Source organism: Phalangium opilio, unplaced genomic scaffold (assembly GCF_054372755.1).
Source record: "Phalangium opilio isolate 3A_F unplaced genomic scaffold, DU_Popi_V2 ptg000031l_1, whole genome shotgun sequence".
Classification (NCBI taxonomy): domain Eukaryota; kingdom Metazoa; phylum Arthropoda; class Arachnida; order Opiliones; family Phalangiidae; genus Phalangium; species Phalangium opilio.
In genome coordinates, this window is record NW_028324158.1 from 526781 (window position 1) to 670959 (window position 144179).

The following is a 144179-nucleotide window of genomic DNA, read 5'->3' on the forward strand; positions in this document are numbered from 1 at the left end:
GAACGCGCTAGACTTCGAGCCAAGGAAGCTCAGAAATGAAATGGTCGTCAGGTATTGTGGAAAAACTCTGACTTTTTACGTCACATCCGAGACTTCAAAACACCGCTCCCGGATGGGCTCGAACCACCAACCTTTCGGTTAACAGCCGAACGCGCTAACCATTGCGCCACGGAAGCCCAAATATTAAATGTTCGTCAGGTATTGTGGAAAAACTTTGACTTTTTACGTCACATCTGAGACTTCACAACACCGCTCCCGGATGGGCTCGAACCACAAACCTTTTGAATAACAGCTGAACGCTCTAACCATTGCGCCACGGAAGACCAAAAATTAAATGTTCGTCAGTTATTTTTAAAAAACTCAGAATTTTACGTTACATCTAAGACCTCACAACACCGCTCCCGGATGGGCTCGAACCACCAACCTTTCGGTTAACAGCCGACGGCGTTAACCATTGCGCAACGGAAGCCCAAAGATTAAATGTTCGTCAGGTATTGTGGAAAAACTTTGGATTTTTACGTTACATGTGAGATCTCACAACACCGCTCCCGGGTGGGCTCGAACCGCCAACCTTTCGGTTAACAGCCGAACGCGCTAACCATTGCGCCACGGAAGCCCAAAGATTAAATGTTCGTCAGGTATTGTGGAAAAACTTTGACTTTTTACGTCACATCTGAGACTTCACAACACCGCTCCCGGATGGGCTCGAACCACAAACCTTTTGAATAACAGCTGAACGCTCTAACCATTGCGCCACGGAAGACCAAAAATTAAATGTTCGTCAGTTATTTTTAAAAAACTCAGAATTTTACGTTACATCTAAGACCTCACAACACCGCTCCCGGATGGGCTCGAACCACCAACCTTTCGGTTAACAGCCGACGGCGTTAACCATTGTGCAACGGAAGCCCAAAGATTAAATGTTCGTCAGGTATTGTGGAAAAACTTTGACTATTTACGTCACATCTGAGACTTCACAACACCGCTCCCGGATGGGCTCGAACCACAAACCTTTTGAATAACAGCTGAACGCTCTAACCTTTGCGCCACGGAAGCCAAAAAATTAAATGTTCGTCAGTTATTTTTAAAAAACTCTGAATTTTACGTTACATCTAAGACCTCACAACACAGCTCCCGGATGGGCTCGAACCACCAACCTTTCGGTTAACAGCCGACGGCGTTAACCATTGCGCAACGGAAGCCCAAAGATTAAATGTTCGTCAGGTATTGTGGAAAAACTTTGGATTTTTACGTTACCTGTGAGATTTCACAACACCGCTCCCGGGTGGGCTCGAACCACCAACCTTTCGGTTAACAGCCGAACGCGCTAACCATTGCGCCACGGAAGCCAAAAAATTAAATGTTCGTCAGGTATTGTGGAAAAACTTCGACTTTTTACGTCACATCTGAGACCTCACAACACCGCTCCCGGATGGGCTCGAACCACCAACCTTTCGGTTAACAGCCGAACGCGCTAACCATTGCGCCACGGAAGCCCAAAAATTAAATGGTCGTCGGGTATCGTGGAAACACTTTGGCTTTTTACGTTTCATGTGAGAGCTCACAACACCGCTCCCGGGTGGGCTCGAACCACCAACCTTTCGGTTAACAGCCGAACGCGCTAACCATTGCGCCACGGAAGCCCAAAGATTAAATGTTCGTCAGGTATTGTGGAAAAACTTTGGCTTTTTACGTTACATTTGAGACTTCACAACACGGCTCCCGGGTGGGCTCGAACCACCAACCTTTCGGTTAACATCCGAACGCGCTAACCTTCGAGCCAAGGAAGCTCAGAAATGAAATGGACGTCAGGTATCGTGGAAAAGATCTGACTTTTTACGTCACATCTGAGACTTCACAACACCGCTCCCGGATGGGCTCGAACCACAAACCTTTTGAATAACAGCTAAACGCGCTAACCATTGCGCCACGAAAGCCCAAAAATTAAATGTTCGTCAGTTATTTTTAAAAAACTCTGAATTTTACGTTACATCTAAGACCTCACAACACCGCTCCCGGATGGGCTCGAACCACCAACCTTTCGGTTAACACCCGACGGCGTTAACCATTGCGCAACGGAAGCCCAAAGATTAAATGTTCGTCAGGTATTGTGGAAAAACTTTGGATTTTTACGTTACCTGTGAGATTTCACAACACCGCTCCCGGGTGGGCTCGAACCACCAACCTTTCGGTTAACAGCCGACGGCGTTAACCATTGCGCAACGGAAGGCCAAAGATTAAATGTTCGTCAGGTATTGTGGAAAAACTTTGGATTTTTACGTTACCTGTGAGATTTCACAACACCGCTCCCGGGTGGGCTCGAACCACCAACCTTTTGGTTAACATCCGAACGCGCTAACCTTCGAGCCAAGGAAGCTCAGAAATGAAATGGTCGTCAAGTATTGTGGAAAAACTCTGACTTTTTACGTCACATCCGAGACTTTAAAACACCGCTCCCGGATGGGCTCGAACCACCAACCTTTTGGTTAACAGCCGACGGCGTTAACCATTGCGCAACGGAAGCCCAAAGATTAAATGTTCGTCAGGTATTGTGGAAAAACTTTGACTTTTTACGTCACATCTGAGACTTCACAACACCACTCCCGGATGGGCTCGAACCACAAACCTTTTGATTAACAGCTGAACGCTCTAACCATTGCGCCACGAAAGCCCAAAAATTAAATGTTCGTCAGTTATTTTTAAAAAACTCTGAATTTTACGTTACATCTAAGACGTCATAACACCGCTCCCGAATGGGCTCGAACCACCAAACCTTTCGGTTAACAGCCGACGGCGTTAACCATTGCGCAACGGAAGCCCAAAGATTAAATGTTCGTCAGGTATTGTGGAAAAACTTTGACTATTTACGTCACATCTGAGACTTCACAACACCGCTCCCGGATGGGCTCGAACCACAAACCTTTTGAATAACAGCTGAACGCTCTAACCTTTGCGCCACGGAAGCCAAAAAATTAAATGTTCGTCAGTTATTTTTAAAAAACTCTGAATTTTACGTTACATCTAAGACCTCACAACACAGCTCCCGGATGGGCTCGAACCACCAACCTTTCGGTTAACAGCCGACGGCGTTAACCATTGCGCAACGGAAGCCCAAAGATTAAATGTTCGTCAGGTATTGTGGAAAAACTTTGGATTTTTACGTTACCTGTGAGATTTCACAACACCGCTCCCGGGTGGGCTCGAACCACCAACCTTTCGGTTAACAGCCGAACGCGCTAACCATTGCGCCACGGAAGCCAAAAAATTAAATGTTCGTCAGGTATTGTGGAAAAACTTCGACTTTTTACGTCACATCTGAGACCTCACAACACCGCTCCCGGATGGGCTCGAACCACCAACCTTTCGGTTAACAGCCGAACGCGCTAACCATTGCGCCACGGAAGCCCAAAAATTAAATGGTCGTCGGGTATCGTGGAAACACTTTGGCTTTTTACGTTTCATGTGAGAGCTCACAACACCGCTCCCGGGTGGGCTCGAACCACCAACCTTTCGGTTAACAGCCGAACGCGCTAACCATTGCGCCACGGAAGCCCAAAGATTAAATGTTCGTCAGGTATTGTGGAAAAACTTTGGCTTTTTACGTTACATTTGAGACTTCACAACACGGCTCCCGGGTGGGCTCGAACCACCAACCTTTCGGTTAACATCCGAACGCGCTAACCTTCGAGCCAAGGAAGATCAGAAATGAAATGGACGTCAGGTATCGTGGAAAAGATCTGACTTTTTACGTCACATCTGAGACTTCACAACACCGCTCCCGGATGGGCTCGAACCACAAACCTTTTGAATAACAGCTAAACGCGCTAACCATTGCGCCACGAAAGCCCAAAAATTAAATGTTCGTCAGTTATTTTTAAAAAACTCTGAATTTTACGTTACATCTAAGACCTCACAACACCGCTCCCGGATGGGCTCGAACCACCAACCTTTCGGTTAACACCCGACGGCGTTAACCATTGCGCAACGGAAGCCCAAAGATTAAATGTTCGTCAGGTATTGTGGAAAAACTTTGGATTTTTACGTTACCTGTGAGATTTCACAACACCGCTCCCGGGTGGGCTCGAACCACCAACCTTTCGGTTAACAGCCGACGGCGTTAACCATTGCGCAACGGAAGGCCAAAGATTAAATGTTCGTCAGGTATTGTGGAAAAACTTTGGATTTTTACGTTACCTGTGAGATTTCACAACACCGCTCCCGGGTGGGCTCGAACCACCAACCTTTTGGTTAACATCCGAACGCGCTAACCTTCGAGCCAAGGAAGCTCAGAAATGAAATGGTCGTCAAGTATTGTGGAAAAACTCTGACTTTTTACGTCACATCCGAGACTTTAAAACACCGCTCCCGGATGGGCTCGAACCACCAACCTTTTGGTTAACAGCCGACGGCGTTAACCATTGCGCAACGGAAGCCCAAAGATTAAATGTTCGTCAGGTATTGTGGAAAAACTTTGACTTTTTACGTCACATCTGAGACTTCACAACACCACTCCCGGATGGGCTCGAACCACAAACCTTTTGATTAACAGCTGAACGCTCTAACCATTGCGCCACGAAAGCCCAAAAATTAAATGTTCGTCAGTTATTTTTAAAAAACTCTGAATTTTACGTTACATCTAAGACGTCACAACACCGCTCCCGAATGGGCTCGAACCACCAAACCTTTCGGTTAACAGCCGACGGCGTTAACCATTGCGCAACGGAAGCCCAAAGATTAAATGTTCGTCAGGTATTGTGGAAAAACTTTGGATTTTTACGTTACCTGTGAGATTTCACAACTCCGCTCCCGGGTGGTCTCGAACCACCAACCTATTGGTTAACAGCCGAACGCGCTAGCCAATTGAGCCACGGAAGCCCAAAAACTAAATGGTCGTCAGGTATTGTTGAAAAACTTTGGCTTTTTACGTTACATCTAAGACCTCACAACACCGCTCCCGGATGGGCTCGAACCACCAACCTTTCGGTAACAGCCGACGGCGTTAACCATTGCGCAACGGAAGCCCAACGATTAAATGTTCGTCAGGTATTGTGGAAAAACTTTGGATTTTTACGTTACATGTGAGATTTCACAACACCGCTCTTGGGTGGGCTCGAACCACAAACCTTTTGATTAACAGCTGAACGCTCTAACCATTGCGCCACGAAAGCCCAAAAATTAAATGTTCGTCAGTTATTTTTAAAAAACTCTGAATTTTACGTTACATCTAAGACGTCACAACACCGCTCCCGAATGGGCTCGAACCACCAAACCTTTCGGTTAACAGCCGACGGCGTTAACCATTGCGCAACGGAAGCCCAAAGATTAAATGTTCGTCAGGTATTGTGGAAAAACTTTGGATTTTTACGTTACCTGTGAGATTTCACAACTCCGCTCCCGGGTGGTCTCGAACCACCAACCTATTGGTTAACAGCCGAACGCGCTAGCCAATTGAGCCACGGAAGCCCAAAAACTAAATGGTCGTCAGGTATTGTTGAAAAACTTTGGCTTTTTACGTTACATCTAAGACCTCACAACACCGCTCCCGGATGGGCTCGAACCACCAACCTTTCGGTAACAGCCGACGGCGTTAACCATTGCGCAACGGAAGCCCAACGATTAAATGTTCGTCAGGTATTGTGGAAAAACTTTGGATTTTTACGTTACATGTGAGATTTCACAACACCGCTCTTGGGTGGGCTCGAACCGCCAACCTTTCGGTTAACAGCCGAACGCGCTAGCCATTGCGCCACGGAAGCCCAAAAATTAAATGTTCGTCAGGTATCGTGGAAACACTTTGGCTTTTTACGTTTCATGTGAGATTTCACAACACCGCTCTTGGGTGGGCTCGAACCACCAACCTTTCGGTTAACAGCCGAACGCGCTAACCATTGCGCCACGGAATCCCAAAAATTAAATGTTCGTCAGGTATTGTGGAAAAACTTTGGATTTTTACGTTACATGTGAGATCTCACAACACCGCTCCCGGGTGGGCTCGAACCACCAACCTTTCGGTTAACAGCCGAACGCGCTAACCATTGCGACACGGAAGCCCAAAGATTAAATGTTCGTCAGGTATTGTGGAAAAACTTTGACTATTTACGTCACATCTGAGACTTCACAACACCGCTCCCGGATGGGCTCGAACCACAAACCTTTTGAATAACAGCTGAACGCTCTAACCTTTGCGCCACGGAAGCCCAAAAACTAAATGGTCGTCAGGTATTGTTGAAAAACTTTGGCTTTTTACGTTACATCTAAGACCTCACAACACCGCTCCCGGATGGGCTCGAACCACCAACCTTTCGGTAACAGCCGACGGCGTTAACCATTGCGCAACGGAAGCCCAACGATTAAATGTTCGTCAGGTATTGTGGAAAAACTTTGGATTTTTACGTTACATGTGAGATTTCACAACACCGCTCTTGGGTGGGCTCGAACCGCCAACCTTTCGGTTAACAGCCGAACGCGCTAGCCATTGCGCCACGGAAGCCCAAAAATTAAATGTTCGTCAGGTATCGTGGAAACACTTTGGCTTTTTACGTTTCATGTGAGATTTCACAACACCGCTCTTGGGTGGGCTCGAACCACCAACCTTTCGGTTAACAGCCGAACGCGCTAACCATTGCGCCACGGAATCCCAAAAATTAAATGTTCGTCAGGTATTGTGGAAAAACTTTGACTTTTTACGTTACATCTAAGACCTCACAACACCGCTCCTGGATGGGCTCGAACCACCAACCTTTCGGTTGACAGCCGACGGCGTTAACCATTGTGCAACGGAAGCCCAAAGATTCACAACACCGCTCCCGGATGGGCTCGAACCACCAACCTTTCGGTTAACAGCCGACGGCGTTAACCATTGTGCAACGGAAGCCCAAAGATTAAATGTTCGTCAGGTATTGTGGAAAAACTTTGACTATTTACGTCACATCTGAGACTTCACAACACCGCTCCCGGATGGGCTCGAACCACAAACCTTTTGAATAACAGCTGAACGCTCTAACCTTTGCGCCACGGAAGCCCAAAAACTAAATGGTCGTCAGGTATTGTTGAAAAACTTTGGCTTTTTACGTTACATCTAAGACCTCACAACACCGCTCCCGGATGGGCTCGAACCACCAACCTTTCGGTAACAGCCGACGGCTTTAACCATTGCGCAACGGAAGCCTAACGATTAAATGTTCGTCAGGTATTGTGGAAAAACTTTGGATTTTTACGTTACATGTGAGATTTCACAACACCGCTCTTGGCTGGGCTCGAACCGCCAACCTTTCGGTTAACAGCCGAACGCGCTAGCCATTGCGCCACGGAAGCCCAAAAATTAAATGTTCGTCAGGTATCGTGGAAACACTTTGGCTTTTTACGTTTCATGTGAGATTTCACAACACCGCTCTTGGGTGGGCTCGAACCACCAACCTTTCGGTTAACAGCCGAACGCGCTAACCATTGCGCCACGGAATCCCAAAAATTAAATGTTCGTCAGGTATTGTGGAAAAACTTTGGATTTTTACGTTACATGTGAGATCTCACAACACCGCTCCCGGGTGGGCTCGAACCACCAACCTTTCGGTTAACAGCCGAACGCGCTAACCATTGCGACACGGAAGCCCAAAGATTAAATGTTCGTCAGGTATTGTGGAAAAACTTTGACTTTTTACGTCACATCTGAGACTTCACAACACCGCTCCCGGATGGGCTCGAACCACAAACCTTTTGAATAACAGCTGAACGCTCTAACCATTGCGCCACGGAAGACCAAAAATTAAATGTTCGTCAGTTATTTTTAAAAAACTCTGAATTTTACGTTACATCTAAGACCTCACAACACCGCTCCTGGATGGGCTCGAACCACCAACCTTTCGGTTGACAGCCGACGGCGTTAACCATTGTGCAACGGAAGCCCAAAGATTCACAACACCGCTCCCGGATGGGCTCGAACCACCAACCTTTCGGTTAACAGCCGACGGCGTTAACCATTGTGCAACGGAAGCCCAAAGATTAAATGTTCGTCAGGTATTGTGGAAAAACTTTGACTATTTACGTCACATCTGAGACTTCACAACACCGCTCCCGGATGGGCTCGAACCACAAACCTTTTGAATAACAGCTGAACGCTCTAACCTTTGCGCCACGGAAGCCCAAAAATTAAATGTTCGTCAGTTATTTTTAAAAAACTCTGAATTTTACGTTACATCTAAGACCTCACAACACCGCTCCCGGATGGGCTCGAACCACCAACCTTTCGGTTAACAGCCGACGGCGTTAACCATTGCGCAACGGAAGCCCAAAGATTAAATGTTCGTCAGGTATTGTGGAAAATCTTTGGATTTTTACGTTACATGTGACATCTCACAACACCGCTCCCGGGTGGGCTCGAACCACCAACCTTTCGGTTAACAGCCGAACGCGCTAACCATTGCGCCACAGAAGCCCAAAGATTAAATGTTCGTCAGGTATTTTTAAAAAACTCTGAATTTTACGTTACATCTAAGACCTCACAACACCGCTCCCGGATGGGCTCGAACCACCAACCTTTCGGTTAACAGCCGAACGCGCTAACCATTGTGCCACGGAAGCCCAAAGATTAAATGTTCGTCAGGTATTGTGGAAAAACTTTGACTTTTTACGTCACATCTGAGACCTCACAACACCGCTCACGGATGGGCTCGAACCACCAACCTTTCGGTTAACAGCCGAACGCGCTAACCATTGCGCCACGGAAGCCCAAAATTTAAATGGTCGTCGGGTATTGTGGAAACACTTTGGCTTTTTACGTTACATGTGAGAGCTCACAACACCGCTCCCGGGTGGGCTCGAACCACCAACCTTTCGGTTAACAGCCGAACGCGCTAACCATTGCGCCACAGAAGCCCAAAGATTAAATGTTCGTCAGGTATTTTTAAAAAACTCTGAATTTTACGTTACATCTAAGACCTAACAACACCGCTCCCGGATGGGCTCGAACCACCAACCTTTCGGTTAACAGCCGAACGCGCTAACCATTGTGCCACGGAAGCCAAAAAATTAAATAATCGTCAGTTATTTTTAAAAAACTCTGAATTTTACGTTACATCTAAGACCTCACAACACCGCTCCCGGATGGGCTCGAACCACCAACCTTTCGGTTAACAGCCGACGGCGTTAACCATTGCGCAACGGAAGCCCAAAGATTAAATGTTCGTCAGGTATTGTGGAAAAACTTTGGATTTTTTCGTTACATGTGAGATTTCAAAACACCGCTCCCGGGTGGGCTCGAACCACCAACCTTTCGGTTAACAGCCGAACGCGCTAACCATTGCGCCACGGAAGCTCAAAAATTAAACGGTCGTCAGGTATTGTGGAAAAACTTTGGCTTTTTACGTTACATTTGAGACTTCACAACACGGCAGCCGGGTGGGCTCGAACCACCAACCTTTTGGTTAACATCCGAACGCGCTAACCTTCGAGCCAAGGAAGCTCAGAAATGAAATGGTCGTCAGGAATTGTGGAAAAACTCTGACTTTTTACGTCACATCTGAGACTTCAAAACACCGCTCCCGGATGGGCTCGAACCACAAACCTTTTGAATAACAGCTGAACGCGCTAACCATTGCGCCACGGAAGCCCAAAAATTAAATGTTCGTCAGTTATTTTTAAAAAACTCTGAATTTTACGTTACATCTAAGACCTCACAACACCGCTCCCGGATGGGCTCGAACCACCAACCTTTCGGTTAACAGCCGACGGCGTTAACCATTGCGCAACGGAAGCCCAAAGATTAAATGTTCGTCAGGTATTGTGGAAAATCTTTGGATTTTTACGTTACATGTGACATCTCACAACACCGCTCCCGGGTGGGCTCGAACCACCAACCTTTCGGTTAACAGCCGAACGCGCTAACCATTGCGCCACAGAAGCCCAAAGATTAAATGTTCGTCAGGTATTTTTAAAAGCTCTGAATTTTACGTTACATCTAAGACCTCACAACACCGCTCCCGGGTGGGCTCGAACCACCAACCTTTCGGTTAACAGCCGAACGCGCTAACCATTGCGCCACAGAAGCCCAAAGATTAAATGTTCGTCAGGTATTTTTAAAAAACTCTGAATTTTACGTTACACCTAAGACCTCACAACACCGCTCCCGGATGGGCTCGAACCACCAACCTTTCGGTTAACAGCCGAACGCGCTAACCATTGTGCCACGGAAGCCCAAAAATTAAATGTTCGTCAGTTATTTTTAAAAAACTCTGAATTTTACGTTACATCTAAGACCTCACAACACCGCTCCCGGATGGGCTCGAACCACCAACCTTTAAGTTAACAGCCGACGGCGTTAACCATTGCGCAACGGAAGCCCAAAGATTAAATGTTCGTCAGGTATTGTGGAAAAACTTTGGATTTTTACGTTACATGTGACATCTCACAACACCGCTCTCGGGTGGGCTCGAACCACCAACCTTTCGGTTAACAGCCGAACGCGCTAACCATTGCGCCACAGAAGCCCAAAGATTAAATGTTCGTCAGGTATTTTTAAAAAACTCTGAATTTTACGTTACATCTAAGACCTCACAACACCGCTCCCGGATGGGCTCGAACCACCAACCTTTCAGTTAACAGCCGACGGCGTTAACCATTGCGCAACGGAAGCCCAAAGATTAAATGTTCGTCAGGTATTGTGGAAAAACTCTGACTTTTTACGTCACATCTGAGACTTCAAAACACCGCTCCCGGATGGGCTCGAACCACAAACCTTTTGAATAACAGCTGAACGCGCTAACCATTGCGCCACGGAAGCCCAAAAATTAAATGTTCGTCAGTTATTTTTAAAAAACTCTGAATTTTACGTTACATCTAAGACCTCACAACACCGCTCCCGGATGGGCTCGAACCACCAACCTTTCGGTTAACAGCCGACGGCGTTAACCATTGCGCAACGGAAGCCCAAAGATTAAATGTTCGTCAGGTATTGTGGAAAATCTTTGGATTTTTACGTTACATGTGACATCTCACAACACCGCTCCCGGGTGGGCTCGAACCACCAACCTTTCGGTTAACAGCCGAACGCGCTAACCATTGCGCCACAGAAGCCCAAAGATTAAATGTTCGTCAGGTATTTTTAAAAAACTCTGAATTTTACGTTACATCTAAGACCTCACAACACCGCTCCCGGATGGGCTCGAACCACCAACCTTTCGGTTAACAGCCGAACGCGCTAACCATTGTGCCACGGAAGCCCAAAGATTAAATGTTCGTCAGGTATTTTTAAAAGCTCTGAATTTTACGTTACATCTAAGACCTCACAACACCGCTCCCGGATGGGCTCGAACCACCAACCTTTCAGTTAACAGCCGACGGCGTTAACCATTGCGCAACGGAAGCCCAAAGATTAAATGTTCGTCAGGTATTGTGGAAAAACTCTGACTTTTTACGTCACATCTGAGACTTCAAAACACCGCTCCCGGATGGGCTCGAACCACAAACCTTTTGAATAACAGCTGAACGCGCTAACCATTGCGCCACGGAAGCCCAAAAATTAAATGTTCGTCAGTTATTTTTAAAAAACTCTGAATTTTACGTTACATCTAAGACCTCACAACACCGCTCCCGGATGGGCTCGAACCACCAACCTTTCGGTTAACAGCCGACGGCGTTAACCATTGCGCAACGGAAGCCCAAAGATTAAATGTTCGTCACGTATTGTGGAAAATCTTTGGATTTTTACGTTACATGTGACATCTCACAACACCGCTCCCGGGTGGGCTCGAACCACCAACCTTTCGGTTAACAGCCGAACGCGCTAACCATTGCGCCACAGAAGCCCAAAGATTAAATGTTCGTCAGGTATTTTTAAAAAACTCTGAATTTTACGTTACATCTAAGACCTCACAACACCGCTCCCGGATGGGCTCGAACCACCAACCTTTCGGTTAACAGCCGAACGCGCTAACCATTGTGCCACGGAAGCCCAAAGATTAAATGTTCGTCAGGTATTGTGGAAAAACTTTGACTTTTTACGTCACATCTGAGACCTCACAACACCGCTCACGGATGGGCTCGAACCACCAACCTTTCGGTTAACAGCCGAACGCGCTAACCATAGCGCCACGGAAGCCCAAAATTTAAATGGTCGTCGGGTATTGTGGAAACACTTTGGCTTTTTACGTTACATGTGAGAGCTCACAACACCGCTCCCGGGTGGGCTCGAACCACCAACCTTTCGGTTAACAGCCGAACGCGCTAACCATTGCGCCACAGAAGCCCAAAGATTAAATGTTCGTCAGGTATTTTTAAAAAACTCTGAATTTTACGTTACATCTAAGACCTAACAACACCGCTCCCGGATGGGCTCGAACCACCAACCTTTCGGTTAACAGCCGAACGCGCTAACCATTGTGCCACGGAAGCCAAAAAATTAAATAATCGTCAGTTATTTTTAAAAAACTCTGAATTTTACGTTACATCTAAGACCTCACAACACCGCTCCCGGATGGGCTCGAACCACCAACCTTTCGGTTAACAGCCGACGGCGTTAACCATTGCGCAACGGAAGCCCAAGGATTAAATGTTCGTCAGGTATTGTGGAAAAACTTTGGATTTTTTCGTTACATGTGAGATTTCACAACACCGCTCCCGGGTGGGCTCGAACCACCAACCTTTCGGTTAACAGCCGAACGCGCTAACCATTGCGCCACGGAAGCTCAAAAATTAAACGGTCGTCAGGTATTGTGGAAAAACTTTGGCTTTTTACGTTACTTTTGAGACTTCACAACACGGCAGCCGGGTGGGCTCGAACCACCAACCTTTTGGTTAACATCCGAACGCGCTAACCTTCGAGCCAAGGAAGCTCAGAAATGAAATGGTCGTCAGGTATTGTGGAAAAACTCTGACTTTTTACGTCACATCTGAGACTTCAAAACACCGCTCCCGGGTGGGCTCGAACCACCAACCTTTCGGTTAACAGCCGAACGCGCTAACCATTGCGCCACAGAAGCCCAAAGATTAAATGTTCGTCAGGTATTTTTAAAAGCTCTGAATTTTACGTTACATCTAAGACCTCACAACACCGCTCCCGGGTGGGCTCGAACCACCAACCTTTCGGTTAACAGCCGAACGCGCTAACCATTGCGCCACAGAAGCCCAAAGATTAAATGTTCGTCAGGTATTTTTAAAAAACTCTGAATTTTACGTTACACCTAAGACCTCACAACACCGCTCCCGGATGGGCTCGAACCACCAACCTTTCGGTTAACAGCCAAACGCGCTAACCATTGTGCCACGGAAGCCCAAAAATTAAATGTTCGTCAGTTATTTTTAAAAAACTCTGAATTTTACGTTACATCTATGACCTCACAACACCGCTCCCGGATGGGCTCGAACCACCAACCTTTAAGTTAACAGCCGACGGCGTTAACCATTGCGCAACGGAAGCCCAAAGATTAAATGTTCGTCAGGTATTGTGGAAAAACTTTGGATTTTTACGTTACATGTGACATCTCACAACACCGCTCTCGGGTGGGCTCGAACCACCAACCTTTCGGTTAACAGCCGAACGCGCTAACCATTGCGCCACAGAAGCCCAAAGATTAAATGTTCGTCAGGTATTTTTAAAAAACTCTGAATTTTACGTTACATCTAAGACCTCACAACACCGCTCCCGGATGGGCTCGAACCACCAACCTTTCAGTTAACAGCCGACGGCGTTAACCATTGCGCAACGGAAGCCCAAAGATTAAATGTTCGTCAGGTATTGTGGAAAAACTTTGGATTTTTACGTTACATGTGAGATTTCACAACACCGCTCCTGGGTGGGCTCGAACCACCAAGCTTTCGGTTAACAGCCGAACGCGCTAACCATTGCGCCACGGAAGCTCAAAAATTAAATGGTCGTCAGGTATTGTGGAAAAACTTTGGCATTTGACATTACGTTTGAGATCTCACAACACCGCTCCCGGGTGGGCTCGAACCACCAACCTTTCGGTTAACAGCCGAACACGCTAACCATTGCGCCACGGAAGCTCAAAAATTAAACGGTCGTCAGGTATTGTGGAAAAACTTTGGCTTTTTACGTTACATTTGAGACTTCACAACACGGCAGCCGGGTGGGCTCGAACCACCAACCTTTTGGTTAACATCCGAACGCGCTAACCTTCGAGCCAAGGAAGCTCAGAAATGAAATGGTCGTCAGGTATTGTGGAAAAACTCTGACTTTTTACGTCACATCCGAGACTTCAAAACACCGCTCACGGATGGGCTCGAACCACCAACCTTTCGGTTAACAGCCGAACGCGCTAACCATTGCGCCACGGAAGCCCAAAATTTAAATGGTCGTCGGGTATTGTGGAAACACTTTGGCTTTTTACGTTACATGTGAGAGCTCACAACACCGCTCCCTGGTGGGCTCGAACCACCAACCTTTCGGTTAACAGCCGAACGCGCTAACCATTGCGCCACAGAAGCCCAAAGATTAAATGTTCGTCAGGTATTTTTAAAAAACTCTGAATTTTACGTTACATCTAAGACCTAACAACACCGCTCCCGGATGGGCTCGAACCACCAACCTTTCGGTTAACAGCCGAACGCGCTAACCATTGTGCCACGGAAGCCAAAAAATTAAATAATCGTCAGTTATTTTTAAAAAACTCTGAATTTTACGTTACATCTAAGACCTCACAACACCGCTCCCGGATGGGCTCGAACCACCAACCTTTCGGTTAACAGCCGACGGCGTTAACCATTGCGCAACGGAAGCCCAAAGATTAAATGCTCGTCAGGTATTGTGGAAAAACTTTGGATTTTTTCGTTACATGTGAGATTTCACAACACCGCTCCCGGGTGGGCTCGAACCACCAACCTTTCGGTTAACAGCCGAACGCGCTAACCATTGCGCCACGGAAGCTCAAAAATTAAACGGTCGTCAGGTATTGTGGAAAAACTTTGGCTTTTTACGTTACATTTGAGACTTCACAACACGGCAGCCGGGTGGGCTCGAACCACCAACCTTTTGGTTAACATCCGAACGCGCTAACCTTCGAGCCAAGGAAGCTCAGAAATGAAATGGTCGTCAGGTATTGTGGAAAAACTCTGACTTTTTACGTCACATCTGAGACTTCAAAACACCGCTCCCGGATGGGCTCGAACCACAAACCTTTTGAATAACAGCTGAACGCGCTAACCATTGCGCCACGGAAGCCCAAAAATTAAATGTTCGTCAGTTATTTTTAAAAAACTCTGAATTTTACGTTACATCTAAGACCTCACAACACCGCTCCCGGATGGGCTCGAACCACCAACCTTTCGGTTAACAGCCGACGGCGTTAACCATTGCGCAACGGAAGCCCAAAGATTAAATGTTCGTCAGGTATTGTGGAAAATCTTTGGATTTTTACGTTACATGTGACATCTCACAACACCGCTCCCGGGTGGGCTCGAACCACCAACCTTTCGGTTAACAGCCGAACGCGCTAACCATTGCGCCACAGAAGCCCAAAGATTAAATGTTCGTCAGGTATTTTTAAAAGCTCTGAATTTTACGTTACATGTGAGAGCTCACAACACCGCTCCCTGGTGGGCTCGAACCACCAACCTTTCGGTTAACAGCCGAACGCGCTAACCATTGCGCCACAGAAGCCCAAAGATTAAATGTTCGTCAGGTATTTTTAAAAAACTCTGAATTTTACGTTACATCTAAGACCTAACAACACCGCTCCCGGATGGGCTCGAACCACCAACCTTTCGGTTAACAGCCGAACGCGCTAACCATTGTGCCACGGAAGCCAAAAAATTAAATAATCGTCAGTTATTTTTAAAAAACTCTGAATTTTACGTTACATCTAAGACCTCACAACACCGCTCCCGGATGGGCTCGAACCACCAACCTTTCGGTTAACAGCCGACGGCGTTAACCATTGCGCAACGGAAGCCCAAAGATTAAATGTTCGTCAGGTATTGTGGAAAAACTTTGGATTTTTTCGTTACATGTGAGATTTCACAACACCGCTCCCGGGTGGGCTCGAACCACCAACCTTTCGGTTAACAGCCGAACGCGCTAACCATTGCGCCACGGAAGCTCAAAAATTAAACGGTCGTCAGGTATTGTGGAAAAACTTTGGCTTTTTACGTTACATTTGAGACTTCACAACACGGCAGCCGGGTGGGCTCGAACCACCAACCTTTTGGTTAACATCCGAACGCGCTAACCTTCGAGCCAAGGAAGCTCAGAAATGAAATGGTCGTCAGGTATTGTGGAAAAACTCTGACTTTTTACGTCACATCTGAGACTTCAAAACACCGCTCCCGGATGGGCTCGAACCACAAACCTTTTGAATAACAGCTGAACGCGCTAACCATTGCGCCACGGAAGCCCAAAAATTAAATGTTCGTCAGTTATTTTTAAAAAACTCTGAATTTTACGTTACATCTAAGACCTCACAACACCGCTCCCGGATGGGCTCGAACCACCAACCTTTCGGTTAACAGCCGACGGCGTTAACCATTGCGCAACGGAAGCCCAAAGATTAAATGTTCGTCAGGTATTGTGGAAAATCTTTGGATTTTTACGTTACATGTGACATCTCACAACACCGCTCCCGGGTGGGCTCGAACCACCAACCTTTCGGTTAACAGCCGAACGCGCTAACCATTGCGCCACAGAAGCCCAAAGATTAAATGTTCGTCAGGTATTTTTAAAAGCTCTGAATTTTACGTTACATGTGAGAGCTCACAACACCGCTCCCGGGTGGGCTCGAACCACCAACCTTTCGGTTAACAGCCGAACGCGCTAACCATTGCGCCACAGAAGCCCAAAGATTAAATGTTCGTCAGGTATTTTTAAAAAACTCTGAATTTTACGTTACATCTAAGACCTAACAACACCGCTCCCGGATGGGCTCGAACCACCAACCTTTCGGTTAACAGCCGAACGCGCTAACCATTGTGCCACGGAAGCCAAAAAATTAAATAATCGTCAGTTATTTTTAAAAAACTCTGAATTTTACGTTACATCTAAGACCTCACAACACCGCTCCCGGATGGGCTCGAACCACCAACCTTTCGGTTAACAGCCGACGGCGTTAACCATTGCGCAACGGAAGCCCAAAGATTAAATGTTCGTCAGGTATTGTGGAAAAACTTTGGATTTTTTCGTTACATGTAAGATTTCACAACACCGCTCCCGGGTGGGCTCGAACCACCAACCTTTCGGTTAACAGCCGAACGCGCTAACCATTGCGCCACGGAAGCTCAAAAATTAAACGGTCGTCAGGTATTGTGGAAAAACTTTGGCTTTTTACGTTACATTTGAGACTTCACAACACGGCAGCCGGGTGGGCTCGAACCACCAACCTTTTGGTTAACATCCGAACGCGCTAACCTTCGAGCCAAGGAAGCTCAGAAATGAAATGGTCGTCAGGTATTGTGGAAAAACTCTGACTTTTTACGTCACATCTGAGACTTCAAAACACCGCTCCCGGATGGGCTCGAACCACAAACCTTTTGAATAACAGCTGAACGCGCTAACCATTGCGCCACGGAAGCCCAAAAATTAAATGTTCGTCAGTTATTTTTAAAAAACTCTGAATTTTACGTTACATCTAAGACCTCACAACACCGCTCCCGGATGGGCTCGAACCACCAACCTTTCGGTTAACAGCCGACGGCGTTAACCATTGCGCAACGGAAGCCCAAAGATTAAATGTTCGTCAGGTATTGTGGAAAATCTTTGGATTTTTACGTTACATGTGACATCTCACAACACCGCTCCCGGGTGGGCTCGAACCACCAACCTTTCGGTTAACAGCCGAACGCGCTAACCATTGCGCCACAGAAGCCCAAAGATTAAATGTTCGTCAGGTATTTTTAAAAGCTCTGAATTTTACGTTACATCTAAGACCTCACAACACCGCTCCCGGGTGGGCTCGAACCACCAACCTTTCGGTTAACAGCCGAACGCGCTAACCATTGCGCCACAGAAGCCCAAAGATTAAATGTTCGTCAGGTATTTTTAAAAAACTCTGAATTTTACGTTACACCTAAGACCTCACAACACCGCTCCCGGATGGGCTCGAACCACCAACCTTTCGGTTAACAGCCGAACGCGCTAACCATTGTGCCACGGAAGCCCAAAAATTAAATGTTCGTCAGTTATTTTTAAAAAACTCTGAATTTTACGTTACATCTAAGACCTCACAACACCGCTCCCGGATGGGCTCGAACCACCAACCTTTAAGTTAACAGCCGACGGCGTTAACCATTGCGCAACGGAAGCCCAAAGATTAAATGTTCGTCAGGTATTGTGGAAAAACTTTGGATTTTTACGTTACATGTGACATCTCACAACACCGCTCTCGGGTGGGCTCGAACCACCAACCTTTCGGTTAACAGCCGAACGCGCTAACCATTGCGCCACAGAAGCCCAAAGATTAAATGTTCGTCAGGTATTTTTAAAAAACTCTGAATTTTACGTTACATCTAAGACCTCACAACACCGCTCCCGGATGGGCTCGAACCACCAACCTTTCAGTTAACAGCCGACGGCGTTAACCATTGCGCAACGGAAGCCCAAAGATTAAATGTTCGTCAGGTATTGTGGAAAAACTTTGGATTTTTACGTTACATGTGAGATTTCACAACACCGCTCCTGGGTGGGCTCGAACCACCAACCTTTCGGTTAACAGCCGAACGCGCTAACCATTGCGCCACGGAAGCTCAAAAATTAAATGGTCGTCAGGTATTGTGGAAAAACTTTGGCATTTGACATTACGTTTGAGATCTCACAACACCGCTCCCGGGTGGGCTCGAACCACCAACCTTTCGGTTAACAGCCGAACACGCTAACCATTGCGCCACGGAAGCTCAAAAATTAAACGGTCGTCAGGTATTGTGGAAAAACTTTGGCTTTTTACGTTACATTTGAGACTTCACAACACGGCAGCCGGGTGGGCTCGAACCACCAACCTTTTGGTTAACATCCGAACGCGCTAACCTTCGAGCCAAGGAAGCTCAGAAATGAAATGGTCGTCAGGTATTGTGGAAAAACTCTGACTTTTTACGTCACATCCGAGACTTCAAAACACCGCTCCCGGATGGGCTCGAACCACAAACCTTTTGAATAACAGCTGAACGCGCTAACCATTGCGCCACGGAAGCCCAAAAATTAAATGTTCGTCAGATATTTTTAAAAAACTTTGGATTTTTACGTTACATGTGAGATCTCACAACACCGCTCCCGGGTGGGCTCGAACCACCAACCTTTCGGTTAACAGCCGAACGCGCTAACCATTGCGCCACAGAAGCCCAAAGATTAAATGTTCGTCAGGTATTTTTAAAAAACTCTGAATTTTACGTTACACCTAAGACCTCACAACACCGCTTCCGGATGGGCTCGAACCACCAACCTTTCGGTTAACAGCCGAACGCGCTAACCATTGTGCCACGGAAGCCCAAAAATTAAATGTTCGTCAGTTATTTTTAAAAAACTCTGAATTTTACGTTACATCTAAGACCTCACAACACCGCTCCCGGATGGGCTCGAACCACCAACCTTTAAGTTAACAGCCGACGGCGTTAACCATTGCGCAACGGAAGCCAAAGATTAAATGTTCGTCAGGTATTGTGGAAAAACTTTGGATTTTTACGTTACATGTGACATCTCACAACACCGCTCTCGGGTGGGCTCGAACCACCAACCTTTCGGTTAACAGCCGAACGCGCTAACCATTGCGCCACAGAAGCCCAAAGATTAAATGTTCGTCAGGTATTTTTAAAAAACTCTGAATTTTACGTTACATCTAAGACCTCACAACACCGCTCCCGGATGGGCTCGAACCACCAACCTTTCAGTTAACAGCCGACGGCGTTAACCATTGCGCAACGGAAGCCCAAAGATTAAATGTTCGTCAGGTATTGTGGAAAAACTTTGGATTTTTACGTTACATGTGAGATTTCACAACACCGCTCCTGGGTGGGCTCGAACCACCAACCTTTCGGTTAACAGCCGAACGCGCTAACCATTGCGCCACGGAAGCTCAAAAATTAAATGGTCGTCAGGTATTGTGGAAAAACTTTGGCATTTGACATTACGTTTGAGATCTCACAACACCGCTCCCGGGTGGGCTCGAACCACCAACCTTTCGGTTAACAGCCGAACGCGCTAACCATTGCGCCACGGAAGCTCAAAAATTAAACGGTCGTCAGGTATTGTGGAAAAACTTTGGCTTTTTACGTTACATTTGAGACTTCACAACACGGCAGCCGGGTGGGCTCGAACCACCAACCTTTTGGTTAACATCCGAACGCGCTAACCTTCGAGCCAAGGAAGCTCAGAAATGAAATGGTCGTCAGGTATTGTGGAAAAACTCTGACTTTTTACGTCGCATCCGAGACTTCAAAACACCGCTCCCGGATGGGCTCGAACCACAAACCTTTTGAATAACAGCTGAACGCGCTAACCATTGCGCCACGGAAGCCCAAAAATTAAATGTTCGTCAGATATTTTTAAAAAACTTTGGATTTTTACGTTACATGTGAGATCTCACAACACCGCTCCCGGGTGGGCTCGAACCACCAACCTTTCGGTTAACAGCCGAACGCGCTAACCATTGCGCCACAGAAGCCCAAAGATTAAATGTTCGTCAGGTATTTTTAAAAAACTCTGAATTTTACGTTACACCTAAGACCTCACAACACCGCTCCCGGATGGGCTCGAACCACCAACCTTTCGGTTAACAGCCGAACGCGCTAACCATTGTGCCACGGAAGCCCAAAAATTAAATGTTCGTCAGTTATTTTTAAAAAACTCTGAATTTTACGTTACATCTAAGACCTCACAACACCGCTCCCGGATGGGCTCGAACCACCAACCTTTAAGTTAACAGCCGACGGCGTTAACCATTGCGCAACGGAAGCCCAAAGATTAAATGTTCGTCAGGTATTGTGGAAAAACTTTGGATTTTTACGTTACATGTGACATCTCACAACACCGCTCTCGGGTGGGCTCGAACCACCAACCTTTCGGTTAACAGCCGAACGCGGTAACCATTGCGCCACAGAAGCCCAAAGATTAAATGTTCGTCAGGTATTTTTAAAAAACTCTGAATTTTACGTTACATCTAAGACCTCACAACACCGCTCCCGGATGGGCTCGAACCACCAACCTTTCAGTTAACAGCCGACGGCGTTAACCATTGCGCAACGGAAGCCCAAAGATTAAATGTTCGTCAGGTATTGTGGAAAAACTTTGGATTTTTACGTTACATGTGAGATTTCACAACACCGCTCCTGGGTGGGCTCGAACCACCAACCTTTCGGTTAACAGCCGAACGCGCTAACCATTGCGCCACGGAAGCTCAAAAATTAAATGGTCGTCAGGTATTGTGGAAAAACTTTGGCATTTGACATTACGTTTGAGATCTCACAACACCGCTCCCGGGTGGGCTCGAACCACCAACCTTTCGGTTAACAGCCGAACGCGCTAACCATTGCGCCACGGAAGCTCAAAAATTAAACGGTCGTCAGGTATTGTGGAAAAACTTTGGCTTTTTACGTTACATTTGAGACTTCACAACACGGCAGCCGGGTGGGCTCGAACCACCAACCTTTTGGTTAACATCCGAACGCGCTAACCTTCGAGCCAAGGAAGCTCAGAAATGAAATGGTCGTCAGGTATTGTGGAAAAACTCTGACTTTTTACGTCACATCCGAGACTTCAAAACACCGCTCCCGGATGGGCTCGAACCACAAACCTTTTGAATAACAGCTGAACGCGCTAACCATTGCGCCACGGAAGCCCAAAAATTAAATGTTCGTCAGATATTTTTAAAAAACTTTGGATTTTTACGTTACATGTGAGATCTCACAACACGCTCCCGGGTGGGCTCGAACCACCAACCTTTCGGTTAACAGCCGAACGCGCTAACCATTGCGCCACAGAAGCCCAAAGATTAAATGTTCGTCAGGTATTTTTAAAAAACTCTGAATTTTACGTTACATCTAAGACCTCACAACACCGCTCCCGGATGGACTCGAACCACCAACCTTTCGGTTAACAGCCGAACGCGCTAACCATTGCGCCACGGAAGCCCAAAAGTTAAATGTTCGTCAGTTATTTTTAAAAAACTCTGAATTTTACGTTACATCTAAGACCTCACAACACCGCACCCGGATGGGCTAGAAACACCAACCTTTCGGTTAACAGCCGACAGCGTTAACCATTGCGCAACGGAAGCCCAAAGATTAAATGTTCGTCAGGTATTGTGGAAAAACTTTGACTTTTTACGTCAAATCTGAGACCTCACAACACCGCTCCCGGATGGGCTCGAACCACCAACCTTTCGGTTAACAGCCGAACGCGCTAACCATTGCGCCACGGAAGCCCAAAGATTAAATGTTCGTCAGGAATTGTGGAAAAACTTTGGCATTTGACATTACGTTTGAGATCTCACAACACCGCTCCCGGGTGGGCTCGAACCACCAACCTTTCGGTGAACAGCCGAACGCGCTAACCATTGCGCCACGGAAGCTCAAAAATTAAACGGTCGTCAGGTATTGTGGAAAAACTTTGGCTTTTTACGTTACATTTGAGACTTCACAACACGGCAGCCGGGTGGGCTCGAACCACCAACCTTTTGGTTAACATCCGAACGCGCTAACCTTCGAGCCAAGGAAGCTCAGAAATGAAATGGTCGTCAGGTATTGTGGAAAAACTTTGGATTTTTACGTTACATGTGAGATCTCACAACACCGCTCCCGGGTGGGCTCGAACCACCAACCTTTCGGTTAACAGCCGAACGCGCTAACCATTGCGCCACAGAATCCCAAAGATTAAATGTTCGTCAGGTATTTTTAAAAAACTCTGAATTTTACGTTACATCTAAGACCTCACAACACCGCTCCCGGATGGGCTCGAACCACCAACCTTTCGGTTAACAGCCGAACGCGCTAACCATTGCGCCACGGAAGCCCAAAGATTAAATGTTCGTCAGGTATTGTGGAAAAACTTTGGATTTTTACGTTACATGTGAGATCTCACAACACCGCTCCCGGGTGGGCTCGAACCACCAACCTTTCGGTTAACAGCCGAACGCGCTAACCATTGCGCCACAGAAGCCCAAAGATTAAATGTTCGTCAGGTATTTTTAAAAAACTCTGAATTTTACGTTACATCTAAGACCTCACAACACCGCTCCCGGATGGGCTCGAACCACCAACCTTTCGGTTAACAGCCGACGGCGTTAACCATTGCGCAACGGAAGCCCAAAGATTAAATGTTCGTCAGGTATTGTGGAAAAACTTTGGATTTTTACGTTACATGTGAGATTTCACAACACCGCTCCCGGGTGGGCTCGAACCACCAACCTTTCGGTTAACAGCCGAACGCGGTAACCATTGCGCCACGGATGCTCAAAAATTAAACGGTCGTCAGGTATTGTGGAAAAACTTTGGCTTTTTACGTTACATTTGAGACTTCACAACACGGCAGCCGGGTGGGCTCGAACCACCAACCTTTTGGTTAACATCCGAACGCGCTAACCTTCGAGCCAAGGAAGCTCAGAAATGAAATGGTCGTCAGGTATTGTGGAAAAACTTTGGATTTTTACGTTACATGTGAGATCTCACAACACCGCTCCCGGGTGGGCTCGAACCACCAACCTTTCGGTTAACAGCCGAACGCGCTAACCATTGCGCCACAGAAGCCCAAAGATTAAATGTTCGTCAGGTATTTTTAAAAAACTCTGAATTTTACGTTACATCTAAGACCTCACAACACCGCTCCCGGATGGGCTCGAACCACCAACCTTTCGGTTAACAGCCGAACGCGCTAACCATTGCGCCACGGAAGCCCAAAGATTAAATGTTCGTCAGGTATAATGGAAAAACTTTGGATTTTTACGTTACATGTGAGATCTCACAACACCGCTCCCGGGTGGGCTCGAACCACCAACCTTTCGGTTAACAGCCGAACGCGCTAACCATTGCGCCACAGAAGCCCAAAGATTAAATGTTCGTCAGGTATTTTTAAAAAACTCTGAATTTTACGTTACATCTAAGACCTCACAACACCGCTCCCGGATGGGCTCGAACCACCAACCTTTCGGTTAACAGACGACGGCGTTAACCATTGCGCAACGGAAGCCCAAAGATTAAATGTTCGTCAGTTATTTTTAAAAAACTCTGAATTTTACGATACATCTAAGACCTCACAACACCGCTCCCGGATGGGCTCGAACCACCAACCTTTCGGTTAACAGCCGAACGCGGTAACCATTGCGCCACGGAAGCTCAAAAATTAAACGGTCGTCAGGTATTGTGGAAAAACTTTGGCTTTTTACGTTACATTTGAGACTTCACAACACGGCAGCCGGGTGGGCTCGAACCACCAACCTTTTGGTTAACATCCGAACGCGCTAACCTTCGAGCCAAGCAAGCTCAGAAATGAAATGGTCGTCAGGTATTGTGGAAAAACTCTGACTTTTTACGTCACATCCGAGACTTCAAAACACCGCTCCCGGATGGGCTCGAACCACAAACCTTTTGAATAACAGCTGAACGCGCTAACCATTGCGCCACGGAAGCCCAAAAATTAAATGTTCGTCAGATATTTTTAAAAAACTCTGAATTTTACGTTACATCTAAGACCTCACAACACCGCTCCCGGATGGGCTCGAACCACCAACCTTTCGGTTAACAGCCGACGGCGTTAACCATTGCGCAACGGAAGCCCAAAGATTAAATGTTCGTCAGGTATTGTGGAAAAACTTTGACTTTTTACGTTACATGTGAGATCTCACAACACCGCCCCCGGGTGGGCTCGAACCACCAACCTTTTGGTTAACATCCGAACGCGCTAACCTTCGAGCCAAGCAAGCTCAGAAATGAAATGGTCGTCAGGTATTGTGGAAAAACTCTGACTTTTTACGTCACATCCGAGACTTCAAAACACCGCTCCCGGATGGGCTCGAACCACAAACCTTTTGAATAACAGCTGAACGCGCTAACCATTGCGCCACGGAAGCCCAAAAATTATATGTTCGTCAGATATTTTTAAAAAACTTTGGATTTTTACGTTACATGTGAGATCTCACAACACGCTCCCGGGTGGGCTCGAACCACCAACCTTTCGGTTAACAGCCGAACGCGCTAACCATTGCGCCACAGAAGCCCAAAGATTAAATGTTCGTCAGGTATTTTTAAAAAACTCTGAATTTTACGTTACATCTAAGACTTCACAACACCGCTCCCGGATGGGCTCGAACCACCAACCTTTCGGTTAACAGCCGACGGCGTTAACCATTGCGCAACGGAAGCCCAAAGATTAAATGTTCGTCAGTTATTTTTAAAAAACTCTGAATTTTACGTTACATCTAAGACCTCACAACACCGCTCCCGGATGGGCTCGAACCACCAACCTTTCGGTTAACAGCCGAACGCGGTAACCATTGCGCCACGGAAGCTCAAAAATTAAACGGTCGTCAGGTATTGTGGAAAAACTTTGGCTTTTTACGTTACATTTGAGACTTCACAACACGGCAGCCGGGTGGGCTCGAACCACCAACCTTTTGGTTAACATCCGAACGCGCTAACCTTCGAGCCAAGCAAGCTCAGAAATGAAATGGTCGTCAGGTATTGTGGAAAAACTCTGACTTTTTACGTCACATCCGAGACTTCAAAACACCGCTCCCGGATGGGCTCGAACCACAAACCTTTTGAATAACAGCTGAACGCGCTAACCATTGCGCCACGGAAGCCCAAAAATTAAATGTTCGTCAGATATTTTTAAAAAACTCTGAATTTTACGTTACATCTAAGACCTCACAACACCGCTCCCGGATGGGCTCGAACCACCAACCTTTCGGTTAACAGCCGACGGCGTTAACCATTGCGCAACGGAAGCCCAAAGATTAAATGTTCGTCAGGTATTGTGGAAAAACTTTGACTTTTTACGTTACATGTGAGATCTCACAACACCGCCCCCGGGTGGGCTCGAACCACCAACCTTTTGGTTAACATCCGAACGCGCTAACCTTCGAGCCAAGCAAGCTCAGAAATGAAATGGTCGTCAGGTATTGTGGAAAAACTCTGACTTTTTACGTCACATCCGAGACTTCAAAACACCGCTCCCGGATGGGCTCGAACCACAAACCTTTTGAATAACAGCTGAACGCGCTAACCATTGCGCCACGGAAGCCCAAAAATTAAATGTTCGTCAGATATTTTTAAAAAACTTTGGATTTTTACGTTACATGTGAGATCTCACAACACGCTCCCGGGTGGGCTCGAACCACCAACCTTTCGGTTAACAGCCGAACGCGCTAACCATTGCGCCACAGAAGCCCAAAGATTAAATGTTCGTCAGGTATTTTTAAAAAACTCTGAATTTTACGTTACATCTAAGACCTCACAACACCGCTCCCGGATGGACTCGAACCACCAACCTTTCGGTTAACAGCCGAACGCGCTAACCATTGCGCCACGGAAGCCCAAAAATTAAATGTTCGTCAGTTATTTTTAAAAAACTCTGAATTTTACGTTACATCTAAGACCTCACAACACCGCACCCGGATGGGCTAGAAACACCAACCTTTCGGTTAACAGCCGACAGCGTTAACCATTGCGCAACGGAAGCCCAAAGATTAAATGTTCGTCAGGTATTGTGGAAAAACTTTGACTTTTTACGTCAAATCTGAGACCTCACAACACCGCTCCCGGATGGGCTCGAACCACCAACCTTTCGGTTAACAGCCGAACGCGCTAACCATTGCGCCACGGAAGCTCAAAAATTAAATGTTCGTCAGGAATTGTGGAAAAACTTTGGCATTTGACATTACGTTTGAGATCTCACAACACCGCTCCCGGGTGGGCTCGAACCACCAACCTTTCGGTGAACAGCCGAACGCGCTAACCATTGCGCCACGGAAGCTCAAAAATTAAACGGTCGTCAGGTATTGTGGAAAAACTTTGGCTTTTTACGTTACATTTGAGACTTCACAACACGGCAGCCGGGTGGGCTCGAACCACCAACCTTTTGGTTAACATCCGAACGCGCTAACCTTCGAGCCAAGGAAGCTCAGAAATGAAATGGTCGTCAGGTATTGTGGAAAAACTTTGGATTTTTACGTTACATGTGAGATCTCACAACACCGCTCCCGGGTGGGCTCGAACCACCAACCTTTCGGTTAACAGCCGAACGCGCTAACCATTGCGCCACAGAAGCCCAAAGATTAAATGTTCGTCAGGTATTTTTAAAAAACTCTGAATTTTACGTTACATCTAAGACCTCACAACACCGCTCCCGGATGGGCTCGAACCACCAACCTTTCGGTTAACAGCCGAACGCGCTAACCATTGCGCCACGGAAGCCCAAAGATTAAATGTTCGTCAGGTATTGTGGAAAAACTTTGGATTTTTACGTTACATGTGAGATCTCACAACACCGCTCCCGGGTGGGCTCGAACCACCAACCTTTCGGTTAACAGCCGAACGCGCTAACCATTGCGCCACAGAAGCCCAAAGATTAAATGTTCGTCAGGTATTTTTAAAAAACTCTGAATTTTACGTTACATCTAAGACCTCACAACACCGCTCCCAGATGGGCTCGAACCACCAACCTTTCGGTTAACAGCCGACGGCGTTAACCATTTCGCAACGGAAGCCCAAAGATTAAATGTTCGTCAGGTATTGTGGAAAAACTTTGGATTTTTACGTTACATGTGAGATTTCACAACACCGCTCCCGGGTGGGCTCGAACCACCAACCTTTCGGTTAACAGCCGAACGCGGTAACCATTGCGCCACGGATGCTCAAAAATTAAACGGTCGTCAGGTATTGTGGAAAAACTTTGGCTTTTTACGTTACATTTGAGACTTCACAACACGGCAGCCGGGTGGGCTCGAACCACCAACCTTTTGGTTAACATCCGAACGCGCTAACCTTCGAGCCAAGGAAGCTCAGAAATGAAATGGTCGTCAGGTATTGTGGAAAAACTTTGGATTTTTACGTTACATGTGAGATCTCACAACACCGCTCCCGGGTGGGCTCGAACCACCAACCTTTCGGTTAACAGCCGAACGCGCTAACCATTGCGCCACAGAAGCCCAAAGATTAAATGTTCGTCAGGTATTTTTAAAAAACTCTGAATTTTACGTTACATCTAAGACCTCACAACACCGCTCCCGGATGGGCTCGAACCACCAACCTTTCGGTTAACAGCCGAACGCGCTAACCATTGCGCCACGGAAGCCCAAAGATTAAATGTTCGTCAGGTATTGTGGAAAAACTTTGGATTTTTACGTTACATGTGAGATCTCACAACACCGCTCCCGGGTGGGCTCGAACCACCAACCTTTCGGTTAACAGCCGAACGCGCTAACCATTGCGCCACAGAAGCCCAAAGATTAAATGTTCGTCAGGTATTTTTAAAAAACTCTGAATTTTACGTTACATCTAAGACCTCACAACACCGCTCCCGGATGGGCTCGAACCACCAACCTTTCGGTTAACAGCCGACGGCGTTAACCATTGCGCAACGGAAGCCCAAAGATTAAATGTTCGTCAGGTATTGTAGAAAAACTTTGGATTTTTACGTTACATTTGAGACTTCACAACACGGCAGCCGGGTGGGCTCGAACCACCAACCTTTTGGTTAACATCCGAACGCGGTAACCATTGCGCCACGGAAGCTCAAAAATTAAACGGTCGTCAGGTATTGTGGAAAAACTTTGGCTTTTTACGTTACATTTGAGACTTCACAACACCGCTCCCGGATGGGCTCGAACCACAAACCTTTTGAATAACAGCTGAACGCTCTAACCATTGCGCCACGGAAGACCAAAAATTAAATGTTCGTCAGTTATTTTTAAAAAACTCTGAATTTTACGTTACATCTAAGACCTCACAACACCGCTCCCGGATGGGCTCGAACCACCAACCTTTCGGTTAACAGCCGAACGCGGTAACCATTGCGCCACGGAAGCTCAAAAATTAAACGGTCGTCAGGTATTGTGGAAAAACTTTGGCTTTTTACGTTACATTTGAGACTTCACAACACGGCAGCCGGGTGGGCTCGAACCACCAACCTTTTGGTTAACATCCGAACGCGCTAACCTTCGAGCCAAGCAAGCTCAGAAATGAAATGGTCGTCAGGTATTGTGGAAAAACTCTGACTTTTTACGTCACATCCGAGACTTCAAAACACCGCTCCCGGATGGGCTCGAACCACAAACCTTTTGAATAACAGCTGAACGCGCTAACCATTGCGCCACGGAAGCCCAAAAATTAAATGTTCGTCAGATATTTTTAAAAAAATCTGAATTTTACGTTACATCTAAGACCTCACAACACCGCTCCCGGATGGGCTCGAACCACCAACCTTTCGGTTAACAGCCGACGGCGTTAACCATTGCGCAACGGAAGCCCAAAGATTAAATGTTCGTCAGGTATTGTGGAAAAACTTTGACTTTTTACGTTACATGTGAGATCTCACAACACCGCTCCCGGGTGGGCTCGAACCACCAACCTTTCGGTTAACAGCCGAACGCGCTAACCCTTGCAACACGGAAGCCCAAAGATTAAATGTTCGTCATGTATTGATGAAAAACTTTGACTTTTTACGTCACATCTGAGACTTCACAACACCGCTCCCGGATGGGCTCGAACCACAAACCGTTTGAATAACAGCTGAACGCTCTAACCATTGCGCCACGGAAGACCAAAAATTAAATGTTCGTCAGTTATTTTTAAAAAACTCTGAATTTTACGTTACATCTAAGACCTCACAACACCGCTCCCGGATGGGCTCGAACCACCAACCTTTCGGTTAACAGCCGACGGCGTTAACCATTGTGCAACGGAAGCCCAAAGATTAAATGTTTGTCAGGTATAGTGGAAAAGCTTTGACTTTTTACGTCACATCTGAGACTTCACAACACCGCTCCCGGATGGGCTCGAACCACAAACCTTTTGAATAACAGCTGAACGCTCTAACTATTGCGCCACGGAAGCCCAAAAATTAAATGTTCGTCAGTTATTTTTAAAAAACTCTGAATTTTACGTTACATCTAAGACCTCACAACACCGCTCCCGGATGGGCTCGAACCACCAACCTTTTGGTTAACAGCCGACGGCGTTAACCATTGCGCAACGGAAGCCCAAAGATTAAATGTTCGTCAGGTATTGTGGAAAAACTTTGGCTTTTTACGTTACATGTGAGAGCTCACAACACCGCTCCCGGGTGGGCTCGAACCACCAACTTTCGGTTAACAGCTGAACGCTCTAACCATTGCGCCACGGAAACCCAAAAATTAAATGTTCGTCAGTTATTTTTAAAAAACTCTGAATTTTACGTCACATCTAAGACCTCACAACACCGCTCCCGGATGGGCTCGAACCACCAACCTTTCGGTTAACAGCCGACGGCGTTAACCATTGCGCAACGGAAGCCCAAAGATTAAATGTTCGTCAGGTATTGTGGAAAAACTTTGACATTTTACGTCACATCTGAGACCTCACAACACCGCTCACGGATGGGCTCGAACCACCAACCTTTCGGTTAACAGCCGAACGCGCTAACCATTGCGCCACGGAAGCCCAAAAATTAAATGGTCGTCGGGTATCGTGGAAACACTTTGGCTTTTTACGTTTCATGTGAGAGCTCACAACACCGCTCCCGGGTGGGCTCGAACCACCAACCTTTCGGTTAACAGCCGAACGCGCTAACCATTGCGCCACGGAAGCCCAAAGATTAAATGTTCGTCAGGTATTGTGGAAAAACTTTGGCTTTTTACGTTACATTTGAGACTTCACAACACGGCTCCCGGGTGGGCTCGAACCACCAACCTTTCGGTTAACATCCGAACGCGCTAACCTTCGAGCCAAGGAAGCTCAGAAATGAAATGGACGTCAGGTATCGTGGAAAAGATCTGACTTTTTACGTCACATCTGAGACTTCACAACACCGCTCCCGGATGGGCTCGAACCACAAACCTTTTGAATAACAGCTAAACGCGCTAACCATTGCGCCACGAAAGCCCAAAAATTAAATGTTCGTCAGTTATTTTTAAAAAACTCTGAATTTTACGTTACATCTAAGACCTCACAACACCGCTCCCGGATGGGCTCGAACCACCAACCTTTCGGTTAACACCCGACGGCGTTAACCATTGCGCAACGGAAGCCCAAAGATTAAATGTTCGTCAGGTATTGTGGAAAAACTTTGGATTTTTACGTTACCTGTGAGATTTCACAACACCGCTCCCGGGTGGGCTCGAACCACCAACCTTTCGGTTAACAGCCGACGGCGTTAACCATTGCGCAACGGAAGGCCAAAGATTAAATGTTCGTCAGGTATTGTGGAAAAACTTTGGATTTTTACGTTACCTGTGAGATTTCACAACACCGCTCCCGGGTGGGCTCGAACCACCAACCTTTTGGTTAACATCCGAACGCGCTAACCTTCGAGCCAAGGAAGCTCAGAAATGAAATGGTCGTCAAGTATTGTGGAAAACTCTGACTTTTTACGTCACATCCGAGACTTTAAAACACCGCTCCCGGATGGGCTCGAACCACCAACCTTTTGGTTAACAGCCGACGGCGTTAACCATTGCGCAACGGAAGCCCAAAGATTAAATGTTCGTCAGGTATTGTGGAAAAACTTTGGCTTTTTACGTTACATTTGAGACTTCACAACACGGCTCCCGGGTGGGCTCGAACCACCAACCTTTCGGTTAACATCCGAACGCGCTAACCTTCGAGCCAAGGAAGCTCGGAAATGAAATGGACGTCAGGTATCGTGGAAAAGATCTGACTTTTTACGTCACATCTGAGACTTCACAACACCGCTCCCGGATGGGCTCGAACCACAAACCTTTTGAATAACAGCTAAACGCGCTAACCATTGCGCCACGAAAGCCCAAAAATTAAATGTTCGTCAGTTATTTTTAAAAAACTCTGAATTTTACGTTACATCTAAGACCTCACAACACCGCTCCCGGATGGGCTCGAACCACCAACCTTTCGGTTAACACCCGACGGCGTTAACCATTGCGCAACGGAAGCCCAAAGATTAAATGTTCGTCAGGTATTGTGGAAAAACTTTGGATTTTTACGTTACCTGTGAGATTTCACAACACCGCTCCCGGGTGGGCTCGAACCACCAACCTTTCGGTTAACAGCCGACGGCGTTAACCATTGCTTAACGGAAGGCCAAAGATTAAATGTTCGTCAGGTATTGTGGAAAAACTTTGGATTTTTACGTTACCTGTGAGATTTCACAACACCGCTCCCGGGTGGGCTCGAACCACCAACCTTTTGGTTAACATCCGAACGCGCTAACCTTCGAGCCAAGGAAGCTCAGAAATGAAATGGTCGTCAAGTATTGTGGAAAAACTCTGACTTTTTACGTCACATCCGAGACTTTAAAACACCGCTCCCGGATGGGCTCGAACCACCAACCTTTTGGTTAACAGCCGACGGCGTTAACCATTGCGCAACGGAAGCCCAAAGATTAAATGTTCGTCAGGTATTGTGGAAAAACTTTGACTTTTTACGTCACATCTGAGACTTCACAACACCACTCCCGGATGGGCTCGAACCACAAACCTTTTGATTAACAGCTGAACGCTCTAACCATTGCGCCACGAAAGCCCAAAAATTAAATGTTCGTCAGTTATTTTTAAAAAACTCTGAATTTTACGTTACATCTAAGACGTCACAACACCGCTCCCGAATGGGCTCGAACCACCAAACCTTTCGGTTAACAGCCGACGGCGTTAACCATTGCGCAACGGAAGCCCAAAGATTAAATGTTCGTCAGGTATTGTGGAAAAACTTTGGATTTTTACGTTACCTGTGAGATTTCACAACTCCGCTCCCGGGTGGTCTCGAACCACCAACCTATTGGTTAACAGCCGAACGCGCTAGCCAATTGAGCCACGGAAGCCCAAAAACTAAATGGTCGTCAGGTATTGTTGAAAAACTTTGGCTTTTTACGTTACATCTAAGACCTCACAACACCGCTCCCGGATGGGCTCGAACCACCAACCTTTCGGTAACAGCCGACGGCGTTAACCATTGCGCAACGGAAGCCCAACGATTAAATGTTCGTCAGGTATTGTGGAAAAACTTTGGATTTTTACGTTACATGTGAGATTTCACAACACCGCTCTTGGGTGGGCTCGAACCGCCAACCTTTCGGTTAACAGCCGAACGCGCTAGCCATTGCGCCACGGAAGCCCAAAAATTAAATGTTCGTCAGGTATCGTGGAAACACTTTGGCTTTTTACGTTTCATGTGAGATTTCACAACACCGCTCTTGGGTGGGCTCGAACCACCAACCTTTCGGTTAACAGCCGAACGCGCTAACCATTGCGCCACGGAATCCCAAAAATTAAATGTTCGTCAGGTATTGTGGAAAAACTTTGGATTTTTACGTTACATATGAGATCTCACAACACCGCTCCCGGGTGGGCTCGAACCACCAACCTTTCGGTTAACAGCCGAACGCGCTAACCATTGCGACACGGAAGCCCAAAGATTAAATGTTCGTCAGGTATTGTGGAAAAACTTTGACTTTTTACGTCACATCTGAGACTTCACAACACCGCTCCCGGATGGGCTCGAACCACAAACCTTTTGAATAACAGCTGAACGCTCTAACCATTGCGCCACGGAATCCCAAAAATTAAATGTTCGTCAGGTATTGTGGAAAAACTTTGGATTTTTACGTTACATGTGAGATCTCACAACACCGCTCCCGGATGGGCTCGAACCACCAACCTTTCGGTTAACAGCCGACGGCGTTAACCATTGCGCAACGGAAGCCCAAAGATTAAATGTTCGTCAGGTATTGTGGAAAAACTTTGACTTTTTACGTTACATGTGAGATCTCACAACACCGCCCCCGGGTGGGCTCGAACCACCAACCTTTTGGTTAACATCCGAACGCGCTAACCTTCGAGCCAAGCAAGCTCAGAAATGAAATGGTCGTCAGGTATTGTGGAAAAACTCTGACTTTTTACGTCACATCCGAGACTTCAAAACACCGCTCCCGGATGGGCTCGAACCACAAACCTTTTGAATAACAGCTGAACGCGCTAACCATTGCGCCACGGAAGCCCAAAAATTAAATGTTCGTCAGATATTTTTAAAAAACTCTGAATTTTACGTTACATCTAAGACCTCACAACACCGCTCCCGGATGGGCTCGAACCACCAACCTTTCGGTTAACAGCCGACGGCGTTAACCATTGCGCAACGGAAGCCCAAAGATTAAATGTTCGTCAGGTATTGTGGAAAAACTTTGGATTTTTACGTTACATATGAGATCTCACAACACCGCTCCCGGGTGGGCTCGAACCACCAACCTTTCGGTTAACAGCCGAACGCGCTAACCATTGCGACACGGAAGCCCAAAGATTAAATGTTCGTCAGGTATTGTGGAAAAACTTTGACTTTTTACGTCACATCTGAGACTTCACAACACCGCTCCCGGATGGGCTCGAACCACAAACCTTTTGAATAACAGCTGAACGCTCTAACCATTGCGCCACGGAATCCCAAAAATTAAATGTTCGTCAGGTATTGTGGAAAAACTTTGGATTTTTACGTTACATGTGAGATCTCACAACACCGCTCCCGGATGGGCTCGAACCACCAACCTTTCGGTTAACAGCCGACGGCGTTAACCATTGCGCAACGGAAGCCCAAAGATTAAATGTTCGTCAGGTATTGTGGAAAAACTTTGACTTTTTACGTTACATGTGAGATCTCACAACACCGCCCCCGGGTGGGCTCGAACCACCAACCTTTTGGTTAACATCCGAACGCGCTAACCTTCGAGCCAAGCAAGCTCAGAAATGAAATGGTCGTCAGGTATTGTGGAAAAACTCTGACTTTTTACGTCACATCCGAGACTTCAAAACACCGCTCCCGGATGGGCTCGAACCACAAACCTTTTGAATAACAGCTGAACGCGCTAACCATTGCGCCACGGAAGCCCAAAAATTAAATGTTCGTCAGATATTTTTAAAAAACTCTGAATTTTACGTTACATCTAAGACCTCACAACACCGCTCCCGGATGGGCTCGAACCACCAACCTTTCGGTTAACAGCCGACGGCGTTAACCATTGCGCAACGGAAGCCCAAAGATTAAATGTTCGTCAGGTATTGTGGAAAAACTTTGACTTTTTACGTTACATGTGAGATCTCACAACACCGCTCCCGGGTGGGCTCGAACCACCAACCTTTCGGTTAACAGCCGAACGCGCTAACCCTTGCGACACGGAAGCCCAAAGATTAAATGTTCGTCAGGTATTGATGAAAAACTTTGACTTTTTACGTCACATCTGAGACTTCACAACACCGCTCCCGGATGGGCTCGAACCACAAACCATTTGAATAACAGCTGAACGCTCTAACCATTGCGCCACGGAAGACCAAAAATTAAATGTTCGTCAGTTATTTTTAAAAAACTCTGAATTTTACGTTACATCTAAGACCTCACAACACCGCTCCCGGATGGGCTCGAACCACCAACCTTTCGGTTAACAGCCGACGGCGTTAACCATTGTGCAACGGAAGCCCAAAGATTAAATGTTTGTCAGGTATAGTGGAAAAGCTTTGACTTTTTACGTCACATCTGAGACTTCACAACACCGCTCCCGGATGGGCTCGAACCACAAACCTTTTGAATAACAGCTGAACGCTCTAACCATTGCGCCACGGAAGCCCAAAAATTAAATGTTCGTCAGTTATTTTTAAAAAACTCTGAATTTTACGTTACATCTAAGACCTCACAACACCGCTCCCGGATGGGCTCGAACCACCAACCTTTTGGTTAACAGCCGACGGCGTTAACCATTGCGCAACGGAAGCCCAAAGATTAAATGTTCGTCAGGTATTGTGGAAAAACTTTGGCTTTTTACGTTACATGTGAGAGCTCACAACACCGCTCCCGGGTGGGCTCGAACCACCAACTTTCGGTTAACAGCTGAACGCTCTAACCATTGCGCCACGGAAACCCAAAAATTAAATGTTCGTCAGTTATTTTTAAAAAACTCTGAATTTTACGTCACATCTAAGACCTCACAACACCGCTCCCGGATGGGCTCGAACCACCAACCTTTCGGTTAACAGCCGACGGCGTTAACCATTGCGCAACGGAAGCCCAAAGATTAAATGTTCGTCAGGTATTGTGGAAAAACTTTGACATTTTACGTCACATCTGAGACCTCACAACACCGCTCACGGATGGGCTCGAACCACCAACCTTTCGGTTAACAGCCGAACGCGCTAACCATTGCGCCACGGAAGCCCAAAAATTAAATGGTCGTCGGTAATCGTGGAAACACTTTGGCTTTTTACGTTTCATGTGAGAGCTCACAACACCGCTCCCGGGTGGGCTCGAACCACCAACCTTTCGGTTAACAGCCGAACGCGCTAACCATTGCGCCACGGAAGCCCAAAGATTAAATGTTCGTCAGGTATTGTGGAAAAACTTTGGCTTTTTACGTTACATTTGAGACTTCACAACACGGCTCCCGGGTGGGCTCGAACCACCAACCTTTCGGTTAACATCCGAACGCGCTAACCTTCGAGCCAAGGAAGCTCAGAAATGAAATGGACGTCAGGTATCGTGGAAAAGATCTGACTTTTTACGTCACATCTGAGACTTCACAACACCGCTCCCGGATGGGCTCGAACCACAAACCTTTTGAATAACAGCTAAACGCGCTAACCATTGCGCCACGAAAGCCCAAAAATTAAATGTTCGTCAGTTATTTTTAAAAAACTCTGAATTTTACGTTACATCTAAGACCTCACAACACCGCTCCCGGATGGGCTCGAACCACCAACCTTTCGGTTAACACCCGACGGCGTTAACCATTGCGCAACGGAAGCCCAAAGATTAAATGTTCGTCAGGTATTGTGGAAAAACTTTGGATTTTTACGTTACCTGTGAGATTTCACAACACCGCTCCCGGGTGGGCTCGAACCACCAACCTTTCGGTTAACAGCCGACGGCGTTAACCATTGCGCAACGGAAGGCCAAAGATTAAATGTTCGTCAGGTATTGTGGAAAAACTTTGGATTTTTACGTTACCTGTGAGATTTCACAACACCGCTCCCGGGTGGGCTCGAACCACCAACCTTTTGGTTAACATCCGAACGCGCTAACCTTCGAGCCAAGGAAGCTCAGAAATGAAATGGTCGTCAAGTATTGTGGAAAAACTCTGACTTTTTACGTCACATCCGAGACTTTAAAACACCGCTCCCGGATGGGCTCGAACCACCAACCTTTTGGTTAACAGCCGACGGCGTTAACCATTGCGCAACGGAAGCCCAAAGATTAAATGTTCGTCAGGTATTGTGGAAAAACTTTGACTTTTTACGTCACATCTGAGACTTCACAACACCACTCCCGGATGGGCTCGAACCACAAACCTTTTGATTAACAGCTGAACGCTCTAACCATTGCGCCACGAAAGCCCAAAAATTAAATGTTCGTCAGTTATTTTTAAAAAACTCTGAATTTTACGTTACATCTAAGACGTCACAACACCGCTCCCGAATGGGCTCGAACCACCAAACCTTTCGGTTAACAGCCGACGGCGTTAACCATTGCGCAACGGAAGCCCAAAGATTAAATGTTCGTCAGGTATTGTGGAAAAACTTTGGATTTTTACGTTACCTGTGAGATTTCACAACTCCGCTCCCGGGTGGTCTCGAACCACCAACCTATTGGTTAACAGCCGAACGCGCTAGCCAATTGAGCCACGGAAGCCCAAAAACTAAATGGTCGTCAGGTATTGTTGAAAAACTTTGGCTTTTTACGTTACATCTAAGACCTCACAACACCGCTCCCGGATGGGCTCGAACCACCAACCTTTCGGTAACAGCCGACGGCGTTAACCATTGCGCAACGGAAGCCCAACGATTAAATGTTCGTCAGGTATTGTGGAAAAACTTTGGATTTTTACGTTACATGTGAGATTTCACAACACCGCTCTTGGGTGGGCTCGAACCGCCAACCTTTCGGTTAACAGCCGAACGCGCTAGCCATTGCGCCACGGAAGCCCAAAAATTAAATGTTCGTCAGGTATCGTGGAAACACTTTGGCTTTTTACGTTTCATGTGAGATTTCACAACACCGCTCTTGGGTGGGCTCGAACCACCAACCTTTCGGTTAACAGCCGAACGCGCTAACCATTGCGCCACGGAATCCCAAAAATTAAATGTTCGTCAGGTATTGTGGAAAAACTTTGGATTTTTACGTTACATGTGAGATCTCACAACACCGCTCCCGGGTGGGCTCGAACCACCAACCTTTCGGTTAACAGCCGAACGCGCTAACCATTGCGACACGGAAGCCCAAAGATTAAATGTTCGTCAGGTATTGTGGAAAAACTTTGACTTTTTACGTCACATCTGAGACTTCACAACACCGCTCCCGGATGGGCTCGAACCACAAACCTTTTGAATAACAGCTGAACGCTCTAACCATTGCGCTACGGAAGACCAAAAATTAAATGTTCGTCAGTTATTTTTAAAAAACTCTGAATTTTACGTTACATCTAAGACCTCACAACACCGCTCCTGGATGGGCTCGAACCACCAACCTTTCGGTTGACAGCCGACGGCGTTAACCATTGTGCAACGGAAGCCCAAAGATTCACAACACCGCTCCCGGATGGGCTCGAACCACCAACCTTTCGGTTAACAGCCGACGGCGTTAACCATTGTGCAACGGAAGCCCAAAGATTAAATGTTCGTCAGGTATTGTGGAAAAACTTTGACTATTTACGTCACATCTGAGACTTCACAACACCGCTCCCGGATAGGCTCGAACCACAAACCTTTTGAATAACAGCTGAACGCTCTAACCTTTGCGCCACGGAAGCCCAAAAATTAAATGTTCGTCAGTTATTTTTAAAAAACTCTGAATTTTACGTTACATCTAAGACCTCACAACACAGCTCCCGGATGGGCTCGAACCACCAACCTTTCGGTTAACAGCCGACTGCGTTAACCATTGCGCAACGGAAGCCCAAAGATTAAATGTTCGTCAGGTATTGTGGAAAAACTTTGGATTTTTACGTTACCTGTGAGATTTCACAACACCGCTCCCGGGTGGGCTCGAACCACCAACCTTCCGGTTAACAGCCGACGGCCGTAACCATTGCGCAACGGAAGCCCAAAGATTAAATGTTCGTCAGGTATTGTGGAAAATCTTTGGATTTTTACGTTACATGTGACATCTCACAACACCGCTCCCGGGTGGGCTCGAACCACCAACCTTTCGGTTAACAGCCGAACGCGCTAACCATTGCGCCACAGAAGCCCAAAGATTAAATGTTCGTCAGGTATTTTTAAAAAACTCTGAATTTTACGTTACATCTAAGACCTCACAACACCGCTCCCGGATGGGCTCGAACCACCAACCTTTCAGTTAACAGCCGACGGCGTTAACCATTGCGCAACGGAAGCCCAAAGATTAAATGTTCGTCAGGTATTGTGGAAAAACTCTGACTTTTTACGTCACATCTGAGACTTCAAAACACCGCTCCCGGATGGGCTCGAACCACAAACCTTTTGAATAACAGCTGAACGCGCTAACCATTGCGCCACGGAAGCCCAAAAATTAAATGTTCGTCAGTTATTTTTAAAAAACTCTGAATTTTACGTTACATCTAAGACCTCACAACACCGCTCCCGGATGGGCTCGAACCACCAACCTTTCGGTTAACAGCCGACGGCGTTAACCATTGCGCAACGGAAGCCCAAAGATTAAATGTTCGTCAGGTATTGTGGAAAATCTTTGGATTTTTACGTTACATGTGACATCACACAACACCGCTCCCGGGTGGGCTCGAACCACCAACCTTTCGGTTAACAGCCGAACGCGCTAACCATTGCGCCACAGAAGCCCAAAGATTAAATGTTCGTCAGGTATTTTTAAAAAACTCTGAATTTTACGTTACATCTAAGACCTCACAACACCGCTCCCGGATGGGCTCGAACCACCAACCTTTCGGTTAACAGCCGAACGCGCTAACCATTGTGCCACGGAAGCCCAAAGATTAAATGTTCGTCAGGTATTGTGGAAAAACTTTGACTTTTTACGTCACATCTGAGACCTCACAACACCGCTCACGGATGGGCTCGAACCACCAACCTTTCGGTTAACAGCCGAACGCGCTAACCATTGCGCCACGGAAGCCCAAAATTTAAATGGTCGTCGGGTATTGTGGAAACACTTTGGCTTTTTACGTTACATGTGAGAGCTCACAACACCGCTCCCGGGTGGGCTCGAACCACCAACCTTTCGGTTAACAGCCGAACGCGCTAACCATTGCGCCACAGAAGCCCAAAGATTAAATGTTCGTCAGGTATTTTTAAAAAACTCTGAATTTTACGTTACATCTAAGACCTAACAACACCGCTCCCGGATGGGCTCGAACCACCAACCTTTCGGTTAACAGCCGACGGCGTTAACCATTGCGCAACGGAAGCCCAAAGATTAAATGTTCGTCAGGTATTGTGGAAAAACTTTGGATTTTTTCGTTACATGTGAGATTTCACAACACCGCTCCCGGGTGGGCTCGAACCACCAACCTTTCGGTTAACAGCCGAACGCGCTAACCATTGCGCCACGGAAGCTCAAAAATTAAACGGTCGTCAGGTATTGTGGAAAAACTTTGGCTTTTTACGTTACATTTGAGACTTCACAACACGGCAGCCGGGTGGGCTCGAACCACCAACCTTTTGGTTAACATCCGAACGCGCTAACCTTCGAGCCAAGGAAGCTCAGAAATGAAATGGTCGTCAGGTATTGTGGAAAAACTCTGACTTTTTACGTCACATCTGAGACTTCAAAACACCGCTCCCGGATGGGCTCGAACCACAAACCTTTTGAATAACAGCTGAACGCGCTAACCATTGCGCCACGGAAGCCCAAAAATTAAATGTTCGTCAGTTATTTTTAAAAAACTCTGAATTTTACGTTACATCTAAGACCTCACAACACCGCTCCCGGATGGGCTCGAACCACCAACCTTTCGGTTAACAGCCGACGGCGTTAACCATTGCGCAACGGAAGCCCAAAGATTAAATGTTCGTCAGGTATTGTGGAAAATCTTTGGATTTTTACGTTACATGTGACATCTCACAACACCGCTCCCGGGTGGGCTCGAACCACCAACCTTTCGGTTAACAGCCGAACGCGCTAACCATTGCGCCACAGAAGCCCAAAGATTAATTGTTCGTCAGGTATTTTTAAAAGCTCTGAATTTTACGTTACATCTAAGACCTCACAACACCGCTCCCGGGTGGGCTCGAACCACCAACCTTTCGGTTAACAGCCGAACGCGCTAACCATTGCGCCACAGAAGCCCAAAGATTAAATGTTCGTCAGGTATTGTGGAAAAACTTTGGATTTTTACGTTACATGTGAGATTTCACAACACCGCTCCTGGGTGGGCTCGAACCACCAACCTTTCGGTTAACAGCCGAACGCGCTAACCATTGCGCCACGGAAGCTCAAAAATTAAATGGTCGTCAGGTATTGTGGAAAAACTTTGGCATTTGACATTACGTTTGAGATCTCACAACACCGCTCCCGGGTGGGCTCGAACCACCAACCTTTCGGTTAACAGCCGAACGCGCTAACCATTGCGCCACGGAAGCTCAAAAATTAAACGGTCGTCAGGTATTGTGGAAAAACTTTGGATTTTTACGTTACCTGTGAGATTTCACAACACCGCTCCCGGGTGGGCTCGAACCACCAACCTTCCGGTTAACAGCCGACGGCCGTAACCATTGCGCAACGGAAGCCCAAAGATTAAATGTTCGTCAGGTATTGTGGAAAATCTTTGGATTTTTACGTTACATGTGACATCTCACAACACCGCTCCCGGGTGGGCTCGAACCACCAACCTTTCGGTTAACAGCCGAACGCGCTAACCATTGCGCCACAGAAGCCCAAAGATTAAATGTTCGTCAGGTATTTTTAAAAAACTCTGAATTTTACGTTACATCTAAGACCTCACAACACCGCTCCCGGATGGGCTCGAACCACCAACCTTTCAGTTAACAGCCGACGGCGTTAACCATTGCGCAACGGAAGCCCAAAGATTAAATGTTCGTCAGGTATTGTGGAAAAACTCTGACTTTTTACGTCACATCTGAGACTTCAAAACACCGCTCCCGGATGGGCTCGAACCACAAACCTTTTGAATAACAGCTGAACGCGCTAACCATTGCGCCACGGAAGCCCAAAAATTAAATGTTCGTCAGTTATTTTTAAAAAACTCTGTATTTTACGTTACATCTAAGACCTCACAACACCGCTCCCGGATGGGCTCGAACCACCAACCTTTCGGTTAACAGCCGACGGCGTTAACCATTGCGCAACGGAAGCCCAAAGATTAAATGTTCGTCAGGTATTGTGGAAAATCTTTGGATTTTTACGTTACATGTGACATCACACAACACCGCTCCCGGGTGGGCTCGAACCACCAACCTTTCGGTTAACAGCCGAACGCGCTAACCATTGCGCCACAGAAGCCCAAAGATTAAATGTTCGTCAGGTATTTTTAAAAAACTCTGAATTTTACGTTACATCTAAGACCTCACAACACCGCTCCCGGATGGGCTCGAACCACCAACCTTTCGGTTAACAGCCGAACGCGCTAACCATTGTGCCACGGAAGCCCAAAGATTAAATGTTCGTCAGGTATTGTGGAAAAACTTTGACTTTTTACGTCACATCTGAGACCTCACAACACCGCTCACGGATGGGCTCGAACCACCAACCTTTCGGTTAACAGCCGAACGCGCTAACCATTGCGCCACGGAAGCCCAAAATTTAAATGGTCGTCGGGTATTGTGGAAACACTTTGGCTTTTTACGTTGCATGTGAGAGCTCACAACACCGCTCCCGGGTGGGCTCGAACCACCAACCTTTCGGTTAACAGCCGAACGCGCTAACCATTGCGCCACAGAAGCCCAAAGATTAAATGTTCGTCAGGTATTTTTAAAAAACTCTGAATTTTACGTTACATCTAAGACCTAACAACACCGCTCCCGGATGGGCTCGAACCACCAACCTTTCGGTTAACAGCCGACGGCGTTAACCATTGCGCAACGGAAGCCCAAAGATTAAATGTTCGTCAGGTATTGTGGAAAAACTTTGGATTTTTTCGTTACATGTGAGATTTCACAACACCGCTCCCGGGTGGGCTCGAACCACCAACCTTTCGGTTAACAGCCGAACGCGCTAACCATTGCGCCACGGAAGCTCAAAAATTAAACGGTCGTCAGGTATTGTGGAAAAACTTTGGCTTTTTACGTTACATTTGAGACTTCACAACACGGCAGCCGGGTGGGCTCGAACCACCAACCTTTTGGTTAACATCCGAACGCGCTAACCTTCGAGCCAAGGAAGCTCAGAAATGAAATGGTCGTCAGGTATTGTGGAAAAACTCTGACTTTTTACGTCACATCTGAGACTTCAAAACACCGCTCCCGGATGGGCTCGAACCACAAACCTTTTGAATAACAGCTGAACGCGCTAACCATTGCGCCACGGAAGCCCAAAAATTAAATGTTCGTCAGTTATTTTTAAAAAACTCTGAATTTTACGTTACATCTAAGACCTCACAACACCGCTCCCGGATGGGCTCGAACCACCAACCTTTCGGTTAACAGCCGACGGCGTTAACCATTGCGCAACGGAAGCCCAAAGATTAAATGTTCGTCAGGTATTGTGGAAAATCTTTGGATTTTTACGTTACATGTGACATCTCACAACACCGCTCCCGGGTGGGCTCGAACCACCAACCTTTCGGTTAACAGCCGAACGCGCTAACCATTGCGCCACAGAAGCCCAAAGATTAATTGTTCGTCAGGTATTTTTAAAAGCTCTGAATTTTACGTTACATCTAAGACCTCACAACACCGCTCCCGGGTGGGCTCGAACCACCAACCTTTCGGTTAACAGCCGAACGCGCTAACCATTGCGCCACAGAAGCCCAAAGATTAAATGTTCGTCAGGTATTGTGGAAAAACTTTGGATTTTTACGTTACATGTGAGATTTCACAACACCGCTCCTGGGTGGGCTCGAACCACCAACCTTTCGGTTAACAGCCGAACGCGCTAACCATTGCGCCACGGAAGCTCAAAAATTAAATGGTCGTCAGGTATTGTGGAAAAACTTTGGCATTTGACATTACGTTTGAGATCTCACAACACCGCTCCCGGGTGGGCTCGAACCACCAACCTTTCGGTTAACAGCCGAACGCGCTAACCATTGCGCCACGGAAGCTCAAAAATTAAACGGTCGTCAGGTATTGTGGAAAAACTTTGGCTTTTTACGTTACATTTGAGACTTCACAACACGGCAGCCGGGTGGGCTCGAACCACCAACCTTTTGGTTAACATCCGAACGCGCTAACCTTCGAGCCAAGGAAGCTCAGAAATGAAATGGTCGTCAGGTATTGTGGAAAAACTCTGACTTTTTACGTCACATCCGAGACTTCAAAACACCGCTCCCGGATGGGCTCGAACCACAAACCTTTTGAATAACAGCTGAACGCGCTAACCATTGCGCCACGGAAGCCCAAAAATTAAATGTTCGTCAGATATTTTTAAAAAACTTTGGATTTTTACGTTACATGTGAGATCTCACAACACCGCTCCCGGGTGGGCTCGAACCACCAACCTTTCGGTTAACAGCCGAACGCGCTAACCATTGCGCCACAGAAGCCCAAAGATTAAATGTTCGTCAGGTATTTTTAAAAAACTCTGAATTTTACGTTACACCTAAGACCTCACAACACCGCTTCCGGATGGGCTCGAACCACCAACCTTTCGGTTAACAGCCGAACGCGCTAACCATTGTGCCACGGAAGCCCAAAAATTAAATGTTCGTCAGTTATTTTTAAAAAACTCTGAATTTTACGTTACATCTAAGACCTCACAACACCGCTCCCGGATGGGCTCGAACCACCAACCTTTAAGTTAACAGCCGACGGCGTTAACCATTGCGCAACGGAAGCCCAAAGATTAAATGTTCGTCAGGTATTGTGGAAAAACTTTGGATTTTTACGTTACATGTGACATCTCACAACACCGCTCTCGGGTGGGCTCGAACCACCAACCTTTCGGTTAACAGCCGAACGCGCTAACCATTGCGCCACAGAAGCCCAAAGATTAAATGTTCGTCAGGTATTTTTAAAAAACTCTGAATTTTACGTTACATCTAAGACCTCACGACACCGCTCCCGGATGGGCTCGAACCACCAACCTTTCAGTTAACAGCCGACGGCGTTAACCATTGCGCAACGGAAGCCCAAAGATTAAATGTTCGTCAGGTATTGTGGAAAAACTTTGGATTTTTACGTTACATGTGAGATTTCACAACACCGCTCCTGGGTGGGCTCGAACCACCAACCTTTCGGTTAACAGCCGAACGCGCTAACCATTGCGCCACGGAAGCTCAAAAATTAAATGGTCGTCAGGTATTGTGGAAAAACTTTGGCATTTGACATTACGTTTGAGATCTCACAACACCGCTCCCGGGTGGGCTCGAACCACCAACCTTTCGGTTAACAGCCGAACGCGCTAACCATTGCGCCACGGAAGCTCAAAAATTAAACGGTCGTCAGGTATTGTGGAAAAACTTTGGCTTTTTACGTTACATTTGAGACTTCACAACACAACAGCCGGGTGGGCTCGAACCACCAACCTTTTGGTTAACATCCGAACGCGCTAACCTTCGAGCCAAGGAAGCTCAGAAATGAAATGGTCGTCAGGTATTGTGGAAAAACTCTGACTTTTTACGTCACATCCGAGACTTCAAAACACCGCTCCCGGATGGGCTCGAACCACAAACCTTTTGAATAACAGCTGAACGCGCTAACCATTGCGCCACGGAAGCCCAAAAATTAAATGTTCGTCAGATATTTTTAAAAAACTTTGGATTTTTACGTTACATGTGAGATCTCACAACACCGCTCCCGGGTGGGCTCGAACCACCAACCTTTCGGTTAACAGCCGAACGCGCTAACCATTGCGCCACAGAAGCCCAAAGATTAAATGTTCGTCAGGTATTTTTAAAAAACTCTGAATTTTACGTTACACCTAAGACCTCACAACACCGCTCCCGGATGGGCTCGAACCACCAACCTTTCGGTTAACAGCCGAACGCGCTAACCATTGTGCCACGGAAGCCCAAAAATTAAATGTTCGTCAGTTATTTTTAAAAAACTCTGAATTTTACGTTACATCTAAGACCTCACAACACCGCTCCCGGATGGGCTCGAACCACCAACCTTTAAGTTAACAGCCGACGGCGTTAACCATTGCGCAACGGAAGCCCAAAGATTAAATGTTCGTCAGGTATTGTGGAAAAACTTTGGATTTTTACGTTACATGTGACATCTCACAACACCGCTCTCGGGTGGGCTCGAACCACCAACCTTTCGGTTAACAGCCGAACGCGCTAACCATTGCGCCACAGAAGCCCAAAGATTAAATGTTCGTCAGGTATTTTTAAAAAACTCTGAATTTTACGTTACATCTAAGACCTCACAACACCGCTCCCGGATGGGCTCGAACCACCAACCTTTCAGTTAACAGCCGACGGCGTTAACCATTGCGCAACGGAAGCCCAAAGATTAAATGTTCGTCAGGTATTGTGGAAAAACTTTGGATTTTTACGTTACATGTGAGATTTCACAACACCGCTCCTGGGTGGGCTCGAACCACCAACCTTTCGGTTAACAGCCGAACGCGCTAACCATTGCGCCACGGAAGCTCAAAAATTAAATGGTCGTCAGGTATTGTGGAAAAACTTTGGCATTTGACATTACGTTTGAGATCTCACAACACCGCTCCCGGGTGGGCTCGAACCACCAACCTTTCGGTTAACAGCCGAACGCGCTAACCATTGCGCCACGGAAGCTCAAAAATTAAACGGTCGTCAGGTATTGTGGAAAAACTTTGGCTTTTTACGTTACATTTGAGACTTCACAACACGGCAGCCGGGTGGGCTCGAACCACCAACCTTTTGGTTAACATCCGAACGCGCTAACCTTCGAGCCAAGGAAGCTCAGGAATGAAATGGTCGTCAGGTATTGTGGAAAAACTCTGACTTTTTACGTCACATCCGAGACTTCAAAACACCGCTCCCGGATGGGCTCGAACCACAAACCTTTTGAATAACAGCTGAACGCGCTAACCATTGCGCCACGGAAGCCCAAAAATTAAATGTTCGTCAGATATTTTTAAAAAACTTTGGATTTTTACGTTACATGTGAGATCTCACAACACGCTCCCGGGTGGGCTCGAACCACCAACCTTTCGGTTAACAGCCGAACGCGCTAACCATTGCGCCACAGAAGCCCAAAGATTAAATGTTCGTCAGGTATTTTTAAAAAACTCTGAATTTTACGTTACATCTAAGACCTCACAACACCGCTCCCGGATGGACTCGAACCACCAACCTTTCGGTTAACAGCCGAACGCGCTAACCATTGCGCCACGGAAGCCCAAAAATTAAATGTTCGTCAGTAATTTTTAAAAAACTCTGAATTTTACGTTACATCTAAGACCTCACAACACCGCACCCGGATGGGCTAGAAACACCAACCTTTCGGTTAACAGCCGACAGCGTTAACCATTGCGCAACGGAAGCCCAAAGATTAAATGTTCGTCAGGTATTGTGGAAAAACTTTGACTTTTTACGTCACATCTGAGACCTCACAACACCGCTCCCGGACGGTCTCGAACCACCAACCTTTCAATTAACAGCCGAACGCGCTAACCATTGCGCCACGGAAGCCCAAAGATTAAATGTTCGTCAGAAATTGTGGAAAAACTTTGGCATTTGACATTACGTTTGAGATCTCACAACACCGCTCCCGGGTGGGCTCGAACCACCAACCTTTCGGTGAACAGCCGAACGCGCTAACCATTGCGCCACGGAAGCTCAAAAATTAAACGGTCGTCAGGTATTGTGGAAAAACTTTGGCTTTTTACTTTACATTTGAGACTTCACAACACGGCAGCCGGGTGGGCTCGAACCACCAACCTTTTGGTTAACATCCGAACGCGCTAACCTTCGAGCCAAGGAAGCTCAGAAATGAAATGGTCGTCAGGTATTGTGGAAAAACTTTGGATTTTTACGTTACATGTGAGATCTCACAACACCGCTCCCGGGTGGGCTCGAACCACCAACCTTTCGGTTAACAGCCGAACGCGCTAACCATTGCGCCACAGAAGCCCAAAGATTAAATGTTCGTCAGGTATTTTTAAAAAACTCTGAATTTTACGTTACATCTAAGACCTCACAACACCGCTCCCGGATGGGCTCGAACCACCAACCTTTCGGTTAACAGCCGACGGCGTTAACCATTGCGCAACGGAAGCCCAAAGATTAAATGTTCGTCAGGTATTGTGGAAAAACTTTGGATTTTTACGTTACATGTGAGATTTCACAACACCGCTCCCGGGTGGGCTCGAACCACCAACCTTTCGGTTAACAGCCGAACGCGGTAACCATTGCGCCACGGATGCTCAAAAATTAAACGGTCGTCAGGTATTGTGGAAAAACTTTGGCTTTTTACGTTACATTTGAGACTTCACAACACGGCAGCCGGGTGGGCTCGAACCACCAACCTTTTGGTTAACATCCGAACGCGCTAACCTTCGAGCCAAGGAAGCTCAGAAATGAAATGGTCGTCAGGTATTGTGGAAAAACTTTGGATTTTTACGTTACATGTGAGATCTCACAACACCGCTCCCGGGTGGGCTCGAACCACCAACCTTTCGGTTAACAGCCGAACGCGCTAACCATTGCGCCACAGAAGCCCAAAGATTAAATGTTCGTCAGGTATTTTTAAAAAACTCTGAATTTTACGTTACATCTAAGACCTCACAACACCGCTCCCGGATGGGCTCGAACCACCAACCTTTCGGTTAACAGCCGAACGCGCTAACCATTGCGCCACGGAAGCCCAAAGATTAAATGTTCGTCAGGTATTGTGGAAAAACTTTGTATTTTTACGTTACATGTGAGATCTCACAACACCGCTTCCGGGTGGGCTCGAACCACCAACCTTTCGGTTAACAGCCGAACGCGCTAACCATTGCGCCACAGAAGCCCAAAGATTAAATGTTCGTCAGGTATTTTTAAAAAACTCTGAATTTTACGTTACATCTAAGACCTCACAACACCGCTCCCGGATGGGCTCGAACCACCAACCTTTCGGTTAACAGCCGACGGCGTTAACCATTGCGCAACGGAAGCCCAAAGATTAAATGTTCGTCAGGTATTGTAGAAAAACTTTGGATTTTTACGTTACATTTGAGACTTCACAACACGGCAGCCGGGTGGGCTCGAACCACCAACCTTTTGGTTAACATCCGAACGCGGTAACCATTGCGCCACGGAAGCTCAAAAATTAAACGGTCGTCAGGTATTGTGGAAAAACTTTGGCTTTTTACGTTACATTTGAGACTTCACAACACCGCTCCCGGATGGGCTCGAACCACAAACCTTTTGAATAACAGCTGAACGCTCTAACCATTGCGCCACGGAAGACCAAAAATTAAATGTTCGTCAGTTATTTTTAAAAAACTCTGAATTTTACGTTACATCTAAGACCTCACAACACCGCTCCCGGATGGGCTCGAACCACCAACCTTTCGGTTAACAGCCGAACGCGGTAACCATTGCGCCACGGAAGCTCAAAAATTAAACGGTCGTCAGGTATTGTGGAAAAACTTTGGCTTTTTACGTTACATTTGAGACTTCACAACACGGCAGCCGGGTGGGCTCGAACCACCAACCTTTTGGTTAACATCCGAACGCGCTAACCTTCGAGCCAAGCAAGCTCAGAAATGAAATGGTCGTCAGGTATTGTGGAAAAACTCTGACTTTTTACGTCACATCCGAGACTTCAAAACACCGCTCCCGGATGGGCTCGAACCACAAACCTTTTGAATAACAGCTGAACGCGCTAACCATTGCGCCACGGAAGCCCAAAAATTAAATGTTCGTCAGATATTTTTAAAAAACTCTGAATTTTACGTTACATCTAAGACCTCACAACACCGCTCCCGGATGGGCTCGAACCACCAACCTTTCGGTTAACAGCCGACGGCGTTAACCATTGCGCAACGGAAGCCCAAAGATTAAATGTTCGTCAGGTATTGTGGAAAAACTTTGACTTTTTACGTTACATGTGAGATCTCACAACACCGCTCCCGGGAGGGCTCGAACCACCAACCTTTCGGTTAACAGCCGAACGCGCTAACCCTTGCGACACGGAAGCCCAAAGATTAAATGTTCGTCAGGTATTGATGAAAAACTTTGACTTTTTACGTCACATCTGAGACTTCACAACACCGCTCCCGGATGGGCTCGAACCACAAACCGTTTGAATAACAGCTGAACGCTCTAACCATTGCGCCACGGAAGACCAAACATTAAATGTTCGTCAGTTATTTTTAAATAACTCTGAATTTTACGTTACATCTAAGACCTCACAACACCGCTCCCGGATGGGCTCGAACCACCAACCTTTCGGTTAACAGCCGACGGCGTTAACCATTGTGCAACGGAAGCCCAAAGATTAAATGTTTGTCAGGTATAGTGGAAAAGCTTTGACTTTTTACGTCACATCTGAGACTTCACAACACCGCTCCCGGATGGGCTCGAACCACAAACCTTTTGAATAACAGCTGAACGCTCTAACCATTGCGCCACGGAAGCCCAAAAATTAAATGTTCGTCAGTTATTTTTAAAAAACTCTGAATTTTACGTTACATCTAAGACCTCACAACACCGCTCCCGGATGGGCTCGAACCACCAACCTTTTGGTTAACAGCCGACGGCGTTAACCATTGCGCAACGGAAGCCCAAAGATTAAATGTTCGTCAGGTATTGTGGAAAAACTTTGGCTTTTTACGTTACATGTGAGAGCTCACAACACCGCTCCCGGGTGGGCTCGAACCACCAACTTTCGGTTAACAGCTGAACGCTCTAACCATTGCGCCACGGAAACCCAAAAATTAAATGTTCGTCAGTTATTTTTAAAAAACTCTGAATTTTACGTTACATCTAAGACCTCACAACACCGCTCCCGGATGGGCTCGAACCACCAACCTTTTGGTTAACAGCCGACGGCGTTAACCATTGCGCAACGGAAGCCCAAAGATTAAATGTTCGTCAGGTATTGTGGAAAAACTTTGACATTTTACGTCACATCTGAGACCTCACAACACCGCTCACGGATGGGCTCGAACCACCAACCTTTCGGTTAACAGCCGAACGCGCTAACCATTGCGCCACGGAAGCCCAAAAATTAAATGGTCGTCGGGTATTGTGGAAACACTTTGGCTTTTTACGTTACATGTGAGAGCTCACAACACCGCTCCCGGGTCGGCTCGAACCACCAACCTTTCGGTTAACAGCCGAACGCGGTAACCATTGCGCCACGGAAGCTCAAAAATTAAACGGTCGTCAGGTATTGTGGAAAAACTTTGGCTTTTTACGTTACATTTGAGACTTCACAACACGGCAGCCGGGTGGGCTCGAACCACCAACCTTTTGGTTAACATCCGAACGCGCTAACCTTCGAGCCAAGCAAGCTCAGAAATGAAATGGTCGTCAGGTATTGTGGAAAAACTCTGACTTTTTACGTCACATCCGAGACTTCAAAACACCGCTCCCGGATGGGCTCGAACCACAAACCTTTTGAATAACAGCTGAACGCGCTAACCATTGCGCCACGGAAGCCCAAAAATTAAATGTTCGTCAGATATTTTTAAAAAACTCTGAATTTTACGTTACATCTAAGACCTCACAACACCGCTCCCGGATGGGCTCGAACCACCAACCTTTCGGTTAACAGCCGACGGCGTTAACCATTGCGCAACGGAAGCCCAAAGATTAAATGTTCGTCAGGTATTGTGGAAAAACTTTGACTTTTTACGTTACATGTGAGATCTCACAACACCGCTCCCGGGAGGGCTCGAACCACCAACCTTTCGGTTAACAGCCGAACGCGCTAACCCTTGCGACACGGAAGCCCAAAGATTAAATGTTCGTCAGGTATTGATGAAAAACTTTGACTTTTTACGTCACATCTGAGACTTCACAACACCGCTCCCGGATGGGCTCGAACCACAAACCGTTTGAATAACAGCTGAACGCTCTAACCATTGCGCCACGGAAGACCAAACATTAAATGTTCGTCAGTTATTTTTAAATAACTCTGAATTTTACGTTACATCTAAGACCTCACAACACCGCTCCCGGATGGGCTCGAACCACCAACCTTTCGGTTAACAGCCGACGGCGTTAACCATTGTGCAACGGAAGCCCAAAGATTAAATGTTTGTCAGGTATAGTGGAAAAGCTTTGACTTTTTACGTCACATCTGAGACTTCACAACACCGCTCCCGGATGGGCTCGAACCACAAACCTTTTGAATAACAGCTGAACGCTCTAACCATTGCGCCACGGAAGCCCAAAAATTAAATGTTCGTCAGTTATTTTTAAAAAACTCTGAATTTTACGTTACATCTAAGACCTCACAACACCGCTCCCGGATGGGCTCGAACCACCAACCTTTTGGTTAACAGCCGACGGCGTTAACCATTGCGCAACGGAAGCCCAAAGATTAAATGTTCGTCAGGTATTGTGGAAAAACTTTGGCTTTTTACGTTACATGTGAGAGCTCACAACACCGCTCCCGGGTGGGCTCGAACCACCAACTTTCGGTTAACAGCTGAACGCTCTAACCATTGCGCCACGGAAACCCAAAAATTAAATGTTCGTCAGTTATTTTTAAAAAACTCTGAATTTTACGTTACATCTAAGACCTCACAACACCGCTCCCGGATGGGCTCGAACCACCAACCTTTTGGTTAACAGCCGACGGCGTTAACCATTGCGCAACGGAAGCCCAAAGATTAAATGTTCGTCAGGTATTGTGGAAAAACTTTGACATTTTACGTCACATCTGAGACCTCACAACACCGCTCACGGATGGGCTCGAACCACCAACCTTTCGGTTAACAGCCGAACGCGCTAACCATTGCGCCACGGAAGCCCAAAAATTAAATGGTCGTCGGGTATTGTGGAAACACTTTGGCTTTTTACGTTACATGTGAGAGCTCACAACACCGCTCCCGGGTCGGCTCGAACCACCAACCTTTCGGTTAACAGCCGACCGCGCTAACCATTGCGCCACAGAAGCCCAAAAATTAAATGTTCGTCAGTTATTTTTAAAAAACTTTGAATTTTACGTTACATCTAAGACCTCACAACACCGCTCCCGGATGGGCTCGAACCACCAACCTTTCGGTTAACAGCCGACGGCGTTAACCATTGCGCAACGGAAGCCCAAAGATTAAATGTTCGTCAGGTATTGTGGAAAAACTTTGGATTTTTACGTTACATGTGAGATTTCACAACACCGCTCCCGGGTGGGCTCGAACCACCAACCTTTCGGTTAACAGCCGAACGCGGTAACCATTGCGCCACGGATGCTCAAAAATTAAACGGTCGTCAGGTATTGTGGAAAAACTTTGGCTTTTTACGTTACATTTGAGACTTCACAACACGGCAGCCGGGTGGGCTCGAACCACCAACCTTTTGGTTAACATCCGAACGCGCTAACCTTCGAGCCAAGGAAGCTCAGAAATGAAATGGTCGTCAGGTATTGTGGAAAAACTTTGGATTTTTACGTTACATGTGAGATCTCACAACACCGCTCCCGGGTGGGCTCGAACCACCAACCTTTCGGTTAACAGCCGAACGCGCTAACCATTGCGCCACAGAAGCCCAAAGATTAAATGTTCGTCAGGTATTTTTAAAAAACTCTGAATTTTACGTTACATCTAAGACCTCACAACACCGCTCCCGGATGGGCTCGAACCACCAACCTTTCGGTTAACAGCCGAACGCGCTAACCATTGCGCCACGGAAGCCCAAAGATTAAATGTTCGTCAGGTATTGTGGAAAAACTTTGTATTTTTACGTTACATGTGAGATCTCACAACACCGCTTCCGGGTGGGCTCGAACCACCAACCTTTCGGTTAACAGCCGAACGCGCTAACCATTGCGCCACAGAAGCCCAAAGATTAAATGTTCGTCAGGTATTTTTAAAAAACTCTGAATTTTACGTTACATCTAAGACCTCACAACACCGCTCCCGGATGGGCTCGAACCACCAACCTTTCGGTTAACAGCCGACGGCGTTAACCATTGCGCAACGGAAGCCCAAAGATTAAATGTTCGTCAGGTATTGTAGAAAAACTTTGGATTTTTACGTTACATTTGAGACTTCACAACACGGCAGCCGGGTGGGCTCGAACCACCAACCTTTTGGTTAACATCCGAACGCGGTAACCATTGCGCCACGGAAGCTCAAAAATTAAACGGTCGTCAGGTATTGTGGAAAAACTTTGGCTTTTTACGTTACATTTGAGACTTCACAACACCGCTCCCGGATGGGCTCGAACCACAAACCTTTTGAATAACAGCTGAACGCTCTAACCATTGCGCCACGGAAGACCAAAAATTAAATGTTCGTCAGTTATTTTTAAAAAACTCTGAATTTTACGTTACATCTAAGACCTCACAACACCGCTCCCGGATGGGCTCGAACCACCAACCTTTCGGTTAACAGCCGAACGCGGTAACCATTGCGCCACGGAAGCTCAAAAATTAAACGGTCGTCAGGTATTGTGGAAAAACTTTGGCTTTTTACGTTACATTTGAGACTTCACAACACGGCAGCCGGGTGGGCTCGAACCACCAACCTTTTGGTTAACATCCGAACGCGCTAACCTTCGAGCCAAGCAAGCTCAGAAATGAAATGGTCGTCAGGTATTGTGGAAAAACTCTGACTTTTTACGTCACATCCGAGACTTCAAAACACCGCTCCCGGATGGGCTCGAACCACAAACCTTTTGAATAACAGCTGAACGCGCTAACCATTGCGCCACGGAAGCCCAAAAATTAAATGTTCGTCAGATATTTTTAAAAAACTCTGAATTTTACGTTACATCTAAGACCTCACAACACCGCTCCCGGATGGGCTCGAACCACCAACCTTTCGGTTAACAGCCGACGGCGTTAACCATTGCGCAACGGAAGCCCAAAGATTAAATGTTCGTCAGGTATTGTGGAAAAACTTTGACTTTTTACGTTACATGTGAGATCTCACAACACCGCTCCCGGGAGGGCTCGAACCACCAACCTTTCGGTTAACAGCCGAACGCGCTAACCCTTGCGACACGGAAGCCCAAAGATTAAATGTTCGTCAGGTATTGATGAAAAACTTTGACTTTTTACGTCACATCTGAGACTTCACAACACCGCTCCCGGATGGGCTCGAACCACAAACCGTTTGAATAACAGCTGAACGCTCTAACCATTGCGCCACGGAAGACCAAACATTAAATGTTCGTCAGTTATTTTTAAATAACTCTGAATTTTACGTTACATCTAAGACCTCACAACACCGCTCCCGGATGGGCTCGAACCACCAACCTTTCGGTTAACAGCCGACGGCGTTAACCATTGTGCAACGGAAGCCCAAAGATTAAATGTTTGTCAGGTATAGTGGAAAAGCTTTGACTTTTTACGTCACATCTGAGACTTCACAACACCGCTCCCGGATGGGCTCGAACCACAAACCTTTTGAATAACAGCTGAACGCTCTAACCATTGCGCCACGGAAGCCCAAAAATTAAATGTTCGTCAGTTATTTTTAAAAAACTCTGAATTTTACGTTACATCTAAGACCTCACAACACCGCTCCCGGATGGGCTCGAACCACCAACCTTTTGGTTAACAGCCGACGGCGTTAACCATTGCGCAACGGAAGCCCAAAGATTAAATGTTCGTCAGGTATTGTGGAAAAACTTTGGCTTTTTACGTTACATGTGAGAGCTCACAACACCGCTCCCGGGTGGGCTCGAACCACCAACTTTCGGTTAACAGCTGAACGCTCTAACCATTGCGCCACGGAAACCCAAAAATTAAATGTTCGTCAGTTATTTTTAAAAAACTCTGAATTTTACGTTACATCTAAGACCTCACAACACCGCTCCCGGATGGGCTCGAACCACCAACCTTTTGGTTAACAGCCGACGGCGTTAACCATTGCGCAACGGAAGCCCAAAGATTAAATGTTCGTCAGGTATTGTGGAAAAACTTTGACATTTTACGTCACATCTGAGACCTCACAACACCGCTCACGGATGGGCTCGAACCACCAACCTTTCGGTTAACAGCCGAACGCGCTAACCATTGCGCCACGGAAGCCCAAAAATTAAATGGTCGTCGGGTATTGTGGAAACACTTTGGCTTTTTACGTTACATGTGAGAGCTCACAACACCGCTCCCGGGTCGGCTCGAACCACCAACCTTTCGGTTAACAGCCGACCGCGCTAACCATTGCGCCACAGAAGCCCAAAAATTAAATGTTCGTCAGTTATTTTTAAAAAACTTTGAATTTTACGTTACATCTAAGACCTCACAACACCGCTCCCGGATGGGCTCGAACCACCAACCTTTCGGTTAACAGCCGACGGCGTTAACCATTGCGCAACGGAAGCCCAAAGATTAAATGTTCGTCAGGTATTGTGGAAAAACTTTGGCATTTGACATTACGTTTGAGATCTCAAAACACCGCCCCCGGGTGGGCTCGAACCACCAACCTTTCGGTTAACAGCCGAACGCGCTAACCATTTCGCCACGGAAGCTCAAAAATTAAACGGTCGTCAGGTATTGTGGAAAACTTTGGCTTTTTACGTTAAATTTGAGACTTCACAACACGGCAGCCGGGTGGGCTCGAACCACCAACCTTTTGGTTAACATTCGAACGCGCTAACCTTCGAGCCAAGGAAGCTCAGAAATGAAATGGTCGTCAGGTGTTGTGGAAAAACTTTGGCTTTTTACGTTACATTTGAGAGCTCACAACACCGCTCCCGGGTGGGCTCGAACCACCAACCTTTCGGTTAACAGCCGAACGCGCTAACCATTGCGCCACGGAAGCTCAAAAATTAAACGGTCGTCAGGTATTGTGGAAAACTTTGGCTTTTTACGTTAAATTTGAGACTTCACAACACGGCAGCCGGGTGGGCTCGAACCACCAACCTTTTGGTTAACATTCGAACGCGCTAACCTTCGAGCCAAGGAAGCTCAGAAATGAAATGGTCGTCAGGTGTTGTGGAAAAACTCTGACTTTTTACGTCACATCCGAGACTTCAAAACACCCCTCCCGGATGGGTTCGAACCACAAACCTTTTGAATAACAGCTGAACGCGCTAACCATTGCGCCACGGAAGCCCAAAAATTAAATGTTCGTCAGATATTTTTAAAAAACTCTGAATTTTACGTTACATCTAAGACCTCACAACACCGCTCCCGGATGGGCTCGAACCACCAACCTTTCGGTTAACAGCCGACGGCGTTAACCATTGTGCAACGGAAGCCCAAAGATTAAATGTTTGTCAGGTATAGTGGAAAAGCTTTGACTTTTTATGTCACATCTGAGACTTCACAACACCGCTCCCGGATGGGCTCGAACCAGAAACCGTTTGAATAACAGCTGAACGCTCTAACCATTGCGCCACGGAAGACCAAACATTAAATGTTCGTCAGTTATTTTTAAATAACTCTGAATTTTACGTTACATCTAAGACCTCACAACACCGCTCCCGGATGGGCTCGAACCACCAACCTTTTGGTTACCAGCCGACGGCGTTAACCATTGCGCAACGGAAGCCCAAAGATTAAATGTTCGTCAGGTATTGTGGAAAAACTTTGGCTTTTTACGTTACATGTGAGAGCTCACAACACCGCTCCCGGGTGGGCTCGAACCACCAACTTTCGGTTAACAGCTGAACGCTCTAACCATTGCGCCACGGAAACCCAAAAATTAAATGTTCGTCAGTTATTTTTAAAAAACTCTGAATTTTACGTTACATCTAAGACCTCACAACACCGCTCCCGGATGGGCTCGAACCACCAACCTTTTGGTTAACAGCCGACGGCGTTAACCATTGCGCAACGGAAGCCCAAAGATTAAATGTTCGTCAGGTATTGTGGAAAAACTTTGACATTTTACGTCACATCTGAGACCTCACAACACCGCTCACGGATGGGCTCGAACCACCAACCTTTCGGTTAACAGCCGAACGCGCTAACCATTGCGCCACGGAAGCCCAAAAATTAAATGGTCGTCGGGTATTGTGGAAACACTTTGGCTTTTTACGTTACATGTGAGAGCTCACAACACCGCTCCCGGGTCGGCTCGAACCACCAACCTTTCGGTTAACAGCCGACCGCGCTAACCATTGCGCCACAGAAGCCCAAAAATTAAATGTTCGTCAGTTATTTTTAAAAAACTTTGAATTTTACGTTACATCTAAGACCTCACAACACCGCTCCCGGATGGGCTCGAACCACCAACCTTTCGGTTAACAGCCGACGGCGTTAACCATTGCGCAACGGAAGCCCAAAGATTAAATGTTCGTCAGGTATTGTGGAAAAACTTTGGCATTTGACATTACGTTTGAGATCTCAAAACACCGCCCCCGGGTGGGCTCGAACCACCAACCTTTCGGTTAACAGCCGAACGCGCTAACCATTTCGCCACGGAAGCTCAAAAATTAAACGGTCGTCAGGTATTGTGGAAAAACTTTGGCTTTTTACGTTACATTTGAGAGCTCACAACACCGCTCCCGGGTGGGCTCGAACCACCAACCTTTCGGTTAACAGCCGAACGCGCTAACCATTGCGCCACGGAAGCTCAAAAATTAAACGGTCGTCAGGTATTGTGGAAAACTTTGGCTTTTTACGTTAAATTTGAGACTTCACAACACGGCAGCCGGGTGGGCTCGAACCACCAACCTTTTGGTTAACATTCGAACGCGCTAACCTTCGAGCCAAGGAAGCTCAGAAATGAAATGGTCGTCAGGTGTTGTGGAAAAACTCTGACTTTTTACGTCACATCCGAGACTTCAAAACACCCCTCCCGGATGGGTTCGAACCACAAACCTTTTGAATAACAGCTGAACGCGCTAACCATTGCGCCACGGAAGCCCAAAAATTAAATGTTCGTCAGATATTTTTAAAAAACTCTGAATTTTACGTTACATCTAAGACCTCACAACACCGCTCCCGGATGGGCTCGAACCACCAACCTTTCGGTTAACAGCCGACGGCGTTAACCATTGTGCAACGGAAGCCCAAAGATTAAATGTTTGTCAGGTATAGTGGAAAAGCTTTGACTTTTTATGTCACATCTGAGACTTCACAACACCGCTCCCGGATGGGCTCGAACCACAAACCTTTTGAATAACAGCTGAACGCTCTAACCATTGCGCCACGGAAACCCAAAAATTAAATGTTCGTCAGTTATTTTTAAAAAACTCTGAATTTTACGTCACATCTAAGACCTCACAACACCGCTCCCGGATGGGCTCGAACCACCAACCTTTCGGTTAACAGCCGACGGCGTTAACCATTGCGCAACGGAAGCCCAAAGATTAAATGTTCGTCAGGTATTGTGGAAAAACTTTGACTTTTTACGTCACATCTGAGACCTCACAACACCGCTCACGGATGGGCTCGAACCACCAACCTTTCGGTTAACAGCCGAACGCGCTAACCATTGCGCCACGGAAGCCCAAAAATTAAATGGTCGTCGGGTATTGTGGAAACACTTTGGCTTTTTACGTTACATGTGAGAGCTCACAACACCGCTCCCGGGTGGGCTCGAACCACCAACCTTTCGGTTAACAGCCGAACGCGCTAACCATTGCGCCACAGAAGCCCAAAAATTAAATGTTCGTCAGTTATTTTTAAAAAACTTTGAATTTTACGTTACATCTAAGACCTCACAACACCGCTCCCGGATGGGCTCGAACCACCAACCTTTCGGTTAACAGCCGACGGCGTTAACCATTGCGCAACGGAAGCCCAAAGATTAAATGTTCGTCAGGTATTGTGGAAAAACTTTGGCATTTGACATTACGTTTGAGATCTCACAACACCGCTCCCGGGTGGGCTCGAACCACCAACCTTTCGGTTAACAGCCGAACGCGCTAACCATTGCGCCACGGAAGCTCAAAAATTAAACGGTCGTCAGGTATTGTGGAAAATCTTTGGCTTTTTACGTTACATTTGAGACTTCACAACACGGCAGCCGGGTGGGCTCGAACCACCAACCTTTTGGTTAACATTCGAACGCGCTAACCTTCGAGCCAAGGAAGCTCAGAAATGAAATGGTCGTCAGGTGTTGTGGAAAAACTCTGACTTTTTACGTCACATCCGAGACTTCAAAACACCCCTCCCGGATGGGTTCGAACCACAAACCTTTTGAATAACAGCTGAACGCGCTAACCATTGCGCCACGGAAGCCCAAAAATTAAATGTTCGTCAGATATTTTTAAAAAACTCTGAATTTTACGTTACATCTAAGACCTCACAACACCGCTCCCGGATGGGCTCGAACCACCAACCTTTCGGTTAACAGCCGACGGCGTTAACCATTGTGCAACGGAAGCCCAAAGATTAAATGTTTGTCAGGTATAGTGGAAAAGCTTTGACTTTTTACGTTACATCTAAGACCTCACAACACCGCTCCCGGATGGGCTCGAACCACCAACCTTTTGGTTAACAGCCGACGGCGTTAACCATTGCGCAACGGAAGCCCAAAGATTAAATGTTCGTCAGGTATTGTGAAAAAACTTTGGCTTTTTACGTTACATGTGAGAGCTCACAACACCGCTCCCGGGTGGGCTCGAACCACCAACTTTCGGTTAACAGCTGAACGCTCTAACCATTGCGCCACGGAAACCCAAAAATTAAATGTTCGTCAGTTATTTTTAAAAAACTCTGAATTTTACGTCACATCTAAGACCTCACAACACCGCTCCCGGATGGGCTCGAACCACCAACCTTTCGGTTAACAGCCGACGGCGTTAACCATTGCGCAACGGAAGCCCAAAGATTAAATGTTCGTCAGGTATTGTGGAAAAACTTTGGCTTTTTACGTTACATCTGAGACCTCACAACAGCGCTCACGGATGGGCTCGAACCACCAACCTTTCGGTTAACAGCCGAACGCGCTAACCATTGCGCCACGGAAGCCCAAAGATAAAATGTTCGTCAGGTATTTTTAAAAAACTCTGAATTTTACGTTACATCTAAGACCTCACAACACCGCTCCCGGATGAGCTCGAACCACCAACCTTTCGGTTAACAGCCGAACGCGCTAACCATTGCGCCACGGAAGCCCAAAAATTAAATGTTCGTCAGTTATTTTTAAAAAACTCTGAATTTTACGTTACATCTAAGACCTCACAACACCGCTCCCGGATGGGCTCGAACCACCAACCTTTCGGTTAACAGCCGACAGCGTTAACCATTGCGCAACGGAAGCCCAAAGATTAAATGTTCGTCAGGTATTGTGGAAAAACTTTGGCATTTGACATTACGTTTGAGATCTCACAACACCGCCCCCGGGTGGGCTCGAACCACCAACCTTTCGGTTAACAGCCGAACGCGCTAACCATTGCGCCACGGAAGCTCAAAATTTAAACGGTCGTCAGGTATTGTGGAAAAACTTTGGCTTTTTACGTTACATTTGAGAGCTCACAACACCGCTCCCGGGTGGGCTCGAACCACCAACCTTTCGGTTAACAGCCGAACGCGCTAACCATTGCGCCACGGAAGCTCAAAAATTAAACGGTCGTCAGGTATTGTGGAAAAACTTTGGCTTTTTACGTTACATTTGAGACTTCACAACACGGCAGCCGGGTGGGCTCGAACCACAAACCTTTTGAATAACAGCTGAACGCTCTAACCATTGCGCCACGGAAGCCCAAAAATTAAATGTTCGTCAGTTATTTTTAAAAAACTCTGAATTTTACGTTACATCTAAGACCTCACAACACCGCTCCCGGATGGGCTCGAACCACCAACCTTTTGGTTAACAGCCGACGGCGTTAACCATTGCGCAACGGAATCCCAAAGATTAAATGTTCGTCAGGTATTGTGGAAAAACTTTGGCTTTTTACGTTACATGTGAGAGCTCACAACACCGCTCCCGGGTGGGCTCGAACCACCAACTTTCGGTTAACAGCCGAACGCGCTAACCATTTCGCCACGGAAGCTCAAAAATTAAACGGTCGTCAAGTATTGTGGAAAAACTTTGGCTTTTTACGTTACATTTGAGAGTTCACAACACCGCTCCCGGGTGGGCTCGAACCACCAACCTTTCGGTTAACAGCCGAACGCGCTAACCATTGCGCCACGGAAGCTCAAAAATTAAACGGTCGTCAGGTATTGTGGAAAAACTTTGGCTTTTTACGTTACATTTGAGACTTCACAACACGGCAGCCGGGTGGGCTCGAACCACCAACCTTTTGGTTAACATTCGAACGCGCTAACCTTCGAGCCAAGGAAGCTCAGAAATGAAATGGTCGTCAGGTGTTGTGGAAAAACTCTGACTTTTTACGTCACATCCGAGACTTCAAAACACCCCTCCCGGATGGGTTCGAACCACAAACCTTTTGAATAACAGCTGAACGCGCTAACCATTGCGCCACGGAAGCCCAAAAATTAAATGTTCGTCAGATATTTTTAAAAAACTCTGAATTTTACGTTACATCTAAGACCTCACAACACCGCTCCCGGATGGGCTCGAACCACCAACCTTTCGGTTAACAGCCGACGGCGTTAACCATTGTGCAACGGAAGCCCAAAGATTAAATGTTTGTCAGGTATAGTGGAAAAGCTTTGACTTTTTATGTCACATCTGAGACTTCACAACACCGCTCCCGGATGGGCTCGAACCACAAACCTTTTGAATAACAGCTGAACGCTCTAACCATTGCGCCACGGAAGCCCAAAAATTAAATGTTCGTCAGTTATTTTTAAAAAACTCTGAATTTTACGTTACATCTAAGACCTCACAACACCGCTCCCGGATGGGCTCGAACCACCAACCTTTTGGTTAACAGCCGACGGCGTTAACCATTGCGCAACGGAAGCCCAAAGATTAAATGTTCGTCAGGTATTGTGGAAAAACTTTGGCTTTTTACGTTACATGTGAGAGCTCACAACACCGCTCCCGGGTGGGCTCGAACCACCAACTTTCGGTTAACAGCTGAACGCTCTAACCATTGCGCCACGGAAACCCAAAAATTAAATGTTCGTCAGTTATTTTTAAAAAACTCTGAATTTTACGTCACATCTAAGACCTCACAACACCGCTCCCGGATGGGCTCGAACCACCAACCTTTCGGTTAACAGCCGACGGCGTTAACCATTGCGCAACGGAAGACCAAAGATTAAATGTTCGTCAGGTATTGTGGAAAAACTTTGACTTTTTACGTCACATCTGAGACCTCACAACAGCGCTCACGGATGGGCTCGAACCACCAACTTTCGGTTAACAGCCGAACGCGCTAACCATTTCGCCACGGAAGCTCAAAAATTAAACGGTCGTCAGGTATTGTGGAAAAACTTTGGCTTTTTACGTTACATTTGAGAGCTCACAACACCGCTCCCGGGTGGGCTCGAACCACCAACCTTTCGGTTAACAGCCGAACGCGCTAACCATTGCGCCACGGAAGCTCAAAAATTAAACGGTCGTCAGGTATTGTGGAAAAACTTTGGCTTTTTACGTTACATTTGAGACTTCACAACACGGCAGCCGGGTGGGCTCGAACCACCAACCTTTTGGTTAACATTCGAACGCGCTAACCTTCGAGCCAAGGAAGCTCAGAAATGAAATGGTCGTCAGGTGTTGTGGAAAAACTCTGACTTTTTACGTCACATCCGAGACTTCAAAACACCCCTCCCGGATGGGTTCGAACCACAAACCTTTTGAATAACAGCTGAACGCGCTAACCATTGCGCCACGGAAGCCCAAAAATTAAATGTTCGTCAGATATTTTTAAAAAACTCTGAATTTTACGTTACATCTAAGACCTCACAACACCGCTCCCGGATGTGCTCGAACCACCAACCTTTCGGTTAACAGCCGACGGCGTTAACCATTGTGCAACGGAAGCCCAAAGATTAAATGTTTGTCAGGTATAGTGGAAAAGCTTTGACTTTTTATGTCACATCTGAGACTTCACAACACCGCTCCCGGATGGGCTCGAACCACAAACCTTTTGAATAACAGCTGAACGCTCTAACCATTGCGCCACGGAAGCCCAAAAATTAAATGTTCGTCAGTTATTTTTAAAAAACTCTGAATTTTACGTTACATCTAAGACCTCACAACACCGCTCCCGGATGGGCTCGAACCACCAACCTTTTGGTTAACAGCCGACGGCGTTAACCATTGCGCAACGGAAGCCCAAAGATTAAATGTTCGTCAGGTATTGTGGAAAAACTTTGGCTTTTTACGTTACATGTGAGAGCTCACAACACCGCTCCCGGGTGGGCTCGAACCACCAACTTTCGGTTAACAGCTGAACGCTCTAACCATTGCGCCACGGAAACCCAAAAATTAAATGTTCGTCAGTTATTTTTAAAAAACTCTGAATTTTACGTCACATCTAAGACCTCACAACACCGCTCCCGGATGGGCTCGAACCACCAACCTTTCGGTTAACAGCCGACGGCGTTAACCATTGCGCAACGGAAGCCCAAAGATTAAATGTTCGTCAGGTATTGTGGAAAAACTTTGACTTTTTACGTCACATCTGAGACCTCACAACAGCGCTCACGGATGGGCTCGAACCACCAGCCTTTCGGTTAACAGCCGAACGCGCTAACCATTGCGCCACGGAAGCCCAAAGATAAAATGTTCGTCAGGTGTTTTTAAAAAACTCTGAATTTTACGTTACATCTAAGACCTCACAACACCGCTCCCGGATGAGCTCGAACCACCAACCTTTCGGTTAACAGCCGAACGCGCTAACCATTGCGCCACGGAAGCCCAAAAATTAAATGTTCGTCAGTTATTTTTAAAAAACTCTGAATTTTACGTTACATCTAAGACCTCACAACACCGCTCCCGGATGGGCTCGAACCACCAACCTTTCGGTTAACAGCCGACAGCGTTAACCATTGCACAACGGAAGCCCAAAGATTAAATGTTCGTCAGATATTGTGGAAAAACTTTGGCATTTGACATTACGTTTGAGATCTCACAACACCGCCCCCGGGTGGGCTCGAACCACCAACCTTTCGGTTAACAGCCGAACGCGCTAACCATTGCGCCACGGAAGCTCAAAAATTAAACGGTCGTCAGGTATTGTGGAAAAACTTTGGCTTTTTACGTTACATTTGAGAGCTCACAACACCGCTCCCGGGTGGGCTCGAACCACCAACCTTTCGGTTAACAGCCGAACGCGCTAACCATTGCGCCACGGAAGCTCAAAAATTAAACGGTCGTCAGGTATTGTGGAAAAACTTTGGCTTTTTACGTTACATTTGAGACTTCACAACACGGCAGCCGGGTGGGCTCGAACCACAAACCTTTTGAATAACAGCTGAACGCTCTAACCATTGCGCCACGGAAGCCCAAAAATTAAATGTTCGTCAGTTATTTTTAAAAAACTCTGAATTTTACGTTACATCTAAGACCTCACAACACCGCTCCCGGATGGGCTCGAACCACCAACCTTTTGGTTAACAGCCGACGGCGTTAACCATTGCGCAACGGAAGCCCAAAGATTAAATGTTCGTCAGGTATTGTGGAAAAACTTTGGCTTTTTACGTTACATGTGAGAGCTCACAACACCGCTCCCGGGTGGGCTCGAACCACCAACTTTCGGTTAACAGCTGAACGCTCTAACCATTGCGCCACGGAAACCCAAAAATTAAATGTTCGTCAGTTATTTTTAAAAAACTCTGAATTTTACGTCACATCTAAGACCTCACAACACCGCTCCCGGATGGGCTCGAACCAACAACCTTTCGGTTAACAGCCGACGGCGTTAACCATTGCGCAACGGAAGCCCAAAGATTAAATGTTCGTCAGGTATTGTGGAAAAACTTTGACTTTTTACGTCACATCTGAGACCTCACAACACCGCTCACGGATGGGCTCGAACTACCAACCTTTCGGTTAACAGCCGAACGCGCTAACCATTGCGCCACGGAAGCCCAAAAATTCAATGGTCGTCGGGTATTGTGGAAACACTTTGGCTTTTTACGTCACATCCGAGACTTCAAAACACCCCTCCCGGATGGGTTCGAACCACAAACCTTTTGAATAACAGCTGAACGCGCTAACCATTGCGCCACGGAAGCCCAAAAATTAAATGTTCGTCAGATATTTTTAAAAAACTCTGAATTTTACGTTACATCTAAGACCTCACAACACCGCTCCCGGATGGGCTCGAACCACCAACCTTTCGGTTAACAGCCGACGGCGTTAACCATTGTGCAACGGAAGCCCAAAGATTAAATGTTTGTCAGGTATAGTGGAAAAGCTTTGACTTTTTACGTCACATCTGAGACTTCACAACACCGCTCCCGGATGGGCTCGAACCACAAACCTTTTGAATAACAGCTGAACGCTCTAACCATTGCACCACGGAAGCCCAAAAATTAAATGTTCGTCAGTTATTTTTAAAAAACTCTGAATTTTACGTTACATCTAAGACCTCACAACACCGCTCCCGGATGGGCTCGAACCACCAACCTTTTGGTTAACAGCCGACGGCGTTAACCATTGCGCAACGGAAGCCCAAAGATTAAATGTTCGTCAGGTATTGTGGAAAAACTTTGGCTTTTTACGTTACATGTGAGAGCTCACAACACCGCTCCCGGGTGGGCTCGAACCACCAACTTTCGGTTAACAGCTGAACGCTCTAACCATTGCGCCACGGAAACCCAAAAATTAAATGTTCGTCAGTTATTTTTAAAAAACTCTGAATTTTACGTCACATCTAAGACCTCACAACACTGCTCCCGGATGGGCTCGAACCACCAACCTTTCGGTTAACAGCCGACGGCGTTAACCATTGCGCAACGGAAGCCCAAAGATTAAATGTTCGTCAGGTATTGTGGAAAAACTTTGGCTTTTTACGTTACATGTGAGAGCTCACAACACCGCTCCCGGGTGGGCTCGAACCACCAACTTTCGGTTAACAGCTGAACGCTCTAACCATTGCGCCACGGAAACCCAAAAATTAAATGTTCGTCAGTTATTTTTAAAAAACTCTGAATTTTACGTCACATCTAAGACCTCACAACACCGCTCCCGGATGGGCTCGAACCAACAACCTTTCGGTTAACAGCCGACGGCGTTAACCATTGCGCAACGGAAGCCCAAAGATTAAATGTTCGTCAGGTATTGTGGAAAAACTTTGACTTTTTACGTCACATCTGAGACCTCACAACACCGCTCACGGATGGGCTCGAACCACCAACCTTTCGGTTAACAGCCGAACGCGCTAACCATTGCGCCACGGAAGCCCAAAAATAAAATGGTCGTCGGGTATTGTGGAAACACTTTGGCTTTTTACGTCACATCCGAGACTTCAAAACACCCCTCCCGGATGGGTTCGAACCACAAACCTTTTGAATAACAGCTGAACGCGCTAACCATTGCGCCACGGAAGCCCAAAAATTAAATGTTCGTCAGATATTTTTAAAAAACTCTGAATTTTACGTTACATCTAAGACCTCACAACACCGCTCCCGGATGGGCTCGAACCACCAACCTTTTGGTTAACAGCCGACGGCGTTAACCATTGCGCAACGGAAGCCCAAAGATTAAATGTTCGTCAGGTATTGTGGAAAAACTTTGGCTTTTTACGTTACATGTGAGAGCTCACAACACCGCTCCCGGGTGGGCTCGAACCACCAACTTTCGGTTAACAGCTGAACGCTCTAACCATTGCGCCACGGAAACCCAAAAATTAAATGTTCGTCAGTTATTTTTAAAAAACTCTGAATTTTACGTCACATCTAAAACCTCACAACACCGCTCCCGGATGGGCTCGAACCACCAACCTTTCGGTTAACAGCCGACGGCGTTAACCATTGCGCAACGGAAGCCCAAAGATTAAATGTTCGTCAGGTATTGTGGAAAAACTTTGACTTTTTACGTCACATCTGAGACCTCACAACACCGCTCACGGATGGAATCGAACCACCAACCTTTCGGTTAACAGCCGAACGCGCTAACCATTGCGCCACGGAAGCCCGAAGATAAAATGTTCGTCAAGTATTTTTAAAAAACTCTGAATTTTACGTTACATCTAAGACCTCACAACAACGCTCCCGGATGGGCTCGAACCACCAACCTTTCGGTTAACAGCCGAACGCGCTAACCATTGCGCCACGGAAGCCCAAAAATTAAATGTTCGTCAGTTATTTTTAAAAAACTCTGAATTTTACGTTACATCTAAGACCTCACAACACCGCTCCCGGATGGGCTCGAACCACCAACCTTTCGGTTAATAGCCGACGGCGTTAACCATTGCGCAACGGAAGCCCAAAGATTAAATGTTCGTCAGGTATTGTGGAAAAACTTTGGCATTTGACATTACGTTTGAGATCTCACAACACCGCCCCCGGGTGGGCTCGAACCACCAACCTTTCGGTTAACAGCCGAACGCGCTAACCATTGCGCCACGGAAGCTCAAAAATTAAACGGTCGTCAGGTATTGTGGAAAAACTTTGGCTTTTTACGTTACATTTGAGAGCTCACAACACCGCTCCCGGGTGGGCTCGAACCACCAACCTTTCGGTTAACAGCCGAACGCGCTAACCATTGCGTAACGGAAGCTCAAAAATTAAACGGTCGTCAGGTATTGTGGAAAAACTTTGGCTTTTTACGTTACATTTGAGACTTCACAACACGGCAGCCGGGTGGGCTCGAACCACAAACCTTTTAAATAACAGCTGAACGCTCTAACCATTGCACCACGGAAGCCCGAAAATTAAATGTTCGTCAGTTATTTTTAAAAAACTCTGAATTTTACGTTACATCTAAGACCTCACAACACCGCTCCCGGATGGGCTCGAACCACCAACCTTTTGGTTAACAGCCGACGGCGTTAACCATTGCGCAACGGAAGCCCAAAGATTAAATGTTCGTCAGGTATTGTGGAAAAACTTTGGCTTTTTACGTTACATGTGAGAGCTCACAACACCGCTCCCGGGTGGGCTCGAACCACCAACCTTTCGGCAGAGCTGTGCTAATTAATTAGTTAGCTAATTGAATTTCTAATTAATTAGCAAAATTTACTAATTGAAAATGGTAATTGAATTTTAATTACCTTAGTGCTAATTGAGAAGTAATTCTAATTAATTAGAATTAATCGGAAAGGTAATTATCTAATTAAAATTTAATTAGATTTAGGATTAACTAATTAGCCAATTGAATTTTCAATTAATCTTTTACGCCAATTTGTTGTAAAAAAATCGAGGAATTAGCTCTTGATTCATCTATTTGAATATGAAAAAGCCTTATTATATCGATGGGGAAACCTTAGTGATACTCTAAATTTTTCAGCTCCTCAAACATGAGAAATTTCGTAGTTCGCAACTGCCCCATGTCGAAATTTCGACTGTTTTACCTACTCGAATTAATAGCAGTGCGCATGTATTTAATACTCAGGAGTCCATTATAGGAACTGTGGCAAGAAAATGAAGAAATGAGACAAATTTTAACATGACGGAAGGCTCGAGGCTTGTCTCATTTTTCGAGAATAATTCATGGCTTCGGGTACCCGTTTTTCAATGGCATTAAAACATTAAACTTTGCATTACCAAAGTACTAAATCCATGGGCACTTTTAAACTTTCATGTTTACTTATGGTTTCTTTTTTACCTTAATTAGACAAGTAATTAATTAGAAATTAGTAATTCTAATTAATTAGTTTGATAAATAAATGTCTAATTTCTAATTGAATTGAATTAGTTTCTATGTCTAATTGCTAATTGGCTAATTAATTAGTTCATAAATATTTCCCTAATTGCTAATTCTAATTCAATTAGTTGTCAGCTAATTAGCACAGCTCTGCCTTTCGGTTAACAGCCGAACGCGCTAACCATTGCGCCACAGAAGCCCAAAGATAAAACGTTCGTCAGGTATTTTTAAAAAACTCTGAATTTTACGTTACATCTAAGACCTCACAACACCGCTCCCGGATGGGCTCGAACCACCAACCTTTTGGTTAACAGCCGAACGCGCTAACCATTGCGCCACGGAAGCCCAAAAATTAAATGGTCGTCGGGTATTGTGGAAACACTTTGGCTTTTTACGTTACATGTGAGAGCTCACAACACCGCTCCCGGGTGGGCTCGAACCACCAACCTTTCGGTTAACAGCCGAACGCGCTAACCATTGCGCCACAGAAGCCCAAAGATAAAATGTTCGTCAGGTATTTTTAAAAAACTCTGAATTTTACGTTACATCTAAGACCTCACAACACCGCTCCCGGATGGGCTCGAACCACCAACCTTTCGGTTAACAGCCGACGGCGTTAACCATTGCGCAACGGAAGCCCAAAGATTAAATGTTCGTCAGGTATTGTGGAAAAACTTTGACATTTTACGTCACATCTGAGACCTCACAACACCGCTCCCGGATGGGCTCGAACCACCAACCTTTCGGTTAACAGCCGAACGCGCTAACCATTGCGCCACGGAAGCCCAAAAATTAAATGTTCGTCAGTTATTTTTAAAAAACTCTGAATTTTACGTTACATCTAAGACCTCACAACACCGCTCCCGGATGGGCTCGAACCACCAACCTTTCGGTTAACAGCCGACGGCGTTAACCATTGCGCAACGGAAGCCCAAAGATTAAATGTTCGTCAGGTATTGTGGAAAAACTTTGGCATTTGACATTACGTTTGAGATCTCACAACACCGCCCCCGGGTGGGCTCGAACCACCAACCTTTCGGTTAACAGCCGAACGCGCTAACCATTGCGCCACGGAAGCTCAAAAATTAAACGGTCGTCAGGTATTGTGGAAAAACTTTGGCTTTTTACGTTACATTTGAGAGCTCACAACACCGCTCCCGGGTGGGCTCGAACCACCAACCTTATGGTTAACATTCGAACGCGCTAACCTTCGAGCCAAGGAAGCTCAGAAATGAAATTTTCGTCAGGTATTGTGGAAAAACTCTGACTTTTTACGTCACATCCGAGACTTCAAAACACCGCTCCCGGATGGGCTCGAACCACAAACCTTTTGAATAACAGCTGAACGCGCTAACCATTGCGCCACGGAAGCCCAAAAATTAAATGTTCGTCAGATATTTTTAAAAAACTCTGAATTTTAAGTTACATCTAAGACCTCACAACACCGCTCCCGGATGGGCTCGAACCACCAACCTTTCGGTTAACAGCCGACGGCGTTAACCATTGCGCAACGGAAGCCCAAAGATTAAATGTTCGTCAGGTATTGTGGAAAAACTTTGGCTTTTTACGTTACATGTGAGAGCTCACAACACCGCTCCCGGGTGGGCTCGAACCACCAACTTTCGGTTAACAGCTGAACGCTCTAACCATTGCGCCACGGAAACCCAAAAATTAAATGTTCGTCAGTTATTTTTAAAAAACTCTGAATTTTACGTCACATCTAAGACCTCACAACACCGCTCCCGGATGGGCTCGAACCACCAACCTTTCGGTTAACAGCCGACGGCGTTAACCATTGCGCAACGGAAGCCCAAAGATTAAATGTTCGTCAGGTATTGTGGAAAAACTTTGACTTTTTACGTCACATCTGAGACCTCACAACACCGCTCACGGATGGGCTCGAACCACCAACCTTTCGGTTAACAGCCGAACGCGCTAACCATTGCGCCACGGAAGCCCAAAAATTAAATGGTCGTCGGGTATTGTGGAAACACTTTGGCTTTTTACGTTACATGTGAGAGCTCACAACACCGCTCCCGGGTGGGCTCGAACCACCAACCTTTCGGTTAACAGCCGAACGCGCTAACCATTGCGCCACAGAAGCCCAAAGATAAAATGTTCGTCAGGTATTTTTAAAAAACTCTGAATTTTACGTTACATCTAAGACCTCACAACACCGCTCCCGGATGGGCTCGAACCACCAACCTTTCGGTTAACAGCCGAACGCGCTAACCATTGCGCCACGGAAGCCCAAAAATTAAATGTTCGTCAGTTATTTTTAAAAAACTCTGAATTTTACGTTACATCTAAGACCTCACAACACCGCTCCCGGATGGGCTCGAACCACCAACCTTTCGGTTAACAGCCGACGGCGTTAACCATTGCGCAACGGAAGCCCAAAGATTAAATGTTCGTCAGGTATTGTGGAAAAACTTTGGCATTTGACATTACGTTTGAGATCTCACAACACCGCCCCCGGGTGGGCTCGAACCACCAACCTTTCGGTTAACAGCCGAACGCGCTAACCATTGCGCCACGGAAGCTCAAAAATTAAACGGTCGTCAGGTATTGTGGAAAAACTTTGGCTTTTTACGTTACATTTGAGAGCTCACAACACCGCTCCCGGGTGGGCTCGAACCACCAACCTTTCGGTTAACAGCCGAACGCGCTAACCATTGCGCCACGGAAGCTCAAAAATTAAACGGTCGTCAGGTATTGTGGAAAAACTTTGGCTTTTTACGTTACATTTGAGACTTCACAACACGGCAGCCGGGTGGGCTCGAACCACCAACCTTTTGGTTAACATTCGAACGCGCTAACCTTCGAGCCAAGGAAGCTCAGAAATGAAATGGTCGTCAGGTATTGTGGAAAAACTCTGAATTTTACGTTACATCTAAGACCTCACAACACCGCTCCCGGATGGGCTCGAACCACCAACCTTTTGGTTAACAGCCGACGGCGTTAACTATTGCGCAACGGAAGCCCAAAGATTAAATGTTCGTCAGGTATTGTGGAAAAACTTTGGCTTTTTACGTTACATGTGAGAGCTCACAACACCGCTCCCGGGTGGGCTCGAACCACCAACTTTCGGTTAACAGCTGAACGCTCTAACCATTGCGCCACGGAAACCCAAAAATTAAATGTTCGTCAGTTATTTTTAAAAAACTCTGAATTTTACGTCACATCTAAGACCTCACAACACCGCTCCCGGATGGGCTCGAACCAACAACCTTTCGGTTAACAGCCGACGGCGTTAACCATTGCGCAACGGAAGCCCAAAGATTAAATGTTCGTCAGGTATTGTGGAAAAACTTTGACTTTTTACGTCACATCTGAGACCTCACAACACCGCTCACGGATGGGCTCGAACCACCAACCTTTCGGTTAACAGCCGAACGCGCTAACCATTGCGCCACGGAAGCCCAAAAATTAAATGGTCGTCGGGTATTGTGGAAACACTTTGGCTTTTTACGTCACATCTAAGACCTCACAACACCGCTCCCGGATGGGCTCGAACCACCAACCTTTCGGTTAACAGCCGACGGCGTTAACCATTGCGCAACGGAAGCCCAAAAATTAAATGTTCGTCAGATATTTTTTAAAAAACTCTGAATTTTACGTTACATCTAAGACCTCACAACACCGCTCACGGATGGGCTCGAACCACCAACCTTTCGGTTAACAGCCGAACGCGCTAACCATTGCGCCACGGAAGCCCAAAAATTAAATGGTCGTCGGGTATTGTGGAAACACTTTGGCTTTTTACGTTACATGTGAGAGCTCACAACACCGCTCCCGGGTGGGCTCGAACCACCAACTTTCGGTTAACAGCTGAACGCTCTAACCATTGCGCCACGGAAACCCAAAAATTAAATGTTCGTCAGTTATTTTTAAAAAACTCTGAATTTTACGTTACATCTAAGACCTCACAACACCGCTCCCGGATGGGCTCGAACCACCAACCTTTTGGTTAACAGCCGACGGCGTTAACCATTGCGCAACGGAAGCCCAAAGATTAAATGTTCGTCAGGTATTGTGGAAAAACTTTGGCTTTTTACGTTACATGTGAGAGCTCACAACACCGCTCCCGGGTGGGCTCGAACCACCAACTTTCGGTTAACAGCTGAACGCTCTAACCATTGCGCCACGGAAACCCAAAAATTAAATGTTCGTCAGTTATTTTTAAAAAACTCTGAATTTTACGTCACATCTAAGACCTCACAACACCGCTCCCGGATGGGCTCGAACCACCAACCTTTCGGTTAACAGCCGACGGCGTTAACCATTGCGCAACGGAAGCCCAAAGATTAAATGTTCGTCAGGTATTGTGGAAAAACTTTGACTTTTTACGTCACATCTGAGACCTCACAACACCGCTCACGGATGGGCTCGAACCACCAACCTTTCGGTTAACAGCCGAACGCGCTAACCATTGCGCCACGGAAGCCCGAAGATAAAATGTTCGTCAGGTATTTTTAAAAAACTCTGAATTTTACGTTACATCTAAGACCTCACAACACCGCTCCCGGATGGGCTCGAACCACCAACCTTTCGGTTAACAGCCGAACGCGCTAACCATTGCGCCACGGAAGCCCAAAAATTTAAACGTTCGTCAGTTATTTTTAAAAAACTCTGAATTTTACGTTACATCTAAGACCTCACAACACCGCTCCCGGATGGGCTCGAACCACCAACCTTTCGGTTAACAGCCGACGGCGTTAACCATTGCGCAACGGAAGCCCAAAGATTAAATGTTCGTCAGGTATTGTGGAAAAACTTTGGCATTTGACATTACGTTTGAGATCTCACAACACCGCCCCCGGGTGGGCTCGAACCACCAACCTTTCGGTTAACAGCCGAACGCGCTAACCATTGCGCCACGGAAGCTCAAAAATTAAACGGTCGTCAGGTATTGTGGAAAAACTTTGGCTTTTTACTTTACATTTGAGAGCTCACAACACCGCTCCCGGGTGGGCTCGAACCACCAACCTTTCGGTTAACAGCCGAACGCGCTAACCATTGCGTAACGGAAGCTCAAAAATTAAACGGTCGTCAGGTATTGTGGAAAAACTTTGGTCTTTTACGTTACATTTGAGACTTCACAACACGGCAGCCGGGTGGGCTCGAACCACCAACCTTTTGGTTAACATTCGAACGCGCTAACCATTGCGCCACGGAAACCCAAAAATTAAATGTTCGTCAGTTATTTTTAAAAAACTCTGAATTTTACGTTACATCTAAGACCTCACAACACCGCTCCCGGATGGGCTCGAACCACCAACCTTTTGGTTAACAGCCGACGGCGTTAACCATTGCGCAACGGAAGCCCAAAGATTAAATGTTCGTCAGGTATTGTGGAAAAACTTTGGCTTTTTACGTTACATGTGAGAGCTCACAACACCGCTCCCGGGTGGGCTCGAACCACCAACTTTCGGTTAACAGCTGAACGCTCTAACCATTGGGCCACGGAAACCCAAAAATTAAATGTTCGTCAGTTATTTTTAAAAAACTCTGAATTTTACGTCACATCTAAGACCTCACAACACCGCTCCCGGATGGGCTCGAACCACCAACCTTTCGGTTAACAGCCGACGGCGTTAACCATTGCGCAACGGAAGCCCAAAGATTAAATGTTCGTCAGGTATTGTGGAAAAACTTTGACTTTTTACGTCACATCTGAGACCTCACAACACCGCTCACGGATGGGCTCGAACCACCAACCTTTCGGTTAACAGCCGAACGCGCTAACCATTGCGCCACGGAAGCCCGAAGATAAAATGTTCGTCAGGTATTTTTAAAAAACTCTGAATTTTACGTTACATCTAAGACCTCACAACACCGCTCCCGGATGGGCTCGAACCACCAACCTTTCGGTTAACAGCCGAACGCGCTAACCATTGCGCCACGGAAGCCCAAAAATTAAACGTTCGTCAGATATTTTTAAAAAACTCTGAATTTTACGTTACATCTAAGACCTCACAACACCGCTCCCGGATGGGCTCGAACCACCAACCTTTCGGTTAACAGCCGACGGCGTTAACCATTGCGCAACGGAAGCCCAAAGATTAAATGTTCGTCAGGTATTGTGGAAAAACTTTGGCATTTGACATTACGTTTGAGATCTCACAACACCGCCCCCGGGTGGGCTCGAACCACCAACCTTTCGGTTAACAGCCGAACGCGCTAACCATTGCGCCACGGAAGCTCAAAAATTAAACGGTCGTCAGGTATTGTGGAAAAACTTTGGCTTTTTACTTTACATTTGAGAGCTCACAACACCGCTCCCGGGTGGGCTCGAACCACCAACCTTTCGGTTAACAGCCGAACGCGCTAACCATTGCGTAACGGAAGCTCAAAAATTAAACGGTCGTCAGGTATTGTGGAAAAACTTTGGTCTTTTACGTTACATTTGAGACTTCACAACACGGCAGCCGGGTGGGCTCGAACCACAAACCTTTTGAATAACAGCTGAACGCTCTAACCATTGCGCCACGGAAGCCCAAAAATTAAATGTTCGTCAGTTATTTTTAAAAAACTCTGAATTTTACGTTACATCTAAGACCTCACAACACCGCTCCCGGATGGGCTCGAACCACCAACCTTTTGGTTAACAGCCGACGGCGTTAACCATTGCGCAACGGAAGCCCAAAGATTAAATGTTCGTCAGGTATTGTGGAAAAACTTTGGCTTTTTACGTTACATGTGAGAGCTCACAACACCGCTCCCGGGTGGGCTCGAACCACCAACTTTCGGTTAACAGCTGAACGCTCTAACCATTGCGCCACGGAAACCCAAAAATTAAATGTTCGTCAGTTATTTATAAAAAACTCTGAATTTTACGTCACATCTAAGACCTCACAACACCGCTCCCGGATGGGCTCGAACCACCAACCTTTCGGTTAACAGCCGACGGCGTTAACCATTGCGCAACGGAAGCCCAAAGATTAAATGTTCGTCAGGTATTGTGGAAAAACTTTGACTTTTTACGTCACATCTGAGACCTCACAACACCGCTCACGGATGGGCTCGAACCACCAACCTTTCGGTTAACAGCCGAACGCGCTAACCATTGCGCCACGGAAGCCCGAAGATAAAATGTTCGTCAGGTATTTTTAAAAAATTCTGAATTTTACGTTACATCTAAGACCTCACAACACCGCTCCCGGATGGGCTCGAACCACCAACCTTTCGGTTAACAGCCGAACGCGCTAACCATTGCGCCACGGAAGCCCAAAAATTAAACGTTCGTCAGTTATTTTTAAAAAACTCTGAATTTTACGTTACATCTAAGACCTCACAACACCGCTCCCGGATGGGCTCGAACCACCAACCTTTCGGTTAACAGCCGACGGCGTTAACCATTGCGCAACGGAAGCCCAAAGATTAAATGTTCGTCAGGTATTGTGGAAAAACTTTGGCATTTGACATTACGTTTGAGATCTCACAACACCGCCCCCGGGTGGGCTCGAACCACCAACCTTTCGGTTAACAGCCGAACGCGCTAACCATTGCGCCACGGAAGCTCAAAAATTAAACGGTCGTCAGGTATTGTGGAAAAACTTTGGCTTTTTACTTTACATTTGAGAGCTCACAACACCGCTCCCGGGTGGGCTCGAACCACCAACCTTTCGGTTAACAGCCGAACGCGCTAACCATTGCGTAACGGAAGCTCAAAAATTAAACGGTCGTCAGGTATTGTGGAAAAACTTTGGTCTTTTACGTTACATTTGAGACTTCACAACACGGCAGCCGGGTGGGCTCGAACCACAAACCTTTTGAATAACAGCTGAACGCTCTAACCATTGCGCCACGGAAGCCCAAAAATTAAATGTTCGTCAGTTATTTTTAAAAAACTCTGAATTTTACGTTACATCTAAGACCTCACAACACCGCTCCCGGATGGGCTCGAACCACCAACCTTTTGGTTAACAGCCGACGGCGTTAACCATTGCGCAACGGAAGCCCAAAGATTAAATGTTCGTCAGGTATTGTGGAAAAACTTTGGCTTTTTACGTTACATGTGAGAGGTCACAACACCGCTCCCGGGTGGGCTCGAACCACCAACTTTCGGTTAACAGCTGAACGCTCTAACCATTGCGCCACGGAAACCCAAAAATTAAATGTTCGTCAGTTATTTTTAAAAAACTCTGAATTTTACGTCACATCTAAGACCTCACAACACCGCTCCCGGATGGGCTCGAACCACCAACCTTTCGGTTAACAGCCGACGGCGTTAACCATTGCGCAACGGAAGCCCAAAGATTAAATGTTCGTCAGGTATTGTGGAAAAACTTTGACTTTTTACGTCACATCTGAGACCTCACAACACCGCTCACGGATGGGCTCGAACCACCAACCTTTCGGTTAACAGCCGAACGCGCTAACCATTGCGCCACGGAAGCCCAAAAATTAAATGGTCGTCGGGTATTGTGGAAACACTTTGGCTTTTTACGTTACATGTGAGAGCTCACAACACCGCTCCCGGGTGGGCTCGAACCACCAACCTTTCGGTTAACAGCCGAACGCGCTAACCATTGCGCCACAGAAGCCCAAAGATAAAATGTTCGTCAGGTATTTTTAAAAAACTCTGAATTTTACGTTACATCTAAGACCTCACAACACCGCTCCCGGATGGGCTCGAACCACCAACCTTTCGGTTAACAGCCGAACGCGCTAACCATTGCGCCACGGAAGCCCAAAAATTAAATGTTCGTCAGTTATTTTTAAAAAACTCTGAATTTTACGTTACATCTAAGACCTCACAACACCGCTCCCGGATGGGCTCGAACCACCAACCTTTCGGTTAACAGCCGACGGCGTTAACCATTGCGCAACGGAAGCCCAAAGATTAAATGTTCGTCAGGTATTGTGGAAAAACTTTGGCATTTGACATTACGTTTGAGATCTCACAACACCGCCCCCGGGTGGGCTCGAACCACCAACCTTTCGGTTAACAGCCGAACGCGCTAACCATTGCGCCACGGAAGCTCAAAAATTAAACGGTCGTCAGGTATTGTGGAAAAACTTTGGCTTTTTACGTTACATTTGAGAGCTCACAACACCGCTCCCGGGTGGGCTCGAACCACCAACCTTTCGGTTAACAGCCGAACGCGCTAACCATTGCGCCACGGAAGCTCAAAAATTAAACGGTCGTCAGGTATTGTGGAAAAACTTTGGCTTTTTACGTTACATTTGAGACTTCACAACACGGCAGCCGGGTGGGCTCGAACCACCAACCTTTTGGTTAACATTCGAACGCGCTAACCTTCGAGCCAAGGAAGCTCAGAAATGAAATTTTCGTCAGGTATTGTGGAAAAACTCTGACTTTTTACGTCACATCCGAGACTTCAAAACACCGCTCCCGGATGGGCTCGAACCACAAACCTTTTGAATAACAGCTGAACGCGCTAACCATTGCGCCACGGAAGCCCAAAAATTAAATGTTCGTCAGATATTTTTAAAAAAATCTGAATTTTAAGTTACATCTAAGACCTCACAACACCGCTCCCGGATGGGCTCGAACCACCAACCTTTCGGTTAACAGCCGACGGCGTTAACCATTGCGCAACGGAAGCCCAAAGATTAAATGTTCGTCAGGTATTGTGGAAAAACTTTGGCTTTTTACGTTACATGTGAGAGCTCACAACACCGCTCCCGGGTGGGCTCGAACCACCAACCTTTCGGTTAACAGCCGAACGCGCTAACCATTGCGCCACGGAAGCCCAAAAATTAAATGGTCGTCGGGTATTGTGGAAACACTTTGGCTTTTTACGTTACATGTGAGAGCTCACAACACCGCTCCCGGGTGGGCTCGAACCACCAACTTTCGGTTAACAGCTGAACGCTCTAACCATTGCGCCACGGAAACCCAAAAATTAAATGTTCGTCAGTTATTTTTAAAAAACTCTGAATTTTACGTCACATCTAAGACCTCACAACACCGCTCCCGGATGGGCTCGAACCACCAACCTTTCGGTTAACAGCCGACGGCGTTAACCATTGCGCAACGGAAGCCCAAAGATTAAATGTTCGTCAGGTATTGTGGAAAAACTTTGACTTTTTACGTCACATCTGAGACCTCACAACACCGCTCACGGATGGGCTCGAACCACCAACCTTTCGGTTAACAGCCGAACGCGCTAACCATTGCGCCACGGAAGCTCAAAAATTAAACGGTCGTCAGGTATTGTGGAAAAACTTTGGCTTTTTACGTTACATTTGAGACTTCACAACACGGCAGCCGGGTGGGCTCGAACCACCAACCTTTTGGTTAACATTCGAACGCGCTAACCTTCGAGCCAAGGAAGCTCAGAAATGAAATTTTCGTCAGGTATTGTGGAAAAACTCTGACTTTTTACGTCACATCCGAGACTTCAAAACACCGCTCCCGGATGGGCTCGAACCACAAACCTTTTGAATAACAGCTGAACGCGCTAACCATTGCGCCACGGAAGCCCAAAAATTAAATGTTCGTCAGATATTTTTAAAAAACTCTGAATTTTAAGTTACATCTAAGACCTCACAACACCGCTCCCGGATGGGCTCGAACCACCAACCTTTCGGTTAACAGCCGACGGCGTTAACCATTGCGCAACGGAAGCCCAAAGATTAAATGTTCGTCAGGTATTGTGGAAAAACTTTGGCTTTTTACGTTACATGTGAGAGCTCACAACACCGCTCCCGGGTGGGCTCGAACCACCAACTTTCGGTTAACAGCTGAACGCTCTAACCATTGCGCCACGGAAACCCAAAAATTAAATGTTCGTCAGTTATTTTTAAAAAACTCTGAATTTTACGTCACATCTAAGACCTCACAACACCGCTCCCGGATGGGCTCGAACCACCAACCTTTCGGTTAACAGCCGACGGCGTTAACCATTGCGCAACGGAAGCCCAAAGATTAAATGTTCGTCAGGTATTGTGGAAAAACTTTGACTTTTTACGTCACATCTGAGACCTCACAACACCGCTCACGGATGGGCTCGAACCACCAACCTTTCGGTTAACAGCCGAACGCGCTAACCATTGCGCCACGGAAGCCCAAAAATTAAATGGTCGTCGGGTATTGTGGAAACACTTTGGCTTTTTACGTTACATGTGAGAGCTCACAACACCGCTCCCGGGTGGGCTCGAACCACCAACCTTTCGGTTAACAGCCGAACGCGCTAACCATTGCGCCACAGAAGCCCAAAGATAAAATGTTCGTCAGGTATTTTTAAAAAACTCTGAATTTTACGTTACATCTAAGACCTCACAACACCGCTCCCGGATGGGCTCGAACCACCAACCTTTCGGTTAACAGCCGAACGCGCTAACCATTGCGCCACGGAAGCCCAAAAATTAAATGTTCGTCAGTTATTTTTAAAAAACTCTGAATTTTACGTTACATCTAAGACCTCACAACACCGCTCCCGGATGGGCTCGAACCACCAACCTTTCGGTTAACAGCCGACGGCGTTAACCATTGCGCAACGGAAGCCCAAAGATTAAATGTTCGTCAGGTATTGTGGAAAAACTTTGGCATTTGACATTACGTTTGAGATCTCACAACACCGCCCCCGGGTGGGCTCGAACCACCAACCTTTCGGTTAACAGCCGAACGCGCTAACCATTGCGCCACGGAAGCTCAAAAATTAAACGGTCGTCAGGTATTGTGGAAAAACTTTGGCTTTTTACGTTACATTTGAGAGCTCACAACACCGCTCCCGGGTGGGCTCGAACCACCAACCTTTCGGTTAACAGCCGAACGCGCTAACCATTGCGCCACGGAAGCTCAAAAATTAAACGGTCGTCAGGTATTGTGGAAAAACTTTGGCTTTTTACGTTACATTTGAGACTTCACAACACGGCAGCCGGGTGGGCTCGAACCACCAACCTTTTGGTTAACATTCGAACGCGCTAACCTTCGAGCCAAGGAAGCTCAGAAATGAAATGGTCGTCAGGTATTGTGGAAAAACTCTGAATTTTACGTTACATCTAAGACCTCACAACACCGCTCCCGGATGGGCTCGAACCACCAACCTTTTGGTTAACAGCCGACGGCGTTAACCATTGCGCAACGGAAGCCCAAAGATTAAATGTTCGTCAGGTATTGTGGAAAAACTTTGGCTTTTTACGTTACATGTGAGAGCTCACAACACCGCTCCCGGGTGGGCTCGAACCACCAACTTTCGGTTAACAGCTGAACGCTCTAACCATTGCGCCACGGAAACCCAAAAATTAAATGTTCGTCAGTTATTTTTAAAAAACTCTGAATTTTACGTCACATCTAAGACCTCACAACACCGCTCCCGGATGGGCTCGAACCAACAACCTTTCGGTTAACAGCCGACGGCGTTAACCATTGCGCAACGGAAGCCCAAAGATTAAATGTTCGTCAGGTATTGTGGAAAAACTTTGACTTTTTACGTCACATCTGAGACCTCACAACACCGCTCACGGATGGGCTCGAACCACCAACCTTTCGGTTAACAGCCGAACGCGCTAACCATTGCGCCACGGAAGCCCAAAAATTAAATGGTCGTCGGGTATTGTGGAAACACTTTGGCTTTTTACGTCACATCTAAGACCTCACAACACCGCTCCCGGATGGGCTCGAACCACCAACCTTTCGGTTAACAGCCGACGGCGTTAACCATTGCGCAACGGAAGCCCAAAAATTAAATGTTCGTCAGATATTTTTAAAAAACTCTGAATTTTACGTTACATCTAAGACCTCACAACACCGCTCACGGATGGGCTCGAACCACCAACCTTTCGGTTAACAGCCGAACGCGCTAACCATTGCGCCACGGAAGCCCAAAAATTAAATGGTCGTCGGGTATTGTGGAAACACTTTGGCTTTTTACGTTACATGTGAGAGCTCACAACACCGCTCCCGGGTGGGCTCGAACCACCAACTTTCGGTTAACAGCTGAACGCTCTAACCATTGCGCCACGGAAACCCAAAAATTAAATGTTCGTCAGTTATTTTTAAAAAACTCTGAATTTTACGTTACATCTAAGACCTCATAACACCGCTCCCGGATGGGCTCGAACCACCAACCTTTTGGTTAACAGCCGACGGCGTTAACCATTGCGCAACGGAAGCCCAAAGATTAAATGTTCGTCAGATATTGTGGAAAAACTTTGGCTTTTTACGTTACATGTGAGAGCTCACAACACCGCTCCCGGGTGGGCTCGAACCACCAACTTTCGGTTAACAGCTGAACGCTCTAACCATTGCGCCACGGAAACCCAAAAATTAAATGTTCGTCAGTTATTTTTAAAAAACTCTGAATTTTACGTCACATCTAAGACCTCACAACACCGCTCCCGGATGGGCTCGAACCACCAACCTTTCGGTTAACAGCCGACGGCGTTAACCATTGCGCAACGGAAGCCCAAAGATTAAATGTTCGTCAGGTATTGTGGAAAAACTTTGACTTTTTACGTCACATCTGAGACCTCACAACACCGCTCACGGATGGGCTCGAACCACCAACCTTTCGGTTAACAGCCGAACGCGCTAACCATTGCGCCACGGAAGCCCGAAGATAAAATGTTCGTCAGGTATTTTTAAAAAACTCTGAATTTTACGTTACATCTAAGACCTCACAACACCGCTCCCGGATGGGCTCGAACCACCAACCTTTCGGTTAACAGCCGAACGCGCTAACCATTGCGCCACGGAAGCCCAAAAATTAAACGTTCGTCAGTTATTTTTAAAAAACTCTGAATTTTACGTTACATCTAAGACCTCACAACACCGCTCCCGGATGGGCTCGAACCACCAACCTTTCGGTTAACAGCCGACGGCGTTAACCATTGCGCAACGGAAGCCCAAAGATTAAATGTTCGTCAGGTATTGTGGAAAAACTTTGGCATTTGACATTACGTTTGAGATCTCACAACACCGCCCCCGGGTGGGCTCGAACCACCAACCTTTCGGTTAACAGCCGAACGCGCTAACCATTGCGCCACGGAAGCTCAAAAATTAAACGGTCGTCAGGTATTGTGGAAAAACTTTGGCTTTTTACGTTACATTTGAGAGCTCACAACACCGCTCCCGGGTGGGCTCGAACCACCAACCTTTCGGTTAACAGCCGAACGCGCTAACCATTGCGTAACGGAAGCTCAAAAATTAAACGGTCGTCAGGTATTGTGGAAAAACTTTGGTCTTTTACGTTACATTTGAGACTTCACAACACGGCAGCCGGGTGGGCTCGAACCACAAACCTTTTGAATAACAGCTGAACGCTCTAACCATTGCGCCACGGAAGCCCAAAAATTAAATGTTCGTCAGTTATTTTTAAAAAACTCTGAATTTTACGTTACATCTAAGACCTCACAACACCGCTCCCGGATGGGCTCGAACCACCAACCTTTTGGTTAACAGCCGACGGCGTTAACCATTGCGCAACGGATGCCCAAAGATTAAATGTTCGTCAGGTATTGTGGAAAAACTTTGGCTTTTTACGTTACATGTGAGAGCTCACAACACCGCTCCCGGGTGGGCTCGAACCACCAACTTTCGGTTAACAGCTGAACGCTCTAACCATTGCGCCACGGAAACCCAAAAATTAAATGGTCGTCGGGTATTGTGGAAACACTTTGGCTTTTTACGTTACATGTGAGAGCTCACAACACCGCTCCCGGGTGGGCTCGAACCACCAACCTTTCGGTTAACAGCCGAACGCGCTAACCATTGCGCCACAGAAGCCCAAAGATAAAATGTTCGTCAGGTATTTTTAAAAAACTCTGAATTTTACGTTACATCTAAGACCTCACAACACCGCTCCCGGATGGGCTCGAACCACCAACCTTTCGGTTAACAGCCGAACGCGCTAACCATTGCGCCACGGAAGCCCAAAAATTAAATGTTCGTCAGTTATTTTTAAAAAACTCTGAATTTTACGTTACATCTAAGACCTCACAACACCGCTCCCGGATGGGCTCGAACCACCAACCTTTCGGTTAACAGCCGACGGCGTTAACCATTGCGCAACGGAAGCCCAAAGATTAAATGTTCGTCAGGTATTGTGGAAAAACTTTGGCATTTGACATTACGTTTGAGATCTCACAACACCGCCCCCGGGTGGGCTCGAACCACCAACCTTTCGGTTAACAGCCGAACGCGCTAACCATTGCGCCACGGAAGCTCAAAAATTAAACGGTCGTCAGGTATTGTGGAAAAACTTTGGCTTTTTACGTTACATTTGAGAGCTCACAACACGGCAGCCGGGTGGGCTCGAACCACCAACCTTTTGGTTAACATTCGAACGCGCTAACCTTCGAGCCAAGGAAGCTCAGAAATGAAATGGTCGTCAGGTATTGTGGAAAAACTCTGAATTTTACGTTACATCTAAGACCTCACAACACCGCTCCCGGATGGGCTCGAACCACCAACCTTTTGGTTAACAGCCGACGGCGTTAACCATTGCGCAACGGAAGCCCAAAGATTAAATGTTCGTCAGGTATTGTGGAAAAACTTTGGCTTTTTACGTTACATGTGAGAGCTCACAACACCGCTCCCGGGTGGGCTCGAACCACCAACTTTCGGTTAACAGCTGAACGCTCTAACCATTGCGCCACGGAAACCCAAAAATTAAATGTTCGTCAGTTATTTTTAAAAAACTCTGAATTTTACGTCACATCTAAGACCTCACAACACCGCTCCCGGATGGGCTCGAACCAACAACCTTTCGGTTAACAGCCGAACGCGCTAACCATTGCGCCACGGAAGCCCAAAAATTAAACGTTCGTCAGTTATTTTTAAAAAACTCTGAATTTTACGTTACATCTAAGACCTCACAACACCGCTCCCGGATGGGCTCGAACCACCAACCTTTCGGTTAACAGCCGACGGCGTTAACCATTGCGCAACGGAAGCCCAAAGATTAAATGTTCGTCAGGTATTGTGGAAAAACTTTGGCATTTGACATTACGTTTGAGATCTCACAACACCGCCCCCGGGTGGGCTCGAACCACCAACCTTTCGGTTAACAGCCGAACGCGCTAACCATTGCGCCACGGAAGCTCAAAAATTAAACGGTCGTCAGGTATTGTGGAAAAACTTTGGCTTTTTACGTTACATTTGAGAGCTCACAACACCGCTCCCGGGTGGGCTCGAACCACCAACCTTTCGGTTAACAGCCGAACGCAATAACCATTGCGTAACGGAAGCTCAAAAATTAAACGGTCGTCAGGTATTGTGGAAAAACTTTGGTCTTTTACGTTACATTTGAGACTTCACAACACGGCAGCCGGGTGGGCTCGAACCACAAACCTTTTGAATAACAGCTGAACGCTCTAACCATTGCGCCACGGAAGCCCAAAAATTAAATGTTCGTCAGTTATTTTTAAAAAACTCTGAATTTTACGTTACATCTAAGACCTCACAACACCGCTCCCGGATGGGCTCGAACCACCAACCTTTTGGTTAACAGCCGACGGCGTTAACCATTGCGCAACGGATGCCCAAAGATTAAATGTTCGTCAGGTATTGTGGAAAAACTTTGGCTTTTTACGTTACATGTGAGAGCTCACAACACCGCTCCCGGGTGGGCTCGAACCACCAACTTTCGGTTAACAGCTGAACGCTCTAACCATTGCGCCACGGAAACCCAAAAATTAAATGGTCGTCGGGTATTGTGGAAACACTTTGGCTTTTTACGTTACATGTGAGAGCTCACAACACCGCTCCCGGGTGGGCTCGAACCACCAACCTTTCGGTTAACAGCCGAACGCGCTAACCATTGCGCCACAGAAGCCCAAAGATAAAATGTTCGTCAGGTATTTTTAAAAAACTCTGAATTTTACGTTACATCTAAGACCTCACAACACCGCTCCCGGATGGGCTCGAACCACCAACCTTTCGGTTAACAGCCGAACGCGCTAACCATTGCGCCACGGAAGCCCAAAAATTAAATGTTCGTCAGTTATTTTTAAAAAACTCTGAATTTTACGTTACATCTAAGACCTCACAACACCGCTCCCGGATGGGCTCGAACCACCAACCTTTCGGTTAACAGCCGACGGCGTTAACCATTGCGCAACGGAAGCCCAAAGATTAAATGTTCGTCAGGTATTGTGGAAAAACTTTGGCATTTGACATTACGTTTGAGATCTCACAACACCGCCCCCGGGTGGGCTCGAACCACCAACCTTTCGGTTAACAGCCGAACGCGCTAACCATTGCGCCACGGAAGCTCAAAAATTAAACGGTCGTCAGGTATTGTGGAAAAACTTTGGCTTTTTACGTTACATTTGAGAGCTCACAACACGGCAGCCGGGTGGGCTCGAACCACCAACCTTTTGGTTAACATTCGAACGCGCTAACCTTCGAGCCAAGGAAGCTCAGAAATGAAATGGTCGTCAGGTATTGTGGAAAAACTCTGAATTTTACGTTACATCTAAGACCTCACAACACCGCTCCCGGATGGGCTCGAACCACCAACCTTTTGGTTAACAGCCGACGGCGTTAACCATTGCGCAACGGAAGCCCAAAGATTAAATGTTCGTCAGGTATTGTGGAAAAACTTTGGCTTTTTACGTTACATGTGAGAGCTCACAACACCGCTCCCGGGTGGGCTCGAACCACCAACTTTCGGTTAACAGCTGAACGCTCTAACCATTGCGCCACGGAAACCCAAAAATTAAATGTTCGTCAGTTATTTTTAAAAAACTCTGAATTTTACGTCACATCTAAGACCTCACAACACCGCTCCCGGATGGGCTCGAACCAACAACCTTTCGGTTAACAGCCGACGGCGTTAACCATTGCGCAACGGAAGCCCAAAGATTAAATGTTCGTCAGGTATTGTGGAAAAACTTTGACTTTTTACGTCACATCTGAGACCTCACAACACCGCTCACGGATGGGCTCGAACCACCAACCTTTCGGTTAACAGCCGAACGCGCTAACCATTGCGCCACGGAAGCCCAAAAATTAAATGGTCGTCGGGTATTGTGGAAACACTTTGGCTTTTTACGTCACATCTAAGACCTCACAACACCGCTCCCGGATGGGCTCGAACCACCAACCTTTCGGTTAACAGCCGACGGCGTTAACCATTGCGCAACGGAAGCCCAAAAATTAAATGTTCGTCAGATATTTTTAAAAAACTCTGAATTTTACGTTACATCTAAGACCTCACAACACCGCTCACGGATGGGCTCGAACCACCAACCTTTCGGTTAACAGCCGAACGCGCTAACCATTGCGCCACGGAAGCCCAAAAATTAAATGGTCGTCGGGTATTGTGGAAACACTTTGGCTTTTTACGTTACATGTGAGAGCTCACAACACCGCTCCCGGGTGGGCTCGAACCACCAACTTTCGGTTAACAGCTGAACGCTCTAACCATTGCGCCACGGAAACCCAAAAATTAAATGTTCGTCAGTTATTTTTAAAAAACTCTGAATTTTACGTTACATCTAAGACCTCATAACACCGCTCCCGGATGGGCTCGAACCACCAACCTTTTGGTTAACAGCCGACGGCGTTAACCATTGCGCAACGGAAGCCCAAAGATTAAATGTTCGTCAGATATTGTGGAAAAACTTTGGCTTTTTACGTTACATGTGAGAGCTCACAACACCGCTCCCGGGTGGGCTCGAACCACCAACTTTCGGTTAACAGCTGAACGCTCTAACCATTGCGCCACGGAAACCCAAAAATTAAATGTTCGTCAGTTATTTTTAAAAAACTCTGAATTTTACGTCACATCTAAGACCTCACAACACCGCTCCCGGATGGGCTCGAACCACCAACCTTTCGGTTAACAGCCGACGGCGTTAACCATTGCGCAACGGAAGCCCAAAGATTAAATGTTCGTCAGGTATTGTGGAAAAACTTTGACTTTTTACGTCACATCTGAGACCTCACAACACCGCTCACGGATGGGCTCGAACCACCAACCTTTCGGTTAACAGCCGAACGCGCTAACCATTGCGCCACGGAAGCCCGAAGATAAAATGTTCGTCAGGTATTTTTAAAAAACTCTGAATTTTACGTTACATCTAAGACCTCACAACACCGCTCCCGGATGGGCTCGAACCACCAACCTTTCGGTTAACAGCCGAACGCGCTAACCATTGCGCCACGGAAGCCCAAAAATTAAACGTTCGTCAGTTATTTTTAAAAAACTCTGAATTTTACGTTACATCTAAGACCTCACAACACCGCTCCCGGATGGGCTCGAACCACCAAACTTTCGGTTAACAGCCGACGGCGTTAACCATTGCGCAACGGAAGCCCAAAGATTAAATGTTCGTCAGGTATTGTGGAAAAACTTTGGCATTTGACATTACGTTTGAGATCTCACAACACCGCCCCCGGGTGGGCTCGAACCACCAACCTTTCGGTTAACAGCCGAACGCGCTAACCATTGCGCCACGGAAGCTCAAAAATTAAACGGTCGTCAGGTATTGTGGAAAAACTTTGGCTTTTTACGTTACATTTGAGAGCTCACAACACCGCTCCCGGGTGGGCTCGAACCACCAACCTTTCGGTTAACAGCCGAACGCGCTAACCATTGCGTAACGGAAGCTCAAAAATTAAACGGTCGTCAGGTATTGTGGAAAAACTTTGGTCTTTTACGTTACATTTGAGACTTCACAACACGGCAGCCGGGTGGGCTCGAACCACAAACCTTTTGAATAACAGCTGAACGCTCTAACCATTGCGCCACGGAAGCCCAAAAATTAAATGTTCGTCAGTTATTTTTAAAAAACTCTGAATTTTACGTTACATCTAAGACCTCACAACACCGCTCCCGGATGGGCTCGAACCACCAACCTTTTGGTTAACAGCCGACGGCGTTAACCATTGCGCAACGGAAGCCCAAAGATTAAATGTTCGTCAGGTATTGTGGAAAAACTTTGGCTTTTTACGTTACATGTGAGAGCTCACAACACCGCTCCCGGGTGGGCTCGAACCACCAACTTTCGGTTAACAGCTGAACGCTCTAACCATTGCGCCACGGAAACCCAAAAATTAAATGGTCGTCGGGTATTGTGGAAACACTTTGGCTTTTTACGTTACATGTGAGAGCTCACAACACCGCTCCCGGGTGGGCTCGAACCACCAACCTTTCGGTTAACAGCCGAACGCGCTAACCATTGCGCCACAGAAGCCCAAAGATAAAATGTTCGTCAGGTATTTTTAAAAAACTCTGAATTTTACGTTACATCTAAGACCTCACAACACCGCTCCCGGATGGGCTCGAACCACCAACCTTTCGGTTAACAGCCGAACGCGCTAACCATTGCGCCACGGAAGCCCAAAAATTAAATGTTCGTCAGTTATTTTTAAAAAACTCTGAATTTTACGTTACATCTAAGACCTCACAACACCGCTCCCGGATGGGCTCGAACCACCAACCTTTCGGTTAACAGCCGACGGCGTTAACCATTGCGCAACGGAAGCCCAAAGATTAAATGTTCGTCAGGTATTGTGGAAAAACTTTGGCATTTGACATTACGTTTGAGATCTCACAACACCGCCCCCGGGTGGGCTCGAACCACCAACCTTTCGGTTAACAGCCGAACGCGCTAACCATTGCGCCACGGAAGCTCAAAAATTAAACGGTCGTCAGGTATTGTGGAAAAACTTTGGCTTTTTACGTTACATTTGAGAGCTCACAACACCGCTCCCGGGTGGGCTCGAACCACCAACCTTTCGGTTAACAGCCGAACGCGCTAACCATTGCGCCACGGAAGCTCAAAAATTAAACGGTCGTCAGGTATTGTGGAAAAACTTTGGCTTTTTACGTTACATTTGAGACTTCACAACACGGCAGCCGGGTGGGCTCGAACCACCAACCTTTTGGTTAACATTCGAACGCGCTAACCTTCGAGCCAAGGAAGCTCAGAAATGAAATTTTCGTCAGGTATTGTGGAAAAACTCTGACTTTTTACGTCACATCCGAGACTTCAAAACACCGCTCCCGGATGGGCTCGAACCACAAACCTTTTGAATAACAGCTGAACGCGCTAACCATTGCGCCACGGAAGCCCAAAAATTAAATGTTCGTCAGATATTTTTAAAAAACTCTGAATTTTAAGTTACATCTAAGACCTCACAACACCGCTCCCGGATGGGCTCGAACCACCAACCTTTCGGTTAACAGCCGACGGCGTTAACCATTGCGCAACGGAAGCCCAAAGATTAAATGTTCGTCAGGTATTGTGGAAAAACTTTGGCTTTTTACGTTACATGTGAGAGCTCACAACACCGCTCCCGGGTGGGCTCGAACCACCAACTTTCGGTTAACAGCTGAACGCTCTAACCATTGCGCCACGGAAACCCAAAAATTAAATGTTCGTCAGTTATTTTTAAAAAACTCTGAATTTTACGTCACATCTAAGACCTCACAACACCGCTCCCGGATGGGCTCGAACCACCAACTTTCGGTTAACAGCCGACGGCGTTAACCATTGCGCAACGGAAGCCCAAAGATTAAATGTTCGTCAGGTATTGTGGAAAAACTTTGGCATTTGACATTACGTTTGAGATCTCACAACACCGCCCCCGGGTGGGCTCGAACCACCAACCTTTCGGTTAACAGCCGAACGCGCTAACCATTGCGCCACGGAAGCTCAAAAATTAAACGGTCGTCAGGTATTGTGGAAAAACTTTGGCTTTTTACGTTACATTTGAGAGCTCACAACACCGCTCCCGGGTGGGCTCGAACCACCAACCTTTCGGTTAACAGCCGAACGCGCTAACCATTGCGCCACGGAAGCTCAAAAATTAAACGGTCGTCAGGTATTGTGGAAAAACTTTGGCTTTTTACGTTACATTTGAGACTTCACAACACGGCAGCCGGGTGGGCTCGAACCACCAACCTTTTGGTTAACATTCGAACGCGCTAACCTTCGAGCCAAGGAAGCTCAGAAATGAAATGGTCGTCAGGTATTGTGGAAAAACTCTGAATTTTACGTCACATCTAAGACCTCACAACACCGCTCCCGGATGGGCTCGAACCACCAACCTTTCGGTTAACAGCCGACGGCGTTAACCATTGCGCAACGGAAGCCCAAAAATTAAATGTTCGTCAGATATTTTTAAAAAACTCTGAATTTTACGTTACATCTAAGACCTCACAACACCGCTCACGGATGGGCTCGAACCACCAACCTTTCGGTTAACAGCCGAACGCGCTAACCATTGCGCCACGGAAGCCCAAAAATTAAATGGTCGTCGGGTATTGTGGAAACACTTTGGCTTTTTACGTTACATGTGAGAGCTCACAACACCGCTCCCGGGTGGGCTCGAACCACCAACTTTCGGTTAACAGCTGAACGCTCTAACCATTGCGCCACGGAAACCCAAAAATTAAATGTTCGTCAGTTATTTTTAAAAAACTCTGAATTTTACGTCACATCTAGGACCTCACAACACCGCTCCCGGATGGGCTCGAACCACCAACCTTTCGGTTAACAGCCGACGGCGTTAACCATTGCGCAACGGAAGCCCAAAGATTAAATGTTCGTCAGGTATTGTGGAAAAACTTTGACTTTTTACGTCACATCTGAGACCTCACAACACCGCTCACGGATGGGCTCGAACCACCAACCTTTCGGTTAACAGCCGAACGCGCTAACCATTGCGCCACGGAAGCCCGAAGATAAAATGTTCGTCAGGTATTTTTAAAAAACTCTGAATTTTACGTTACATCTAAGACCTCACAACACCGCTCGCGGATGGGCTCGAACCACCAACCTTTCGGTTAACAGCCGAACGCGCTAACCATTGCGCCACGAAACCCAAAAATTAAACGTTCGTCAGTTATTTTTAAAAAACTCTGAATTTTACGTTACATCTAAGACCTCACAACACCGCTCCCGGATGGGCTCGAACCACCAACCTTTCGGTTAACAGCCGACGACGTTAACCATTGCGCAACGGAAGCCCAAAGATTAAATGTTCGTCAGGTATTGTGGAAAAACTTTGGCATTTGACATTACGTTTGAGATCTCACAACACCGCCCCCGGGTGGGCTCGAACCACCAACCTTTCGGTTAACAGCCGAACGCGCTAACCATTGCGCCACGGAAGCTCAAAAATTAAACGGTCGTCAGGTATTGTGGAAAAACTTTGGCTTTTTACGTTACATTTGAGAGCTCACAACACCGCTCCCGGGTGGGCTCGAACCACCAACCTTTCGGTTAACAGCCGAACGCGCTAACCATTGCGTAACGGAAGCTCAAAAATTAAACGGTCGTCAGGTATTGTGGAAAAACTTTGGTCTTTTACGTTACATTTGAGACTTCACAACACGGCAGCCGGGTGGGCTCGAACCACAAACCTTTTGAATAACAGCTGAACGCTCTAACCATTGCGCCACGGAAGCCCAAAAATTAAATGTTCGTCAGTTATTTTTAAAAAACTCTGAATTTTACGTTACATCTAAGACCTCACAACACCGCTCCCGGATGGGCTCGAACCACCAACCTTTTGGTTAACAGCCGACGGCGTTAACCATTGCGCAACGGAAGCCCAAAGATTAAATGTTCGTCAGGTATTGTGGAAAAACTTTGGCTTTTTACGTTACATGTGAGAGCTCACAACACCGCTCCCGGGTGGGCTCGAACCACCAACTTTCGGTTAACAGCTGAAAGCTCTAACCATTGCGCCAAGGAAACCCAAAAATTAAATGTTCGTCAGTTATTTTTAAAAAACTCTGAATTTTACGTCACATCTAAGACCTCACAACACCGCTCCCGGATGGGCTCGAACCACCAACCTTTCGGTTAACAGCCGACGGCGTTAACCATTGCGCAACGGAAGCCCAAAGATTAAATGTTCGTCAGGTATTGTGGAAAAACTTTGACTTTTTACGTCACATCTGAGACCTCACAACACCGCTCACGGATGGGCTCGAACCACCAACCTTTCGGTTAACAGCCGAACGCGCTAACCATTGCGCCACGGAAGCCCAAAAATTAAATGGTCGTCGGGTATTGTGGAAACACTTTGGCTTTTTACGTTACATGTGAGAGCTCACAACACCGCTCCCGGGTGGGCTCGAACCACCAACCTTTCGGTTAACAGCCGAACGCGCTAACCATTGCGCCACAGAAGCCCAAAGATAAAATGTTCGTCAGGTATTTTTAAAAAACTCTGAATTTTACGTTACATCTAAGACCTCACAACACCGCTCCCGGATGGGCTCGAACCACCAACCTTTCGGTTAACAGCCGAACGCGCTAACCATTGCGCCACGGAAGCCCAAAAATTAAATGTTCGTCAGTTATTTTTAAAAAACTCTGAATTTTACGTTACATCTAAGACCTCACAACACCGCTCCCGGATGGGCTCGAACCACCAACCTTTCGGTTAACAGCCGACGGCGTTAACCATTGCGCAACGGAAGCCCAAAGATTAAATGTTCGTCAGGTATTGTGGAAAAACTTTGGCATTTGACATTACGTTTGAGATCTCACAACACCGCCCCCGGGTGGGCTCGAACCACCAACCTTTCGGTTAACAGCCGAACGCGCTAACCATTGCGCCACGGAAGCTCAAAAATTAAACGGTCGTCAGGTATTGTGGAAAAACTTTGGCTTTTTACGTTACATTTGAGAGCTCACAACACCGCTCCCGGGTGGGCTCGAACCACCAACCTTTCGGTTAACAGCCGAACGCGCTAACCATTGCGCCACGGAAGCTCAAAAATTAAACGGTCGTCAGGTATTGTGGAAAAACTTTGGCTTTTTACGTTACATTTGAGACTTCACAACACGGCAGCCGGGTGGGCTCGAACCACCAACCTTTTGGTTAACATTCGAACGCGCTAACCTTCGAGCCAAGGAAGCTCAGAAATGAAATTTTCGTCAGGTATTGTGGAAAAACTCTGACTTTTTACGTCACATCCGAGACTTCAAAACACCGCTCCCGGAAAGGCTCGAACCACAAACCTTTTGAATAACAGCTGAACGCGCTAACCATTGCGCCACGGAAGCCCAAAAATTAAATGTTCGTCAGATATTTTTAAAAAACTCTGAATTTTAAGTTACATCTAAGACCTCACAACACCGCTCCCGGATGGGCTCGAACCACCAACCTTTCGGTTAACAGCCGACGGCGTTAACCATTGCGCAACGGAAGCCCAAAGATTAAATGTTCGTCAGGTATTGTGGAAAAACTTTGGCTTTTTACGTTAAATGTGAGAGCTCACAACACCGCTCCCGGGTGGGCTCGAACCACCAACTTTCGGTTAACAGCTGAACGCTCTAACCATTGCGCCACGGAAACCCAAAAATTAAATGTTCGTCAGTTATTTTTAAAAAACTCTGAATTTTACGTCACATCTAAGACCTCACAACACCGCTCCCGGATGGGCTCGAACCACCAACCTTTCGGTTAACAGCCGACGGCGTTAACCATTGCGCAACGGAAGCCCAAAGATTAAATGTTCGTCAGGTATTGTGGAAAAACTGACTTTTTACGTCACATCTGAGACCTCACAACACCGCTCACGGATGGGCTCGAACCACCAACCTTTCGGTTAACAGCCGAACGCGCTAACCATTGCGCCACGGAAGCCCAAAATTTAAATGGTCGTCGGGTATTGTGGAAACACTTTGGCTTTTTACGTTACATGTGAGAGCTCACAACACCGCTCCCGGGTGGGCTCGAACCACCAACTTTCGGTTAACAGCCGACGGCGTTAACCATTGCGCAACGGAAGCCCAAAGATTAAATGTTCGTCAGGTATTGTGGAAAAACTTTGACTTTTTACGTCACATCTGAGACCTCACAACACCGCTCACGGATGGGCTCGAACCACCAACCTTTCGGTTAACAGCCGAACGCGCTAACCATTGCGCCACGGAAGCCCAAAAATTAAATGGTCGTCGGGTATTGTGGAAACACTTTGGCTTTTTACGTTACATGTGAGAGCTCACAACACCGCTCCCGGATGGGCTCGAACCACCAACCTTTCGGTTAACAGCCGACGGCGTTAACCATTGCGCAACGGAAGCCCAAAGATTAAATGTTCGTCAGGTATTGTGGAAAAACTTTGACTTTTTACGTCACATCTGAGACCTCACAACACCGCTCACGGATGGGCTCGAACCACCAACCTTTCGGTTAACAGCCGAACGCGCTAACCATTGCGCCACGGAAGCCCAAAAATTAAATGGTCGTCGGGTATTGTGGAAACACTTTGGCTTTTTACGTTACATGTGAGAGCTCACAACACCGCTCCCGGGTGGGCTCGAACCACCAACCTTTCGGTTAACAGCCGAACGCGCTAACCATTGCGCCACGGAAGCCCAAAAATTAAATGGTCGTCGGGTATTGTGGAAACACTTTGGCTTTTTACGTTACATGTGAGAGCTCACAACACCGCTCCCGGGTGGGCTCGAACCACCAACCTTTCGGTTAACAGCCGAACGCGCTAACCATTGCACCACGGAAGCCCAAAAATTAAATGTTCGTCAGTTATTTTTAAAAAACTCTGAATTTTACGTTACATCTAAGACCTCACAACACCGCTCCCGGATGGGCTCGAACCACCAACCTTTCGGTTAACAGCCGACGGCGTTAACCATTGCGCAACGGAAGCCCAAAGATTAAATGTTCGTCAGGTATTGTGGAAAAACTTTGGCATTTGACATTACGTTTGAGATCTCACAACACCGCCCCCGGGTGGGCTCGAACCACCAACCTTTCGGTTAACAGCCGAACGCGCTAACCATTGCGCCACGGAAGCTCAAAAATTAAACGGTCGTCAGGTATTGTGGAAAAACTTTGGCTTTTTACGTTACATTTGAGACTTCACAACACGGCAGCCGGGTGGGCTCGAACCACCAACCTTTTGGTTAACATTCGAACGCGCTAACCTTCGAGCCAAGGAAGCTCAGAAATGAAATGGTCGTCAGGTATTGTGAAAAAACTCTGACTTTTTACGTCAAATCCGAGACTTCAAAACACCGCTCCCGGATGGGCTCGAACCACAAACCTTTTGAATAACAGCTGAACGCGCTAACCATTGCGCCACGGAAGCCCAAAAATTAAATGTTCGTCAGATATTTTTAAAAAACTCTGAATTTTAAGTTACATCTAAGACCTCACAACACAGCTCCCGGATGGGCTCGAACCACCAACCTTTCGGTTAACAGCCGACGGCGTTAACCATTGCGCAACGGAAGCCCAAAGATTAAATGTTCGTCAGGTATTGTGGAAAAACTTTGGATTTTTACGTTACATGTGAGAGCTCACAACACCGCTCCCGGGTGGTCTCGAACCACCAACTTTCGGTTAACAGCTGAACGCTCTAACCATTGCGCCACGGAAACCCAAAAATTAAATGTTCGTCAGTTATTTTTAAAAAAACTCTGAATTTTACGTCACATCTAAGACCTCACAACACCGCTCCCGGATGGGCTCGAACCACCAACCTTTCGGTTAACAGCCGACGGCGTTAACCATTGCGCAACGGAAGCCCAAAGATTAAATGTTCGTCAGGTATTGTGGAAAAACTTTGGATTTTTACGTTACATGTGAGAGCTCACAACACCGCTCCCGGGTGGGCTCGAACCACCAACTTTCGGTTAACAGCTGAACGCTCTAACCATTGGGCCACGGAAACCCAAAAATTAAATGTTCGTCAGTTATTTTTAAAAAACTCTGAATTTTACGTCACATCTAAGACCTCACAACACCGCTCCCGGATGGGCTCGAACCACCAACCTTTCGGTTAACAGCCGACGGCGTTAACCATTGCGCAACGGAAGCCCAAAGATTAAATGTTCGTCAGGTATTGTGGAAAAACTTTGACTTTTTACGTCACATCTGAGACCTCAGAACACCGCTCACGGATGGGCTCGAACCACCAACCTTTCGGTTAACAGCCGAACGCGCTAACCATTGCGCCACGGAAGCCCAAAAATTAAATGGTCGTCGGGTATTGTGGAAACACTTTGGCTTTTTACGTTACATGTGAGAGCTCACAACACCGCTCCCGGGTGGGCTCGAACCACCAACCTTTCGGTTAACAGCCGAACGCGCTAACCATTGCGCCACAGAAGCCCAAAGATAAAATGTTCGTCAGGTATTTTTAAAAAACTCTGAATTTTACGTTACATCTAAGACCTCACAACACCGCTCCCGGATGGGCTCGAACCACCAACCTTTCGGTTAACAGCCGACGGCGTTAACCATTGCGCAACGGAAGCCCAAAGATTAAATGTTCGTCAGGTATTGTGGAAAAACTTTGGATTTTTACGTTACATGTGAGAGCTCACAACACCGCTCCCGGGTGGTCTCGAACCACCAACTTTCGGTTAACAGCTGAACGCTCTAACCATTGCGCCACGGAAACCCAAAAATTAAATGTTCGTCAGTTATTTTTAAAAAAACTCTGAATTTTACGTCACATCTAAGACCTCACAACACCGCTCCCGGATGGGCTCGAACCACCAACCTTTCGGTTAACAGCCGACGGCGTTAACCATTGCGCAACGGAAGCCCAAAGATTAAATGTTCGTCAGGTATTGTGGAAAAACTTTGGCTTTTTACGTTACATGTGAGAGCTCACAACACCGCTCCCGGGTGGGCTCGAACCACCAACTTTCGGTTAACAGCTGAACGCTCTAACCATTGCGCCACGGAAACCCAAAAATTAAATGGTCGTCGGGTATTGTGGAAACACTTTGGCTTTTTACGTTACATGTGAGAGCTCACAACACCGCTCCCGGGTGGGCTCGAACCACCAACCTTTCGGTTAACAGCCGAACGCGCTAACCATTGCGCCACAGAAGCCCAAAGATAAAATGTTCGTCAGGTATTTTTAAAAAACTCTGAATTTTACGTTACATCTAAGACCTCACAACACCGCTCCCGGATGGGCTCGAACCACCAACCTTTCGGTTAACAGCCGAACGCGCTAACCATTGCGCCACGGAAGCCCAAAAATTAAATGTTCGTCAGTTATTTTTAAAAAACTCTGAATTTTACGTTACATCTAAGACCTCACAACACCGCTCCCGGATGGGCTCGAACCACCAACCTTTCGGTTAACAGCCGATGGCGTTAACCATTGCGCAACGGAAGCCCAAAGATTAAATGTTCGTCAGGTATTGTGGAAAAACTTTGACTTTTTACGTCACATCTGAGACCTCACAACACCGCTCACGGATGGGCTCGAACCACCAACCTTTCGGTTAACAGCCGAACGCGCTAACCATTGCGCCACGGAAGCCCAAAAATTAAATGGTCGTCGGGTATTGTGGAAACACTTTGGCTTTTTACGTTACATGTGAGAGCTCACAACACCGCTCCCGGATGGGCTCGAACCACCAACCTTTCGGTTAACAGCCGACGGCGTTAACCATTGCGCAACGGAAGCCCAAAGATTAAATGTTCGTCAGGTATTGTGGAAAAACTTTGACTTTTTACGTCACATCTGAGACCTCACAACACCGCTCACGGATGGGCTCGAACCACCAACCTTTCGGTTAACAGCCGAACGCGCTAACCATTGCGCCACGGAAGCCCAAAAATTAAATGGTCGTCGGGTATTGTGGAAACACTTTGGCTTTTTACGTTACATGTGAGAGCTCACAACACCGCTCCCGGGTGGGCTCGAACCACCAACCTTTCGGTTAACAGCCGAACGCGCTAACCATTGCGCCACGGAAGCCCAAAAATTAAATGGTCGTCGGGTATTGTGGAAACACTTTGGCTTTTTACGTTACATGTGAGAGCTCACAACACCGCTCCCGGGTGGGCTCGAACCACCAACCTTTCGGTTAACAGCCGAACGCGCTAACCATTGCACCACGGAAGCCCAAAAATTAAATGTTCGTCAGTTATTTTTAAAAAACTCTGAATTTTACGTTACATCTAAGACCTCACAACACCGCTCCCGGATGGGCTCGAACCACCAACCTTTCGGTTAACAGCCGACGGCGTTAACCATTGCGCAACGGAAGCCCAAAGATTAAATGTTCGTCAGGTATTGTGGAAAAACTTTGGCATTTGACATTACGTTTGAGATCTCACAACACCGCCCCCGGGTGGGCTCGAACCACCAACCTTTCGGTTAACAGCCGAACGCGCTAACCATTGCGCCACGGAAGCTCAAAAATTAAACGGTCGTCAGGTATTGTGGAAAAACTTTGGCTTTTTACGTTACATTTGAGACTTCACAACACGGCAGCCGGGTGGGCTCGAACCACCAACCTTTTGGTTAACATTCGAACGCGCTAACCTTCGAGCCAAGGAAGCTCAGAAATGAAATGGTCGTCAGGTATTGTGAAAAAACTCTGACTTTTTACGTCAAATCCGAGACTTCAAAACACCGCTCCCGGATGGGCTCGAACCACAAACCTTTTGAATAACAGCTGAACGCGCTAACCATTGCGCCACGGAAGCCCAAAAATTAAATGTTCGTCAGATATTTTTAAAAAACTCTGAATTTTAAGTTACATCTAAGACCTCACAACACAGCTCCCGGATGGGCTCGAACCACCAACCTTTCGGTTAACAGCCGACGGCGTTAACCATTGCGCAACGGAAGCCCAAAGATTAAATGTTCGTCAGGTATTGTGGAAAAACTTTGGATTTTTACGTTACATGTGAGAGCTCACAACACCGCTCCCGGGTGGTCTCGAACCACCAACTTTCGGTTAACAGCTGAACGCTCTAACCATTGCGCCACGGAAACCCAAAAATTAAATGTTCGTCAGTTATTTTTAAAAAAACTCTGAATTTTACGTCACATCTAAGACCTCACAACACCGCTCCCGGATGGGCTCGAACCACCAACCTTTCGGTTAACAGCCGACGGCGTTAACCATTGCGCAACGGAAGCCCAAAGATTAAATGTTCGTCAGGTATTGTGGAAAAACTTTGGATTTTTACGTTACATGTGAGAGCTCACAACACCGCTCCCGGGTGGGCTCGAACCACCAACTTTCGGTTAACAGCTGAACGCTCTAACCATTGGGCCACGGAAACCCAAAAATTAAATGTTCGTCAGTTATTTTTAAAAAACTCTGAATTTTACGTCACATCTAAGACCTCACAACACCGCTCCCGGATGGGCTCGAACCACCAACCTTTCGGTTAACAGCCGACGGCGTTAACCATTGCGCAACGGAAGCCCAAAGATTAAATGTTCGTCAGGTATTGTGGAAAAACTTTGACTTTTTACGTCACATCTGAGACCTCACAACACCGCTCACGGATGGGCTCGAACCACCAACCTTTCGGTTAACAGCCGAACGCGCTAACCATTGCGCCACGGAAGCCCAAAAATTAAATGGTCGTCGGGTATTGTGGAAACACTTTGGCTTTTTACGTTACATGTGAGAGCTCACAACACCGCTCCCGGGTGGGCTCGAACCACCAACCTTTCGGTTAACAGCCGAACGCGCTAACCATTGCGCCACAGAAGCCCAAAGATAAAATGTTCGTCAGGTATTTTTAAAAAACTCTGAATTTTACGTTACATCTAAGACCTCACAACACCGCTCCCGGATGGGCTCGAACCACCAACCTTTCGGTTAACAGCCGACGGCGTTAACCATTGCGCAACGGAAGCCCAAAGATTAAATGTTCGTCAGGTATTGTGGAAAAACTTTGGATTTTTACGTTACATGTGAGAGCTCACAACACCGCTCCCGGGTGGTCTCGAACCACCAACTTTCGGTTAACAGCTGAACGCTCTAACCATTGCGCCACGGAAACCCAAAAATTAAATGTTCGTCAGTTATTTTTAAAAAAACTCTGAATTTTACGTCACATCTAAGACCTCACAACACCGCTCCCGGATGGGCTCGAACCACCAACCTTTCGGTTAACAGCCGACGGCGTTAACCATTGCGCAACGGAAGCCCAAAGATTAAATGTTCGTCAGGTATTGTGGAAAAACTTTGGATTTTTACGTTACATGTGAGAGCTCACAACACCGCTCCCGGGTGGGCTCGAACCACCAACTTTCGGTTAACAGCTGAACGCTCTAACCATTGCGCCACGGAAACCCAAAAATTAAATTTTCGTCAGTTATTTTTAAAAAACTCTGAATTTTACGTCACATCTAAGACCTCACAACACCGCTCCCGGATGGGCTCGAACCACCAACCTTTCGGTTAACAGCCGACGGCGTTAACCATTGCGCAACGGAAGCCCAAAGATTAAATGTTCGTCAGGTATTGTGGAAAAACTTTGACTTTTTACGTCACATCTGAGACCTCACAACACCGCTCACGGATGGGCTCGAACCACCAACCTTTCGGTTAACAGCCGAACGCGCTAACCATTGCGCCACGGAAGCCCAAAAATTAAATGGTCGTCGGGTATTGTGGAAACACTTTGGCTTTTTACGTTACATGTGAGAGCTCACAACACCGCTCCCGGGTGGGCTCGAACCACCAACCTTTCGGTTAACAGCCGAACGCGCTAACCATTGCGCCACAGAAGCCCAAAGATAAAATGTTCGTCAGGTATTTTTAAAAAACTCTGAATTTTACGTTACATCTAAGACCTCACAACACCGCTCCCGGATGGGCTCGAACCACCAACCTTTCGGTTAACAGCCGACGGCGTTAACCATTGCGCAACGGAAGCCCAAAGATTAAATGTTCGTCAGGTATTGTGGAAAAACTTTGGATTTTTACGTTACATGTGAGAGCTCACAACACCGCTCCCGGGTGGTCTCGAACCACCAACTTTCGGTTAACAGCTGAACGCTCTAACCATTGCGCCACGGAAACCCAAAAATTAAATGTTCGTCAGTTATTTTTAAAAAAACTCTGAATTTTACGTCACATCTAAGACCTCACAACACCGCTCCCGGATGGGCTCGAACCACCAACCTTTCGGTTAACAGCCGACGGCGTTAACCATTGCGCAACGGAAGCCCAAAGATTAAATGTTCGTCAGGTATTGTGGAAAAACTTTGGATTTTTACGTTACATGTGAGAGCTCACAACACCGCTCCCGGGTGGGCTCGAACCACCAACTTTCGGTTAACAGCTGAACGCTCTAACCATTGCGCCACGGAAACCCAAAAATTAAATGTTCGTCAGTTATTTTTAAAAAACTCTGAATTTTACGTCACATCTAAGACCTCACAACACCGCTCCCGGATGGGCTCGAACCACCAACCTTTCGGTTAACAGCCGAACGCGCTAACCATTGCGCCACGGAAGCCCAAAAATTAAATGGTCGTCGGGTATTGTGGAAACACTTTGGCTTTTTACGTTACATGTGAGAGCTCACAACACCGCTCCCGGGTGGGCTCGAACCACCAACCTTTCGGTTAACAGCCGAACGCGCTAACCATTGCGCCACAGAAGCCCAAAGATAAAATGTTCGTCAGGTATTTTTAAAAAACTCTGAATTTTACGTTACATCTAAGACCTCACAACACCGCTCCCGGATGGGCTCGAACCACCAACCTTTCGGTTAACAGCCGACGGCGTTAACCATTGCGCAACGGAAGCCCAAAGATTAAATGTTCGTCAGGTATTGTGGAAAAACTTTGGATTTTTACGTTACATGTGAGAGCTCACAACACCGCTCCCGGGTGGGCTCGAACCACCAAGTTTCGGTTAACAGCTGAACGCTCTAACCATTGCGCCACGGAAACCCAAAAATTAAATGTTCGTCAGTTATTTTTAAAAAACTCTGAATTTTACGTCACATCTAAGACCTCACAACACCGCTCCCGGATGGGCTCGAACCACCAACCTTTCGGTTAACAGCCGACGGCGTTAACCATTGCGCAACGGAAGCCCAAAGATTAAATGTTCGTCAGGTATTGTGGAAAAACTTTGACTTTTTACGTCACATCTGAGACCTCACAACACCGCTCACGGATGGGCTCGAACCACCAACCTTTCGGTTAACAGCCGAACGCGCTAACCATTGCGCCACGGAAGCCCAAAAATTAAATGGTCGTCGGGTATTGTGGAAACACTTTGGCTTTTTACGTTACATGTGAGAGCTTACAACACCGCTCCCGGGTGGGCTCGAACCACCAACCTTTCGGTTAACAGCCGAACGCGCTAACCATTGCGCCACAGAAGCCCAAAGATAAAATGTTCGTCAGGTATTTTTAAAAAACTCTGAATTTTACGTTACATCTAAGACCTCACAACACCGCTCCCGGATGGGCTCGAACCACCAACCTTTCGGTTAACAGCCGACGGCGTTAACCATTGCGCAACGGAAGCCCAAAGATTAAATGTTCGTCAGGTATTGTGGAAAAACTTTGGCATTTGACATTACGTTTGAGATCTCACAACACCGCCCCGGGTGGGCTCGAACCACCAACCTTTCGGTTAACAGCCGAACGCGCTAACCATCGCGCCACGGAAGCTCAAAAATTAAACGGTCGTCAGGTATTGTGGAAAAACTTTGGCTTTTTACGTTACATTTGAGACTTCACAACACGGCAGCCGGGTGGGCTCGAACCACCAACCTTTTGGTTAACATCCGAACGCGCTAACCTTCGAGCCAAGGAAGCTCAGAAATGAAATGTTCGTCAGGTATTGTGGAAAAACTTTGACTTTTTACGTCACATCCGAGACCTCACAACACCGCTCACGGATGGGCTCGAACCACCAACCTTTCGGTTAACAGCCGAACGCGCTAACCATTGCGCCACGGAAGCCCAAAAATTAAATGGTCGTCGGGTATTGTGGAAACACTTTGGCTTTTTACGTTACATGTGAGATTTCACAACACCGCTCCCGGGTGAGCTCGAACCACCAACCTTTCGGTTAACAGCCGAACGCGCTAACCATTGCGCCACGGAAGCCCAAAGATTAAATGTTCGTCACATATTTTTAAAAATCTCTGAATTTTACGTTACATCTAAGACCTCACAACACCGCTCCCGGATGGGCTCGAACCACCAACCTTTCGGTTAACATAGACGGCGTTAACCATTGTGCAACGGAAGCCCAAAGATTAAATGGTCGTCGGGTATTGTGGAAACACTTTGGCTTTTTACGTTACATGTGAGATTTCACAACACCGCTCCCAGATGGTCTCGAACCACCAACCTTTCAGTTAACAGCCGAACGCGCTAACCATTGTGCCACGGAAGCCCAAAGATTAAATGTTCGTCACATATTTTTAAAAATCTCTGAATTTTACGTTACATCTAAGACCTCACAACACCGCTCCCGGATGGGCTCGAACCACCAACCTTTCGGTTAACATAGACGGCGTTAACCATTGTGCAACGGAAGCCCAAAGATTAAACGGTCGTCAGGTATTGTGGAAAAACTTTGGCTTTTTACGTTACATTTGAGACTTCACAACACGGCAGCCGGGTGGGCTCGAACCACCAACCTTTTGGTTAACATTCGAACGCGCAAACCTTCGAGCCAAGGAAGCTCAGAAATGAAATGGTCGTCAGGTATTGTGGAAAAACTCTGACTTTTTACGTCAAATCCGAGACTTCAAAACACCGCTCCCGGGTGGGCTCGAACCACAAACCTTTTGAATAACAGCTGAACGCGCTAACCATTGCGCCACGGAAGCCCAAAAATTAAATGTTCGTCAGATATTTTTAAAAAACTCTGAATTTTAAGTTACATCTAAGACCTCACAACACCGCTCCCGGATGGGCTCGAACCACCAACCTTTCGGTTAACAGCCGACGGCGTTAACCATTGTGCAACGGAAGCCCAAAGATTAAATGTTCGTCAGGTATTGTGGAAAAACTTTGGCTTTTTACGTTACATGTGAGAGCTCACAACACCGCTCCCGGGAGGTCTCGAACCACCAACTTTCGGTTAACAGCTGAACGCTCTAACCATTGCGCCACGGAAACCCAAAAATTAAATGTTCGTCAGTTATTTTTAAAAAAACTCTGAATTTTACGTCACATCTAAGACCTCACAACACCGCTCCCGGATGGGCTCGAACCACCAACCTTTCGGTTAACAGCCGACGGCGTTAACCATTGCGCAACGGAAGCCCAAAGATTAAATGTTCGTCAGGTATTGTGGAAAAACTTTGGATTTTTACGTTACATGTGAGAGCTCACAACACCGCTCCCGGGTGGGCTCGAACCACCAACTTTCGGTTAACAGCTGAACGCTCTAACCATTGCGCCACGGAAACCCAAAAATTAAATGGTCGTCGGGTATTGTGGAAACACTTTGGCTTTTTACGTTACATGTGAGAGCTCACAACACCGCTCCCGGGTGGGCTCGAACCACCAACCTTTCGGTTAACAGCCGAACGCGCTAACCATTGCGCCACAGAAGCCCAAAGATAAAATGTTCGTCAGGTATTTTTAAAAAACTCTGAATTTTACGTTACATCTAAGACCTCACAACACCGCTCCCGGATGGGCTCGAACCACCAACCTTTCGGTTAACAGCCGACGGCGTTAACCATTGCGCAACGGAAGCCCAAAGATTAAATGTTCGTCAGGTATTGTGGAAAAACTTTGGATTTTTACGTTACATGTGAGAGCTCACAACACCGCTCCCGGGTGGGCTCGAACCACCAACTTTCGGTTAACAGCTGAACGCTCTAACCATTGCGCCACGGAAACCCAAAAATTAAATGTTCGTCAGTTATTTTTAAAAAACTCTGAATTTTACGTCACATCTAAGACCTCACAACACCGCTCCCGGATGGGCTCGAACCACCAACCTTTCGGTTAACAGCCGACGGCGTTAACCATTGCGCAACGGTAGCCCAAAGATTAAATGTTCGTCAGGTATTGTGGAAAAACTTTGACTTTTTACGTCACATCTGAGACCTCACAACACCGCTCACGGATGGGCTCGAACCACCAACCTTTCGGTTAACAGCCGAACGCGCTAACCATTGCGCCACGGAAGCCCAAAAATTAAATGGTCGTCGGGTATTGTGGAAACACTTTGGCTTTTTACGTTACATGTGAGAGCTCACAACACCGCTCCCGGGTGGGCTCGAACCACCAACCTTTCGGTTAACAGCCGAACGCGCTAACCATTGCGCCACAGAAGCCCAAAGATAAAATGTTCGTCAGGTATTTTTAAAAAACTCTGAATTTTACGTTACATCTAAGACCTCACAACACCGCTCCCGGATGGGCTCGAACCACCAACCTTTCGGTTAACAGCCGACGGCGTTAACCATTGCGCAACGGAAGCCCAAAGATTAAATGTTCGTCAGGTATTGTGGAAAAACTTTGGATTTTTACGTTACATGTGAGAGCTCACAACACCGCTCCCGGGTGGGCTCGAACCACCAAGTTTCGGTTAACAGCTGAACGCTCTAACCATTGCGCCACGGAAACCCAAAAATTAAATGTTCGTCAGTTATTTTTAAAAAACTCTGAATTTTACGTCACATCTAAGACCTCACAACACCGCTCCCGGATGGGCTCGAACCACCAACCTTTCGGTTAACAGCCGACGGCGTTAACCATTGCGCAACGGAAGCCCAAAGATTAAATGTTCGTCAGGTATTGTGGAAAAACTTTGACTTTTTACGTCACATCTGAGACCTCACAACACCGCTCACGGATGGGCTCGAACCACCAACCTTTCGGTTAACAGCCGAACGCGCTAACCATTGCGCCACGGAAGCCCAAAAATTAAATGGTCGTCGGGTATTGTGGAAACACTTTGGCTTTTTACGTTACATGTGAGAGCTTACAACACCGCTCCCGGGTGGGCTCGAACCACCAACCTTTCGGTTAACAGCCGAACGCGCTAACCATTGCGCCACAGAAGCCCAAAGATAAAATGTTCGTCAGGTATTTTTAAAAAACTCTGAATTTTACGTTACATCTAAGACCTCACAACACCGCTCCCGGATGGGCTCGAACCACCAACCTTTCGGTTAACAGCCGACGGCGTTAACCATTGCGCAACGGAAGCCCAAAGATTAAATGTTCGTCAGGTATTGTGGAAAAACTTTGGCATTTGACATTACGTTTGAGATCTCACAACACCGCCCCGGGTGGGCTCGAACCACCAACCTTTCGGTTAACAGCCGAACGCGCTAACCATCGCGCCACGGAAGCTCAAAAATTAAACGGTCGTCAGGTATTGTGGAAAAACTTTGGCTTTTTACGTTACATTTGAGACTTCACAACACGGCAGCCGGGTGGGCTCGAACCACCAACCTTTTGGTTAACATCCGAACGCGCTAACCTTCGAGCCAAGGAAGCTCAGAAATGAAATGTTCGTCAGGTATTGTGGAAAAACTTTGACTTTTTACGTCACATCCGAGACCTCACAACACCGCTCACGGATGGGCTCGAACCACCAACCTTTCGGTTAACAGCCGAACGCGCTAACCATTGCGCCACGGAAGCCCAAAAATTAAATGGTCGTCGGGTATTGTGGAAACACTTTGGCTTTTTACGTTACATGTGAGATTTCACAACACCGCTCCCGGGTGAGCTCGAACCACCAACCTTTCGGTTAACAGCCGAACGCGCTAACCATTGCGCCACGGAAGCCCAAAGATTAAATGTTCGTCACATATTTTTAAAAATCTCTGAATTTTACGTTACATCTAAGACCTCACAACACCGCTCCCGGATGGGCTCGAACCACCAACCTTTCGGTTAACATAGACGGCGTTAACCATTGTGCAACGGAAGCCCAAAGATTAAATGGTCGTCGGGTATTGTGGAAACACTTTGGCTTTTTACGTTACATGTGAGATTTCACAACACCGCTCCCAGATGGTCTCGAACCACCAACCTTTCAGTTAACAGCCGAACGCGCTAACCATTGTGCCACGGAAGCCCAAAGATTAAATGTTCGTCACATATTTTTAAAAATCTCTGAATTTTACGTTACATCTAAGACCTCACAACACCGCTCCCGGATGGGCTCGAACCACCAACCTTTCGGTTAACATAGACGGCGTTAACCATTGTGCAACGGAAGCCCAAAGATTAAACGGTCGTCAGGTATTGTGGAAAAACTTTGGCTTTTTACGTTACATTTGAGACTTCACAACACGGCAGCCGGGTGGGCTCGAACCACCAACCTTTTGGTTAACATTCGAACGCGCAAACCTTCGAGCCAAGGAAGCTCAGAAATGAAATGGTCGTCAGGTATTGTGGAAAAACTCTGACTTTTTACGTCAAATCCGAGACTTCAAAACACCGCTCCCGGGTGGGCTCGAACCACAAACCTTTTGAATAACAGCTGAACGCGCTAACCATTGCGCCACGGAAGCCCAAAAATTAAATGTTCGTCAGATATTTTTAAAAAACTCTGAATTTTAAGTTACATCTAAGACCTCACAACACCGCTCCCGGATGGGCTCGAACCACCAACCTTTCGGTTAACAGCCGACGGCGTTAACCATTGTGCAACGGAAGCCCAAAGATTAAATGTTCGTCAGGTATTGTGGAAAAACTTTGGCTTTTTACGTTACATGTGAGAGCTCACAACACCGCTCCCGGGAGGTCTCGAACCACCAACTTTCGGTTAACAGCTGAACGCTCTAACCATTGCGCCACGGAAACCCAAAAATTAAATGTTCGTCAGTTATTTTTAAAAAAACTCTGAATTTTACGTCACATCTAAGACCTCACAACACCGCTCCCGGATGGGCTCGAACCACCAACCTTTCGGTTAACAGCCGACGGCGTTAACCATTGCGCAACGGAAGCCCAAAGATTAAATGTTCGTCAGGTATTGTGGAAAAACTTTGGATTTTTACGTTACATGTGAGAGCTCACAACACCGCTCCCGGGTGGGCTCGAACCACCAACTTTCGGTTAACAGCTGAACGCTCTAACCATTGCGCCACGGAAACCCAAAAATTAAATGTTCGTCAGTTATTTTTAAAAAACTCTGAATTTTACGTCACATCTAAGACCTCACAACACCGCTCCCGGATGGGCTCGAACCACCAACCTTTCGGTTAACAGCCGACGGCGTTAACCATTGCGCAACGGAAGCCCAAAGATTAAATGTTCGTCAGGTATTGTGGAAAAACTTTGACTTTTTACGTCACATCTGAGACCTCACAACACCGCTCACGGATGGGCTCGAACCACCAACCTTTCGGTTAACAGCCGAACGCGCTAACCATTGCGCCACGGAAGCCCAAATTTTAAATGGTCGTCGGGTATTGTGGAAACACTTTGGCTTTTTACGTTACATGTGAGAGCTCACAACACCGCTCCCGGGTGGGCTCGAACCACCAACCTTTCGGTTAACAGCCGAACGCGCTAACCATTGCGCCACAGAAGCCCAAAGATAAAATGTTCGTCAGGTATTTTTAAAAAACTCTGAATTTTACGTTACATCTAAGACCTCACAACACCGCTCCCGGATGGGCTCGAACCACCAACCTTTCGGTTAACATAGACGGCGTTAACCATTGTGCAACGGAAGCCCAAAGATTAAACGGTCGTCAGGTATTGTGGAAAAACTTTGGCTTTTTACGTTACATTTGAGACTTCACAACACGGCAGCCGGGTGGGCTCGAACCACCAACCTTTTGGTTAACATCCGAACGCGCTAACCTTCGAGCCAAGGAAGCTCAGAAACGAAATGTTCGTCAGGTATTGTGGAAAAACTCTGACTTTTTACGTCACATCCGAGACTTCAAAACACCGCTCCCGGATGGGCTCGAACCACAAACCTTTTGAATAACAGCTGAACGCGCTAACCATTGCGCCACGGAAGCCCAAAAATTAAATGTTCGTCACATATTTTTAAAAAACTCTGAATTTTACGTTACATCTAAGACCTCACAACACCGCTCCCGGATGGGCTCGAACCACCAACCTTTCGGTTAACAGCCGACGGCGTTACCCATTGCGCAACGGAAGCCCAAAGATTAAATGTTCGTCAGGTATTGTGGAAAAACTTTGGATTTTTACGTTACATGTGAGATCTCACAACACCGCTCCCGGGTGGGCTCGAACCACCAACCTTTCGGTTAACAGCCGAACGCGCTAACCATTGCGCCACGGAAGCCCAAAAATTAAATGGTCGTCGGGTATTGTGGAAACACTTTGGCTTTTTACGTTACATGTGAGAGCTCACAACACCGCTCCCGGGTGGGCTCGAACCACCAACCTTTCGGTTAACAGCCGAACGCGCTAACCATTGCGCCACAGAAGCCCAAAGATAAAATGTTCGTCAGGTATTTTTAAAAAACTCTGAATTTTACGTTACATCTAAGACCTCACAACACCGCTCCCGGATGGGCTCGAACCACCAACCTTTCGGTTAACAGCCGACGGCGTTAACCATTGCGCAACAGAAGCCCAAAGATTAAATGTTCGTCAGGTATTGTGGAAAAACTTTGGCTTTTTACGTTACATGTGAGAGCTCACAACACCGCTCCCGGGTGGTCTCGAACCACCAACTTTCGGTTAACAGCTGAACGCTCTAACCATTGCGCCACGGAAACCCAAAAATTAAATGTTCGTCAGTTATTTTTAAAAAAACTCTGAATTTTACGTCACATCTAAGACCTCACAACACCGCTCCCGGATGGGCTCGAACCACCAACCTTTCGGTTAACAGCCGACGGCGTTAACCATTGCGCAACGGAAGCCCAAAGATTAAATGTTCGTCAGGTATTGTGGAAAAACTTTGGCATTTGACATTACGTTTGAGATCTCACAACACCGCCCCGGGTGGGCTCGAACCACCAACCTTTCGGTTAACAGCCGAACGCGCTAACCATCGCGCCACGGAAGCTCAAAAATTAAACGGTCGTCAGGTATTGTGGAAAAACTTTGGCTTTTTACGTTACATTTGAGACTTCACAACACGGCAGCCGGGTGGGCTCGAACCACCAACCTTTTGGTTAACATCCGAACGCGCTAACCTTCGAGCCAAGGAAGCTCAGAAATGAAATGTTCGTCAGGTATTGTGGAAAAACTTTGACTTTTTACGTCACATCCGAGACCTCACAACACCGCTCACGGATGGGCTCGAACCACCAACCTTTCGGTTAACAGCCGAACGCGCTAACCATTGCGCCACGGAAGCCCAAAAATTAAATGGTCGTCGGGTATTGTGGAAACACTTTGGCTTTTTACGTTACATGTGAGATTTCACAACACCGCTCCCGGGTGAGCTCGAACCACCAACCTTTCGGTTAACAGCCGAACGCGCTAACCATTGCGCCACGGAAGCCCAAAGATTAAATGTTCGTCACATATTTTTAAAAATCTCTGAATTTTACGTTACATCTAAGACCTCACAACACCGCTCCCGGATGGGCTCGAACCACCAACCTTTCGGTTAACATAGACGGCGTTAACCATTGTGCAACGGAAGCCCAAAGATTAAATGGTCGTCGGGTATTGTGGAAACACTTTGGCTTTTTACGTTACATGTGAGATTTCACAACACCGCTCCCGGATGGTCTCGAACCACCAACCTTTCAGTTAACAGCCGAACGCGCTAACCATTGTGCCACGGAAGCCCAAAGATTAAATGTTCGTCACATATTTTTAAAAATCTCTGAATTTTACGTTACATCTAAGACCTCACAACACCGCTCCCGGATGGGCTCGAACCACCAACCTTTCGGTTAACATAGACGGCGTTAACCATTGTGCAACGGAAGCCCAAAGATTAAACGGTCGTCAGGTATTGTGGAAAAACTTTGGATTTTTACGTTACATGTGAGATCTCACAACACCGCTCCCGGGTGGGCTCGAACCACCAACCTTTCGGTTAACAGCCGAACGCGCTAACCATTGCGCCACGGAAGCCCAAAGATTAAATGTTCGTCAGGTATTGTGGAAAAACTTTGACTTTTTACGTCACATCTGAGACTTCACATCACCGCTCCTGGATGGGCTCGAACCACAAAACTTTTGAATAACAGCTGAACGCTCTAACCATTGCGCCACGGAAGACCAAAAATTAAATGTTCGTCAGTTATTTTTAAAAAACTCTGAATTTTACGTTACATCTAAGACCTCACAACACCGCTCCCGGATGGGCTCGAACCACCAACCTTTCGGTTAACAGCCGACGGCGTTAACCATTGTGCAACGGAAGCCCAAAGATTAAAGGGGAACTCTGCTCGGTTGGCGCCCCTTTAGTGAAACTTTCCTGTGTAGCTCCAAACGCCGAGAAAATGTGCTGCCGCCTAGGCGAAAAAGCTTGCAACTCAGTTTATTTCTAACGAATTTTCTACTCCCCCCTTTCCCCCATCCGTTACCGCACCAGTCGTTGGTGGCTTCGTCGTGAAGCCACGCTTCCTTTAGGTTCGCCAAACCCCCCCTCCCCCATGGATGATGCCCGCGCCACGTGACCGTTGATGGTAGGGAAAGCTTAAGAATGTTAAACGGGGGGACGAAAAACGCCAGACTGGGTTTTCTTTTTGCCCCTATATAGAGTAGTGGCACTCCATGTTAATTTCTCATAGAGCGTAACGTAGCCAAAGGCAGGGAGGTGCCATTACTCTATAGTCTTACTGCCATGATTATCCTGGGGACTGCGGTACCAAGAAGGGGTTCGGAGTTTTAAGAGGGCAAAGGTTTAAACTGAAACCCCCTAACATTGCAATACTATTACGTTTTTTCTCTGTAAGGAGGAGGTACCTCCCCCCCTTTTTTTTTCAAATAAGGGCAGGGTAGCTTCGACCACCTGAATAGTTGGACAACCAATCACCTATAGTTGATTCCTTTATTCCCTTTTCCCAATGCCATACACACGCCTTTCAATCCATTTTCTCACTCTCTATGTGCTAAAGGCTAGTAGCTTTGAATAGAAAGGTCTTTTATAAAGATTCACTATTTTTTTCGATTCGATATTTTTAACTTAAAATGAAACTATGGAGACAAATATCTATACTCCTGTTTATCCGCACTTGAGAAACCGTACTTGCCATTATATATTGGCTAATGCTCCTCAACTTTTACAATACTGTCAAGTGAGGTTGAACAAGAGTATATAATGAGCATTTTTATTTATTTCTTGGAAAAACTGAAAAAGTACATTGGTTTGAACGTTCTTCAAACGAAAGGGACGTGATCCTTCTTTATATCCTGTGAACACCTGACGTGAAATGATTTGGTTATCCCGATCTAATTCCTTATATCGTGTGATAATTGCGAAGTGTTTCGAACATACTTCTTTCTGAAATGAAATGACTCGTTAATCGCTTTACAATTACCTTTGCCATGTGTAATTGGCGAGTTGTTCTGGGTACAAGTGGCGATTAAATAATGTTATAATCACTGCAGTAACCATAATAGTGAGTAGCCCCTCGACGAGACTGAATTCTATCTCCATTTCTTCGGTGGTCACATTCCAATGCACCTAAACATTTCTTTTATCTCCTTTTAAAATAATGAACGAATGAGCTTGTATTCAAGGTAGAAATGTCAGAACCGGCCGATATTATGGGTGTGTTTGGGAAGCACTAGCCACCCGGAATTTCACTTTAAAGCTGAGTTGATACTAAGAAAAGGGTAGGAAAACCTCAATTACCCTCCCAAAATTAACACCATCCGCCAAGACTGAGAAATGGTATACATTCATGGATCTGGAGGGAATTCTTAGAACCCAAACAAAAATAAAACCACATTTCTGGTTTACAGACCCCCTTTACCTACAAACTATAGAAAATTTCGGAATATAAATACTGAGTAACCAACCCACAAGGGAGAGGCGGCCATTGGGGTATTCTCCCTCGCGCCAAGAAGAGACGCCAGAATGAGCCCGAGTTCACTGCTCGCGGGAGGCTAGCCAACTCGCACTGAATCTAGCGGGGTTTCTTGGCGCCAAGGAGGATACCGCAATGGTACCGTATTTAATTTCCGAAATGGTCTGTACGGTAGGTAGCAAGGCGGATTTATAAGAGAGGAGGTTCAGAGTCAGACAAAATGCACGTAGTCCGCAGTTCATAAAATTACACTGTGGCGTTCCCCAGTTACCATGATTACCACGACCCCCTCACGGCAAGAGAGCGTACGTTCTCGCCCATGCGTTCAAGCCCCCTTTTTCTAGCCTCATCAGCTTGTTTATAATTTTGAATATTCCTCGTTTGCAAGAACGATCACGTGACGTGAGCCTTTACCAACGGCTTACGCGCCGATGCATGTTTTTATTTCCACATTTCCAAAACGAGTCTTCTCTCTTATTCATCCTCCTTGCTTTTAGCGAGCCGGCACAAAAATTTTCCAACACCATCACACCCTTACCCAAGTTACCCCACTCAAAGTAACGAAGCAAGTACCAGTCCATACTACCCCTTAATGCCAATAAGGATGAATGCATACATCTCCTTTGCTAATTACCACCTGGTATTATCTATCATTCGATGTTGCTAACAAAGACCAAAATTATTTTGCAATGTGCTAAGGTTGTACAATACCCAACAATGGTCTAAGGCTGTGCAGTGCATGACGCATAAGTTTTTTCTCCTTTCCTAAATCATAGAAAATGTCTTTAGCCTACCTATTCTCTCCCAAACCTGTCTCGATTTATAGATACAATAGTTTGAAGCGCTACACCCTTTCCCTCTTGAAGCTGCCAGTTTAACAGCTCTATGATTAGACACGGTTATACGAGAAAGAATCACAACATTGTATAGAAAACCCTAGTTGCTAAAGGCTTGTCTATATACATGTACAGGTACACAAACTGGTTCTGATGTTGTAAGACTGAAGTCAGGCCCGATATAGAGTAATGGCAGTACTACCTATGCAAACGGCATACCTCCTATCTCTTAGCTCAGTGTCATGCCCCTACTGGGCGCGTACAGTATCCTCTCTTACAAAAGCGCGCCCAGAGGGAGGGATACACGGTTTTCACCCCTCTCTACCACCATTAGTCTATACACTGTATCCTCAAAAAGTTTTTATAAATACGAAGTTTGAAAAAATATTCTAACTATTGCGACTGTCCACTTAAAATATCGCGAGTGTCCATTTAAAATATCACGAGTGTCCATTTAAAATATCGCGAGTGTCCATTTAAAATATCGCGAGCGTCCATTTAAAATATCGCGAGCGTCCATTTAAAATATCGCGAGCGTCCATTTAAAATTTCGCGAGTGTCCATTTAAAATATCGCGAGCGTCCATTTAAAATATCGCGAGCGTCCATTTAAAATATCGCGAGCGTCCATTTAAAATTTCGGGAGCGTCCATTTAAAATATCGCGAGCGTCCATTTAAAATTTCGCGAGCGTCCATTTAAAATTTCGCGAGCGTCCATTTAAAATATCGCGAGCGTCCATTTAAAATTTCGCGAGCGTCCATTTAAAATTTCGCGAGCGTCCATTTAAAATATCGCGAGTGTCCATTTAAAATATCGCGAGTGTCCATTTAAATTTTGCCAAGCGTCCAGTAACCCAGTTCAATTTCATTTTGGTTCTCCCAGTGTTACTAAGCCAAGAGGCTGCAGGGAGAAAGGCTACAGTTCAGTTTGACCATCTTGGCTGACGTAGAATGCCTCACAATCAAAACATGGCACTGAAGATAAAGCTGAGAGAGGGAGCAACTTCTCCCACCTCAATAATTTCAAACATTATTCACACGTCCTGTTAAATTATCAGTAACGTCCTGGTGTATACGTACTATATAAAAGTCACAAAATGTTTAGTCACTAATCTTTTAGATTGGCCAAACTTAACATTCGATTTTTACCTCATTTTATTTTTGATGTTCATTACCAAACACCACTAAAATAATTATCCTGATAAAACAAAGCATGAATTAAATCCAGGCATGGATATAGTTTTGATGCTTTTATTAATAGTTACCTATCATCTTCATATAAAACAGTTCCGAACACAATTGACTTCATGGGATATGAAGAAAGCTCAATTCGTTTCTTACTAACCGTCTTTCTGAAATCCCGTCCCTAAGAAAGATACCTAACCGATCGCTAAACGCGCCCGGCCCAAAGCCCCCAACCAAACCAAGTCGAATGATTTCTCAATTCCGCGAATTTCCCCTCTCCTATGACTATAACAGCATAGTACAAAAAAAAAAGAAAAATTCCAAGAATAAAAGAAGTTCCCAGGTGCGAAAAAGAAAAACCGCTCCTCGCTGTCACGAAAGAATGAGGAAAAGGGATGCAAAATGGACTGCAAGGTTTTGCGCTCTAGGCGAGCTTCATTTATATTGATACGTGGAGTCCAGGTTGAGGGGCAAATAGAGTCTTTGTAACCCACGTGACGCGATTCATCCACTCGTAGGGTATGGTCCTTTTTTCAAATTTTAGGCCACCGCCCCCAACGCGAGCGCCATCTAGCGTTCTAGATCGGTAATAAACCTCGCCGACGCTACCTTTAAATGTTCGTCAGGTATTGTGGAAAAACTTTGACTATTTACGTCACATCCGAGACTTCAAAACACCGCTCCCGGATGGGCTCGAACCACAAACCTTTTGAATAACAGCTGAACGCGCTAACCATTGCGCCACGGAAGCCCAAAAATTAAATGCTCGTCACATATTTTTAAAAAACTCTGAATTTTACGTTACATCTAAGACCTCACAACACCGCTCCCGGATGGGCTCGAACCACCAACCTTTCGGTTAACAGCCGACGGCGTTAACCATTGCGCAACGGAAGCCCAAAGATTAAATGTTCGTCAGGTATTGTGGAAAAACTTTGGATTTTTACGTTACATGTGAGATCTCACAACACCGCTCCCGGGTGGGCTCGAACCACCAACCTTTCGGTTAACAGCCGAACGCGCTAACCATTGCGCCACGGAAGCCCAAAGTTAAAATGTTCGTCAGGTATTGTGGAAACACTTTGACTTTTTACGTCACATCTGAGACTTCACAACACCGCTCGTGGATGGGCTCGAACCACAAAACTTTTGAATAACAGCTGAACGCTCTAACCATTGCGCCACGGAAGACCAAAAATTAAATGTTCGTCAGTTATTTTTAAAAAACTCTGAATTTTACGTTACATCTAAGACCTCACAACACAGCTCCCGGATGGGCTCGAACCACAAACCTTTTGAATAACAGCTGAACGCGCTAACCATTGCGCCCCGGAAGCCCAAAAATTAAATGTTCGTCACATATTTTTAAAAATCTCTGAATTTTACGTTACATCTAAGACCTCACAACACCGCTCCCGGATGGGCTCGAACCACCAACCTTTCGGTTAAAAGCCGACGGCGTTAACCATTGCGCAACGGAAGCCCAAAGATTAAATGTTCGTCAGGTATTGTGGAAAAACTTTGACTTTTTACGTCACATCTGAGACCTCACAACACCGCTCTCGGATAGGCTCGAACCACTAACCTTTCGGTTAACAGCGGAACGCGCTAACCATTGCGCCACGGAAGCCCAAAAATTAAATGGTCGTCGGGTATTGTGGAAACACTTTGGCTTTTTACGTTACATGTGAGAGCTCACAAAACCGCTCCCGGGTGGGCTCGAAACACCAACCTTTCGGTAAACAGCCGAACGCGCTAACCATTGCGCCACGGAAGCCCAAAGATTAAATGTTCGTCAGGTATTGTGGAAAAACTTTGGCTTTTTACGTTACATTTGAGACTTCACAACACGGCTCCCGGGTGGGCTCGAACCACCAACCTTTTGGTTAACATCCGAACGCGCTAACCTTCGAGCCAAGGAAGCTCAGAAATGAAATGGTCGTCAGGTATTGTGAAAAAACTCTGACTTTCTACGTCACATCTGAGACTTCACAACACCGCTCCCGGATGGGATCGAACCACAAACCTTTCGGTTAACAGCCGAACGCGCTAACCATTGCGCCACGGAAGCCCAAAATTAAATGTTCGTCAGGTATTGTGGAAAACTTTGGATTTTTACGTCACATCTGAGATTTTACAACACCGCTCCCGGGTGGGCTCGAACCACCAACCTTTCGGTTAATAGCCGAACGCGCTAACCATTGCGCCACGGAGGCTCAGAAATGAAATGGTCGTCAGGTATTGTGGAAAAACTTTGACTTTTTACGTCACATCTGAGACCTCACAACACCGCTCCCGGATGAGCTCGAACCACAAACCTTTCGAATAACAGCTGAACGCTCTAACCATTGCGCTACGAAAGCCCAAAAATTAAATGTTTGTCAGTTATTTCTAAAAAACTCTGAATTTTACGTTACATCTAAGACCTCACAACACTGCTCCCGAATGGGCTCGAACCACCAACCTTTCGGTTAACAGCCGACGGCGATATCCATTGCGCAACGGAAGCCCAAAGATTAAATGTTCGTCAGGTATTGTGGAAAAACTTCGGATTTTTACGTTACATGTGAGATCTCACAACACCGCTCCCGGGTGGGCTCGAACCACCAACCTTTCGGTTAACAGCCGAACGCGCTAACCATTGCGCCACGGAAGCCCAAAAATTAAATGTTCGTCAGGTATTGTGGAAAAACTTTGACTTTTTACGTAACGTCTGAGACCTCACAACACCGCTCACGGATGGGCTCGAACCACCAACCTTTCGGTTAACAGCCGAACGCGCTAACCATTGCGCCACGGAAGCCCAAAAATTAAATGGTCGTCGGGTATTGTGGAAACACTTTGGCTTTTTACGTTACATGTGAGAGCTCACAACACCGCTCCCGGGTGGGCTCGAACCACCAACCTTTCGGTTTTCAGCCGAACGCGCTAACCATTGCGCCACGGAAGCTCAAAAATTAAATGGTCGTCTGGTATTGTGGAAAAACTTTGACTTTTTACGTCACATCTGAGACCTCACATTAATAACATTTTCAAAATCGACGTTTCTCGACCAGAGAAGCACATTTTGAGAATTTTTACACTATTTTCAAATATAGCCAATGAAACCATTATTTTTTTACTTTTTGCTTTAATTCAAGCAAATGTAACGATATTCATCAAAAAACTGTTCAAATTCAATTTTCAATAAGAAATCGTTGTTACGGATTTTGTATCTTCAAGAAAAAAACATGCGATTTTTTCGGTACACTTTTGAATGCATTTTTTTCTGGACAAATTTTTGACCGAATTTAGCTTATTTACCTATAAAATACTCATTAAAAGTGATTTCATCTCGATTGATCAATAAATAAAAATGTACCTCGATTTTTAATAACATTTTCAAAATCGACGTTTCTCGACCAGAGAAGCACATTTTGAGATTTTTTTCACTATTTTCAAATATAGCCAATGAAACCATTATTTTTTTACTTTTTGCTTTAATTCAAGCAAATGTAACGTTATTCATTCAAAAAACTGTTCAAATTCAATTTTCAATAAGAAATCGTTGTTACGGATTTTGGATCTTCAAGAAAAAAACATGCGATTTTTTCGGTACACTTTTGAATGCATTTTTTTCTGGACAAATTTTTGACCGAATTTAGCTTATTTACCTATAAAATACTCATTAAAAGTGATTTCATCTCGATTGATCAATAAATAAAAATGTACCTCGATTTTTAATAGCATTTTCAAAATCGACGTTTCTCGACCAGAGAAGCACATTTTGAGATTTTTTCACTATTTTCAAATATAGCCAATGAAACCATTATTTTTTTACTTTTTGCTTTAATTCAAGCAAATGTAACGTTATTCATTCAAAAAACTGTTCAAATTAAATTTTCAATAAGAAATCGTTGTCACGGATTTTGTATCTTGAAGAAAAAAAACATGCGATTTTTTCGGTACACTTTTGACTGCATTTTTTTCTGGACAAATTTTTGACGGAATTATGCTTACTTACCTATAAAATACTCATTAAAAGTGATTTCATCTCGATTGATCAATAAATAAAAATGTACCTCGATTTTTAATAACATTTTCAAAATCGACGTTTCTCGACCAGAGAAGCACATTTTGAGAATTTTTTCACAATTTTCAAAAAAAATCACTGAAACCATAGTTTTTGTACTTTTTGTTTTAATTCATGCAAATGTAACGATATTCATCAAAAAACTGTTCAAATTCAATTTTCAATAAGAAATCGTTGTTACGGATTTTGTATCTTCAAGAAAAAAACATGCGATTTTTTCGGTACACTTTTGAATGCATTTTTTTCTGGACAAATTTTTGACCGAATTTAGCTTATTTACCTATAAAATACTCATTAAAAGTGATTTCATCTCGATTGATCAATAAATAAAAATGTACCTCGATATTTAATAACATTTTCAAAATCGACGTTTCTCGACCAGAGAAGCACATTTTGAGATTTTTTTCACTATTTTCAAATATAGCCAATGAAACCATTATTTTTTTACTTTTTGCTTTAATTCAAGCAAATGTAACGTTATTCATTCAGAAAACTGTTCAAATTAAATTTTCAATAAGAAATCGTTGTCACGGATTTTGTATCTTGAAGAAAAAAAACATGCGATTTTTTCGGTACACTTTTGACTGCATTTTTTTCTGGACAAATTTTTGACGGAATTATGCTTATTTACCTATAAAATACTCATTAAAAGTGATTTCATCTCGATTGATCAATAAATAAAAATGTACCTCGATTTTTAATAACATTTTCAAAATCGACGTTTCTCGACCAGAGAAGCACATTTTGAGAATTTTTTCACTATGTTCAAATATAGCCAATGAAACCATTATTTTTTTACTTTTTGCTTTAATTCAAGCAAATGTAACGATATTCATTCAAAAAACTGTTCAAATTCAATTTTCAATAAGAAATCGTTGTCACGGATTTTGTATCTTGAAGAAAAAACATGCGATTTTTTCGGTACACTTTTTAATGCATTATTTTCTGGACATATTTATGACCCAATTCAGCTTATTTAACTATAAAATACTCATTAAAAGTGATTTCATCTCGATTGATCAATAAATAAAAATGTACCTCGATTTTTAATAACATTTTCAAAATCGACGTTTCTCGACCAGAGAAGCACATTTTGAGAATTTTTTCACTATTTTCAAATATAGCCAATGAAACCATTATTTTTTTACTTTTTGCTTTAATTCAAGCAAATGTAACGTTATTCATTCAAAAAACTGTTCAAATTCAATTTTCAATAAGAAATCGTTGTTACGGATTTTGTATCTTCAAGAAAAAAACATGCGATTTTTTCGGTACACTTTTGAATGCATTTTTTTCTGGACAAATTTTTGACCGAATTTAGCTTATTTACCTATAAAATACTCATTAAAAGTGATTTCATCTCGATTGATCAATAAATAAAAATGTACCTCGATTTTTAATAACATTTTCAAAATCGACGTTTCTCGACCAGAGAAGCACATTTTGAGATTTTTTCACTATTTTCAAATATAGCCAATGAAACCATTATTTTTTTACTTTTTGCTTTAATTCAAGCAAATGTAACGTTATTCATTCAAAAAACGGTTCAAATTAAATTTTCAATAAGAAATCGTTGTCACGGATTTTGTATCTTGAAGAAAAAAAACATGCGATTTTTTCGGTACACTTTTGACTGCATTTTTTTCTGGACAAATTTTTGACGGAATTATGCTTATTTACCTATAAAATACTCATTAAAAGTGATTTCATCTCGATTGATCAATAAATAAAAATGTACCTCGATTTTTAATAACATTTTCAAAATCGACGTTTCTCGACCAGAGAAGCACATTTTGAGAATTTTTTCACTATGTTCAAATATAGCCAATGAAACCATTATTTTTTTACTTTTTGCTTTAATTCAAGCAAATGTAACGATATTCATTCAAAAAACTGTTCAAATTCAATTTTCAATAAGAAATCGTTGTCACGGATTTTGTATCTTGAAGAAAAAACATGCGATTTTTTCGGTACACTTTTTAATGCATTATTTTCTGGACATATTTATGACCCAATTCAGCTTATTTAACTATAAAATACTCATTAAAAGTGATTTCATCTCGATTGATCAATAAATAAAAATGTACCTCGATTTTTAATAACATTTTCAAAATCGACGTTTCTCGACCAGAGAAGCACATTTTGAGAATTTTTTCACTATTTTCAAAAAAATCACTGAAACCATTATTTTTGTACTTTTTGTTTTAATTCATGCAAATGTAACGATATTCATCAAAAAACTGTTCAAATTCAATTTTCAATAAGAAATCGTTGTTACGGATTTTGTATCTTCAAGAAAAAAACATGCGATTTTTTCGGTACACTTTTGAATGCATTTTTTTCTGGACAAATTTTTGACCGAATTTAGCTTATTTACCTATAAAATACTCATTAAATGTGATTTCATCTCGATTGATCAATAAATAAAAATGTACCTCGATTTTTAATAACATTTTCAAAATCGACGTTTCTCGACCAGAGAAGCACATTTTGAGATTTTTTTCACTATTTTCAAATATAGCCAATGAAACCATTATTTTTTTACTTTTTGCTTTAATTCAAGCAAATGTAACGTTATTCATTCAAAAAACTGTTCAAATTCAATTTTCAATAAGAAATCGTTGTTACGGATTTTGTATCTTCAAGAAAAAAACATGCGATTTTTTCGGTACACTTTTGAATGCATTTTTTTCTGGACAAATTTTTGACCGAATTTAGCTTATTTACCTATAAAATACTCATTAAAAGTGATTTCATCTCGATTGATCAATAAATAAAAATGTACCTCGATTTTTAATAACATTTTCAAAATCGACGTTTCTCGACCAGAGAAGCACATTTTGAGATTTTTTCACTATTTTCAAATATAGCCAATGAAACCATTATTTTTTTACTTTTTGCTTTAATTCAAGCAAATGTAACGATATTCATTCAATAAACTGTTAAAATTCAATTTTCAATAAGAAATCGTGTTCACGGATTTTGTATCTTGAAGAAAAAAAACATGCGATTTTTTCGGTACACTTTTGAATGCATTTTTTTCTGGACAAATTTTTGACGGAATTATGCTCATTTACCTATAAAATACTCATTAAAAGTGATTTCATCTCGATTGATCAATAAATAAAAATGTACCTCGATTTTTAATAACATTTTCAAAATCGACGTTTCTCGACCAGAGAAGCACATTTTGAGAATTATTTCACTATTTTCAAATATAGCCAATGAAACCATTATTTTTTTACTTTTTGCTTTAATTCAAGCAAATGTAACGATATTCATTCAAAAAACTGTTCAAATTCAATTTTCAATAAGAAATCGTTGTCACGGATTTTGTATCTTGAAGAAAAAAAACATGCGATTTTTGTCTGGACAAATTTTTGACCGAATTCAGCTTAATTATCTATAAAATACTCATTAAAAGTGATTTCATCTCGATTGATCAATAAATAAAAATGTACCTCGATTTTTAATAACATTTTCAAAATCGACGTTTCTCGACCAGAGAAGCACATTTTGAGAATTTTTTCACTATTTTCAAATATAGCCAATAAAACCATTATTTTTTTACTTTTTGCTTTAATTCAAGCAAATGTAACGACATTCATTCAAAAAACTGTTAAAATTCAATTTTCAATAAGAAATCGTGTTCACGGATTTTGTATCTTGAAGAAAAAACATGCGATTTTTTCGGTACACTTTTCAATGCATTTTTTTCTGGACAAATTTTTGACCGAATTTAGCTTAAATACTTATAAAATACTCATTAAAAGTGATTTCATCTCGATTGATCAATAAATAAAAATGTATCTCGTTTTTTAATAACATTTTCAAAATCGACCTTTCTCGACCAGAGAAGCACATTTTGAGAATTTTTTCACTATTTTCAAATATAGCCAATGAAACCATTATTTTTGTACTTTTTGCTTTAATTCAAGCAGATGTAACGTTATTCATTCAAAAAACTGTTCAAATTCAATTTTCAATAAGAAATCGTTGTTACGGATTTTGTATCTTGAAGAAAAAAACATGTGATTTTTTCGGTACACTTTTCAATGCATTTTTTTCTGGACAAATTTTTGACCGAATTTAGCTTAAATACTTATAAAATACTCATTAAAAGTGATTTCATCTCGATTGATCAATAAATAAAAATGTACCTCGTTTTTTTACAACATTTTCAAAATCGACGTTTCTCGACCAGAGAAGCACATTTTGAGAATTTTTTCACTATTTTCAAATATAACCAATGAAACCATTATTTTTTTATTTTTTGCTTTAATTCAAGCAAATGTAACGATATTCATTCAATAAACTGTTCAAATTCAATTTTCAATAAGAAATCGTTGTTACGGATTTTGTATCTTCAAGAAAAAAACATGCGATTTTTTCGGTACACTTTTGAATGCATTTTTTTCAAGACAAATATTTGACCGAATTTAGCTTATTTACCTATAAAATACTCATTAAAAGTGATTTCATCTCGATTGATCAATAAATAAAAATGTACCTCGATTTTTAATAACATTTTCAAAATCGACGTTTCTCGACCAGAGAAGCACATTTTGAGAATTTTTTCACTATTTTCAAATATAGCCAATGAAACCATTATTTTTTTACTTTTTGCTTTAATTCAAGCAAATGTAACGATATTCATTCAATAAACTGTTCAAATTCAATTTTCAATAAGAAATCGTTGTCACGCATTTTGTATCTTGAAGAAAAAAATCATGCGATTTTTTAGTACACTTTTTAATGCATTTTCTTCTGGACAAATTTTTGACCGAATTCAGCTTAATTATCTATAAAATACTCATTAAAAGTGATTTCATCTCGATTGATCAATAAATAAAAATGTACCTCGATTTTTAATAACATTTTCAAAATCGACGTTTCTCGACCAGAGAAGCACATTTTGAGAATTTTTTCACTATTTTCAAATATAATCACTGAAACCATTACTTTTGTACATTTGCTTTAATCCAAGCAAATGTAACGACATTCATTCAAAAAACTGTTAAAATTCAATTTTCAATAAGAAATCGTGTTCACGGATTTTGTATCTTGAAGAAAAAAAACATGCGATTTTTTCGGTACACTTTTGAATGCATTTTTTTCTGGACAAATTTTTGACGGAATTATGCTTATTACCTATAAAATACTCATTAAAAGTGATTTCATCTCGATTGATCAATAAATAAAAATGTACCTCGATTTTTAATAACATTTTCAAAATCGACGTTTCTCGACCAGAGAAGCACATTTTGAGAATTATTTCACTATTTTCAAAAAAAATCACTGAAACCATAATTTTTGTACTTTTTGTTTTAATTCATGCAAATGTAACGATATTCATTCAATAAACTGTTCAAATTCAATTTTCAATAAGAAATCGTTGTTACGGATTTTGAATCTTCAAGAAAAAAACATGCGATTTTTTCGGTACACTTTTAAATGCATTTTTTTCTGGACAAATTTTTGACGGAATTATGCTTATTTACCTATAAAATACTCATTAAAAGTGATTTCATCTCGATTGATCAATAAATAAAAATGTACCTCGATTTTTAATAACATTTTCAAAATCGACGTTTCTCGACCAGAGTAGCACATTTTGAGAATTTTTTCACTATTTTCAAATATAGCCAATGAAACCATTATTTTTTTACTTTTTGCTTTAATTCAAGCAAATGTAACGATATTCATTCAAAAAACTGTTCAAATTCAATTTTTAATAAGAAATCGTTGTTACGGATTTTGTATCTTGAAGAAGAAAACATGCGATTTTTTCGGTACACTTTTCAATGCATTTTTTTCTGGACAAATTTTTGACCGAATTTAGCTTAAATACTTATAAAATACTCATTAAAAGTGATTTCATCTCGATTGATCAATAAATAAAAATGTACCTCGTTTTTTAATAACATTTTCAAAATCGACCTTTCTCGACCAGAGAAGCACATTTTGAGAATTTTTTCACTATTTTCAAATATAATCACTGAAACCATTATTTTTGTACTTTTTGCTTTAATTCAAGCAAATGTAACGTTATTCATTCAAAAAACTGTTCAAATTCAATTTTCAATAAGAAATCGTTGTTACGGATTTTGTATCTTGAAGAAAAAAACATGTGATTTTTTCGGTACACTTTTCAATGCATTTTTTTCTGGACAAATTTTTGACCGAATTTAGCTTAAATACTTATAAAATACTCATTAAAAGTGATTTCATCTCGATTGATCAATAAATAAAAATGTACCTCGTTTTTTTACAACATTTTCAAAATCGACGTTTCTCGACCAGAGAAGCACATTTTGAGAATTTTTTCACTATTTTCAAATATAACCAATGAAACCATTATTTTTTTATTTTTTGCTTTAATTCAAGCAAATGTAACGATATTCATTCAATAAACTGTTCAAATTCAATTTTCAATAAGAAATCGTTGTTACGGATTTTGTATCTTCAAGAAAAAAACATGCGATTTTTTCGGTACACTTTTGAATGCATTTTTTTCAAGACAAATATTTGACCGAATTTAGCTTATTTACCTATAAAATACTCATTAAAAGTGATTTCATCTCGATTGATCAATAAATAAAAATGTACCTCGATTTTTAATAACATTTTCAAAATCGACGTTTCTCGACCAGAGAAGCACATTTTGAGAATTTTTTCACTATTTTCAAATATAGCCAATGAAACCATTATTTTTTTACTTTTTGCTTTAATTCAAGCAAATGTAACGATATTCATTCAATAAACTGTTCAAATTCAATTTTCAATAAGAAATCGTTGTCACGCATTTTGTATCTTGAAGAAAAAAATCATGCGATTTTTTAGTACACTTTTTAATGCATTTTCTTCTGGACAAATTTTTGACCGAATTCAGCTTAATTATCTATAAAATACTCATTAAAAGTGATTTCATCTCGATTGATCAATAAATAAAAATGTACCTCGATTTTTAATAACATTTTCAAAATCGACGTTTCTCGACCAGAGAAGCACATTTTGAGAATTTTTTCACTATTTTCAAATATAATCACTGAAACCATTACTTTTGTACATTTGCTTTAATCCAAGCAAATGTAACGACATTCATTCAAAAAACTGTTAAAATTCAATTTTCAATAAGAAATCGTGTTCACGGATTTTGTATCTTGAAGAAAAAAAACATGCGATTTTTTCGGTACACTTTTGAATGCATTTTTTTCTGGACAAATTTTTGACGGAATTATGCTTATTACCTATAAAATACTCATTAAAAGTGATTTCATCTCGATTGATCAATAAATAAAAATGTACCTCGATTTTTAATAACATTTTCAAAATCGACGTTTCTCGACCAGAGAAGCACATTTTGAGAATTATTTCACTATTTTCAAAAAAAATCACTGAAACCATAATTTTTGTACTTTTTGTTTTAATTCATGCAAATGTAACGATATTCATTCAATAAACTGTTCAAATTCAATTTTCAATAAGAAATCGTTGTTACGGATTTTGAATCTTCAAGAAAAAAACATGCGATTTTTTCGGTACACTTTTAAATGCATTTTTTTCTGGACAAATTTTTGACGGAATTATGCTTATTTACCTATAAAATACTCATTAAAAGTGATTTCATCTCGATTGATCAATAAATAAAAATGTACCTCGATTTTTAATAACATTTTCAAAATCGACGTTTCTCGACCAGAGTAGCACATTTTGAGAATTTTTTCACTATTTTCAAATATAGCCAATGAAACCATTATTTTTTTACTTTTTGCTTTAATTCAAGCAAATGTAACGATATTCATTCAAAAAACTGTTCAAATTCAATTTTTAATAAGAAATCGTTGTTACGGATTTTGTATCTTGAAGAAGAAAACATGCGATTTTTTCGGTACACTTTTCAATGCATTTTTTTCTGGACAAATTTTTGACCGAATTTAGCTTAAATACTTATAAAATACTCATTAAAAGTGATTTCATCTCGATTGATCAATAAATAAAAATGTACCTCGTTTTTTAATAACATTTTCAAAATCGACCTTTCTCGACCAGAGAAGCACATTTTGAGAATTTTTTCACTATTTTCAAATATAATCACTGAAACCATTATTTTTGTACTTTTTGCTTTAATTCAAGCAAATGTAACGTTATTCATTCAAAAAACTGTTCAAATTCAATTTTCAATAAGAAATCGTTGTTACGGATTTTGTATCTTGAAGAAAAAAACATGCGATTTTTTCGGTACACTTTTCAATGCATTTTTTTCTGGACAAATTCTTGACCGAATTTAGCTTAAATACTTATAAAATACTCATTAAAAGTGATTTCATCTCGATTGATCAATAAATAAAAATGTACCTCGTTTTTTTATAACATTTTCAAAATCGACGTTTCTCGACCAGAGAAGCACATTTTGAGAATTTTTTCACTATTTTCAAATATAGCCAATGAAACCATTATTTTTTTACTTTTTGCTTTAATTCAAGCAAATGTAACGATATTCATTCAAAAAACTGTTCAAATTAAATTTTCAATAAGAAATCGTTGTCACGGATTTTGTATCTTGAAGAAAAAAACATGCGATTTTTTCGGTACACTTTTTAATGCATTATTTTCTGGACATATTTATGACCCAATTCAGCTTATTTAACTATAAAATACTCATTAAAAGTGATTTCATCTCGATTGATCAATAAATAAAAATGTACCTCGATTTTTAATAACATTTTCAAAATCGACGTTTCTCGACCAGAGAAGCACATTTTGAGAATTTTTTCACTATTTTCAAATATAGCCAATGAAACCATTATTTTTTTACTTTTTGCTTTAATTCAAGCAAATGTAACGATATTCATTCAATAAACTGTTCAAATTCAATTTTCAATAAGAAATCGTTGTCACGCATTTTGTATCTTGAAGAAAAAAATCATGCGATTTTTTAGTACACTTTTTAATGCATTTTCTTCTGGACAAATTTTTGACCGAATTCAGCTTAATTATCTATAAAATACTCATTAAAAGTGATTTCATCTCGATTGATCAATAAATAAAAATGTACCTCGTTTTTTTACAACATTTTCAAAATCGACGTTTCTCGACCAGAGAAGCACATTTTGAGAATTTTTTCACTATTTTAAAATATAACCAATGAAACCATTATTTTTTTATTTTTTGCTTTAATTCAAGCAAATGTAACGATATTCATTCAATAAACTGTTCAAATTCAATTTTCAATAAGAAATCGTTGTTACGGATTTTGTATCTTCAAGAAAAAAACATGCGATTTTTTCGGTACACTTTTGAATGCATTTTTTTCAAGACAAATATTTGACCGAATTTAGCTTATTTACCTATAAAATACTCATTAAAAGTGATTTCATCTCGATTGATCAATAAATAAAAATGTACCTCGATTTTTAATAACATTTTCAAAATCGACGTTTCTCGACCAGAGAAGCACATTTTGAGAATTTTTTCACTATTTTCAAATATAGCCAATGAAACCATTATTTTTTTACTTTTTGCTTTAATTCAAGCAAATGTAACGATATTCATTCAATAAACTGTTCAAATTCAATTTTCAATAAGAAATCGTTGTCACGCATTTTGTATCTTGAAGAAAAAAATCATGCGATTTTTTAGTACACTTTTTAATGCATTTTCTTCTGGACAAATTTTTGACCGAATTCAGCTTAATTATCTATAAAATACTCATTAAAAGTGATTTCATCTCGATTGATCAATAAATAAAAATGTACCTCGATTTTTAATAACATTTTCAAAATCGACGTTTCTCGACCAGAGAAGCACATTTTGAGAATTTTTTCACTATTTTCAAATATAATCACTGAAACCATTACTTTTGTACATTTGCTTTAATCCAAGCAAATGTAACGACATTCATTCAAAAAACTGTTAAAATTCAATTTTCAATAAGAAATCGTGTTCACGGATTTTGTATCTTGAAGAAAAAAAACATGCGATTTTTTCGGTACACTTTTGAATGCATTTTTTTCTGGACAAATTTTTGACGGAATTATGCTTATTACCTATAAAATACTCATTAAAAGTGATTTCATCTCGATTGATCAATAAATAAAAATGTACCTCGATTTTTAATAACATTTTCAAAATCGACGTTTCTCGACCAGAGAAGCACATTTTGAGAATTATTTCACTATTTTCAAAAAAAATCACTGAAACCATAATTTTTGTACTTTTTGTTTTAATTCATGCAAATGTAACGATATTCATTCAATAAACTGTTCAAATTCAATTTTCAATAAGAAATCGTTGTTACGGATTTTGAATCTTCAAGAAAAAAACATGCGATTTTTTCGGTACACTTTTAAATGCATTTTTTTCTGGACAAATTTTTGACGGAATTATGCTTATTACCTATAAAATACTCATTAAAAGTGATTTCATCTCGATTGATCAATAAATAAAAATGTACCTCGATTTTTAATAACATTTTCAAAATCGACGTTTCTCGACCAGAGAAGCACATTTTGAGAATTATTTCACTATTTTCAAAAAAAATCACTGAAACCATAATTTTTGTACTTTTTGTTTTAATTCATGCAAATGTAACGATATTCATTCAATAAACTGTTCAAATTCAATTTTCAATAAGAAATCGTTGTTACGGATTTTGAATCTTCAAGAAAAAAACATGCGATTTTTTCGGTACACTTTTAAATGCATTTTTTTCTGGACAAATTTTTGACGGAATTATGCTTATTTACCTATAAAATACTCATTAAAAGTGATTTCATCTCGATTGATCAATAAATAAAAATGTACCTCGATTTTTAATAACATTTTCAAAATCGACGTTTCTCGACCAGAGTAGCACATTTTGAGAATTTTTTCACTATTTTCAAATATAGCCAATGAAACCATTATTTTTTTACTTTTTGCTTTAATTCAAGCAAATGTAACGATATTCATTCAAAAAACTGTTCAAATTCAATTTTTAATAAGAAATCGTTGTTACGGATTTTGTATCTTGAAGAAGAAAACATGCGATTTTTTCGGTACACTTTTCAATGCATTTTTTTCTGGACAAATTTTTGACCGAATTTAGCTTAAATACTTATAAAATACTCATTAAAAGTGATTTCATCTCGATTGATCAATAAATAAAAATGTACCTCGTTTTTTAATAACATTTTCAAAATCGACCTTTCTCGACCAGAGAAGCACATTTTGAGAATTTTTTCACTATTTTCAAATATAATCACTGAAACCATTATTTTTGTACTTTTTGCTTTAATTCAAGCAAATGTAACGTTATTCATTCAAAAAACTGTTCAAATTCAATTTTCAATAAGAAATCGTTGTTACGGATTTTGTATCTTGAAGAAAAAAACATGCGATTTTTTCGGTACACTTTTCAATGCATTTTTTTCTGGACAAATTCTTGACCGAATTTAGCTTAAATACTTATAAAATACTCATTAAAAGTGATTTCATCTCGATTGATCAATAAATAAAAATGTACCTCGTTTTTTTATAACATTTTCAAAATCGACGTTTCTCGACCAGAGAAGCACATTTTGAGAATTTTTTCACTATTTTCAAATATAGCCAATGAAACCATTATTTTTTTACTTTTTGCTTTAATTCAAGCAAATGTAACGATATTCATTCAAAAAACTGTTCAAATTAAATTTTCAATAAGAAATCGTTGTCACGGATTTTGTATCTTGAAGAAAAAAACATGCGATTTTTTCGGTACACTTTTTAATGCATTATTTTCTGGACATATTTATGACCCAATTCAGCTTATTTAACTATAAAATACTCATTAAAAGTGATTTCATCTCGATTGATCAATAAATAAAAATGTACCTCGATTTTTAATAACATTTTCAAAATCGACGTTTCTCGACCAGAGAAGCACATTTTGAGAATTTTCACTATTTTCAAAAAAAATCACTGAAACCATAGTTTTTGTACTTTTTGTTTTAATTCATGCAAATGTAACGATATTCATTCAAAAAACTGTTCAAATTCAATTTTCAATAAGAAATCGTTGTTACGGATTTTGTATCTTCAAGAAAAAAACATGCGATTTTTTCGGTACACTTTTAAATGCATTTTTTTCTGGACAAATTTTTGACGGAATTATGCTTATTTACCTATAAAATACTCATTAAAAGTGATTTCATCTCGATTGATCAATAAATAAAAATGTACCTCGATTTTTAATAACATTTTCAAAATCGACGTTTCTCGACCAGAGAAGCACATTTTGAGAATTTTTTCACTATTTTCAAATATGATCACTGAAACCATTATTTTTTTACTTTTTGCTTTAATTCAAGCAAATGTAACGATATTCATTCAAAAAACTGTTCAAATTCAATTTTCAATAAGAAATCGTTGTCACGGATTTTGTATCTTGAAGAAAAAAAACACGCGATTTTTTCAGTACACTTTTTAATGCATTTTCTTCTGGACAAATTTTTGACCGAATTCAGCTCAATTTCCTATAAAATACTCATTAAAAGTGATTTCATCTCGATTGATCAATAAATAAAAATGTACCTCGATTTTTAATAACATTTTCAAAATCGACGTTTCTCGACCAGAGAAGCACATTTTGAGAATTATTTCACTATTTTCAAATATAGCCAATGAAACCATTATTTTTTTACTTTTTGCTTTAATTCAAGCAAATGTAACGATATTCATTCAAAAAACTGTTCAAATTCAATTTTCAATAAGAAATCGTTGTCACGGATTTTGTATCTCTAAGAAAAAAAACATGCGATTTTTGTCTGGACAAATTTTTGACCGAATTCAGCTTAATTATCTATAAAATACTCATTAAAAGTGATTTCATCTCGATTGATCAATAAATAAAAATGTACCTCGATTTTTAATAAAATTTTCAAAATCGACGTTTCTCGACCAGAGAAGCACATTTTGAGAATTTTTTCACTATTTTCAAATATAGCCAATGAAACCATTATTTTTTTACTTTTTGCTTTAATTCAAGCAAATGTAACGATATTCATTCAAAAAACTGTTCAAATTAAATTTTCAATAAGAAATCGTTGTCACGGATTTTGTATCTTCAAGAAAAAAACATGCGATTTTTTTAGTACACTTTTTAATGCATTTTCTTCTGGACAAATTTTTGACCGAATTCAGCTTAATTACCTATAAAATACTCATTAAAAGTGATTTCATCTCGATTGATCAATAAATAAAAATGTACCTCGATTTTTAATAACATTTTCAAAATCGACGTTTCTCGACCAGAGAAGCACATTTTGAGAATTCTTTCACTATTTTCAAATATAGCCAATGAAACCATTATTTTTTACTTTTTGCTTTAATTCAAGCAAATGTAACGATATTCATTCAAAAAACTGTTCAAATTCAATTTTCAATAAGAAATCGTTGTCACGGATTTTGTATCTTGAAGAAAAAAAACATGCGATTTTTTCGGTACACTTTTCAATGCATTTTTTTCTGGACAAATTTTTGACGGAATTATAGTAATTTACCTATAAAACACTCATAAAAAGTGATTTCATCTCGATTGATCAATAAATAAAAATGTACCTCGATTTTTAATAACATTTTCAAAATCGACGTTTCTCGACCAGAGAAGCACATTTTGAGAATTTTTTCACTATTTTCAAATATAATCACTGAAACCATTACTTTTGTACATTTGCTTTAATCCAAGCAAATGTAACGACATTCATTCAAAAAACTGTTAAAATTCAATTTTCAATAAGAAATCGTGTTCACGGATTTTGTATCTTGAAGAAAAAAAACATGCGATTTTTTCGGTACACTTTTGAATGCATTTTTTTCTGGACAAATTTTTGACGGAATTATGCTTATTACCTATAAAATACTCATTAAAAGTGATTTCATCTCGATTGATCAATAAATAAAAATGTACATCGATTTTTAATAACATTTTCAAAATCGACGTTTCTCGACCAGAGAAGCACATTTTGAGAATTATTTCACTATTTTCAAAAAAAATCACTGAAACCATAGTTTTTGTACTTTTTGTTTTAATTCATGCAAATGTAACGATATTCATTCAATAAACTGTTCAAATTCAATTTTCAATAAGAAATCGTTGTTACGGATTTTGAATCTTCAAGAAAAAAACATGCGATTTTTTCGGTACACTTTTAAATGCATTTTTTTCTGGACAAATTTTTGACGGAATTATGCTTATTTACCTATAAAATACTCATTAAAAGTGATTTCATCTCGATTGATCAATAAATAAAAATGTACCTCGATTTTTAATAACATTTTCAAAATCGACGTTTCTCGACCAGAGTAGCACATTTTGAGAATTTTTTCACTATTTTCAAATATAGCCAATGAAACCATTATTTTTTTACTTTTTGCTTTAATTCAAGCAAATGTAACGATATTCATTCAAAAAACTGTTCAAATTCAATTTTTAATAAGAAATCGTTGTTACGGATTTTGTATCTTGAAGAAGAAAACATGCGATTTTTTCGGTACACTTTTCAATGCATTTTTTTCTGGACAAATTTTTGACCGAATTTAGCTTAAATACTTATAAAATACTCATTAAAAGTGATTTCATCTCGATTGATCAATAAATAAAAATGTACCTCGTTTTTTAATAACATTTTCAAAATCGACCTTTCTCGACCAGAGAAGCACATTTTGAGAATTTTTTCACTATTTTCAAATATAATCACTGAAACCATTATTTTTGTACTTTTTGCTTTAATTCAAGCAAATGTAACGTTATTCATTCAAAAAACTGTTCAAATTCAATTTTCAATAAGAAATCGTTGTTACGGATTTTGTATCTTGAAGAAAAAAACATGCGATTTTTTCGGTACACTTTTCAATGCATTTTTTTCTGGACAAATTCTTGACCGAATTTAGCTTAAATACTTATAAAATACTCATTAAAAGTGATTTCATCTCGATTGATCAATAAATAAAAATGTACCTCGTTTTTTTATAACATTTTCAAAATCGACGTTTCTCGACCAGAGAAGCACATTTTGAGAATTTTTTCACTATTTTCAAATATAGCCAATGAAACCATTATTTTTTTACTTTTTGCTTTAATTCAAGCAAATGTAACGATATTCATTCAAAAAACTGTTCAAATTAAATTTTCAATAAGAAATCGTTGTCACGGATTTTGTATCTTGAAGAAAAAAACATGCGATTTTTTCGGTACACTTTTTAATGCATTATTTTCTGGACATATTTATGACCCAATTCAGCTTATTTAACTATAAAATACTCATTAAAAGTGATTTCATCTCGATTGATCAATAAATAAAAATGTACCTCGATTTTTAATAACATTTTCAAAATCGACGTTTCTCGACCAGAGAAGCACATTTTGAGAATTTTCACTATTTTCAAAAAAAATCACTGAAACCATAGTTTTTGTACTTTTTGTTTTAATTCATGCAAATGTAACGATATTCATTCAAAAAACTGTTCAAATTCAATTTTCAATAAGAAATCGTTGTTACGGATTTTGTATCTTCAAGAAAAAAACATGCGATTTTTTCGGTACACTTTTAAATGCATTTTTTTCTGGACAAATTTTTGACGGAATTATGCTTATTTACCTATAAAATACTCATTAAAAGTGATTTCATCTCGATTGATCAATAAATAAAAATGTACCTCGATTTTTAATAACATTTTCAAAATCGACGTTTCTCGACCAGAGAAGCACATTTTGAGAATTTTTTCACTATTTTCAAATATGATCACTGAAACCATTATTTTTTTACTTTTTGCTTTAATTCAAGCAAATGTAACGATATTCATTCAAAAAACTGTTCAAATTCAATTTTCAATAAGAAATCGTTGTCACGGATTTTGTATCTTGAAGAAAAAAAACACGCGATTTTTTCAGTACACTTTTTAATGCATTTTCTTCTGGACAAATTTTTGACCGAATTCAGCTCAATTTCCTATAAAATACTCATTAAAAGTGATTTCATCTCGATTGATCAATAAATAAAAATGTACCTCGATTTTTAATAACATTTTCAAAATCGACGTTTCTCGACCAGAGAAGCACATTTTGAGAATTATTTCACTATTTTCAAATATAGCCAATGAAACCATTATTTTTTTACTTTTTGCTTTAATTCAAGCAAATGTAACGATATTCATTCAAAAAACTGTTCAAATTCAATTTTCAATAAGAAATCGTTGTCACGGATTTTGTATCTCTAAGAAAAAAAACATGCGATTTTTGTCTGGACAAATTTTTGACCGAATTCAGCTTAATTATCTATAAAATACTCATTAAAAGTGATTTCATCTCGATTGATCAATAAATAAAAATGTACCTCGATTTTTAATAAAATTTTCAAAATCGACGTTTCTCGACCAGAGAAGCACATTTTGAGAATTTTTTCACTATTTTCAAATATAGCCAATGAAACCATTATTTTTTTACTTTTTGCTTTAATTCAAGCAAATGTAACGATATTCATTCAAAAAACTGTTCAAATTAAATTTTCAATAAGAAATCGTTGTCACGGATTTTGTATCTTCAAGAAAAAAACATGCGATTTTTTTAGTACACTTTTTAATGCATTTTCTTCTGGACAAATTTTTGACCGAATTCAGCTTAATTACCTATAAAATACTCATTAAAAGTGATTTCATCTCGATTGATCAATAAATAAAAATGTACCTCGATTTTTAATAACATTTTCAAAATCGACGTTTCTCGACCAGAGAAGCACATTTTGAGAATTCTTTCACTATTTTCAAATATAGCCAATGAAACCATTATTTTTTACTTTTTGCTTTAATTCAAGCAAATGTAACGATATTCATTCAAAAAACTGTTCAAATTCAATTTTCAATAAGAAATCGTTGTCACGGATTTTGTATCTTGAAGAAAAAAAACATGCGATTTTTTCGGTACACTTTTCAATGCATTTTTTTCTGGACAAATTTTTGACGGAATTATAGTAATTTACCTATAAAACACTCATAAAAAGTGATTTCATCTCGATTGATCAATAAATAAAAATGTACCTCGATTTTTAATAACATTTTCAAAATCGACGTTTCTCGACCAGAGAAGCACATTTTGAGAATTTTTCACTATTTTCAAATATAATCACTGAAACCATTATTTTTGTACTTTTTGCTTTAATTCAAGCAAATGTAACGTTATTCATTCAAAAAACTGTTCAAATTCAATTTTCAATAAGAAATCGTTGTCACGGATTTTGTATCTTGAAGAAAAAAAACATGCGATTTTTTCGGTACACTTTTGACTGCATTTTTTTCTGGACAAATTTTTGTCGGAATTATGCTTATTTACCTATAAAATACTCATAAAAAGTGATTTCATCTCGATTGATCAATAAATAAAAATGTACCTCGATTTTTAATAACATTTTCAAAATCGACGTTTCTCGACCAGAGAAGCACATTTTGAGAATTATTTCACTATTTTCAAATATAGCCAATGAAACCATTATTTTTTTACTTTTTGCTTTAATTCAAGCAAATGTAACGATATTCATTCAAAAAACTGTTCAAATTCAATTTTCAATAAGAAATCGTTGTCACGGATTTTGTATCTTGAAGAAAAAAATCATGCGATTTTTTTAGTACACTTTTTAATGCATTTTCTTCTGGACAAATTTTTGACCGAATTCAGCTTAATTACCTATAAAATACTCATTAAAAGTGATTTCATCTCGATTGATCAATAGATAAAAATGTACCTCGATTTTTAATAACATTTTCAAAATCGACGTTTCTCGACCAGAGAAGCACATTTTGAGAATTTTTTCACTATTTTCAAATATAATCACTGAAACCATTATTTTTGTACATTTGCTTTAATCCAAGCAAATGTAACGACATTCATTCAAAAAACTGTTAAAATTCAATTTTCAATAAGAAATCGTGTTCACGGATTTTGTATCTTGAAGAAAAAAAACATGCGATTTTTTTCGGTACACTTTTGAATGCATTTTTTTCTGGACAAATTTTTGACGGAATTATGCTTATTTACCTATAAAATACTCATTAAAAGTGATTTTATCTCGATTGATCAATAAATAAAAATGTACCTCGATTTTTAATAACATTTTCAAAATCGACGTTTCTCGACCAGAGAAGCACATTTTGACAATTTTTTCACTATTTTCAAATATGATCACTGAAACCATTATTTTTTTACTTTTTGCTTTAATTCAAGCAAATGTAACGATATTCATTCAAAAAACTGTTCAAATTCAATTTTCAATAAGAAATCGTTGTCACGGATTTTGTATCTTGAAGAAAAAAAATACGCGATTTTTTCAGTACACTTTTTAATGCATTATTTTCTGGACATATTTATGACCCAATTCAGCTTATTTAATTATAAAATACTCATTAAAAGTGATTTCATCTCGATTGATCAATAAATAAAAATGTACCTCGATTTTTAATAACATTTTCAAAATCGACGTTTCTCGACCAGAGAAGCACATTTTGAGAATTTTCACTATTTTCAAAAAAAATCACTGAAACCAAAGTTTTTGTACTTTTTGTTTTAATTCATGCAAATGTAACGATATTCATTCAAAAAACTGTTCAAATTCAATTTTCAATAAGAAATCGTTGTTACGGATTTTGTATCTTCAAGAAAAAAACATGCGATTTTTTTAGTACACTTTAATGTATTTTCTTCTGGACAAATTTTTGACCGAATTCAGCTTAATTACCTATAAAATACTCATTAAAAGTGATTTCATCTCGATTGATCAATAAATAAAAATGTACCTCGATTTTTAATAACATTTTCAAAATCGACGTTTCTCGACCAGAGAAGCACATTTTGAGAATTCTTTCACTATTTTCAAATATAGCCAATGAAACCATTATTTTTTACTTTTTGCTTTAATTCAAGCAAATGTAACGATATTCATTCAAAAAACTGTTCAAATTCAATTTTCAATAAGAAATCGTTGACACGGATTTTGTATCTTGAAGAAAAAAAACATGCGATTTTTTCGGTACACTTTTCAATGCATTTTTTTCTGGACAAATTTTTGACGGAATTATAGTAATTTACCTATAAAATACTCATAAAAAGTGATTTCATCTCGATTGATCAATAAATAAAAATGTACCTCGATTTTTAATAACATTTTCAAAATCGACGTTTCTCGACCAGAGAAGCACATTTTGAGAATTTTTTCACTATTTTCAAATATAATCACTGAAACCATTATTTTTGTACTTTTTGCTTTAATTCAAGCAAATGTAACGTTATTCATTCAAAAAACTGTTCAAATTCAATTTTCAATAAGAAATCGTTGTCACGGATTTTGTATCTTGAAGAAAAAAAACATGCGATTTTTTCGGTACACTTTTGACTGCATTTTTTTCTGGACAAATTTTTGTCGGAATTATGCTTATTTACCTATAAAATACTCATAAAAAGTGATTTCATCTCGATTGATCAATAAATAAAAATGTACCTCGATTTTTAATAACATTTTCAAAATCGACGTTTCTCGACCAGAGAAGCACATTTTGAGAATTTTTTCACTATTTTCAAATATAATCACTGAAACCATTATTTTTGTACTTTTTGCTTTAATCCAAGCAAATATAACGACATTCATTCAAAAAACTGTTAAAATTCAATTTTCAATAAGAAATCGTTGTCACGGATTTTGTATCTTGAAGAAAAAAAACATGCGATTTTTTCGGTACACTTTTTAATGCATTTTCTTCTGGACAAATTTTTGACCGAATTCAGCTCAATTTCCTATAAAATACTCATTAAAAGTGATTTCATCTCGATTGATCAATAAATAAAAATGTACCTCGATTTTTAATAACATTTTCAAAATCGACGTTTCTCGACCAGAGAAGCACATTTTGAGAATTATTTCACTATTTTCAAATATAGCCAATGAAACCATTATTTTTTTACTTTTTGCTTTAATTCAAGCAAATGTAACGATATTCATTCAAAAAACTGTTCAAATTCAATTTTCAATAAGAAATCGTTGTCACGGATTTTGTATCTCTAAGAAAAAAAACATGCGATTTTTGTCTGGACAAATTTTTGACCGAATTCAGCTTAATTATCTATAAAATACTCATTAAAAGTGATTTCATCTCGATTGATCAATAAATAAAAATGTACCTCGATTTTTAATAACATTTTCAAAATCGACGTTTCTCGACCAGAGAAGCACATTTTGAGAATTTTTTCACTATTTTCAAATATAGCCAATGAAACCATTATTTTTTTACTTTTTGCTTTAATTCAGGCAAATGTAACGATATTCATTCAAAAAACTGTTCAAATAAAATTTTCAATAAGAAATCGTTGTCACGGATTTTGTATCTTGAAGAAAAAAACATGCGATTTTTTCGGTACACTTTTTAATGCATTATTTTCTGGACATATTTATGACCAATTCAGCTTATTTAACTATAAAATACTCATTAAAAGTGATTTCATCTCGATTGATCAATAAATAAAAATGTACCTCGATTTTTAATAACATTTTCAAAATCGACGTTTCTCGACCAGAGAAGCACAATTTGAGAATTTTCACTATTTTCAAAAAAAATCACTGAAACCAAAGTTTTTGTACTTTTTGTTTTAATTCATGCAAATGTAACGATATTCATTCAAAAAACTGTTCAAATTCAATTTTCGATAAGAAATCGTTGTTACGGATTTTGTATCTTCAAGAAAAAAACATGCGATTTTTTTAGTACACTTTTTAATGCATTTTCTTCTGGACAAATTTTTGACCGAATTCAGCTTAATTACCTATAAAATACTCATTAAAAGTGATTTCATCTCGATTGATCAATAAATAAAAATGTACCTCGATTTTTAATAACATTTTCAAAATCGACGTTTCTCGACCAGAGAAGCACATTTTGAGAATTCTTTCACTATTTTCAAATATAGCCAATGAAACCATTATTTTTTACTTTTTGCTTTAATTCAAGCAAATGTAACGATATTCATTCAAAAAACTGTTCAAATTCAATTTTCAATAAGAAATCGTTGTCACGGATTTTGTATCTTGAAGAAAAAAAACATGCGATTTTTTCGGTACACTTTTCAATGCATTTTTTTCTGGACAAATTTTTGACGGAATTATAGTAATTTACCTATAAAATACTCATAAAAAGTGATTTCATCTCGATTGATCAATAAATAAAAATGTACCTCGATTTTTAATAACATTTTCAAAATCGACGTTTCTCGACCAGAGAAGCACATTTTGAGAATTTTTTCACTATTTTCAAATATAATCACTGAAACCATTATTTTTGTACTTTTTGCTTTAATTCAAGCAAATGAAACGTTATTCATTCAAAAAACTGTTCAAATTCAATTTTCAATAAGAAATCGTTGTCACGGATTTTGTATCTTGAAGAAAAAAACATGCGATTTTTTCGGTACACTTTTGACTGCATTTGTTTCTGGACAAATTTTTGTCGGAATTATGCTTATTTACCTATAAAATACTCATAAAAAGTGATTTCATCTCGATTGATCAATAAATAAAAATGTACCTCGATTTTTAATAACATTTTCAAAATCGACGTTTCTCGACCAGAGAAGCACATTTTGAGAATTTTTTCACTATTTTCAAATATAATCACTGAAACCATTATTTTTGTACTTTTTGCTTTAATTCAAGCAAATGTAACGTTATTCATTCAAAAAACTGTTCAAATTCAATTTTCAATAAGAAATCGTTGTCACGGATTTTGTATCTTGAATAAAACAAACATGCGATTTTTTCGGTACACTTTTGACTGCATTTTTTTCTGGACAAATTTTTGTCGGAATTATGCTTATTTACCTATAAAATACTCATAAAAAGTGATTTCATCTCGATTGATCAATAAATAAAAATGTACCTCGATTTTTAATAACATTTTCAAAATCGACGTTTCTCGACCAGAGAAGCACATTTTGAGAATTATTTCACTATTTTCAAATATAGCCAATGAAACCATTATTTTTTTACTTTTTGCTTTAATTCAAGCAAATGTAACGATATTCATTCAAAAAACTGTTCAAATTCAATTTTCAATAAGAAATCGTTGTCACGGATTTTGTATCTTGAAGAAGAAAAAACATGCGATTTTTTCAGTACACTTTTTAATGCATTTTCTTCTGGACAAATTTTTGACCGAATTCAGCTCAATTTCCTATAAAATACTCATTAAAAGTGATTTCATCTCGATTGATCAATAAATAAAAATGTACCTCGATTTTTAATAACATTTTCAAAATCGACGTTTCTCGACCAGAGAAGCACATTTTGAGAATTTTTTACTATTTTCAAATATAATCACTGAAACCATTATTTTTGTACTTTTTGCTTTAATTCAAGCAAATGTAACGTTATTCATTCAAAAAACTGTTCAAATTCAATTTTCAATACGAAATCGTTGTCACGGATTTTGTATCTTGAAGAAAAAAAACATGCGATTTTTTCGGTACACTTTTGACTGCATTTTTTTCTGGACAAATTTTTGTCGGAATTATGCTTATTTACCTATAAAATACTCATAAAAAGTGATTTCATCTCGATTGATCAATAAATAAAAATGTACCTCGATTTTTAATAACATTTTCAAAATCGACGTTTCTCGACCAGAGAAGCACATTTTGAGAATTATTTCACTATTTTGAAATATAGCCAATGAAACCATTAATTTTTTACTTTTTGTTTAATTCAAGCAAATGTAACGATATTCATTCAAAAAACTGTTCAAATTAAATTTTCAATAAGAAATCGTTGTCACGGATTTTGTATCTTGAAGAAAAAAAACATGCGATTTTTTCAGTACACTTTTTAATGCATTTTCTTCTGGACAAATTTTTGACCGAATTCAGCTCAATTTCCTATAAAATACTCATTAAAAGTGATTTCATCTCGATTGATCAATAAATAAAAATGTACCTCGATTTTTAATAACATTTTCAAAATCGACGTTTCTCGACCAGAGAAGCACATTTTGAGAATTTTTTCACTATTTTCAAATATAATCACTGAAACCATTATTTTTGTACTTTTTGCTTTAATCCAAGCAAATATAACGACATTCATTCAAAAAACTGTTAAAATTCAATTTTCAATTAGAAATCGTGATCACGGATTTTGTATCTTGATGAAAAAAAACATGCGATTTTTTCGGTACACTTTTTAATGCATTTTTGTCTGGACAAATTTTTGACCGAATTCAGCTTAATTATCTATAAAATACTCATTAAAAGTGATTTCATCTCGATTGATCAATAAATAAAAATGTACCTCGATTTTTAATAACATTTTCAAAATCGACGTTTCTCGACCAGAGAAGCACATTTTGAGAATTTTTTCACTATTTTCAAATATAGCCAATGAAACCATTATTTTTTTCTTTTTGCGTTAATTCAAGCAAATTTAACGATATTCATTCAAAAAACTGTTCAAATTAAATTTTCAATAAGAAATCGTTGTCACGGATTTTGTATCTTGAAGAAAAAAACATGCGATTTTTTCGGTACACTTTTGAATGCATTTTTTTCTGGACAAATTTTTGACGGAATTATGCTTATTTACCTATAAAATACTCATTAAAAGAGATTTCATCTCGATTG

General features: G+C 43.2%; 2 long non-coding RNA genes and 41 other non-coding genes across 43 annotated transcripts; all 43 read right to left on the bottom strand.

The window, feature by feature from the left end:
- Positions 1 to 1276: 1276 nt before the first annotated feature.
- On the bottom strand, positions 1277 to 1349 carry TRNAN-GUU (transfer RNA asparagine (anticodon GUU)). Its single transcript has one exon. It is a non-coding gene; the product is annotated as a tRNA-Asn (tRNA).
- Positions 1350 to 1570: 221 nt separating this feature from the next.
- TRNAN-GUU (transfer RNA asparagine (anticodon GUU)) lies at positions 1571 to 1643 on the bottom strand. Its single transcript has one exon. It is a non-coding gene; the product is annotated as a tRNA-Asn (tRNA).
- Positions 1644 to 3185: 1542 nt separating this feature from the next.
- On the bottom strand, positions 3186 to 3258 carry TRNAN-GUU (transfer RNA asparagine (anticodon GUU)). Its single transcript has one exon. It is a non-coding gene; the product is annotated as a tRNA-Asn (tRNA).
- Positions 3259 to 3479: 221 nt separating this feature from the next.
- TRNAN-GUU (transfer RNA asparagine (anticodon GUU)) lies at positions 3480 to 3552 on the bottom strand. Its single transcript has one exon. It is a non-coding gene; the product is annotated as a tRNA-Asn (tRNA).
- A 5685-nt stretch (positions 3553 to 9237) lies between these two features.
- On the bottom strand, positions 9238 to 9310 carry TRNAN-GUU (transfer RNA asparagine (anticodon GUU)). The gene has a single exon. It is a non-coding gene; the product is annotated as a tRNA-Asn (tRNA).
- A 3294-nt stretch (positions 9311 to 12604) lies between these two features.
- Positions 12605 to 12677, bottom strand: TRNAN-GUU (transfer RNA asparagine (anticodon GUU)). The gene has a single exon. It is a non-coding gene; the product is annotated as a tRNA-Asn (tRNA).
- Positions 12678 to 14802: 2125 nt separating this feature from the next.
- On the bottom strand, positions 14803 to 14875 carry TRNAN-GUU (transfer RNA asparagine (anticodon GUU)). Its single transcript has one exon. It is a non-coding gene; the product is annotated as a tRNA-Asn (tRNA).
- Positions 14876 to 15973: 1098 nt separating this feature from the next.
- TRNAN-GUU (transfer RNA asparagine (anticodon GUU)) lies at positions 15974 to 16046 on the bottom strand. The gene has a single exon. It is a non-coding gene; the product is annotated as a tRNA-Asn (tRNA).
- Positions 16047 to 17144: 1098 nt separating this feature from the next.
- On the bottom strand, positions 17145 to 17217 carry TRNAN-GUU (transfer RNA asparagine (anticodon GUU)). Its single transcript has one exon. It is a non-coding gene; the product is annotated as a tRNA-Asn (tRNA).
- Positions 17218 to 20074: 2857 nt separating this feature from the next.
- TRNAN-GUU (transfer RNA asparagine (anticodon GUU)) lies at positions 20075 to 20147 on the bottom strand. The gene has a single exon. It is a non-coding gene; the product is annotated as a tRNA-Asn (tRNA).
- Positions 20148 to 21394: 1247 nt separating this feature from the next.
- On the bottom strand, positions 21395 to 21467 carry TRNAN-GUU (transfer RNA asparagine (anticodon GUU)). The gene has a single exon. It is a non-coding gene; the product is annotated as a tRNA-Asn (tRNA).
- Positions 21468 to 30629: 9162 nt separating this feature from the next.
- Positions 30630 to 30702, bottom strand: TRNAN-GUU (transfer RNA asparagine (anticodon GUU)). Its single transcript has one exon. It is a non-coding gene; the product is annotated as a tRNA-Asn (tRNA).
- A 5651-nt stretch (positions 30703 to 36353) lies between these two features.
- Positions 36354 to 36426, bottom strand: TRNAN-GUU (transfer RNA asparagine (anticodon GUU)). The gene has a single exon. It is a non-coding gene; the product is annotated as a tRNA-Asn (tRNA).
- A 4126-nt stretch (positions 36427 to 40552) lies between these two features.
- TRNAN-GUU (transfer RNA asparagine (anticodon GUU)) lies at positions 40553 to 40625 on the bottom strand. Its single transcript has one exon. It is a non-coding gene; the product is annotated as a tRNA-Asn (tRNA).
- A 953-nt stretch (positions 40626 to 41578) lies between these two features.
- Positions 41579 to 41651, bottom strand: TRNAN-GUU (transfer RNA asparagine (anticodon GUU)). Its single transcript has one exon. It is a non-coding gene; the product is annotated as a tRNA-Asn (tRNA).
- Positions 41652 to 43191: 1540 nt separating this feature from the next.
- On the bottom strand, positions 43192 to 43264 carry TRNAN-GUU (transfer RNA asparagine (anticodon GUU)). The gene has a single exon. It is a non-coding gene; the product is annotated as a tRNA-Asn (tRNA).
- A 953-nt stretch (positions 43265 to 44217) lies between these two features.
- TRNAN-GUU (transfer RNA asparagine (anticodon GUU)) lies at positions 44218 to 44290 on the bottom strand. The gene has a single exon. It is a non-coding gene; the product is annotated as a tRNA-Asn (tRNA).
- Positions 44291 to 45537: 1247 nt separating this feature from the next.
- Positions 45538 to 45610, bottom strand: TRNAN-GUU (transfer RNA asparagine (anticodon GUU)). The gene has a single exon. It is a non-coding gene; the product is annotated as a tRNA-Asn (tRNA).
- A 1247-nt stretch (positions 45611 to 46857) lies between these two features.
- TRNAN-GUU (transfer RNA asparagine (anticodon GUU)) lies at positions 46858 to 46930 on the bottom strand. Its single transcript has one exon. It is a non-coding gene; the product is annotated as a tRNA-Asn (tRNA).
- Positions 46931 to 56972: 10042 nt separating this feature from the next.
- TRNAN-GUU (transfer RNA asparagine (anticodon GUU)) lies at positions 56973 to 57045 on the bottom strand. Its single transcript has one exon. It is a non-coding gene; the product is annotated as a tRNA-Asn (tRNA).
- Positions 57046 to 58730: 1685 nt separating this feature from the next.
- Positions 58731 to 58803, bottom strand: TRNAN-GUU (transfer RNA asparagine (anticodon GUU)). Its single transcript has one exon. It is a non-coding gene; the product is annotated as a tRNA-Asn (tRNA).
- A 1246-nt stretch (positions 58804 to 60049) lies between these two features.
- On the bottom strand, positions 60050 to 60122 carry TRNAN-GUU (transfer RNA asparagine (anticodon GUU)). Its single transcript has one exon. It is a non-coding gene; the product is annotated as a tRNA-Asn (tRNA).
- A 1539-nt stretch (positions 60123 to 61661) lies between these two features.
- Positions 61662 to 61734, bottom strand: TRNAN-GUU (transfer RNA asparagine (anticodon GUU)). Its single transcript has one exon. It is a non-coding gene; the product is annotated as a tRNA-Asn (tRNA).
- A 513-nt stretch (positions 61735 to 62247) lies between these two features.
- Positions 62248 to 62320, bottom strand: TRNAN-GUU (transfer RNA asparagine (anticodon GUU)). The gene has a single exon. It is a non-coding gene; the product is annotated as a tRNA-Asn (tRNA).
- A 1245-nt stretch (positions 62321 to 63565) lies between these two features.
- TRNAN-GUU (transfer RNA asparagine (anticodon GUU)) lies at positions 63566 to 63638 on the bottom strand. Its single transcript has one exon. It is a non-coding gene; the product is annotated as a tRNA-Asn (tRNA).
- Positions 63639 to 65323: 1685 nt separating this feature from the next.
- On the bottom strand, positions 65324 to 65396 carry TRNAN-GUU (transfer RNA asparagine (anticodon GUU)). The gene has a single exon. It is a non-coding gene; the product is annotated as a tRNA-Asn (tRNA).
- Positions 65397 to 72466: 7070 nt separating this feature from the next.
- TRNAN-GUU (transfer RNA asparagine (anticodon GUU)) lies at positions 72467 to 72539 on the bottom strand. Its single transcript has one exon. It is a non-coding gene; the product is annotated as a tRNA-Asn (tRNA).
- A 6372-nt stretch (positions 72540 to 78911) lies between these two features.
- Positions 78912 to 78984, bottom strand: TRNAN-GUU (transfer RNA asparagine (anticodon GUU)). The gene has a single exon. It is a non-coding gene; the product is annotated as a tRNA-Asn (tRNA).
- Positions 78985 to 79498: 514 nt separating this feature from the next.
- On the bottom strand, positions 79499 to 79571 carry TRNAN-GUU (transfer RNA asparagine (anticodon GUU)). The gene has a single exon. It is a non-coding gene; the product is annotated as a tRNA-Asn (tRNA).
- Positions 79572 to 81549: 1978 nt separating this feature from the next.
- On the bottom strand, positions 81550 to 81622 carry TRNAN-GUU (transfer RNA asparagine (anticodon GUU)). Its single transcript has one exon. It is a non-coding gene; the product is annotated as a tRNA-Asn (tRNA).
- An 8858-nt stretch (positions 81623 to 90480) lies between these two features.
- Positions 90481 to 90553, bottom strand: TRNAN-GUU (transfer RNA asparagine (anticodon GUU)). The gene has a single exon. It is a non-coding gene; the product is annotated as a tRNA-Asn (tRNA).
- Positions 90554 to 91505: 952 nt separating this feature from the next.
- TRNAN-GUU (transfer RNA asparagine (anticodon GUU)) lies at positions 91506 to 91578 on the bottom strand. The gene has a single exon. It is a non-coding gene; the product is annotated as a tRNA-Asn (tRNA).
- Positions 91579 to 94433: 2855 nt separating this feature from the next.
- Positions 94434 to 94506, bottom strand: TRNAN-GUU (transfer RNA asparagine (anticodon GUU)). Its single transcript has one exon. It is a non-coding gene; the product is annotated as a tRNA-Asn (tRNA).
- Positions 94507 to 96044: 1538 nt separating this feature from the next.
- TRNAN-GUU (transfer RNA asparagine (anticodon GUU)) lies at positions 96045 to 96117 on the bottom strand. The gene has a single exon. It is a non-coding gene; the product is annotated as a tRNA-Asn (tRNA).
- Positions 96118 to 99415: 3298 nt separating this feature from the next.
- On the bottom strand, positions 99416 to 99488 carry TRNAN-GUU (transfer RNA asparagine (anticodon GUU)). The gene has a single exon. It is a non-coding gene; the product is annotated as a tRNA-Asn (tRNA).
- An 11202-nt stretch (positions 99489 to 110690) lies between these two features.
- TRNAN-GUU (transfer RNA asparagine (anticodon GUU)) lies at positions 110691 to 110763 on the bottom strand. Its single transcript has one exon. It is a non-coding gene; the product is annotated as a tRNA-Asn (tRNA).
- Positions 110764 to 112447: 1684 nt separating this feature from the next.
- TRNAN-GUU (transfer RNA asparagine (anticodon GUU)) lies at positions 112448 to 112520 on the bottom strand. Its single transcript has one exon. It is a non-coding gene; the product is annotated as a tRNA-Asn (tRNA).
- A 1188-nt stretch (positions 112521 to 113708) lies between these two features.
- Positions 113709 to 114058, bottom strand: LOC149686600 (uncharacterized). Its single transcript, XR_016383598.1, has 2 exons — positions 114007 to 114058; positions 113709 to 113895 (listed from the first exon to the last, which is right to left on the bottom strand). It is a non-coding gene; the product is annotated as an uncharacterized LOC149686600 (long non-coding RNA).
- Positions 114059 to 116044: 1986 nt separating this feature from the next.
- Positions 116045 to 117055, bottom strand: LOC149686601 (uncharacterized). Its single transcript, XR_016383597.1, has 3 exons — positions 116526 to 117055; positions 116410 to 116458; positions 116045 to 116339 (listed from the first exon to the last, which is right to left on the bottom strand). It is a non-coding gene; the product is annotated as an uncharacterized LOC149686601 (long non-coding RNA).
- A 361-nt stretch (positions 117056 to 117416) lies between these two features.
- On the bottom strand, positions 117417 to 117489 carry TRNAN-GUU (transfer RNA asparagine (anticodon GUU)). Its single transcript has one exon. It is a non-coding gene; the product is annotated as a tRNA-Asn (tRNA).
- A 1099-nt stretch (positions 117490 to 118588) lies between these two features.
- TRNAN-AUU (transfer RNA asparagine (anticodon AUU)) lies at positions 118589 to 118661 on the bottom strand. Its single transcript has one exon. It is a non-coding gene; the product is annotated as a tRNA-Asn (tRNA).
- Positions 118662 to 119028: 367 nt separating this feature from the next.
- Positions 119029 to 119101, bottom strand: TRNAN-GUU (transfer RNA asparagine (anticodon GUU)). The gene has a single exon. It is a non-coding gene; the product is annotated as a tRNA-Asn (tRNA).
- Positions 119102 to 119322: 221 nt separating this feature from the next.
- Positions 119323 to 119395, bottom strand: TRNAF-GAA (transfer RNA phenylalanine (anticodon GAA)). The gene has a single exon. It is a non-coding gene; the product is annotated as a tRNA-Phe (tRNA).
- Positions 119396 to 144179: the final 24784 nt, after the last annotated feature.